The sequence below is a fragment of the Pholis gunnellus genome, assembly GCF_910591455.1.
Source record: "Pholis gunnellus genome assembly, chromosome: 21".
Classification (NCBI taxonomy): Eukaryota; Metazoa; Chordata; class Actinopteri; order Perciformes; family Pholidae; genus Pholis; species Pholis gunnellus.
This window is the reverse complement of record NC_136548.1, coordinates 3760883-3882778: the sequence shown is the minus strand read 5'-3', so window position 1 is coordinate 3882778 and position 121896 is coordinate 3760883. Positions and strand designations below refer to the sequence as shown.

The 121896-nt window shown below is 42.8% G+C and overlaps 5 protein-coding genes across 5 annotated transcripts in view; 1 reads left to right on the top strand and 4 right to left on the bottom strand.

The window, feature by feature from the left end:
* Positions 1 to 358: 358 nt before the first annotated feature.
* nherf1a (NHERF family PDZ scaffold protein 1a) lies at positions 359 to 25396 on the bottom strand. The gene is made up of 6 exons (XM_079182072.1): positions 24723 to 25396; positions 9354 to 9524; positions 6822 to 6975; positions 6634 to 6677; positions 2150 to 2254; positions 359 to 1479 (listed from the first exon to the last, which is right to left on the bottom strand). Exons 1-6 carry the CDS (start codon positions 25197 to 25199, stop codon positions 1342 to 1344), a joined length of 1089 nt encoding a protein of 362 aa, XP_079038198.1. The 5' UTR covers positions 25200 to 25396; the 3' UTR covers positions 359 to 1341.
* Positions 25397 to 34269: 8873 nt separating this feature from the next.
* Positions 34270 to 44589, bottom strand: LOC306713565 (ras-related protein Rab-37-like; the record flags this gene model as incomplete). Its single annotated transcript, XM_079183307.1, has 9 exons — positions 34270 to 34375; positions 35305 to 35381; positions 35473 to 35529; positions 37125 to 37190; positions 37324 to 37376; positions 37492 to 37558; positions 37723 to 37764; positions 38713 to 38823; positions 44419 to 44589. The coding sequence occupies 9 exons, from the start codon at positions 44587 to 44589 to the stop codon at positions 34270 to 34272; spliced, it is 750 nt and encodes a 249-aa protein (XP_079039433.1).
* Positions 44590 to 52220: 7631 nt separating this feature from the next.
* mrpl27 (mitochondrial ribosomal protein L27) lies at positions 52221 to 54432 on the bottom strand. Its single transcript, XM_079182799.1, has 4 exons — positions 54384 to 54432; positions 53898 to 54026; positions 53070 to 53137; positions 52221 to 52972 (listed from the first exon to the last, which is right to left on the bottom strand). Exons 1-4 carry the CDS (start codon positions 54421 to 54423, stop codon positions 52766 to 52768), a joined length of 444 nt encoding a protein of 147 aa, XP_079038925.1. The 5' UTR covers positions 54424 to 54432; the 3' UTR covers positions 52221 to 52765.
* Positions 54433 to 54937: 505 nt separating this feature from the next.
* On the top strand, positions 54938 to 60367 carry eme1 (essential meiotic structure-specific endonuclease 1). The gene is made up of 9 exons (XM_079183127.1): positions 54938 to 55022; positions 55766 to 56419; positions 56540 to 56667; positions 56847 to 56945; positions 57874 to 57995; positions 58196 to 58334; positions 59079 to 59194; positions 59323 to 59512; positions 60153 to 60367. Exons 2-9 carry the CDS (start codon positions 55792 to 55794, stop codon positions 60324 to 60326), a joined length of 1596 nt encoding a protein of 531 aa, XP_079039253.1. The 5' UTR covers positions 54938 to 55022; positions 55766 to 55791; the 3' UTR covers positions 60327 to 60367.
* A 58124-nt stretch (positions 60368 to 118491) lies between these two features.
* ca10a (carbonic anhydrase Xa) overlaps positions 118492 to 121896 on the bottom strand; it is a gene marked incomplete at both ends in the record, with an annotated part of 182842 nt that continues 179437 nt past the window's right edge. Inside the window, 3 exons of the mRNA XM_079182823.1 lie at positions 118492 to 118514; positions 120506 to 120680; positions 120939 to 121093. Of these exons, the coding sequence (XP_079038949.1) occupies positions 118492 to 118514; positions 120506 to 120680; positions 120939 to 121093 (353 nt within the window). The remainder of the gene's footprint in view (positions 118515 to 120505; positions 120681 to 120938; positions 121094 to 121896) is intronic.

The following is a 121896-nucleotide window of genomic DNA, read 5'->3' as shown; positions in this document are numbered from 1 at the left end:
ACCAAGTACACGTATGAATCGCCCTATGCTCGAACATGGTGTTTGTTATGACCAATCCATGACTAGCACAGAAGTCCAACAACAAAGCACCACTTGGGTTCAGGTCAGGCCAGCTGTTCCTCCCTCACCTCTAGAGTCCCCAGTCAGAACGTCACCCAGACACTCCAGGAAGGCTGGTACTCCAGACTGCTAATGGGTGCATATATATATATATATATATATATATATATATATATATATATATGCACAAGCAACAGAGACTTCCCCTCAGCCACTCACAGTTGCATAGTGGTTACCCTCTCGTTCGCTACCAGGGATCTAAAAAGCCACAGTTGATTACGTAATAGACAATTTACAAGCATTTAATTAACAAAGCTGGAGCATAGTACATCTAAAGCATCAGTCAAGTGTCGAAAAAAGTCAAATAAATTGAATAAAAAAAAGATACAGTATAGTTTGTAGAATATGTTAACAAAAGTAATAAAGTAATAGTATATAGTATGTCAAAATGTTTATTGTACAGCACAGAGTCAGCATCAGTACATCTGCACACTTTCTATTTTCACATGGTAAACGTCTCGTATTCGATACTCAGGCCGACTGATGCAGCTTTAAAATCCTGCAATCTCAGCAGAATCAAAACACTTCACTGAGGAGCTTCATTTCTCTCCAGTCGGTCACAATAAAATCATTTAATCATATATGTACAATTGTCTATTAAGAGCAAAGTGAAGGAAAAGAAGGAGTCTGTCATTGCGTTGAACGCTACAAGAAGCACAGACAGAGTGTTTCCAGTGAGGCGACCAGAGCTTTCAGCCTTAAGACTCATGTTGATGATTACAACAGTCAACAGGAACACAGACGCTCCTGAATGGGTGTGTTGGCAGTAAGGGCTCAGGGTTATTCAGCCTTCATCATTCACAGATACAGACAATCAAAAAGGGAAATTCTTTCATTTTACGTGCTGATTGCAGACATCAAAATCAGACATTTGTTCAAACTGTAGATTTAAAAATCTCATTTAAAATCTGTAAATAACATTTTCCTCCTATTCCTATGCCCCATTATTCTTTACATGGTCCTTCTCATAAGAGAAACTGTACATTACTATTTGTCTCCTTTACACATTCGTTTTCATATATTAACATTCATTCCTGTGTGACTCATTAAAACTAAATCAAAACAAATAAAATCAGCACATAATACTGTAGAACATGAGAGATTAGAATGTTCTAAATGAACATTGTGTGTCAAAAGAAAGCCAGATTCAGAGACCAGACACGGTGCCGTGCAGACAGGAGGAGATAGATGTGGTGGTGATGATGACGATGAAGATGACGTTTATAAGTTGCCGAACAGTTCGTTCCTCTTGCTCCAGTCCATGGTCGGGGCTTTCTTGGCGGCTCGTTTCTGACGGGCTCTTTCTTTGGCCTGAGCCAGTGATATGCCCAGACCCAGACCGTCAGCCGCAGGCTCCACCTGGACACACACACACACACACACACACACACACACACACACACACACACACACACACACACACACACACACACACACACACACACACACACACACACACACACACACACACACACAAAATGTAATCATCCAACAACATTGAACCTCCCCTCATTGCAACCTCTGTCGGCCAACGTATGAATATTTCTTCAAAAATGATGTCTTAATCTCAGATATCACCGGTACCACTGTTCAAAAACCCAGCTGTCAAAATCAATACGGATTCAAACATGTGACCGCTGTCAGTGTTCCAACACACATGAGCCACGTGTTCTGGGTCTATTTATTAAAGAATCTTTGAATCCAAAGCGCTGACCATCAGCTGAGACAGCTACCAGCAAATAAAGAGGTATTCTATAGAACTGCATTTCTGCTTTATTATTAATTGTATTTAAAATCAAATTTGATGTTATTTGAGTTTTGTTATTGGTTTTGCTTTGTTCTAATGTTTTTCTTTGTATGTATTTAAAGCATTGATTAAATTGTGCTTTATAAATAAAGCTTTCCTTACTTAAGGCATCGGCATTATTACTGACAAGAAGAAGAATTGTGAGGTGAAGGACATTTAATATGTATGTATATTGTTAATAGCTGTAGTCGTTAAATGAAGCAGTATGGTGGCTCTGTGTACCTCTGCAGGGGGGGAGCTGCTGCTCGCTGCTGGCAGGGAGGCGTTGGAGGAGGCACTGGAGGCTGACGAGCTCACGGACACTTTAGGCTTCACCTCTGCTGCTGCCTGACAAACACAACAAACATTCTCATTAATGAGAGCAATCACAGAACTACACATCGTCCGCACTGTGAACCGTCTCACACCATCTAGAGAAACTCTTCACACAGACTTAAGCTGTATTAGTGAAAATGATGGATTTTTGTGGCTGACAGTTGGTCCACTCTAGGGCTGTCCTGATCACCGTTAATCGTGATATTTAAAAGATGAAATATTGACATCATATTAATCATACACATGATAATATGGTGTAAATAATCCAGGACCTCTGAAATGGTTACAGACTCTCTCCATCTTGTATTTTGAAGCAATTCATTTGCAAAAAATGTGAAAAAACAACCACTAAACAAACGTAATATTTTTTCGTAATATTTTTTTAAAACGTTATTACATAGAGACAATACCGTTACACATTATTTTGGCCCCCGATAATTGTGGTGTGAAAATGTGATATTGTAACAGACATAACTAAGACTAAGACATACTGTACTAAGAGCAGGGGCATAATAACAACGGATACCACCAGTAACAGGCTGGTATCTGTTGTTATTGTGCAGCCCACTGAGTGCAGGTGAAGGCACAGGTCTTAAAGAGAAACACTTGATCTGTGGGTGACTTTACAGTTGCTGTCCAGCAGGAGGCGGTACACCCTCAGTGAGTAACCCTGACGTGCTGTGTCCTATCCTCATCACTCACTGATTAACACTGCAGATCTGTGTCAGCAGAACTAATCTGTACACTGGTGAACAACAACACATCCCTGCTCATGTCCACATTCCCACACGGCTCTGTGTGACCTGATCTACAGTCACCCTGTAGGACCCACTTTATGCATTCAGAAGCAGCTGCTCTTCTAAAGATAAACTCTAAGTGGACAAATGCTACAATATGCTGCATAACACAGGAGAGGCTTTTAACACATGTACATAGCGAACCACACCAACTGCTTTTCAACGTAGACACTCCTCCACAGGGGACTCGATTTCCACTCATGTCACTAAACACATGCTGAGCTGTTGGGCCTCCTTCACAGACAATCAAGATTCTAGAGCTAACTAATATAGAGCTAACTAAACTAATATAGAGCTAACTAATGTAGAGCTAACTAAACTAATATAGAGCTAACTAATATAGAGCTAACTAATACAGAGCTAACTAATGTAGAGCTAACTAATATAGAGCTAACTAATGTAGAGCTAACTAATGTAGAGCTAACTACTGTAGGGCTAACTAATATAGAGCAAACTAATGTAGAGCTAACTAATGTAGAGCTAACTAATATAGAGCTAACTAATAGAGCTAACTAATGTAGAGCAAACTAATGTAGAGCTAACTGATGTAGAGCTAACTGATGTAGAGCTAACTAACATAGAGCTAACTAATATAGAGCAAACTAATATAGAGCTAACTAATGTAGAGCTAACTAATATAGAGCAAACTAATGTAGAGCTAACTAATATAGAGCTAACTAATAGAGCTAACTAATGTAGAGCAAACTAATGTAGAGCTAACTGATGTAGAGCTAACTAATATAGAGCTAACTAATATAGAGCAAACTAATATAGAGCTAACTAATGTAGAGATAACTAATGTAGAGCTAACTAATATAGAGCTAACTAATGTAGAGCTAACTAATATAGAGCTAACTAATGTAGAGCTAACTAATATAGAGCTAACTAATGTAGAGCTAACTAATATAGAGCTGCCTCAGACCATTAAAACAAAATCCATTAAAAAGGGCGTTAATAGATTAATTTAACAATATTTAAAACTATTACCATACTAATGATTTAGCCGAATGTATTCCATAACTATGAAGTCAACACCCTCTCATCTTTGTTATTGTCATAATTAAGAACACTTTGTATTTCAAAGCTTCTATTGAGGAGTTTTAAATGAAGCTTGGAATGCCTGTCACATTTTATGACACCATTGTCCTAAAAAGAACATTTAAAAAAATAGATAGTGTTATTGTGGTTCCATAAATGTAATTCATGTGCTGCTAGACCGCCCTGTTAGTCGGGTGCTTGCTGGTCATCAGGAGAGCAAACAGTAAAAATGTTGTTCCAAAAGGCTAAATGGCAACAAATCTTTTATTTAATAATTCTTAACTTTTGGACTTTACAAAACGCTCTTTGAGTTATGAAAAATGTAAGAATGCAGGAATATCAGAAAGAACTGACATGCAAAAATAAGAAAAACTTCATTTTTGAATGTTGACATCATGAATTCTGCTTGTCGGTACACAAGTATGAACTAAAGGTGGAAGTCTTTGCTGGTTCTCATCACTTTCAGCCTCGTTTCTTGGACATGTCACACTTACGGATGATTGGACAAAAATTGCTGCGGGCCTTATTTGACAAATAAAGTGGGCCTCGTCCTCCTCCTGTTTCCTTTGTTTGCTTCTGGTCTGTTGTATTCTGTTTTAGCACCAACTTTAATATCAAGCATTTATTTTTTTACCTGCGCCACGGCCCGTATCCTAGGAGACAACGTTCACCATCATCGTGGCTCCCGTGGAAACGCTTCACAAAAGTGTTTCTGCCTCCACCTCGCGCAAAGTCAACTAAACCTAAACTTTAAACTAATTTAAACTATTTCAAACTTTAAACAGTAGGTAAGAACATACACATATTAGTGAATGAGGCCCAATGACTATTTGTCAAGGAGTGTTTCATGCCAACGGTTGGACCTGAGCTGCTACACTAAACAGTGGCAGCAGAAGTTGACACACACACACACACACACACACACACACACACACACACACACACACACACACACACACACACACACACACACACACACACACACACACACACACACACACACACACACACACACACACACACACTTATGTAATTGCTGGTGAATGAGTGATTGTTGCTGCAGTAGAGTAGAAACTGCATGTGTGGGTACATGAACAGCGCTTGTTAGTCTTCTCATTAGCATAATCCCCAACTTGCCCTGAGAGTTAATGCCACTTCAATCCCATGATCCTCCAGGACACGGAGGGGAGAGACAGAGACACGGAGACGGAAACTCACACTGGTGAGCTCGTGTTGCCATGGTGAAGGGTCAGCCACAATGTCACCAGAGGGGCCAATCCACTTTTCCCTTTTCCCGTGTGTGTGTGTGTGTGTGTGTATGTGTGTGTGTGTGTGTGTGTGTGTGTGTGTGTGTGTGTGTGTGTGGAGAGTGTTTACTTTTGATAAAGTCGCCCTGTGGTGCTGTGGACTGTCACAACATGTTGGCTAATACAGAGCGCTTCAATAAGGAGCATTCCTCTGATTTTACACATCATGATGATGAAGATGATGATGATGGGTACTACTATAAATTGTAAACTGTTTTATTATGTCCTCTGTGGCTCTGGGGGAGAAGCTTAATTAAGTCTGAAACAACACCCCTGATGATGTCATAGTGATGAGGGACGGGTATCGTTAGGGTTTGATCAATACTGTACTCTCATCGATACTGATCATCGATTCGGTTCCTTATCGATACTCTTATATTGTGAGAAAAAAAGATAATTAATAAACAAAATGAATCAACATTGGTTGAATAAATAGTCTTTCTTGAGCAGCAATACAAGAAGAAATTCACAGTTAAAGAATTAGCTCAGTGATCATCTCTAGTTACAACCTGAGCATCAAACACATGAGATGCATCATGGGAAGTGTGAGGTCCAGTGTTTTTGGATCTTGACCCATACTTGGAGCTGAAGTCAGGCGATCTCTGCTCTCTCACACTTTATGAATGTGTAATATGTAATGCTACAATAAACTTTAGAAGGTAGTGGATATCATTAGGTCATTTATTATAGTACCATTATCAGCTGTGATTAATGTTGTTTTATCATGTGATGCAATGTTGCTGGGCTACCCTGATGTGAGCTGATCAACACTGCATTAACTGTCAATGGGACATGAGGGTAGAAGAGTCTCTTCATCAGTCTAAACATACATGATGGATTTACAGTAAAGAGAGCGGGGTTAGACATGTGACGCAGGTCTCTGGCTAGAATCGATCCACCGACGTGATAGTTATGTGCTGTGACTAAAAGTTACAAACGTTTTAGAACACGTGTGTTTTGTAGTGTAACAGTGCAGTCTTGAAACACATGAAGACAGACGGAGTGCTTCACAACACTGTCCAGAACTTCTAATCTGCTACCAGGAATGTCCAGAGGGGATCAGTGGGGCTTTTCCAGGCCACTATCTGTGTGTGTGTGTGTGTGTGTGTGTGTGTGTGTGTGTGTGTGTGTGTGTCTGTGTCTGTGTCTGTGTCTGTGTGTGTGTGTGTGTGTGTGTGTGTGTGTGTGTGTGTGTGTGTGTGTGTGTGTCTGTGTCTGTGTGTGTCTGTGTGTGTCTGTGGGTACTAACCTCCTCCTCTGATGCTCTCTCTGACGCTGGCTCAGGAAGAGGTCCTACAGGGGAAAAGAAGAAATCTTCATCTGTATTTCCTCCACAGTCGGTTCAAACTAAATGTCTGATCATTATGTTCCTGATCTTTTTACACCGTTATGGTAAACACACGAGCGTCATCTTTTACAAATCCAAATGTGTCGTACCGCTGACGTGTTCCTCCGTGGGCAGGACGTTGCATCTCTTGAAATAGTCGTCGGCCTCGGCGTCCACCAGCAGCAGCGTGGTCTCGTCTCCTCCCGCCTTGATGGCCGCGACCACCTCCGAGTGCTGCATGCCGATCACTGTCATGCCATTGACCTGAGGCAGGAGAGAAGAGGAGACAGGAGACAGGAGACAGGAGAGAGGAGAGAGGAGACAGGAGAAAGGAAAGTTCACTATGTGACTCTTGCTACACTGGATGTGTTTTTCCACATGGTTCCAAACCGCCAAGTCTGCAATTATTTTGTCAAAGACAGATTGTGGTCGTGAGGTGTTGCAGTTTAAGTGCAGAATAACAATGTGGCAAAAAATAAATAAAGAACTGATCTTCATTGTGATGAATTACAGCAACAGTCAGCGGTCTTCTACTTAATTTCCATAAGTGTAGTGAATGAGTGAACACATGTAAAACCAGTGGCATGGTCCTTCAACCAGAACGCACCGTTTTAAGTAGATACATTAAGGAACATGGACAGCCAGCAGTCGACAGGGTTGACCATAGTGTAAAAACAACATCCACACAAACAGTAATCAGTTAATAATCTATTCTCCTCAGCTTTAGTCCTGATTCTCTTTTATGGTTGAGCGCTACAGATTTTGCATAAATGATGGGTGATCTTAAAGTGACCAAACAAACAGCTCGGGATTTGTGGAAATGACACCAAACCGTCAGTGGGACTAACTAGCTCCAGTTTAACGGGATGAACTTCACGGACCCCTGAGAGGAAAAAGGTTTCCCCTTCCTGTGCAACGACTGGAGCGGGGAGAGTTTTCAGAAAGCAGCGCAGAAGCATTTCAGCTGCAACAAACACACGGCATCAGACGAGCTACCAGCTGCTAGGTCACTTTGATGATGTACAACCGGTGACAGTAAAGTAAGGAGCTGTTCAACATTAAAGGGAATCACTACTGACACCATGGAATGAATGATAACAACAACCAATTGCTGCAATAGTTCTAACTGTATAAACTGTTTAATAAATGAGTAAAAGTCATTTCAACTCTCTTTTTTGGTCATTATATACACGTCTTTTCTTTGTCTGTTATCTGTTTGGAGACTTACTAATAATCCCCACTTTGCATCATCACTGACAGCAGAACATACTGGAGGGCAAATATGTTGCACTGTATTGTAAATGTAGTGCGTTTGTCCATCTAGCCTCAGAGGATTTCTAACTGGAGGTTGAGTTCAAAGTCAAAACTCCCATGAAACAGACTTTTAGCTTCATTAGGAACCCGGCTCTACCTAACAGCTAGCAGGCTAACTGACAGCTGGTGAGTCTGCTGAGAGGCTGGAGCAACGCGATTGGCTGAAAGAGGATCATTAATTTAACAATGTCCTATTCATATATTTAATACTGAACACTGCTCTCCATAGCTTAGGGCGGGACATGTTATCACATTAGACTGATTTATAACTGTAGTGTACTCGGCCTTTATTCTTCTTCTATTGAAGATAACATCAGAGGCAGCATTACAACTGTGTGATCCTACACTACAGCTGATCACATACTAACAATGACTAGCACTCTTATCACTTATAATCATATTTCCAAACATTGGACATAAACTATAAGGTATCAGGGATTATTCCCACACAGTAAGTGAACGATGATGTTTTTGGTGTGGCCGTGGTGAAACGTGATGAGGACCGACGGTAGAGTGATGGTTCCAGTGATGGAGAATGTTTGGTAACGGTGTTGTTACAGAGTGTTACAGGTATGCAAGCACACTCCCACAGATGGAACTAATCATGCCTCCTAAGAGATAAGACACTGAGGAATTCCTGTGGGAGGAAGCTCCGAGGTGGGAGTGCCCTCAGCGATCTCTCGGTCTCACCAACTCCCACTGTGGGTGTGAACGTTGAACAGGTGGTACGGCTGTATGCCACTCCAGTAGACCCCTCCGCAGTAACATTCATTCAATTCCAAGCATCCTGTTTTCCGGAATCTACCTCTAAAAAAACAGTTTAAAGTTTCTATCTCATTGTGAATACATTATGTAGAGATGTGGTCTTACGTCATCTCCACCCCCCCCCCCCCCCCCCCACCCCCACCCCCCGCAGACTGAGCAGGCAGTGATGCAGCCCACAGACACAGTAAGTGGATTAACTCTGACCTCGCCACGTTCAACATGGACAGAAGGCCTGCTCGTCACACAAACACAGCGGGGGAGAAAGAAAACATACAGTATTCGCACACACACACACACACACACACACACACACACACACACACACACACACACACACACAATCCCGGGAAAACCTACACACAGTCTCCATCTAATACCTCTCTGGATTTCAGTTTCCCCACTGATGTAATAGGATTACAGCTGATACTCATACAAACTAAATAAAACAGACGCACAGTATCCGGCAAAACACTCAGGAACAATGCGGTGAAAAGAAACGAGAGTGTGTGTGTGTGTGTGTGTGTGTGTGTGACCTGGAGGAGGAGGGAGTGTGTGTGACGTACCTGGACGAGCTTGTCCCGCGGTTTCACGCCCGCTCTCTGTGCCGGAGAGTCGTCGTCCACCGCTCGGATGAACTGGCCCGGTTTGGACTTCTCGCTGTGCAGGTTGAAGCCGTAGCCGCTGCTTCCCTTCTTCATGTGGCAGAGACGAGGCCGCGGCCCGCCTCGCTCCTCCTGCACACAGACAGGAGAACATCCACCGTTCACTGAAGGGTGTGAGCAGGTTCCCTCTCTATTTAATGTCAATACTATACATCCATGTGGACTTCAGCTAATGCCACTCAATCCTGTGTCCCCAACGGCTGCTGAGATTTCAGACTTTCTAAAACGTTTGATCGCACAATTGTTCACAATCTTAAAAGACTCGTATGACGTAATCGGCTACAGAAACGCATCGATTTGCATAACGTCACGCTTTGACGGCGAGCAAACATTCTTGTGACGCTCCATCAAAGCTTGGATTTCCCCCGAACAACAGGGTGGAGCTAAACCATTCTCTTCAGTGTGGGAGAACATGGAGACCCAACAATGTGTTGCTGTGTAAACTGGGAAAATTGGAAGTGGGCTGGCTTATTGCAGCGGTATATCCGGTCTGCAGCACAAACACTTTTTAGAAAGCGAAAAATCAACCCCACACGCTTTGTCAAGACAGCACTGCAGTCCTGTTTTCCTTTGATACATGATACCACACACACACACACACACACACACACACACACACACACACACACACACACACACACACACACACACACACACACACACACACACACACACACACACACACACACACACACACACACACACACACACACACACACACACACACACACACTTTATCGTTATGGTAACATAATATTACACCATGCGTCATCTCACATTGTTATTTGTCGGTTTCATATATGACAGACTTCTTTTAAATGATTGCCCTTCTGCCCCATTCTGATACAAAAATACATTTTGATATCATAACCATTAGAAGTGTTAGGTCAAGTACAATCCCTGCCTCTCCAGTTCCGGGGGAGGGTTGCTGTGACACACACGGTGATTAAACTAAGTTGTCACAGCAATCCTCAGAATCAGACACAACAACACACAGCAGCAGCGGGGGGGAGAGGCCGGTGACCACAGGACCGTTTGGGATTAAAGGACGTGACACATGCTACTTAACGGCTGCTTTGGGCCAGTTCCATTTCCATCCATTTTAGTGCAATTAATCTTAGATTTCTCCAATGTGTTTTACGTCATTCTGAGATCCCACACCAACACAATCAATACAGGTTTGCTGTAAATGACGAGCAATGGACGTCACGCAACTTCCCTATTTACACAACGGGCGCACAATGCTTATTTGGACAAGTGACAAACGGCATTGAGACAGACCTGAAAAAGCACAACATGAGGTCATAAACATGCAGGGGCAGAAACAAAAGTCAGCTGACTTCCTTCAGCAACTGAATGAATCAGCAGCAGGTCTCTGCTAATCCTGCGGAGGCCTACTGTAGACCTGGTTAAGTGTCTAATCCCACGTGAAGGACCTCACTTCACCTGTTAACATCAGAGCACTGCTGCATGAGCTCCGGCTTTATTATAGGACTCCTGGAGATCATTGCTGAACGGAACCCTATAACATAAGCTCCATAACGAAGGCGTCGACATTTTACAATACGCCAATATCACTTCTTTTCTTCCTAGTGTTCCAATTGTACTTTAAACTTGCACAATCGAGATAATTAGTTAATTAGCTAAACTCGTTTAGCGGTGAACATTGTAGATGTGCTCCAGCCTGGTGGGTGTGTTGCAGACATACAGGCAGAAAAAAAACATTATTATTACCATTATTATTTCACCTTTTCTCGGAGTGACTTGGCTTCCACAGCCTCTAAACTAGCCTGATAGACAGAACCGTCCACTCGGTGGAGGGCACGGATTCAACCTCCAAACCCGTTTACAGCCAACACGTGCACCGAGCAGTTAACCAATCGAGGCTCTGATAAAATTGCACCTCTTTCATGTGATAAAAAGCACAGCTATCTATAGCGTTGTCACATATCTGTCAATGATTCCCTGCAAAGTGACCATTTCAGATCCACCGCGACAACCTCAGCGTTCTTAAGGCACCTCGCCCACTCAGAGTGGACTCTGCATCGGTCCGAGGGTTTCTGTGGAGTCGGGGCGGTTGATGATTGCCGAAACGCTCTGAGTGAGTCAGTGTGATCTTGGGGAGGACCTTTGGATGGAATCTTTTATCATCATCATTTATGACAAAGCCCACATAATCAGTGGCTGAAGACGATAAGGGAGCAGGTGAGGTGCAAAGTGCACCGCATGCCAATCCAGTTTTCATGTAATCTGCAGCATTTGCTGCATGCAATACTTCTCCACGCTGCGCTCTGATATGGCACAGGACCTGTGGAGAAGCTGCAATAACCAACGTTATATCAGCAGGTTTGACACATGTTATGTGGGGAATACTGCATGTCCTGCATTCTGGTGAATTATTGCATCAATGTATTGTGGAAATGATGTATTTAGTTATTAAAGTACAAACATATAATGGAATATAATGCGGTAAGGCTCTCAGGAAGTCTGTTTTGCTTTCAAATATTTATTAATCTCTGCTGAGTCAGAACACGAGTAAGAATGATTGACTTTTGTTTGGGAAAGTAACCTCTTTAAGCATGTGGCACATTTATGAATACATTCATTCATTTAAATAGATGGATAAACCCCAGGCCTTTATTAGCTCAAATGTGTTTCAGAAAGATTTATGCTCATCTTCAAAACTTTAGACACATTCAAGACGTATCCCACATATGTATTAATAAGGTCAGAACATTTTGAGAATAAAGTTGTGATATTTAATGATAATAAAGTCATAACAGCTGCTGTGCATTATGTTACTGCTCCGTTTCTTGATGGGGTGATTGTTCAGGGAGACTAAAGATCGAATTGTTGTTGCTGTTATCTGCATTATTTAGTACATTTTATGAAAAAATGACAATGCCTCTGTAAGTTATTAATGATAATAATAATTTGAAAGCCAACGTTATGAATGAAGCATTAAACTGTTAGTTGAAACGGACCGTGTGAAACACATTACACTCTTGCAAAGTAAACGTTAATATAAAAAGTCTTCAGGTGATTGAATTGGAGGAAGATAATGGATGCTGTGCTTTTACATTAGTAGTATTATTAGTGCGTGCACTCATCTGAGCAGCTGGTTTATCTGCAGTGGTATTTTGAGCGGCCGGGACAAACAGACAATTATAAATCACTTAATTATGACAAATTTACAACGAGCCCCCGATAAACAATTTGTCACAGACAGCATTTCACAAAGTTTATAAAGTTTGCCCAAAAAATGTAACAGATACGTTTAAAAATGTTTGTAGACTCCGGGGTTACCTCCTCGTGTGGACGGGCGTACCCGTATACATTTTAAAATTCTTAGCAGTCACAACGTGTCCTTCACTGATTCGTCACGCCCCGATCAGAATCAACTAGCGGGTTAATACTTGTTGTCCAGTTAGTTTGCATTTTATAATTCTACTCCTGCCGACATGTGGAGTGAGCTGTTATTTCTGTGTGCATTGAAAAAAACTTTTCTATATAAAATCACGAAATTCATTTCACACCTTCTGTGTGTATTCATTAATATTGAGACTGATCTGACCCGATACGGTCGGTACTGTAGCAGATTAATACAATCAAACAGTGTATTTGTGGCTGTATGTGCAGGTCTATGGACTCCCTCTGCATCAATTCAAGGAATCGAGGACTCATCTTTGATCTGGATTCGTCCTTTAACTCCCACTGCAGTGCAGAGGCAGTGACGGCTGAGGTTAGCAGAATGCTAATCTTAACTATTACTAACATGTTCTGTACCTCTCTGAAACGCTTCCAATCACAGCTTGTCATCTCAAAGGCAAAGTCGATTCCGACGCCCAACAACAATTGACATTTGTGATGTGTCCCTTCAGCCTACTGCTTTGGGACTCTGGCCTCCAGCTCAAACTGAGACGTAATCACGCCCGCCTGCATGATTATGGTCTGCAGCAGTGAACACAAACAATACAAAGAAAACCCTCGGAGGGAGTGGAAGACAGACACAAATTCTTTCACATCGCCGGCATCACTGGAACACAATGCGTGCTGCATTAAAAGAGACATTTTGAGTCCTACTTTCTGACTTTTTTCAGGGTTTCAAGACACGCACAGGAAAACCACAGTGTCAGCAGAGCCGCACAGCAAACCAGTCTCAGTGACAGCCGGTGGAGTTTGATAATGACACCGCTGGGTAAAGCCCCACAGAGTGTCTCCAACATGCCGGCAATGAAACAATGTTTGTTGCAGCAGCAAACATCCGCTGCTGAAGGTAACCGTCAGAGATGAAGCTCATCTGAGATGTGTGGTGACAGGCCCACTGTTACAATATGATAAATCAATGACCCCTGCAGTGGAAGACGTAGCAACGCAGAAATCAGCCGCACGTACAAATCCTCAGCGTTGGCATGCGGCGCCTCGTCACACACATGCTGTTGGGAATCCAGTGGAACATACCGTATCTCTACGTCAACACATCCATGAAACAACACAAACTGCAATGTGTCGTGCTCGTACATTTACCACCTCACGAGGTTTCAGAAGCTCAGCCTTTCAGAAAAATAAAAGCTTAATATAAAGAAATAAATCTAAAAGTGTGAAAACCAAAACTCGTTTGTGCACATATGCATGTCATTTTGGGGGTTGGGTTGCTAGGGGTACCATGACAAAAAACGTCCCGACTGCACAAGACAAGCGCACTAAATGATGATTTATTGCTTAAAAACAGGCCCCCAATAAAATCTCCCGTTCGGAAAACAAAGTTTAATGTTTGCCTTTTTCAAGCCTCTCCTCTGCAGAGAGGTTAAAGGTCAACCACAGAGCACTGGTGGGGATTCCGCACAAAAGGGACCAGAAAAAGGAAGTATCGGTTGCAGAGATCTGGCTGCGGGCCCAGTCGTGTGCCTGTGCCAACACAGAAATAACATCTGGCTTGGGATCTGCTACAAATAGCCACCGTGTGAACGCAGGATTTAGCCTATTTAAGTGCGATTGTACAAGAGGCAGCAGGCAGCCGGTGTAAACATTCCCTAAGCTTGTTGAATATCAGAGGTTAATGGTTTTACAGCTTGCTGTAGTTAAACATCAGACCCGGTGTCACATAATGAGGACCTTGAACCGAGGCTGAAACACTAAACGGTGTGCCATTTGAAACCTTTATGATGATAATGCTTAAACGTTTCTGTGTAAAAACCTGTGGAGCCAACGTTGGCAGGGGATGCTACCACTGCATTAGCTAGCGTTAGCACTTCTATGGTACGCGAGCTACTCAAGATATACTGAGTGTAAACACATGCTGCTAGAGTTGAAAGACAAATAATTCCTTCAAGAAACAGCTCACAACAAGGTCTGTGGATTATCTCCAGTATCAATAGTCACGATTTCTGTGCTGTATATTGCTGGTTTACATAATACATAACTACACAGACCTGCATGTAGCATTATGGTTATAACTGGCTGAGACAAAAAACACACAATGTGGCTTCAGCACTATAGCAACTCGCTACAAGGACAGGAAGTGGTTTCCTCATTGGTTCCAACCCAACAGCTAACAACTCATATGCTGATAGAGTGAGTGTGTGTGTGTGTGTGTGTGTGTGTGTGTGTGTGTGTGGTGTGTGCGCACGCGTGCATGGAACTGGTTACAGGAATGGTCTCGACAAAAGAGTTATGAAAAATGAGTTCATATACCACTCAGAAACTCAGCAGCCTCTGATGAAGGGTGTGTTCAACAAGAGTTGGTACTAAATATGGGTGCTAGTGAGAAGAGAAAAGAAGAAAAAAAAGGACTGCGACATAACCGTTAGCAACTGGCCAAAATACAAGGAAGTAAAATTTGTTGTACTTCAGCCACGTGCCATTGTTCTGTTATGATTGTATGTTCTGTTTGTCTATGTTCTGTCTGATCATGGTGCTAAGCACATAAATAAATGGAGGTGTTTCCTCTGGGCTCAGAGATTATAAAAGGTGTTTGGTGTAGAACTGTGCTTCTTCACGTTAACAGGAGTCAGTTGAGGTGGAACCCCAAAACCCACCGGCGGGTTTGAAAAGCATGTTTTCTTAAAACTTTGCTGCTGCCTTTAATTGAACCAGATTCAAGGATATTAATCAATTTCTGCATTTTACTACTGCTGAATAGTATTTCTTACACTGCTTTTTAGTGTTTTAATGACTGTTTTTAATGTTTCAATTAATGTTCTTAACTGTTTATAAATCTCCTTTTCTTTTTCTTATGTTTTGATATTTTTAATGATTTTATGTGACGCACTTTGAATTGCCTTGTTGTTAAAATGTGCTGTACAAATAAACTTGCCTTGCCTTAAAACAATCACCAAAACTACACCATTGATCTGTAAGCTGTCATTATCAAATTGTCATCGTTCCGACGGCCCTTGAACACATCATGTGTGATGAAGGCTTCCGTCAGAAAAAGCAGCTAAACGAAGCTTAGATTTGTGATATTCCATCAAAAACATTTGAAGAATACATGTCATATGTAATATGCCGCCCCAAGTAAACCATTTGCTCTAACCAGATCCTGTAAAAAGATGTTAACACTGTCCTACAATTAATATTCAGTGAAACTGCTACTGGCTGCTGAACACAGAGCAGGAAGAGGACAGGAGAGGCTGATTAGATGTACATAGTTCAATGTATATAGCACGTAGAGCCTCAATGTATTTTTTCCAAACATTGGTAACACAAATGTTGCATATACAGATTGTATTGTTTTCCAATTTGTGTTAAATCAATTTTAAATTTTCCCAAAAATGAAACTTCTTTTTTTCTTTTTTATGATTGATGGCATTGTAACTGTGTTATACTGCAAAGAAAATACATTTTGGAGTTCTCTTTACTTCTAGCCATGATTGTGTTGTTTCCAAAGAGGTGCAGTAAATTATATATAAATACATACACATATACACTCACTGGCCACTTTATTAGGTACACCTTGCTAGTACCGGGTTGGACCCCTTTTGCCTTCAGAACTGCCTTTATGTGTGTTGGAAACATTCCTCACACATTATGGTCCATATTGACATGATAGCATCACGTAGAAGATTTGTCGGCTGCACATCCATGATGTGAATCTCCCGTTCCACCACATCCCAAACGTGCTCTATTGGATTGAGATGTGGTGACTGTGGAGGCCATTGGAGTACAGTGAACTCATCGTCTCATGTTCAAGATACCAGCTTGAGATGATTTGAGCTTTGTGACATGGTGCATGATCCTGCTGGAAGTAGCCATCAGAAGATGGGTACGCTGTGGTCATAAAGGGATGGACATGGTCAGCAACAATACTCAGGTAGGCCGTGGTGTTTAAACCATGCTCACTTGGTACTAAGGGGTCCAAAGTGTGCCAAGAAAATATCCCCCACACCATTACACCACCACCAGCAGCCTGAACCGTTGATACAAGGCAGGATGGATCCATGCTTTCATGTTCTTTACGACACATTCTGACCGTGCCATCTGAATTTGGTGGCTGAAATAGAGACTCATCAGACCAGGCAACGTTTTTCAAATCTTCTATTGTCCAATTTTGGTGAGCCTGTGTGAATTGTAGCCTCAGTTTCCTGTCCAGCTGACAGGAGTGGCCCCCGGTGTGGTCTTCTGCTGCTGTAGCCCGTCTGCTTCAAGGTTCCACGTGTTGTGCGTTCAGAGATGGTATTCTGCATACCTTGGTTGTAACGAGTGGTTATTTCAGTTACTGTTGCCTTACTATCATCTCCAACCACTCTGCCCATTCTCCTCTGACCTCAACAAGGCATTTTCGTCCACACAACTGCCGCTCACTAGAGAGTTTCTCTTTTTCGGACCGTTCTCTGTGAACCCTAGAGATGGTTGTGCGTGAAAATCACAGCAGATCAGCAATGAAATACTCCGACCAGCCCGTCTGCCACCAACAACCATGCCACGTTCAAAGTCACTTAAATCCTCTTTCTTCCCCATTCTGATGCTCGCTTTGAACTTCAGCAAGTCGTCTTCACCACGTCTAGATGCCATTGAGTTGCTGCCATGTGATTGGCTGATTAGCTATTTGTGTTAACAAGCAATTGAACAGGTGTGCCTAATAAAGTGGCCGGTGAGTTTATATATATATATATATATATATATATATATATATATATATATATATATATATAGCAGTGAACATCCAGGCCACAGAGAGTGAAATGTGACAGGAGCAAAGAAAACGCCCAGAACCTACTCGGGGCTCAGAGGGTTAACTGTCAGAAGATATTGTATTTTTATTCCCCCCCCTCGTCTATGATACAATCATCTCAATCCGTTTGGTCATGCTGAACTCTCAATTTAGCAACTGCTGACTGATTGGAGCTGAAAGCAGGCTGAGTCCAAAGCTCGAGGTATATATTTATAACATTTTATGATTGCATTCAGAGTTTCAGAGGACGAGGGGCTTCAAAAGACATCCTAATTGCTTGCACCGAATGAAATTATAATCCCCGTCAGGCCAAAGACCCTGATTAGATCTTGATGGATCCGCAGGCTATTCATTGGACAGTTTAACGTCACGGTCCAGTCCGAGCCGAAGGGGACAGCGTGACCACAGCAGTGACGGCACTAAGTCTCCTGTCATCTCCGTGGCAGAGACGTGTCCTTGGTCAACCTCAAGAGGAAAATAATGAAAACTGAATCAACGGCTACACTGCATTCACTCTATTGCTAAGAAAAAAAGGACTGTAAGGGAAACTCTGGCAACCAACAGGCTATTTAGTATCCGTGTTGATTTAGACTTTGACACTCAGGAAACAGTGGGGCAGCGAGGCTCTCAGTCACATGATGCCAGCGGCTCTTTCATGGAGTTTGTTTTGGATGGCAGCCCGGGTAAAGAACCATCTGATGGAAAGTTGCTCCCGTGGGCAATGCCTCCAAGATTCAGCCGGAGTAAGAAAACTGATTCTTTTTAAACATGAGGATATACTCCACTGTATGATATACACACATCTGTAAAAATGTTTGGGATGTTGGGACTCTAAAGAAGTAAGGCCTGCCACTCACTGGGTGTGTCCCCATGTGTCGCACCATGTAAACAGCATCTCCATCAGATGATGACCTCAGATGCAAATGCTACATAATGATTTTGACCGAGCATTTGCTAGCAGCATTTCTACCTCTGTTCCACATCTAACAGCCTTTCACACGTAGTGTGAGAAAGATAATTGTGGGATCAATGCTGAGGGGTCTTCCTGTTTCCATTCTGTCAGTAGAGGAGGTCATGGACCAGGCCCAGATCCAACGCTACGGGATCTCTTTATGTGAGCCCATTGTACTGTCTGTTATGGGCCAGTGTACCATGAGCCTCTGACACCGACGCTGCTAAAGTTACAAGTGGAAAGGCAAACTGTGTTTGCACTCAAAGTAGAACTCATTTATCAATCATACGTAGACTGAGACCTTGCACCAAAGAACAGGTTGAGGTGTGAAAGACAACAACTGCAACTTATTTCACTTATTGATTAATCTATACATTTTCTGTTCATACTTTAAAGTAAAAAAGTATAAGACGTCCTTAAAGTGCTGGGCAAATCAACCTGAGACCAGCTACTGAGTGGACTGTGAGGTGAGATAGTATTTGCCAATATTTATTTATTTATATATATATATATATATATAGTTTAATCAACTAATCCCTTTGACTAATGTAAATAAATACTGACAAATACTCATCAAAATGTCCTGAAGCCCACAGTGATGACTTCAAAAACACTTCTTGTTCTGTGAAACCAACAGTCCAAAATGCAAAGATATTCAATTTACTGTAATATCAAAATGAGAAAAGCAGCAACAATCCTCACATTTGACATAAGAGCATATGTTTGGCATTTCTGCTTGATAATTGACTTAAAACGGTTCATCATTATCAAAATAGACAATTAACATGAGAAATCGGGATGACCGATATTAGTTATTGCAAATTATATATATATATATATATATATATATATATATATATATATATATATATATATGACCGATGAATAAATTGCAGTATAAAAGTCACCATCAGTGTGTCCAACATGGAACATTCACAAGTCTATTTTCATCTGTAAAATATCCTGTTAATAATTATGTCCACACTTATTTTAAAAGCTCTTATCAGGATGAAACTGAATATCAATATCTGTACGAGCTATAAAATGGATGAACCCTCTCATCGTTTCAGCGCCATCAAAACCCGTAAAATACTTCAATATGACAATAGTCACACATTAAGGCTTTCTCTAATCTCTTGCGGTTCAATTATAACTTCAGGCATTCTATCCATGGAGTACAACGTAGGAACCTGCGGCAACATGACAGTAATCTGGATTCATAGCGATCTCTCCTCGGATAGATCTCCGGCTTATACGAGCTGAGAGATAAGAGATGTTGTGAAACATGGAGGAAGAAATGATCAGCTGGCAAGATGAGAGGCTGCCTCGAGGCCTTCAATCTGAGTCCGAGGGTCAACGTCTTCAGGTGTTCTGGAACTGTGAACAGGGAGTGGAGCACGGTGAGCCGGGGCAAATATAATGAGCCGGGTGGGAAATGGCATTTCGATTTTTGGTCGAGGACCTCATTATATCAAATCTTACTTCAACACTTGGAACAGCCATTCTATTTAGGACCTCACTAGATCACCATTTGTTTGACATTTTCACATCTACGAGTACAGAACTAATTGCTGTTTAATCTGGTGACCAGCGCGCCCCCCCCCCCCCCCCCCCCCCCCCCCCCACACACACACACACACACACACACACACAGACACACTGACAGTGTGTAGGTATTTCAGGGTCAGCGTGGCCTCCTTGTTGAGGCGTGAGAGTCCTCTCTCCTTTCCTCCCCTGGCCCGCGAGCCTTTCTCCGCATGCAAACACGGCGGACAAAGCCTCTTTCTGCTGCCGGGGGTCTCTATGGTGACCGACAGAAGGCCCTCGGTGTGCTGGAGGACAGGATGTTACCAAAATATGATGACATGCTCATTTGACCTCATGCTTTTATCTTCAGGAAAGGAAAAAAAAACAATCTTTGTGGTATTAGATATCCAAGTCTTTGCCGAGACTATCACCGTGAGGATTATTCTTAATTTAGTGTGAAAAAACAAACATGTGGTGGCCGAGCCCTGCACTGCAATACCAAGTGCAACCAAAAGGCAATCACGTGAAAGGGACTATTGTTTGAGGGGTAACCGAGATTGTGCTCGGGGCTCGTTCCACGTCATCACTGGCCAGCCCACTCAAGTGTATCCCACTGAGAGGCCGCTATCAGAGGCCAGTACAGGACCAGCAGTCAGGCTCTGCCAAGACTCCCATCAGGGAGGAATGTGGCTGGAGGTTTGCAGCATCCCAGCCAGCCTGGGCTTCTCACTCCACCAGAGGTCGGAGGATTAGTGACGGGGCGTGAGCCGCCTGCATGGAAGGAGACGGACATCTAGACGTCCCCTTTATAACTGCAGAGCAGGGGCCAACATGGAGGAGATCCATGCAGGGAAAGCAGAGGTGTGGATTAGAGTCAGGGAAGCAACGACAGCTGCCAACTTCACCCGGCATTGGGGCCGCACAAAAGGTTGAGGCTAAGGTTAGCTGGCTCTTAGCCTAATGCCTAGGAGACAGCATTAAGTAGTTAACTTTGCAAACATTAGATCAATGAGCTCTTGACGCCGTCTGTGCATCAAAGCTTTGGTAGCTTTAATATCATCTTTTCAAATCAACAAAACATCTGTAACATTTCTATGTTGCACTTTCAAGTTGACCGTGACAACTCTTGATATTAACATAACAGTAGTAGATGGAAATTAAAATTAGTTTCAAATGTTGCTAAATGTGGATGGAAACTTGGCTATTGTTGTTAGGTGGCCGGCATTAGAGTCAGCCTAACATTCCCACTGCTCCTAATTAGTAATAACCTGTTTAGCATTCTAAATGCTACGCTTAGGTCTTGGTCTTGACTCAAAACCTTTTCAGACTTAAGCAAAGCAAATCATTTTTTTTATGACGCCGTTTTTAACTTCACGCTACAGATTTGCTCGATGTTACTTCAACCCCGTGCACAGACCTGCTGACTTCGGGGATTCCACTGAAATTAATTGATTTATCTCAGAAATGTTATTGGGTTATACGCTGGAGCGACTGGATAGTTAGACCAGGATTATGCTTCTGCGGATAAACATGTGTCCGTTGATCAACGCAGAAGAGGGTGTTATGGGTAACCGGCCAAAGCACACAATGAATGGTTGATCCAACTTCCTGTAGGGAAGAAGGTTTATCATGGAAAAGACATAGAACATGGAAAATGTGTTTCATATTAGAATTTCAACAAAGCATCTGCGTATCAGCAATGAGCCGAGTGAGAAGGACGTCACAATAACAAAACTGTGATAGTTGATAATAACACCAGGGAAATTCCACGATTCTTGATACCCGATTCTAATAAAAAAACAAAAACAAACGCCATGTACTTCAACACACACTCCTTTATTACCGTTTGCATGCTGGTTTATGCCAATGTATTATTAATCTCTGATGATCTGCCTCAAGTTTTCTGCCAAAAACTAACTTTTACAAGACTACATTTCAACACATCATGATATTGTTATAATTCACCTTTGCCCGATACAATTTGTTTCTGATTAGGGCTTTAATACATCAAAGTAACAGCTAACATTACTAGCTCTCCCCCTGCCAATTTCAACATGGGTCTGTTGTAGAAGATGTAGTATTATTAGGGACATTTTCTGTCATTCCCGGGACAACAGGACGCTGTTAGCCTAGAGCCCGGATACCCCGGTACAGTACCTGTAGTACTGCAGAAAAATGAGTTGGTACAAAAGTATCTGTCCTTGTGACATCTTCCCATTTTTGTGAGGGTCCACATTTATAAACATGAGGGTGTACAAGCCAACTCCACAAGTCTGAACACATCTGCAGATGCCGACACCCAATGTAGCATTGTACAGTGGTAACATGTGCATGGCCCTTTTAAACCGTTATCAATTAGCAACAGTGATAGAGTAATCAATAGTGAAAATAACCACTAGTTCGAGCCCTAACTGACTCCCTACCAGTACCTTCATTAGTGGTGTAATGGATCGTTGTTGATCTGGGATCCGTACAGAGCCCCCTTCACGTTTCGGCACCCATGTGAACCGTGGATTAATTAGAGTTTGACGTTAACCATCACAGTGTGAAATAAAGATTTACTGACGATCGTTCACTAAAATATATGATCAGGACATCAGTTATTCTAATTGGAAAAGCGGTGGAAGCCCCGTATTTGGCGAAGGTAAATTATAACGTCATGTGTTCAAATGTAATCTCGTAAAATGTAGTGTTGGTGAGAAACTTGAATAAATAGTTGTTTGAAGAAAATGAGCCATTTACACTAGCTCTAACCAGCTTATAACACATTATTAAAACTACTAAGATCTGTTTTTATCAATACAAATACAATCTTTTATTCCCTTATCACTTGAATTGTGTGTTTTTATGAAGGAAAAAAACACTACATTACTATAACAAAGTAAAAGGTCAGCAGTTAGAATTCTTCAAATGATTTTTGAGATGGTGGAAAATAAATAAATAGTCTGGATCCTTGTAGACCAGCTGCTATAATCAAACAACGAAGGGATCTGTATCTGCCAGTATGGATCATCAGAGATCGGCAATTAGTATCGGCGGCAACAAAACGTGATTAGGGATCTAAAAGTTATATTTGCTATCTTTTTTTCTTTTGTGCTTATCTGATTCTCAGCGCACCACACAGATAAACACCTCCATAACTAAGCTATTTGATATAGCTGTTACACCACATGTAAAATCAGGGCCCAGACTTTGCACTGGCAGTTCTTGTCATGTTTATGAGAGAATACCAACACTGTTTCATAACAGACAACAAGAGCCTGGTCTTTCAAAGAGGCAGGATTGTGGTAATCCCACGAAAGAAACGCATGTCAAAGTACAGTAATTAAAATTCTTGTGTAGTGGAAGTTCCCAGAGTCCCATACAAGAGCGTCACACCTTTAGCATCGTTGCTAATCCAGCTCTTTTTTGTTAGTGTCATCAACAAAGCTCATTCACAAAAAATCTTAAACTGTGGTGCCTCTCATTACATCCTCTTATTAAGTCTAGACGCTCGGAGCACGTGCAATAAAAGCGCTCTGTATAAACTCTATCATGTCAACCCATATCTCTCAAATTGCTACCGGGTAATAACAATAGAGGAGTAGACGATGATGTAGTCGCTTGGCATGAATCATAACGACAAAAGCCTCTGGTCCAACAAGCAAAACCTGCCGAGGAATTCAAGATGGGAAGCGGAGAAACTGACAGGCATTCGTATGACAAAGGCTCTGTTCAGCAGGATCGAGTAGAGGCACCTCTCAGTCTCAGCAGGGCACTGGCACTGGAAGTAGCTACTTAATGGGGGGGGGGGGGGGGGGGGGGGGGTCTATTTCCACGCAACCTTTGCAGCTCAGACGCAGGGGCTGGCCTCAGATCAGATAGGAAGATATAAGCCAGGGGCACTGCTGTTTCTGGCTGACGATTATATGATGAGTGAATGGGACTCCTATATGGAATGAGTTGCGTTTTAATGACCATACACTGCAGCTTACGCTCATGTCAACATAGAGGGAGAGGATGTAAACATGTCAAACATCGGTGGCTAACACCGTCACCATGGTGGCTATCGCTTTAACGGCTCTGGATGTAACATGGGGATTGTAAATGATACCGCAAATGAATGATCACCAATGCTTTATGGCGATATTGTTTTTCATGTGATTGATTACCTTTATTCATGGAGTGCCTATCATTGAATTACTTTGTGTCCAGTTAGTTTGTCAACAAAACTTTTTAAACAAAGGAACCAATTGTGGATGCAAATAATAATTGTGCAATATAAAAGTAGGTGGACTTTGTTGAGCTGAGGGTGTTTTGTGACGAGCACACACACACACACACACACAACCAAGAAAAATGTATTCTTGGCCTTTGGATAAGTTTCTCAATTGAATTACAACATTATGATACTGTACATACTGATGTCCTTGTTAAAGATTACATGATATAAGAATTCACAGGTCAAAAGGTTAACAGCTCACCTTTTTGACCGTCATTTCTCAAGGTGAGATTCGTACGTGTGGTAATATAATATAATATAACATAATACAATATAATGTCATGTTTAGGGAGAAATTAGTGAAGTGGGTAGTAGGCTACCTTAATAAATGGAGTGAGTTGCCGTGCTTTACTGTACCTTGGTGCTGGAGCTGACACTCAGCCTCTCCGACCTCTCCGAGGTAGCGTCCCCGTTCTCACGCGGGGCGGGCGTGGACTCCCTCGAGTCCCTCGCGCCGTTGCTCTGCGCGTCCACGCGGTCAGAGTCGCTGTCCCCGCCGGGCAAGGGGATCCCCTCGGAGACGAACTCCCTCCGGCACTGCAGGTTGTGTTTCTCCAGCAGCTCGGCCGTTTCGACGTCAACGACGATAAGCTCCAGAGGCCCGGCGGTGGCCCGTATCCTTGCGACCACTTGCTGGTGGCTCTCGCCCTCCACGCTCTCCCCGTTCACGAACGCCAGGCGGTCGCCCGCGAGAAGCCCGGCTTCGGAAGCGGGAGTGTCCGACTCCACGAGCCGGATGAACTGCCCGGTCTTGCCCTTCTCTCCGTGCAGGTGGAACCCGTAGCCGCTGGCTCCTTTCTCCAGCACGCACAGTTTGGGTCGGAGGTTTGACATGTTCTTGCTTTTCTGACCAACGGAAACTTTTCTCGGCGCTATTCGAACCACTTCAGAGCCGTAAAACTGGGAGTTGCACAACAACCAAACAAAACAACTCTGACACCTGTTGCGTACGGACTTCGCTCAAGCTCCACTTCCGCTGAACTGAGTCACAGTAAACTTTCCGCTTCGCTTTCACTCCGCTCGGTTCGCAGATCCTCCTCTATGAGCAACTGTGTTGCAATCTTCCTTTTCCACCTCCAATCGGACCCCGTCTCGTGCTCAGCGGAGGTGCCCGTGTCAAAGTCGCAGTGAGATTAACACGCGTCATCGTTTTTTTCAAAATAAAAGCTCATTTTAAGACTGGCTCACAACTGTTACAATTTTGACGATTTCTGAATATTTTTCTCCGAGAATTTGGATACCTAAACTTCAGTGCACGATTGAACGTTACTCAGAGTATGTTTTAAAAGCGGAACACTAAGATCATTTAGACTTTAGATTCTTAAATTATATTTTTTGGGCAAAAAAGGGTTAGAAATAGGCTTTCCACTGCTAAATGAATGAATGCAACGATTTAAGATCATGTGAATGTATCCCTGGCAGAGAAGAGAACTGGTTTTAAATGACACTACATGATCAGAAAAAATTGACAAGTAAAACAACTAAACATGGACGAATGGCCCCATTAATAGAACATTGTAGGCCTATGAAGTTTCAAAAAATGATCTTACAAAATGATGTGGCTATGCGTTGGACTTGAAGCCTCATTATTTCTAAATCCTGTCTAAAACAATATGGTCTACTGTAGCCTACTGTACATTATTTGTTGCACTCAGGTATTTGCACAAGCCACAACATAGTATTTTAGGAAGTCAATACAATTGTCATTCACAACAGGAACAGCTGGTACAATATGAATTAGTTCCGCATGCAGTCAGGAACTACTGTGGTGTCTTGTTCCTCAGCCTTTGAGGAAGCATGGGCTTATCGATGGAATATGATTGGCAAGTTTACTTTGTTATATCAAAGCAATCTTGACTTTTCTCCACTAACTTCCAGCAACCCAAAACTGCAGCACAATTTGGTCAGTGATAGTCAACATAGGGGAGCAAATAGTATCTGATAAAATAAGGACACCACAAGTTGTTGACGTCTTCCAAAAAGTGAGGTAAGTGCATCATAAAGGCCCTTAGAAACAACCTCTGTCTTGAGTTTGTACAAGGTAGAGAACAAAAATTACGTTTAGTAGGACGTCTTATTTTATTTTTTATTCCCGAAATTTTTTCGGAATGCTGATCGTGACACATGATTGCTTCATGAGTGTGTAACCCACCTGTGGGGTAAGTGCTCACTGGACCAGTATCTAGATTCGTAAAGGAGAGGGAATGAACAATAATAGGACACCACAATGAGTAAACGGACACAAAGTTAAGTTTAGAGCAAGATGATTGTAATAACATACTGTAGCGTTAGACATTCCTGCAGCTATCTTCGTTATTACAGTCACCAAAATGGTTAGCTAGTAGCTCCTAGTAGCTAGCACTCACGGGAGAAAAAGAACAGACGACCATCGTCTCTTTGGTCTGGGAACTCACACTGACCGTTTTTATTCTGCGCATGCGCACAACAGCACCTCAGTGCACACAGGCACAGGCCACTCAACATGGCTTTGCTACTCACATAGGAATATGCTCAACACTCCCACTCAAAGACATGTGTATAGCTCTCTATGTTGGTAAATAAAAACCAAAAATACACAACTTCAAAATAAAACATTTTGCATACTGGCAGTGTTCTAAAAACTTCAAAACATTTACATCTGTCAGTTCACATTACTCACCAAACAAATACCCCTTGAAACTCTCAAACTTATTCTTTGTCACTGGCTTGGTAAGAACATCAGCTACCATGTTTGCAGTAGGACAGTATTCTATAGATATTTTCCCTTCTGCGTGTGCAGACCGTATAAAGCAGGGGTGTCAAACTCATTGTTGCTCTGGGGCCGCATCGGCATCATGGTTGAACCCAAAGGGCCGGTTATCGGCGGGGGGTGCTGCTATCTGCTCCTTCGTTGTCGGAGGGGGGGGGGGGGGTGCTGCTGCTGCTCCTTCGTCGGCGGGGAGGGGGGCTGCCGCTGCTGCTGCCGCATACGCTGGTGGAGGTGTGTCCGTGCGCGATTTAAAAATTATTTTTTTTGCTGGCGGATTCGCGGGCCACATAAAATGACGTGGCGGGCCGGATCCGGCCCGCGGGCCGTATGTTTGACACCCCTGGTATAAAGTGATACTTCATATCTATGTGTTTGCTTCTCTGTCTGCATACTGGGTTCTTAGATAAAGCTATCGCCCCCTGGTTGTCCTCATAGATCTTGACTGGTACATGCTGGTTACCACTATCTATTCCTCTAAGTAGTTGTACAAGGTACATACTCTCTTGAGTCGTGGCTGCAAGTGCCATATACTCTGCTTCGCAGGTGGACAACGCCACTGTTGGCTGTTTCCTACTCTTCCACGATATAACTGGACCATTCTCAGTTAAGCTGAAACAGTATCCACTTGTACTCCTCCTATCATCCTTATCGGCTGCCCAATCAGCATCACTATATCCTTCCAGCTGTAGGAGGCTTTTCTCACATTTCTGGTAGTGTAGTTCTTGATCTATCGTACCCTTTAAGTACCTCAGTATGTGTTTTGCTGTAGCCCAATGCTGTTGCTTTGGTTCTGCTAGATACTGAGATAGTTTACTCACAACCCAGCTCAGGTCAGGTCTGGTACATGTCATAATGTATATCAAGCTACCTACTATCTCTCTATATCCTGTCGAATCAATAACTTCACCCTCACTGTCAAAGTTCAACTTTTGCTCACATGGGGTGGATCTCGGTTTGCATTCGGACATTCCAAATTTCACTAATATTTTCTCTATGTGTCTCTTTTGAGTCATTTTGATCTCTCCCTCACTTTGTCTGAAATCGATTCCCAGGAAGTGTTTAAGTGGACCCATATCTTTCATCTTAAACCTTCTCTTCAACATTTCTTTTACATCACTGAGTAAGGTGTTGTTACTCGCTGCTATGATTAAGTCATCTACCCACACTAACAGAATCACTTTCTCGTTCTCAGATCTTCTGCTGTAGACACAATGATCAGCATCATTTTGCACAAAACCATTCTCTGTAAGGTGATCATGCAGTAACATGTTCCAGTTCCGCCCGGACTGTTTTAAACCATACAATGACTTGTTGAGTTTACACACTAAGTGTTCCCCTGTTTTTGACTTGATCTCAAAACCTTCCGGTTGCTCCATATATACCTCACAGTCTATTGGAGCATGGAGATAAGCAGTCTTCACATCCATTTGGTGTAGGGTAAGATCCTCCTGTACAGCCACCTGCATTAATGCTCGTACAGAGGTCATGTTGGCTGTCGGTGAAAAAGTCTCTTTATAATCAATCCCTTCCACTTGACTATACCCCTTTGCGACATATCTGGCTTTACAAGTTTCAGATCCATCTGGCCTCTCTTTCACTGCATACACCCAGCGACCTCCCACTGCTTGTTTGCCTCTTGGCAGTGGGGTCAGAGTGAAAGTATTATTCTCTGTCAAAGAGTTCATCTCACCTTTCATCGCGTCAGCCCACTCACCTTGGATCCGTCAGCAAGCTCGATCATGTGGTCCTCGGGTCTGAAGCTCTTGTCAACTGTTTTGAACTTTGTGGCGTCGTTGATCATGTGTGTTGTGGCGCCGCAATCGACCATGAGACCCTTTTTGTTTCCTCTTTGTGCAGGACAATCACTCATCCTGAAACAGAAGGATGTATGCTCTGCCTCTGTCTCTCCATCAGCTTTCTTTACATGGTCACGGCCTTGTCCTTGGCCGCGTCCCCTTCCTCGCTGTGGTGTGTCCCATTTTCGTTCCTCTCTTCTCACCTGGTAACCTTCAGGACATGCCCTGGCCATGTGTCCCTTTTTACCGCACGTGTAACACTCGACATCAGCCAGGTCCATTTTCTTCCCTCTTCCTCGGGACCTCGTTGCCCCGCTAGTCTTCATCACGTTGTCTTCTTCAGCATTCACGTCACTTTTCCCATATTTTTCAGTACTCTCGTAACTTCGCAGTTTTGTTTTAAACTCGCCGAACATTACAGTGTCACTTGTCTGAGTGATGTACACGATGAATGGCTTGTATGAATCAGGTAGTCCTTTTACTACCATAGCCATCTGAAGCCCATCACTAATATGCTCCTCTGCTCTTCTCAATGACGTGAATATAGTCTCTGCTCGAATAATATAGTCCGTGACCGTTTCATTGCTGGCCTTATGGAGCGCGGAAAGTTCACAATACAAACTCACAACGCGGGGTTTGTCCTTTCCGGCATAGTGCTCGCGAAGAATATTCAGTGCTTTTCTTCCGTCACGTTTCGCGTCCCTCATTACCAATGACAAGCTCTTGTTGTCCAGACATTGCACTAGTTCTGCATATGCCTCACCGTTCTTTTCCCCGTCTTCCGCGAGAGCTTCTTCGTCATCCTCAGCGATCTCCGGGTCTTCCGAGATAACTTCTCTGAGACGACGTAACTCCATGTGCGCGAGGAACCTTGTTTCCCAGAGCTCGTAATTTTTCTCATCACCGTCGAATAAAAGTCTGAACCACCTTTGGCCTGATTGACTGGGCCTATAACCTGTAGCGTTAGACATTCCTGCAGCTATCTTCGTTATTACAGTCACCAAAATGGTTAGCTAGTAGCTCCTAGTAGCTAGCACTCATGGGAGAAAAAGAACAGACAACCATCGTCTCTTTGGTCTGGGAACTCACACTGACCGTTTTTATTCTGCGCATGCGCACAACAGCACCTCAGTGCACACAGGCACAGGCCACTCAACATGGCTTTGCTACTCACATAGGAATATGCTCAACACATACATTTAATAGAACAATTTCAGTACTGCCGGCATTCAACCCTTTACTGTTCGAAATGTCTTTTTTAACTGGGTGCACCCTAAATAAAATAAAATAAAATGTTTCTCCTCCGGAAAAAAAAAGAAGAAAAAGAATGTTCTGTTCAATTGTTCTGAGGCCTCTCCACTCAGTCCTACCACACTGGTAGCAGGGCAGGTGAAGAATTCCAAGGATCCTTAATCCAGTTCACGTGAGTGGCTCGCCATCTCCCTCGTCAGGGAGAAAATCCAATCCAGTCCAGTGAGTCCAAAATCCAATCCAGGATTCAGGGGTATCCAAAAAACCTAGCCTGTATAACATAACAGGCTTTTATAGCATATCCATTTAACTCTTCTAACTGTTCAGTTTTTAGCTTTTCAATATCAACATATAATACAACTGTTTAATGCTGAACCCATAAATGTAGGATTCACAGTTTAACATGAATTACTCACTACGTTTGAATAATGCTAGTAAGATAATGTGAACATAAATTTCCCTGTCACAATACTGACACCTCGTGCTTACTGCACAGCGCAGCACCGTGATATACAAAATGAGGCTAGGTCCAAAGAATATGAAATTCAGTAATATAATTCCTCTCTCTGTTCACACAATGTAATTAACACACACACATATACATACTCATATTACACACAAATACTCTCATTCCCTTCTATCGCTAGAGCAATATCAATTTAATATAACTTTGTGCTACAACTCAGTGGCTAACGTACCACGATGGCTAGGCTAAGTCAGAGCTAGTAGCATATGGCTAATGGCCGCGCGCGGCAAATGCTTAAGATAGTTCGTAACTCACCGAGAAAATAAAAGAATAAAACGAGGGTCCAGGGTTCTCAGGGTCCTTCAATATCTGACTGAACTATGACTTATTCCATTTGTTTAAACATAAAACACAAGTGACATGTAGCATGCAAGTTCAGTGTCTGGCGTTCCTCCGTACTTCGCTTGCCGTCAGGTCAGACTGCGTCTCTCTAGTCTGAGCGAAGGAGGCGGGACTTGCGCCACTTTGCACCAATGGCAATCACCTATTCAGTCTTGAACCAATAATACACCTACACTATAAAATTAGACCTCTGAGCTAAAACTAAATAATAAATTAAACACTGACTAAAATAAAGGGGGATAAAATAAAAGATGTGGTCATTTTCCAATTAACATAATGATCAGTGAAGGGAGATAATCCTAAATATTGTAGTAACTATTTTCCAATGGGTTACAAGTGAAAGATAAAAACAGGCAAACATCTCTCTCTCTCTCTTTCTCTCTCTCTCTCTCTCTCTCTCTCACACATCCCATTGTGGCTGTTGACGGTGTGCTCCGTTAAAAATAGTTTATTTCTTATGCAGCATACAACACATCAAAGACAACTTTTGGCAGCTTGGTCTGACAAGAAGCAACTGTTAAATGTGTACAAGGTCAAAAGGCAATAATCAGAAATTCTTTTTTTTGATTATAAACTGTGTCAGACCTGAGCATCCCTACAATAATTGACCAATAAGAAACATTTGCAGAAGAGCATTGCATACTGAAAACAGAAGTTCGGGAACCTGCTTGTGCCACAGTAAAAACCTGAACATGGAGCTGTTATTTTGACATCATTAGTTTCTCAAAGCTGCAATAATAGATATTTTTATATTACCAATGGATCAATGTCTAATGTAAAAGTTGTGATCCTAAGTGTTGAGTTAAAATCAGAGGGAAAAAATGATAATTTATTGTCTATAATTTATGTTTGTCCTGATACAAATATAAAACAGAGTTTAATATGTTCTGGAGGCAATGCACATAGATGTGGTACATGCAATCCAGCAAACATGCAACTCAAGTTTAAAATCCATAATCAAGCCATAAAAGTTATATATATAGCAAAACAAATGTATTCATATATATATATATATATATACATATATATATGTATATATATAAAAATATTTTTTTCTAAAAAACTGCTCACTCACAAATAGATTATGTACATAGATGTTTCCTATATAAAGGACCAAATTGAAAATCCAACCACAGATCATTGTCAACTGGCTCATGTGTAATGTTTGGTGTTTTGCAACAAGCCTCCTCTGGAGACACACATTTCACATGTCCGAGACATTTGCGTTCCTCTACATGTTCATGAACAGAGTTATGGTTTCATTCTTTACATTGGCCTTAACCCCCAGCTGTGTCCTCGAGCTTCTCTTGAGTCAGCGGGGGTTCACCAAGCGGCCGGCTGTCACTTCTCCAGAACAGTTTGTCAGGAACACCAGTCTGACCAGGTTATGATGGCTTTGAATTGCATCCACGACAGTGTGTGGCCTTTTGTCTGGATCTCTTGGTAGGTTTGCATACATACGAGGTTGTTGCAATGTTGACTTTTTGCAAAAGCGGATCCAAACTAAGTCTGCTTTGAGACGGTGTGCTCGTCTTGCGTGTGCCAGCGGTGTGTGGGTGTATGTGGTTTTTCTTCCACTTTGGCAAACTGCTGTCACATCGTTGTACTTCCATCAGCGGTGGCTTAATGGTAAATTAAAAGGCAGAAAAAGTATTGTTGGTCTGAGATAATCTGAGTCTGATAAGGCAAACAATAATACAAACATTATTCAAAGAAGCATAAATGATATAATTGGTTAGATGAGAAGGCGTTTGGTAAGGAGTTTCAGTCTGGATTTTTGCTCTAGTGGGTTGACATTTCTGTTTTTTAAGTGAAAAGTCTTCACAAGATGGAATGCCATGAAGTCTGATCTGGTGCAGGCATTCATGTGTCCCTTAGAAAGAGCTAAAATAACTTTGATGATCCAAAAGCCATCATCAGGTCAGAATTTCAATATTCCAAACCTTTGGTTTGTGACCAGGCATTGATCTCCGTGTCTGACAAGTGAAGTCAATGCGGAAGTGCTTTTAACTTGAATTCTCTCTACTGACCATCAGAGGGCGACTCCACTGGTTGCAAAAAATAAGTCAGGTTGTATAGAAGTCTATGAGAAAATGACTCTACTTCTCTCTTGATTTATTACCTCAGTAAACATTGTAAACATGAGTTTATGGTCTCAATCTCTAGTTTTAAGTCTTCTTCAATAGAGCATGATGTTCATTTAGTAAACGATGGTCCATTTAGAGTCAAACAGACCATAAAGCAGAGTATGCATTAGGGCGGGGCTACCTTGTGATTGACAGGTTGCTGCAACTCCGTTGTCTGGTCTGGGAGTTGTCCGTGTTTTTTGTTTTAGTGTTACTACTTTAACCGTTTCACAGTGTGTTCTTTAGTTCATGACAGTAAGGTATATCATGTCGGTTGCCCAAACATGTCATATTCAGTGTTCGTTTGTACTTAGCTCCACCCTCTCGCGTCAACTTCTGGCAGAATGAAAAAAACAAGCTGGTAACTGCCAAAATTCTATAAGGCTCGGGGCTTCATAAACCAACTGGTCTGTGTTTATGACCAATACCGTCGCCTCAGCAGTTTGTTTATTGCTAACTATAAATGGTAAAAATATATATATTTTTTGTGTGTTTGTTATTGTTTAGAAAGGTTTACAAGTATTGTGATTTCAATCTATTACTTCATCTGCATTAAGTGCTGGGTCAGTCGGTAGGTATGCTAGAAAAAAAGAACACGCGTTTAAGATCTTTGGAGCTGTGGGTGTATTTTTAAACTTCGGACAGAACCAGGCTAGCTGTTTCCTTTAGCATTTAAGCTAACCTTGACTAACCACGTCCCGACTCCACCTCTGTGCCTAACAGGCATACACAAGAATGGTTGGGATCTTTTCATCTAACTCTCACAAAGAAAGCAGATGGCATAAGGCTTCAACAATTTAAAAACTTTTTGCATAAAATTTCGACTACAAATATTTACACCGCGACAGAGGATGTTGTATGTGTACACATAGTAAATCCCTCTGAGGCAAAGTTTGTATTTGTGTACAAAATAAATTGAATTGAATTTAGTTACTGTGTAAACCTCGTCGGCAGCTAATCAAAAACCGTGGCTTTTGTGATAGCTTGGTTTGTCCTTTTGGCGTTTTTAGTCTTGAATGAATGGCAGCATCACATTGTGGGAGCAGCAGTGAGTTAATAGGGCTTCCTCCCACGGAGTACCAGAGAGGTGGGAGGAGGGCTCAGGAGAGGAGATTTAGAAGTAGCTGCAGCAGCCCGACTTCTCCTTCTGTGCTTCAATGTATTCATGAATCTGGAACTTGGGCTCATTGGGATGTTGGACGGCCCGATGCTTCAGCTCCCTGAAGAACACAACCAGACATCACACAGTTTAGAAAACAGCACAGATGGATTTTTTTTCTCCCTTAAATTAATCCACATTGGTGTTGTCACTATTATTTGGCAGTCAAAGTAAATTATGAGGTGTGGGGGCAATTTTGCTAACCAAGTGTAGAGATTTTTAATTATTATTAAAATGGGCTCATCTTGTTAACCCAATCTACTCCTATGTTAATTCAAATAATGATATTATATATATTATATTAAATTAATCTACTATTCTTAATAATAGCACCTTTTTTTGCATAATATTCTTAATATTAACCATACTTTTTTACTTTCAGAAATCAATGTGATCATTGGAATTGTAGTTTGAAAGAGGGTTCTGAAATGATTCCAGGTGTAAGTTAATGCTATTTTAAGAAATTATTCATCATTATTTTGGTATATAATATATATTTTAATTTGTCAGCGTTATTTTGGTATATATTTAATATATTTATTTATGGGTTGAATTGAAAATATAAAGTCCTTCTTTTAAGAAATAAATGATTGGATGGATCTTATATCCTGTAAATTTTAAGGGCTTTTATTATTTAATGGCCCTTTTACAATCCCAGTTAAATACTTCAAATACATCACTATATTGAATATTTTCACTTTATTTGAATAATATTCAGTTAAATGTCTTACTAAATGGGTTGAAACTGTAGTTACACATGGGAATTTGCTAATTAATTATTGATACTGAACAAATTTCATCAATAGTAAAGTTTGAATTATTTAGTAGATCAATATGTTTCTTTGACACTGTAACCCCTTTAGAGTTATTCTCAATAGATTTTGAAAAAGTATTAAATTATTGTAGTAGCAATTGGTAACCACTTATTAGCTGAGAGGAGTGATTAGGGCCAGCGCGTCGTAGTGTACATTCTGTGCGACACTTTCGTACTTGGAAACAGCGGTGAAGGCCAGCTCTACGTTGACCCCCGTCTTGGCACTTGTCTCCATGAAAGGAACCGAGTACTCCTGAGGGAGACGAGGAGGAGCAAACACCGGCCATTAACAGCAGAGTAAACCACGTCAGCGACGGTCGTACAGCGGTGAAGGAGATACTCACTCTGGCCAGCCTCTCTCCTTCATCTCTCCTGATGGCTCTGTCACTGCTCATGTCAGCCTGACAGAGAGATGCAGTTAGAATGGGACATCGCATCAAAAAAATTACTGCAGTATACTTTATGTCATGCCACCATTTCAATTTTAGATTCTTGCCTTGTTTACATTTTTTTGAACAAACCATGCATGATTAAAAAAACAGCTTTTCAGACATCAGTAATCCCTGTGGAGTATTCTTGTCAACAGTATTGATTCATTATAACTCCTCATAATGCATTTGCGAAGACTTGTTTTGGCATCTTTTTGAAAACCTTTCCCCGCCGTGCACACTGTTAGCCCCCAGGTCATAGCCAGCTGGCTGACGAAATGCGGGAGCATCTAATGAATTTGGTTTCTCAACACACCCAATATTGTAAAACAAACACCTCAACAACCAAATGAAGGATAATATATGGCTCCCCCAGCAGTTGGGAATCGATGAAGATGGTAATGTAGCTGCTATGCACGAGCTAACATCAGCTAGCATTAGCATAAAATGTAGGGTCCCATTAGCTCATGTATCGTGTAGTCAACGTTAGCCCCTTAGACATTCTCTGTCTTGATTTTCATGAAAGCGGAACACGGCGACGTGGATCATTTGCATTTCCCTCACCACACTTTCACAAGGCACCGAAGTGCAACCGCTTCAGAGTTGTTGGGGCAAACATGTTAGGGGAACAGCTGTCTTCATACACATCCAGCAGACACAGGAAGCAACACTAGCTTTTATTTGAAGTTGTGTTTCTGTCCACTTCACAAAAAGCCCAATATCTTTGGGCTACGTCCACACTAATACCCTTTTGTTTTAAAAGATCTTTTTTTTTTTATGTAAATGATCTCCGTCCACTCAGGCGTTTCAGCACCGATTTAGAAATGATTTCCGTCCATACTAACGCACTGGAAAACAAATGTCACATGACCTTTCACGTAGGTAGAAAGTAGATTGGTTGCTTAGCTACAGAAAATACAACAGAGTATTATTGTACTCTTTAGTAATGAAAGGTTGTGCTTGATACTTAAGATCGTTCTCTATATTTCCCACACAACGCACTCAAAGAAACAAATATATATTTTTGTATATATTAAACTTAGTTACACGGTTGCAGGTCTTGCTGTCTCGCTCCCCCTCAAACATACACAGTTACTTTAAAAACACTTACAAATCAAAGTTTTACTCGATTAAACACACGTCTTAAACACAAGATTAAACACTCGTTTTGTTGTTGTCTGTTCCCACTCTCATAGTTCTGCTGGTGGCTCTAGTCCCTGTCGCACTGGAGAGTATTTCTGCTTTTGTTCGTTTTCAGTTTCTTCGTGAACTTCACGATAGTTGTGCCGAACAAAATACGCATTGATAAGGAAAAAGCTCATTCCCTCGCCCTCTTCAAAGCTTCAAAACGCAGGGCAGACAATGCCGCTGGACACGCCCCTTAGGCTACATCCACACTTCTACGTTTCACCAGCTAATTACGAACTGTGTCTGTCCGCTGTGGAGCGCTGTACAAACATGCATTGTATATCTACTATCATTAGAAGCCACCGTTTTTCAGCCAGGCCTCACTAAAAATCACATCATTTTCTATTTTCTCAAGACTTCCAGCAATTCCCTCTCCTCACCTTGTTGCCCAGCAACATGATGACTACATCGCTCTGTGCATACTCATGGATCTCTGTTAACCATGCCTGAAACAAGAGAGACAGACGGACACAAGTCAGTCAGAAAGTGTGTTTGCATTTGGAAGGCAAGGTTAATTACAATAACACACACACGCTGTTTCCCATATCCTGCCAGATGGTAGACCGATCCCAGACTCACCCTTATGTTGTCAAAGGAGGTTTTGCTGGTGATGTCGTACAGGAGGAGCAAAGCTTTAGAGGAAAGATGAAAGAACACATTATTATTATATTGCTGCCCATCTCTTTGACCTGTGGGTAAAAGAGCAGCGGAGAGTGAGACGTTGATGACGGTGTATTTTTGCCTCACCATGTGCATCTCTGTAATACGCATGTGTCACACTCCTGAACCTTTCCTGTCCCGCTGTGTCCCAAATCTGAAACAGAAAGGGAAACAAAGAGCTCGGCCTGGTGCCACTTGGCAAAGTCTCATTTTCAGCCGCGACACTGGCGCCCAAGAGGAAACCAGCCTGCGCTCTAAAAATAGGTCGCCATTGTGGGAGCACATCGAGTTTTCACCGGAACTAATTTACTCACTGACCTGTAGTCTGACCTTTACGTCGTCAACAGTCACCACTTTATTCTGGGGGAAGAAGAGAGAGAGGTTTTAATTGATGCTTAGAATGGGCACTGGGCACACAGATTAACGCCTGATTAAACTGACGAATGATGTAAAAGGAAAAAGTTACAGTATCTACCTTCTTCTACTTCTACAACAAAACACTGAAAAAATACATCTCAAATATTCAACAGCAGCACATCTTTGAAGAATCAGTGTCCCTGTTAAACGTGATCTCATCCCTGCTCGTCATATGTTGTAGAGTATGTTTATACTGTATATTTGTTGTATCTTGACACATGAGGTCAGCGCGTGTTAACCCGTGGTTAAAGATGTGAAACGGTGCCGTTACGGTTTAAGCAACAAAACTAACGTGTCAAAAAGGCCAAGATGGCTTCAAAACAGCATTCCGCACAAACCAAAGGGTGACGTCACAGTGGCTACATCTACTTCTTACATCCAGTCTATAGGCCTGCCTGCTCTCTGGCCAAGACACAGACTTAAAGTAGCTTGTTTTCTCGCCTCCCATGAGTTACTGTGCTGGTGCACAACAAAGCACTTAATTTGGCTGTTGACAGTAGACAGAGTTGACATTCTGTCTCTTATCTGGACTCTTATGTAGTTGAGGTGGAGTGCTTCTATTGTGTGCTGTACATGCTGTACATTCTCCAGGGTAATAGTAAAACTCTCCCTTGAAAGACACGTCCCTGTTGTTGTTGTTGTTGTTGGTGTTTTTTTCTTATAATGTTGCAATATCGTGAGCAACATAATCAAAATTCCATTTACCTCCATTTCATAGGAGCAGAGGCCAAAATCTCACACAGATATCTCCAAAGCTGGGCCAATTAAACCCAAACTCTCTGCATGACTTTTCTTGTGATTTGGGTGAACTGACACTTAAACCTGTGACGTCCTACTTCATTTCAATGAGAGAATGTCCTGTATGTAAAAGGTTTAGACTATAACACATACCGTGAATCCAATGCCCACTGTGGCGGAGAAGGAGCCAGGGATGAACTTCCCCTGATCGAACTGCACCAACAGCGACGTCTTCCCCACTCCGCTGTCACCGACCAGGATCGTCTGCAGGGAAAACAAACACGTCGCTATCAGAACCAGCCTGGAACATTTCCTTTCTGGCCGTACTCTCTCAACCATTTTTCTTATTTTGGGTTATGAGTCAGCATTTGCGTCACGGTGGACATTTCTGCTCCTCGAGCAGCACAAATAATTTTATCTTTTACAAGGGCTTGGCAGTGTACCTCTATCACAGTGTGACTCACAAGCCCGGAGGAGATAACCTTTGAGACAATGAAATGAATGAAAGGCAGCATTCAGAAGCCTCCAAGTTAGTCACCAGGGCCAGCAGTCAATACTTCATCTTCTATAGGCCTGTCTTTCATTTGTTGCCCACTTAGAAAAAGTCACGCTGAGGTACCCACCACCTCCGCACACACGCATTATGTGCCCTCAAACTGTGACGGATACAGTAAATGAGACACAGCCAGGCTGTTCTCTGTCTTCCCGAGAAAGGGTTTGGACTTTTTGATGCTAAAAAATGCAGCATTAGTGTCTTCACTGTTGCGATAGGTAATTTTTGCTTGGAAGTGTACTCAATGTTTCCCTCTCTGACGTCCGGTATTAACAAGACATCGAGTTTAGAGTTATAAATGGATGCCCACAAACTGGACGAGCTGGAAATAGAAATAACGTGTACGTCCACGAGGCGACGAGTGTTTGTTACGCAAGCAGTAGAAAGGAAGAAATTCAAGAGTGAAGTGAACCCGTCTGTGGTTGAACTGTCACTCAGTTTAGTCTTGAGGCTTATGAATGATAATGGCTGAAAGGATTAGAGTTGAGGAACTGGAGCGGCTTTTCCTCAACAGTTACAGGTTTTACAGCCTCCCTTTGATGTCAGCGTTTAGAGGGATTGTGGAAACTCTCAGAAGTGTGTCACTGCTGAGTTGTGGATATCATATGGATGCTGGAGCCACAATAATGCATCCTCTGAATGTTCATGTGAAATGTATTCAGGCATCCGTCGCTAACTTTAGTTAGTTATTCTCTCTGTTGAGAGAAAAAGTCAGTGCAGCAATTGAAAGAAGGCGTATGTTTAAGACATCCTTTCGTCAGGCATGAACAGAAGCACGATGGCTTGTCAGGGTAGCCTGTGTGAAGAACAGGGTGGAGAGCTCGGTTAATACCGTGGACCATGCCGACAATCTCACAAACACATTTTGGGCGTTCTCAAAACGAAAAGTTGAGAGGTAAAAGCAGCACAGGTAGTTAATGCATATCATGCTGGTGATGCAACTGTTAACAGTGATATAATATGGACTTTGCACTCTGACAACAAACTGACGTGACAGTCCTGTCAGCCTCGCCCACTTTGTACATGTTCAGTGCTTATTAGCACGCTAACACGCTAAAATAGGCGGCGTACTGTCAAGCTTTTCATTCTCAGACTCCACATAATGCAGCTTACAATGATAACAGGGGCGGATTTATCATCACAATTCAGAGAAATGGTTTTGGTTGTTGTAGCTAATTGAGCTAACTTTAGCTCCATGAGTTGGTTGAAAACAGCTGACGACTTTTTAATGTTTCCAATTGACTCCTTTCCGAAGCAGAATGTTGTAAAAGCTTGTATACTTGTTTGTATTGTCAAACTTCTACTTCTACTGTTAAGTGTTTCAGCCTTACCTTTGATAAAACCAACGTTATCCCAGGTGATGTTTGTTAGGTTGGTTGAGTGTAAACTAGGATGACCGTAAATAAGTATACCACAGGTTCATGCTCATGCATGTGTATACACTTATGAACACACCGAGGGTTTTCATCAGGATGGGGGACAATTATTTCGGCGCTTAGCACACCTACTGAGCGCACCTTTCAACACCATGGACGCCAGACTTTTGGCTCCAAAATTCAGTATAGGAGTTTATTTCAAAAACTGTATAATAACACTTAGGGATTCACAACATCCCGATGATTACGTCCACTTCTTATACACAGTCTATGCAAGTATCACTCTTACTACATGTGCCAAATCAATGCTTATAGAAAACGGTCACTTGTCAGAGGGTATTTAACACACCGGGGCCGTAAAAAGAGACACACTCATAATAATGAATCTCTTGAAAGTGGACCAGAAAGATAATCACGGAGCGGGCAAACATATAGAGCATAACACAAACCAGCAGAAAATATCATTATTTCATCGGCTCCTCCTGCGACTTAATGGCATCTGTTTCCTGTTTACCAGACGTCGCTGAAAGCATGTAACATAATGCCTGCGTGTGTGCATGTGTACTTGTACTTGTACTTGTAGTATTACACATGCATTATGTGACGACGGTGAGTGTGTTTGTGGCGGGGGTGGAGGGGTATAGGACGCTGTTTCCGTGGTAACAGAGGTTAGCTGGGAAGTGGGCCTGTCTCATAAAAACCCCTCTGGAGACGGGAGGCAATTAGGTGATAGTGCCGCAGATGTTCGGGAATTAGACGAGGATGATGCGAACAGTGTATAAGAAGCCTCATTAGGAACTTCCATGGAGGAGATCATGGTACAAAAAAAAAAGAGAAGAAGACGCACAATTCCCAGTACTGTATATGCAGTCTGAGAAACAGTTAAAGGGAATGGAGAGGATTTGGATCTCCTCTGCCTCAGCAGAGTATTAAGTCTGTGGCACAACGGCGAGAGTGTAATTCAGCTTGACAGTTTTCATATCGCCTCTAATTTAGACCGTTTGATATGCGGCACAGCTGGAATTGGAATCCACAGACCAGCCACAGATTACTGTAGCTTCCAGTATTAAACGTCTTCATTTACACTCGTGGCACCGTATGTGGCGACACACTTGTGAGCTCTTAGAGAGTGGGTGAGAGGGATAGATTTTTACACCATGGTATATGTCATTTTATACCATGAGAGCAATATATATTGTGAGACTGTGTGTAAGAAGTGGACGTATAGTCACCGTGATGTTAAGAGTTAAACGTGGACAACTCCCAGACCTGTCAGTCACAAGGTAGCCCCGCCCTAAAGCATCCCCTGCTTTATGGTCTATCTGACTCTAAATGGACCATCATTTACTAAATGAACATCATGCTGTATTGAAGAAGACTTGAAACTAGAGATTGAGACCATAAACTCATGTTTACAATGTTTACTGAGGGAATAAATCAAGAGAGAAGTAGAGTCATTTTCTCATAGACTTCTATACAACCAGAGGAGTCGCTCCTTGATGGCCAGAAGAGAGAATGCAAGTTTAAGACTCATCCACTTTTGGTTCTTTTTTCTGATCCGGAGGTTGCTGCCTGGCTACTACCAGTGAGACCGAGGACTAATGGGAAGAGGACTAATGGGAAAGTGTTCCCCTTGAAGAACTGTTTCAGATTTTTACTAGAGCAGCTTGTATTGCTACAACATGCCCTTTGCTAAGCACCTGCTCCCCCTCACAAGCCTTTACACATGCACTCACACAGGCAAACACTGCTTCCGGGGCAATTAAAGGCAGACGGTCAAAGTGCATAATGGTAACATGAGGGTAACCCGGGCCGTGTCTCATCGGACCATTAGCCTTTTGGGAAAAGCCTTTTCTCGCTAAAGTCACATGAATGACAGAAAGTCGCTCAGCAGCAGCCTCGAGGAATAAAACTATTCTACAGAAAGATTGACTTTCAGTGCAATGACATTATAGCGTGATTGTGTCTGCGTGTAGATTACACGAACAGCGATCACATTTTATTGTAATCGTCAAACACCATCGGACAAATGATGAAATGTCTTAAATGTGATGTCATTAACTAACTCTCATGGTCACTTTTGGAAATAACAATTCAAATATAAATCGCTTGTTTCTCACAGCGACCGATAATGCAGGAGAAAGTAGGGCCATAGCAAACTACCCGAGCTTTGACCGACCCGGCTCCCTCACACTGACCTGGAAGCTGTTCCTCCAATACGGCTTCATAATCTTCACCGACGCCCTGAGGGGGTTTCTCCTTTCTTTTTGTTGCGTCTACAGTGAGGTCAGAGGCCAGCACTCCTGAGCTGGAGGGGATTGGTTCATTACTAATGTCACTATACTCCAGAGCCAAAGGAGCCGTCCCTTTTCAAAGCACACAAGCCTCGTAATCAGAGTGAATTTTGACCTAATTCACTCCGACATTGTTATGTTTGGTTACTGAATTTGTTACGGCTAGTGTGTGAGCAAAACACTGCCTACGATTGAATATACATCCAGCAGACAGAGCAGCGTTAGCATTCATTTGTAGTCGTGTTTCTCCAACATTCACTCTCTTTTATCTCTGTTTTGGTCTCCACCAATTCCAGAGGGAAATATATCTGGAAATATATTTAGCAGCCAAATGCTCCTCTATTTTCACCAGCTTTGCTAACTTGTCTGCCTGCTGATTGGTGCAGGTCGAGTTGTTTTTTTCCATTGGTGATACTGAACCAAAACAGTAAAATTGTAGGCCCGCAAATCAAAACAATAAGCTGAAAGATGCTAAATGCTCCCGTCGAGCTTTTCAACTGCCTATATCACACAGTCTTCATCAAGCTAATGGAATTGGTACAGGTGTTGTCATGTAAGCCACACGCTTTGCGATATGAGCAGCCTCCAAACAGCCACATAAGGGAGTCTAACAGGGGATGCTCCGGGTACCCGCAAAGTCAGCATTGTCCATCCTGGTCTCGAGTTGTGACTCTTTGGCCTGGAGTGCCCTCTGGACCTGTAGCCAGGTTACTGGCATTGAGACCCAAACTCACTGCTCATCAAACCAGTTTTAGCCTCTTTGCACTGGTTACCGATCACTTTGGGTCCATTTTAAATCCTATTCTCACGACTCTACTGAGACCATCTCATCCTGTCCTGTCACGTTGTGGTACCGTTTGTCTTTTATGCATTATTATTATTTATTTTTTTGTGATTGTAATTTTAATGAAGTCTTTCTGAACTGGAAATCACTTCTTCCCTGTTGCTTGAAAAGTGCTACAGTAAAATGATGATTATGATTATCATTAATGATAATAATGATGGTTGCCACTTTATAGAGCATTGCTAACATGTTCATCTAATTGGAAAACACAAGTGGATATTACCCTAACACGTTGACAGGGAGACAACCACCCAGAGACTACAACTAAAGAACACAATTCAAACTTTAAAAATCTATATCTTTAGCCTGTAGTGATGATGACAGGTCTCGAGGGGGTTGGAGGGATTCAATGTCTTGCTGGAGAGCATCTCGGTATACGAAGTGACCTCATTCGAGGCCACATTCCAATCCGAAGCAGGAAGCAGTTATGAGTGAGTAGCACTGACAGTTCATCACAGACGGAATTGTGTGATTTGTGGGATCAGATTTGACACGCAGCGAGCCTGGACACCGACCAAGTGAAACAGCAGTAAAGTAAAGATCAGCACCACGGAGAGCGCAGAAACCCCGTCCAGCACCGGAGGCGAACCCGCGGCTGCAGGACTTTTTGGGGATTTAAGTGCATTTCATAAATGCCAGCAAATAAACGTATAAATAATAAGGAAGAAGGAAAAAAAGAGAGTGGGAAAAGCCCATCGTAATTAAAGAAAGCGCAGCAAAGTTACAAAATCAGTTTGTGGCACATCTAAAAACCTTTTATTTATTTATTTACAATTGTAAACATCGACATACCTTGTGCACGAAGTCTTCATCGTATGTCGGAGCCGCCGGAGACTTCGCCTGGCTGTCGGTGGTCTCTCTGGATTCGTACCCGCTATCGGGATGGATCTCCGGGTACGCCGTGGTGTAGTGCGCCGAGATCGGCTCCATCGACTCCATCCGCTCCATCCTGTCGTCCTCCATGCGCGCTTTATTTCTATTTTTCACAACGGAGGAGCCTGCTGAGGAGAATGAGAGCTGACGAAACACGCGGCTCCGCCTCTCTCTCTCTCTCTCTCTCTCTCTCTCTCTCTCTCTCTCTCTCTCTCTCTCTCTCTCTCTCTCTCTCTCTCTCTCTCTCTCTATCCCTCCCCACGCAGCCCTCTCTGTATTTTAAAAGGCATGTCGTGATCGGGGGGGGGGGGGGGGGGGGGGGGGGGGGGGTAAGGATGCTGGGAGGAGGACGGAGGGAGGATGCAGCCATTGAAGAGGATGAAAGCGATGTGTGGATGGGAGGAGATGAGGAGGATGAAGATGATCAACAATACGTTTCAGATGCAAACATTCTACATTGAATACATTATTGAACAGCCTCGCGTTGCAGCTCATGTTCGTTTTTGTTAAATTCTGCCAACTTTCTATTAAAATTCAAAACTTATTTTTGTTCAGCACAAACTGCAGCTACAAATCTGAAAACTCTCATTTTGTCAATTTAGCATACAAAAAAACAAATCTTTACTGATAATTAAATACAATATTATATATAAAAGTTTTAGGTAGAAATAAATAACTTTGTACACACACACACACACACACACACACACACACACACACGCACGCACGCACGCGCTCTCTCTCTCTCTCACACACACACACACACACACACACACAGCAGATAATGAAATAAAACTGCAACGTGGTCTGTTTGTGTGATTTCATCCCAACTTTGTTTTGGTCTTTGTCATTGAAAGTATTATATTACAGCATTATTATAATTATATTAGCAATATTAGTAATATTTGGAAAATCACGGAAAATATAACTGACATGAAAATTACAGGAAAAATATCAAGAAATCTAAACGGTCAAAAATTCTTAATCACAACAATGTTTAACGGCGCATGCAGACATGAGACGATCGATGACGAAAACACATATTATCATCTTCTAAAACTCCACTAGAGTTTGCACAAGAGTCAGCTTTCTGGAGTGTTTCTGCTGGTAACTCCACTGCCCTGCTCTCTGTTAATATCTACCCACATGTTACTAACTGGTTAGTCATGTTTGGTTTGAAAGCCGTCCCATAATGTGCGTGGAGACAGCTGGAAGTTTCACATCTGTTTCACCACCGACTCCTGCGACGAGCACAGCTGCTGACTGTCATCATTGCTTCGGGTGAGTGCGGGCTGATTGTGTCTCTGCGTTGTCAAACTGCGTTTATCTTACATGATATTAAAGAAGTGAGGAGAAGCGTCACGTTGCTCATGTTGGTGTTTTGTTTAATGATGATGATAAGACACGTTTCTATTCACCAGGAATTATACTGGGGAGATGTGGGGAGAGATGTCCACTGATTTCTGTGTGTTTATATATAAATATAAAGAACATTTTCAGGTTTGATTTAAAATAAGCAAATAAATACTAATGAATGAATATAAATGTGTATGTATACATATACATTTATTGCCAAATCTATTTATTTCAAGATTTATTAAATATCCATATATTTCTTTTTTTCAGGATTTATTTAAAAAAAGAAAATAAATATAAATGAACAAATGGATATATATATATCCATTTTTTAGCAACAGGTAAAAAATGCATGAAACCATTAAGACAGGACATTTCTGATTTAAAACAAGACATTAAATAAATATATACAAGATAAAACACAGGCATGGCTTAAAAGTCAAAAAGGTGCTTTGTTAAAGTGTCGCGTTATCGTCTATTTTTGGTCCACCGTGGCACTGTCTGGTGTGAGCTGGGTGGGGTGGTGAGTGGGAGGGGGGGGGGGCAGTGATGGAGGAAACCGCTCTGGGGAAAAAGCTGTTCCTCAGCCTGTTAGTCCGGGTTTTGATAGACCTGTATCTTCTTCCTGATGGCAGGGGAACAAACAGAGCGTGACCCGGGTGTGTGATCAGGTCAGGGAGGGTAACTCCCACAATCCTCTGTGCTGTTCTAACCCCCGGGCCAGGTCCCTCCTGTTCTCTGCTGTGCAGCTGGCTCACCACACAGTAAAGCCCTGACAGAGGATGCTTTCAATCACACTTCTGTAGAAGTTAACCAGAAGTTCAGATGGCAGGCCAGCTTGAAATATGACTATTTATATATTTTATATTTATTATTATTATAGACCAGAGAACTAACATGTGTGTGTAACAATGGAAACTTCACCACACAAATCTCATCTCACGGCCACTATACTTACTCTACTTCTGAAATATACTTCTTAAACATTTCGTTTTCTGCAGAATTCTGAATTGGACATTTACAAATGGCTGTGTATACATCGGCACCAATTAGACATGGTACTTGGTGTCCAGAGACTGAGATACATGCAGGTGGGCCGCTTCCCCACCTTCCCATGTGCTGTGTCTTCATATATGACAACATGTACACTGTGCTGTTCCTCTCTCCCGCCTCAGAGTTCTGTGTAGTGCTGTGTATAAGGATCCTGATGCTGGTCCTGCACAGGAAACAGATTCAGACCCTACAGGACTGAACACGTAAGAACACCTGTCTACAACAGTAACCACAGAAAGACTTCAGACTTCTGTCCCATCAACTGTTCTGTACAAATTCACAGGATTCACACCAGATTGTGTTGGGATGAGATCATCTTGAGGTGCTTTTATACAGTCATAGCCTTACCCCACTTCACCCCCCTGAATACACGCTCTCTTTTTTTGTACCATTTCTAATGAACATATTTAACGTAACATATAGTGTACAGAAGCCCATGTAGAGCAGTATACAAAAGAAGCAAAAGAAAAATGATTTTGTATGTTATCCACGCAATCACGAACGGGGAAGGATAAACAGCGATCTCTCAGCCAGGAGACCGCTCTCCATTCCCCACGTGAAGCGTAAACTCAGCGTGGATTTATTTGTTACGTAAGTTGCGTACTTCAGTAACAGAACTTCTGTAGTTATTTTAATCCAAACGATGATCTTCTCCTAAACCTAACTAAGTACTTCACGATCTTTTGCTAAACCTAACTAAGCATTTCATGATCTTTTCTGATCCTAACTAAGTGTCACAGTTCAGCTTCACACCCTCCTCACTCTACTTTCACTCACTCCCTCCTTATCAGGCTAAACTCCCTTCACCTGTTCACTCACCTGCCGCTGATCATTAATCAAGCCACTATTTAGACTGCTGCCTCCCAGACACACACTGCCAGATTGTTCTTCGGTTTTTCCATGCCAGACTCTCCAGCACTCTTTCCCGGACTGATCTCCTGTTGCCGACCCTGCCTGTCCCTGTTTTGCCCGCCTTGCCTGACTCCCGGTAAACCCACCAGCCTTCTGATCCTGACACTGTTTTACTATGCCTGCTGTTCCTGGAAGTTTGAAATAAAAAGCCAAAGTTCCCTGGAATCTTGTGTGTTGCATTTGGGTCCAAATACTACCGGTTACACTAAGTAGTGTTGGTGCCTAAACCTAACTGACCTTCCTGTGAAGATGGAAATTTATTCTGTGCAGACTGTACGCATGTTAACGAGCGGAATTTTTGTAAGATATCATACAAACCGTTGTATGAGGATACGTTGCTCGGGGCATACATTTTCTGTTGGGAACAACCGCCCTATAGTACAGGTTGTGTACGTACCAACCTGTACTACTACGCTGGAGTCATAGAAGGTTTCAGCTAGTTTAGCAAATAATGCAAGAACTGCTTTTATTGCAGCAAATTCCTTAACAAATTTGCATTCATCAAATTACATAAACTCCCTGACATGGAGGGACCCTTGAGGTTTTGGGGCTCCTGAGGGTCTGGAGGCCCCTGGGCAGAGTTTGCCAGAGTCCTAATAATAAAAAAAGAATGTCATGATTTAGTGCTGGGCCTCTGCCACGATGAGGTGAGCGGAACAGAAGGCTGCCGATTCTGTTTGGTCCTGTCGGAGGTAGTTTCTCCTGCAAACTTGTATTGCACTTCCTCTTCACATGCAAAAGTAAAAAAATTGGGGAATACAGTTACTGCCCTAGTCTGTGGAATAAGTATGGAACTGGAGTCAGGCGGCAATTAGCCTAGCTTAGCATAGAGACTAGTAGCAGGGGGGTAACAGCTATCAAAGCTCTCTCTCACAAATTGCACCAACAAACTGCGACTTTCTCGACATGTAAAGTCGTCTTTTAAATTGACACATGTGTAGTAAAAGGCACATTTCAAACAGGAAGGGGAGGGACTCCTCCTCTCTATTAGCATAACACAAGACTACGGAGGCCCCAAGGTCCCGTAAGGTGATTTTTTTTTTCCTTCTTTTTCTTGTGGACAGAAGTTAATGATCTTATGCGCACAAGATAATTAACTTCTTCCCACAATATAATTAAATTGTAAACAAGATTAAAAAAATTAAAATTAAAATCACCTTTTGGCATTTTGGGACTCCATACCAGACCTATTGGAATTGATGAACAAATTGGAGGCGTTGCCGAGCGATGCTGTAACATTTCACATAATGATAGGAATGATACAAACAGCATCTTTTTGTTCCATCTTCCCTTGTTGGTATAAATACCTGTATTGCAAAACAGCCTTTCTGTTATAAATGTGTAGATTTCGAGCCAAACCTGAAAAAACCCTGCGGACGTCCTCCTGGTTGTTTTCTCAGATTTTTGACAGCCTTAGTTATTACACAGCTGTTGTAAACTGGTCTTTGTGTGTAAGAATCTGGGAGTCACCTTGAAAGTACACGTTTAGATATATTAGATCAAAATATTTCCTTTTGTCACATTCCATTCTGGCCTCCACCGACGTATGGAGAAACCCTTCGCCGATCCGTTGACATTCCACCTGCAAATCTGCGCTCTCTGGATGTTCACCCATCAGTCCAACCCCAGGGTCACAACTCAAACCTCAATGAAGACACACACCACCCCGGGTCAACAACCCGCGGCACTCCGGGGACCGTCTTCCTCCTGCTGCCCGGCACAGAGCCCCAGGTTTCTGTATGTCTGATGGCCCCGGAGTTCGATTTGCCAAGTCACAGAATGATGAAGAGGGGCTACGGTTGTTAGAGCCAAGAGGTCGAAGCCATCGGGGACAAAATAAAAGTTTCGGGAAGGGAATGCTTGTGCTTTGAGGCAGAGCTGTTGATGGATCACTGTGGTTCTGCTTGGAGGTATTCTCATGACAACTCTGGCTGTAATACACTCCCCAAGGCTGACAATGACACATCTCTGCATTGTCCATTCCCAGGCAGGTTTTACATTGTGCTTTTCAAAGAATGGTAAAATAGGAGAATGGAATTAAATGTTTGACAAATGTGATTCTTTAGAGACTGATATTTTGGTATTGATGGCTTTTAATTCAACCTCTTTGAATTTAACAGATTTGACACCCAATTGAATCCTGAATGTCCAGTGTTTACTTTTATAAGACTCTAGAAACAACATTTAGACTATCACAGGGTGCTAATGCTGTGGACCAACACCCAGGATGATCAGGAGTATTAATTCACTATTTGGGGCAGAATGTACGGAATGTTTTTTAATTTGTAGCCCCAGAAGGAACCTCTAAAGCAGGGGTAATCAATCAATGTTCAACGAGGTCCAAATTACCCTACTTCTCACTTGATTTATTATCTCAGTAAACATTTTGAACATTCATTTATGCTAATTTCAAGTCTTCTTCATTACAGCATGATGTTCATTTAGCAAATGCTGGTCCATTTAGAGTAAAATAGACCATACAGCGGAGTATGCTTTAGGGCGGGGCTTACAGTGATTGAGAGCTCTATACGGAGTCTTTACATCACTCCTCGGCATTATGAACATGGTAACTTTGTTCAGCCGTAATTCAAGATGACGTCGGCGAAATCACTGAAATTGAGGCTTCAAAACATCAGTCAGACCAATGGGTGACGTCACGATGACGTCCACTTCTTATTTAGAGTCTATGCACTGAACACAAAGTGCCTCTGAGGCTCAACGGAATGGCATCTGATCATGAACTGAGATTTTCACCCGTGTGATGGCGCTAGATTAAAAAGTCAACAAAGTGATTTTCAGTTCATCTTGACGGGACCCTATGTCTGTACCAGAATTTAATGACAATACATCAAATAATTGTTAAGAGATTTCACTTAAAACCCTCAGGGTCCACCTCTTTGTAGCATTTGAAAAAAAAAAAAATCAGGGGACCATTAAAATGAGATTCATCATCTGGGAACCATGAATATCTACCAAATTCCATGGTAATTCATCCCATAGTTGTTGAGATATTAAACTTAAAAAAAACCAACTGTCAACCTGCTGGTGGCGCTAGAGGAAAAGCCAGGGGATCACTAAAGTCAGTAGGCTTCATCTTCTGAGGACCATGAATGTGTTGTGCAAAGGTTCATGCTAATCCATGTAACAGTTGTTGAGATATTTCAGCGGTGGACCGACCAACCGAGAGACTAAGAACTAGTGTGATTGTTGCGCTCACGTTGAAACATGTAGTTTAAAAGTAAACGTCTTTCGACACACATTTCCAGGCTGTAGAAGAAAAAGAGATTGCCTGAACTAAGCTAATAAAAAGTCAAATGGTTTCACTCTCATAGACCCAAGCAGTGCTTACACAGTAAATGTGTTTGGTCTGCACTCATCACCAATGAATGCCACTTTGAGTTTGAGAGGTAAAGCACGACGACAGTTACTCTTTAACCTCGATCAAACACTAACCACAGAGAACACACACACACAACCACAACCAGGTGGTTCTGAACTAGGCTGCACTTTGTGGTTTGTGCGTCTGCTGAGGACAACCTGCGCTGATACCTGGACTGAGAACCAAGAATTGCAGATCTCGCACAATAGCTGGTGGCTACTCAGTAACTTTCATGACTCATTTGGTTCTTTTGGAAGAGGAGGACAAACAAGCGGCGTAGCACATGTCCAATAATCCAATCGCTTACACTCGTGGTTTATGGAGACGTCGCTCAGCTTCATCTTGGTATGCTGTCCAATGAGACAGCGGGTTATCCTCCAACATCTCGGAAACAGAACGGCATGTCTGCAAACTCCTCACATCCATCACTCTGCTTCATGACGGCGTTCCAACTCCCATGTGGTGTACCAGGCGTTACCCACACTCCCACATGCATACCACAAGCCGCTGAGCTACAGCAGTTCCTGTTTTTATCTTAATTCCTGTTGAAAGCTCTTTCACAGAAATGCTGAAAATATATCTCGCTGGTAAGCTCGTACCGTTCCCAACAAGTTCCATACAGGGGTCGTTTAAGTGAAGACCAAGGCCTGATAAAGGTCTCCTTATACCCAGGTCACTGAGTAACCCTAAACCTTTGAGGTATCACTTAAAATGACTAACTTTCTCCAATATATGAAGAAACAAACCAGCAATGTGAATGTGGACTTAATACTGGTGAGTCCAACTGAACATAAAGTAATGTAGTATCGTACTACATCTTGTGGTCAGTTCTGGTATTGCAGATTACCCAAACTAAATGTTCTCCATGCAACACTTATAAGATCAGCTTCAAATCTTAATTACTCCTCTAACATTACATATCTGTGTGTCCGAATTCATCGTCGGTCAAGAACGTGAGTAACAGAATTGATTTGATATATCCCATGATAAATACCCGACACAAAACCCAAGTCATTACATGTAGAGACTTCAACATATAAAACTTTAATACAGCTCAGCATTACAGCACAGCTCATTAGGTGGGTTGTCCTGAGTGAACACGAAGCTTCTCAGTGAACAGTCACTGTAACAAATGACACCGGCCCGTAGTCATGCATCCATATCATGGACTACATTATGATGATATTATGATCAAATACAGGAAATCACCAGTTTGACTCCAATAACACAACATCTGGAAATGTTCACTGGAAATGTTTTTCTTTATACAGTTTATTCAGTTACGTTTTGTGAAAATAAACTGAAAAACAATAAATAAAAATCCATGCGTGACAGAGTTTAACTTCTGTTTGTAGGTGTCACATACTTATGGAACTCAGAGACAGGAAGCCAAGGAGAGTGTCCTGGTGTCCAGCGACCGCTCTCTGGCTGATGGTGTGCTCTTCACTTAGATCTCCAGAAATCAGTGAAAGTGTCAAAAACAAATCCTTCTCGATCGAGGTCCACCGCGAGAATACCTGGGAAACAACGACGTCCCAGTCCAGTCCAGTCCAGTGCGGTCCAGTCTTAGACCATGTCCACCAGTTTAAACTTACCCTCCTGTTTGACTGGCAGGACGCTGACGAAGGTCTTGTAGAGCACGGCTCCTTTGGGCAGCTTGGTGATGACCCGGGTGGCCTCGAGGCTGCGTGGCGGCGGGACGTAGACCTCCTTGGTGAACCTGACGTAGCCCTCCTCCAGAGCAAAGAGCGTCTTGTTGGTTCCCATGCCCACCTGCGGGACGGGGGGGGGGGAGAGACATGCGGTGACAATGTGTTCATTTTCACTACACCGGATCGACGTTTGAGTTTAAACAGAATGTGTTGCTTACGTGCGCTCCTGGGTGGTACCTCACCAGCCTCTGTGTTGCAAGGATGTTACCCGCATGGACAAAATTACCTTGGGACCAGATGGAAAGAGACGTTAGATAACTCCTGTTACTGTCCACATTATGTGAACACCTCTGTGTAATAGAATACAGTTCTACAGCAGCCCAAACTTAGGTTCAAGGTAAAACTCTGTAACTTTTATGTGGATGTCCAGTCAGGACTGGTGGTAGATGTAGTCCATGGGAGCAATGCATTCCTCAGTGTGTGCTATATTGACAGAGACAGCACATGGAGCTGCAGTGCCTACATGTACCAGGGTGCATTGCACAAACGCTACTGACGCCCAGTCAGTACTATACGCCGATACGTATGAGAGTAGGAACCAGCGTGAACCAGCAACAACTCTATTATTTTCCATTTTGTCAACAGTTCCACTCCTCTCATTTGTTTTAACCTTTCACAATAAAAGCCCAATTCAAATTCACTCAGCATTTCTCGCAACTCAATATAACAGCTTACAGAATAAGGTGACAAAAATACTCCCCCAAGGGTCAAAATATATATTTTTACCTTCATGGTGGAGGATTTACTGCATTGTTTCTATTTAGTTTTTTCATTTGACTTATTCAAAGTAAGAAAAACATACTACATTTCCAGCCTTCACCTTTAATATGTGATTAATTTCACCTAATGTTGTGCATCAGCTTCTCTTTTGTACTGTGGTTTGAACAATACTAATCTGTGTAGTACCAGGTTGTCACGATTAAATTAACTTGAGGATGAATAGCTACAGCACTTAAGGAAAGAGGTATAAAATTATGTGTTATTACCATCTTGTTTCTTAAAGCCATATCTGCGTCCGGGGCTCTTTCCGCCGACGTTCTTGCTGCTGCCACCGGCCTTTTTGGACGCAAACCTCACAGAGTCCCACAGAGAGGTCTGGCCAGGTACCAGCAGACCTGAAACCAGCAGCACGAACAAATTAATGTCAAGTCACATAATTACATACACAGTTACCACTTCCTATAACGAAGAACCAACTTAAGTTAGTGTGTCACGAATAACCAAACGCCAGAAATTCCCGGCGAACGTCTGAAGTCGTTTGCTGATATGCATGAAGTGTCTGTGACATTAGGTGCTGATTTACACATTGAGCTAGCTCTGCTAGTTAGCTAAATTAGCATGTAACAGATTTAAAACGTTGCAAAAAGTTAATAGAAAGCACGGAGCTGCTGAGAATAAATATGCGTATTTCTCACGTTCGCACGAGCAACTTGTAAATATTGGGAGAACGTATAAAACCTAGATTTAGATACCTGCTCTGGACTTCAGCATCAAGGACGCCAGCGCCGCCATCTTGAACGATGTCACTCACGTCGTCTGCGTATTTGCGTCATATCCGGATATTTTTTCTGCTGCGTTCAAGATCCTCAAGAAAGCTGCCCGACCGTATCAGCAGATTACAAATACTGACCCTCTTTAGTTTCTAAGCTGTAGTGAAATGCCGTCAAAACTAATGAAATGCTATAACGCTTACGTTAGCTTTATGAAGAAGAAACTACAAGCAATATTTGAAATGCCAAAAAGAAACAAAAAACAGCAATGTTTTAAATGCGTTGAAGTTTGTAGGATTCTGAGTTTATGACTGACAAAATACCATGTCGCTACACAAATTAAATTAATAGCAGTTAAAGTCAAACATTATTTTTAGGTTTTTATAAACGAAACTAAAATGGTTCACTTACGAAATTAGTTTAACGTTAAGCGCATAGGCTAAAAGAGAAAAGACGGAAGTTTAGGGTCGTTCCATAAACCTGAATGCAACATTACCCGGGAAATCAAATGGGCTGTTAGGCAAAAACAACTTTACGTGCAGACAGTGTGCTAAATCTAGTTAGTGCAAGTAGCACTAACTTCTTAAATAACCCGTATGTGCATGCGAGATTTCGTGGAAAGTGAGTATGAACAGCAGAGTGAGCTTCCGGCTGATTCTGTTTTAACGTCGGCTGCTCAGTGTTGGTGAATGTTTTCGATGTGTGTAAGTCAGTAGAACTGGGGTTTGCTCACCCTTGGTGCGCCTTTTTCTTTTTGAGGGAACATAGATGCTGCGCCAAACAAAGTTAAAAAAGTAACGTATTTTCTTATCGGCAAGTTCTGCCCAATGGTTGCAAAGCTAGAAGTAATGTATCCATTTCACCCGAGCATGGATACATTATGGAAGCCAACGTTACTGCTCAGTGACATCTGTAATTGGTCCCCCGTTTTTCTCTGACACCAAAACACGGTTGTGGGCGTTAAAAAGCACTATATATATATATATATAAATAAATCACAATTTTACTGGAATAAGTTCTGCGTGGGTTATGTGCAGGCCGAAGTTAGAAGAATAACTATGCTTACTGTGTATTTTAGGTTATGATCTGGCAAATACTTTAAATAAAGATAAACTTTCATTTTCTTTCTTTTTTTAAAGATTTCTCAATGAAGCGCGTGTGTGTGTGTGTGTGTGTGTGTGTGTGTGTGTGTGTGTGTGTGTGTGTGTGTGTGTGTGTGTGTGTGTGTGTGTGTGTGTGTGTGTGTGTGTGTGTGTGTGTGTGTGTGTGTGTGGGTGGGTGGAAGAAACGATACGTCTGGCCCACAGCTTGGTCCTTTCGATGTAATAAAACAAATGTGTTCTTGTCTCTTATCTCAAATCCAGGAACCTGTGCGTGCACGTGAAGCACCATGGGCAGCTACAGTGACTCCACCAGTGACCTCGATGAGGAGTTGCCTGTGTTTGACTTCCTCCAGCCGGGTCGAGGCAGAACCTCCCAGAGCCACGCCGGGAAACCGGACTCGGAGTGCTCCGATGCAGAAGCCGCGTTGAAGGGCAACGCGGGCGCTCGCACGGGGGCGGCTGATGTGCTGATGATCAGCAGCGATTCTGATGACTGTGCGCCTTATGTCCCTTTGGCACAGAGACTCAAGCAGAGGCACGGCAATGCGATTAGCGCCTCCTCCGCCGTCGGTAATGGGGAAGATGCTGAGCGCTGCTCGCCATCCGATATGGCCAGCGCCCGGCTCCCCCGCCAGAACGGGTCTGCGGAGTCAAAGCGAGTGAGCCGCGGGGTCTCATCTGGTGACACCTCTCCTGCCGGGAGGAAACCCGCCGAGCGGACGGAGGAGGAGATCCAGGCCTCCCGGGAGGAGGCTCTGCGGAGGAGGCAGGCCAGGGAGGGACAGCAGAATGGCAAGGAGGCGCTCAGGGAGGAACAAGAGAGACAGAAAGCAGAGAGGAAAGCTCTGGCGGAGGCCGCCAAGGCCTTAAGGCCCGAGGAGTGCATCAAGCACATGGTGGTGGCCGTGGACCCAGGTCTGTAGGTTCATTTCACAACTGCAAACAAAGCCCACGTGCTCGGAAGGCATTATTCAAGCTGTGTCCTGGGTTTGGTTTGGAACGTGATTTTATTTATTTTTTTGTTGGTGTCTGCAGCTCTCTTACAGCTGGAAGGAGGCGGCACTCTGCTGGCGTCGGTGCAGGCTCTGGGCTGCAGCTGTGCCGTAGAGAAACAAGCCGTCCCACGCAGCGTCAGCTGGATGAGGAGGGCTCCCTGCGCCCAGGTGATAACACACACACACACACACACACAGTTATCTCCATAACTGCTGCGCTCCGTTCAGGGTGACGCATGAATATATATATATACTTGAGACAAATGGGACAGTTGTTTAAGAGGCAGTTTTACGAGCGTTCATCCATTGTTTGGGAACAACCGTCTGTTTTCCCTGCATGTCTCCAGCCAGACGACGACGGCAGTGGCGGTTGTGTGCCGGAGGCCCACGTCGTGATGCAGATGACGGTTGACGACTTCGTCACCCTGATCCACGGCTACGTTCAGGTCGGTGCTCGTCGCGTTCCGTCCACGGACACTTTTTTTAAAATGGGACCCAGATTACGCCGAGCAGCAGGACAGAGACGTGAGAATATGAGCTGAGGTGAGCGCAGAACAGACGGAGGGATGTCGAAACAATATAGCACACAGAGTAATGAGTAGAAGCATGTTCATGAGAAAGAATACCAATACATATGAATAATTCAAGTCGCTCTAATGACCATATAGCTATGCAGAAGGTATTGAGCAATATTACATAGCTATAAACATATGTCCATAATTTATACATCATTCCTATTACAACATATTAGTACATATTACCGCTGAGTGCCGTTTGCTCGTCACAGGACAAAAAGCACCACTAAAGGAGGGAGAATGATCGAGATGCTTTTTTTGTTAAAATAGAAATACCAAAAGCTTTACAGGACAGAGGGCTGATGTTGTGCACCTTTATCACCGACTATGTGTACATGCCTAAAATACTCTTGTTCCGAAGAAAGACAATATTACTTCTGAGTTGTTTACATGGCTAATGGGAATGTATTGCACTAATATTTCCGTTTGCACGCAGCCGCGGGTACTGTGATGAATGTAAAACGCTAAATAAATCAAGTGAGAAGTAGAGTCATTCTCTCATAGACTTCTATACAATCGGACTCATTTTGGAACCGGAGGAGTCGCCCCCTGATGGCCAGTAGAGAGAATGCAAGTTGAAGACACTTCCGCATCAGCTTCACTCGAAACAGACAAGAGGCCTCATAAATATATAGTGTCCTAAAAAACACAACAACAACCTTACTCAAACAGGAGGTAGTAGTTGCTTTTGTTCGGGACTATTTTCAGTGGTGGATTAATCCACATTTGGTAAATGGCAAAGGATGTTTTAGTGTTTATTTACAGCAGCGGGCGGTGCTTGTGGGTGTGTCTCATGCAGGAAGAGGGGCGTGGCCAGTGTGGATCTGGTCCCACTCTGACGTCCTGGGTGCAGGAGCAGCAGAGGCGTCACCCCGGTAAGGTCCTCAGCCTGGCGGTCATCGACCTGGAGAAATACTTCAGGTAGGGAAGGACAGCCTCGCTTTTCAAATCATCGTTTAGTCTATCAAATAGCTGGAAATATTGAAACGTGCCCGTCTTAATTTACCCGGAGCCTCAGGTGACGTCTTCATAATTCGGGGCCAGACAGACGCGTAAAGGACGGGAGGCGGGCCAAAGGGAGCGGTCCGGTGGTTCACGTTGTATTTTTGGTCCGCCTGCAGATCCCAGAAGTTGCAGAGCCAGAAGCGTTTTCGAGAGGCAGCGGCTGGCGAGGAGCGAGGGGGAGCGAAAGCGAGGAAGAGGAAGAAGAACGGCGGAGATGAGGCGCGAGTCGAGGTGTCGCGAGTCGAGGTGGAGGAGGTAGGTCGGCTAGTGGAGGAAGACGTCCGTGAGCATTTTACATGATCTGAAACAGACTTTGTTAAATTCTTCACTGTGAAACTGGTCCGATTCATTCATCAGTCACCGATGATGTGTTCTCTGAAATTGGATTTTAGAGCATTATTAATGGAAAATAAATGGATTTGTTTGATCAAAGAAAATTGTAATACTTTAATGGATCGTCTGCATGGTTTGAGGGCTTTATATGGAGGGAAATCCCTTAAAACGAACCCCTTATTTATAGGGGCTCTAATTTAAAAAACAATCTTAATACAATCCATTCATTTACCCATAAATCTTGTTAATCTATCCCCATGCTTGAGGTGAATCTCTTGATTTGCATCTTAAGTGAAGGTGGCAAAGATGAATGGGTACCTGTAATGTTATTTGCATACTTTAAGGAATCTTTACCCCTTTAAAAACCCGTCAATCCACATAAACCTGTAATAGATCTGAATACTGAAAAATAACACCTTAAAGGTACCATTCATTGACCTGAAAATCCCATCACCTTAAGGTGAGATTTAGTGTCATGTGCCCTTTAGAGTCTACTTAATTCGTTAACACAGACTTTGGAAAATCGTGGTTTTCAGTGTTTGCCTTCTCAAATGAGTGTGTGCAAATGAAACCACACCGAACATCTTGATTTAGATTAAAAGGTTTATTTTAAGGGATTATTGTTTCATAGTGACTCACGTTGTTGTCCTCCGTGCATCCCATCAGGCAGTGGTGCATCTCCAGCTTCACACCGGCGTCTCCGTCCGCTTCTTGTCGACCTGGAAGGACTTCTCGGATCACATCACCATGACGACCAGAGCGGTGGCGGAAGCCCCCTTCAAGTGAGCGATCTCGCAGTTCCTCCTCTTTACGACCCCCCCCCCCCCCCCCCCCCCCACACACACACACACACACACACACACACACACACACACTTTACACAATGGTTTCCTCTGTGTGTGTTTCGCAGGCGAGAGAGGGAGAAGACGGGCTTCTCGTTCTACCTGGAGAGCGAGTGGGCGGGAGGGCAGCGGGTGGACAAAGCCGGGAAGGGACTCCTGCAGGTGTGGAGGAGACAGATCCAGCAGTTCAACAGAGTCAGTCCGGACATGGCCTCGGCCATCCTGGCAGCGTATCCCTCCCCACAGCTGCTCAGGAAGGTACACGCTCACTGCTGACACGCTGCTCACAGCGGCCACGTTAACTACGATTGTGTCTCTCCGTACACGCACCGGATTACTTAACGAGAGGCTTTTCTTCTAATAACAGCGTATCAATTTTATCTGGTTGAATCGCAAAACTATCATCAAACTTTCTCGATCAACAAATGTCCTCAGGGGCCGTACCCGAATCACAATTCTTTGGCTGTTCAGTTCTTGGTTGTTTTTCATATCGACTAACTGGCAACGTGCCGCAGTCCGCCCTGGGGGGGATTCAACCCGCCGGGTCAGGGTTAGCCGCTCGGTGTGAGAGGATCCCATATTCATTTTATTCAGTCAGACTGGCCCGGGAGAAGCTCACATTCTCCTGAATTACTTCCTGTTTTTCTGAGGATTAAATATTCTTTATTTACGGCTTTTCTCCTTGTAAAAAGCATCATAGGAGCGCTTTTTAAAAATATGCTTCAATGCAAGTATAGCTTCCGCTACAAATGCGTCTTTATTGCCTCAAGATGTCAAGCAAGTGCAGCCTACCAAGGGAATGACCCTTTTAAATATCCAATCATTTTCAGTCATATCTGCAAACATTCAAATTTCTTTTCTTTTTGTCGATATGAAATATTTCCCTGTCTTTCTGCAGGCTTACAATCTTTGCAAGACCGACCGCGAGAGGATCTCGCTGCTGTCTGACCTCGTGATCCGCCGAGGAGAAGGCGTCACCTCCACGACTCGACGCGTCGGTCCGGAGCTTTCCAAACGCCTCTTCCTCATGATGAACTCCTGCGATCCTCAGCAGACCCTGGACTCCCTCTGACCTTTGGAAATAACATTTTTCTCATCTTTGGACTGTGGCAGTTTCTGTTAGAGCATTGGATTTTTAAACTGAAAGTTAGAATTCTATTTTAGTTTTTACATAAAATCATTGTGTAATTTTTCTCATGTGTATATTAAAGTTTTATGAAAGCTGGCAAGATACAAGATTCTGAGCATTTCTGTTGCCTTTCACTGGCTATCAACATGGTGATGCCTGAGGCGGCGACGCAATGCTAACATGCTAACATTGCTAACGGCACAAACCAGGCGGCAACTTCCGGGTATGCCAAGTGAAGCCAATGTGGAAGTGTCTTAAAACTTGCATTCTCTCTACTGACCAGCAGGGGTCCCCTGGTTGCAAAAAGAAGTCAGATTGTATAGAAGTCTATGAGAAAATGACTCTACTTCTCCCTTATTTATTACCTCAGTAAACATTGTGAACATGAGTTTATGGTCTCAATCTCTAGTTTCAAGTCTTCTTCAACACAGCATGATGTTCATTTAGTAAAGTATGGTCCATTTAGAGTCAGATAGACCATAAAGAGGTGTATGCTTTAGGGTGCATTCCAAATATGTTAACTTCTGTTCATCGGTTGCAAAAAACAACATGGCGGCGACGACCGTAATTCAAGATGTCGTTATCGAAATCGCCAAACTTGAGGCGTCATAACGACAGTCCACAAACCAATGGGTGACGTCCCGATGACTACGTCCACTTACATACAGTCTACGATACGCAACGCAATCTTTTCGTGGTGCGGAGCACCGTACCGTACCGGCCTACTGTTACCCCTCAATACTAACAAACAATTTTGAGAAAAGTACATGACTTGCCATTTAAGTAATCATTTCAAAAAGGTTGGAAGCTATGTTCATCGTACTCGTAACAACAAAGGTTTACATGTTATTACTCCAGTACCTAGGCCAGAATGACCGAGCCTGTGTTTCACAGCTTACTTGTGTGTGGGACAGTATCTCTGTGACCCACCTCTGATGTGGTTTAATTAAGCGTTATGTGCAGTGTAATGCCACAGCCTTCGTGTATTTAAACTGCTGTCCAATTGAATTATGTGGCTAACCTCTGAGCTTTCTGTGTCATCAGGCTCTCTTGTGTCTCCACTTCCTGCCTGCCTGCCTGCCTGTGTGTGTTAGTGTGTTTGTCGAGCCTGTTTGTGTTTTTCATGGTGTGCAGTGATAAAACGCCGCCGCAAATCTGCTCCACTTCGCTTCGCAATGCTCATGGCTCATTTCCACCGCATTAGCAAAAGTGGAACCTGACCAAGAAGTGATGAGCGCTGAAACGGGGAGAAAGGGACGATTGGGTAACGAGCTGTTAAATGGGCTTAAGAGATGAGCAACATGCCTCGCCCCAGGTGCTGCATACAGAGAGTCCACGATGACGGAGGGGGTGCACAGAGAGGAAAGGGCTGCATTGAGCTGGGAAAATGAATTCAACATCGGTCTCAGGCTACCTCTGAGCAATGACTCGTCTCATCACAGGCCCCTCAGCACCACACTGAACCAGCCTTTGGTGAGGGATCTTCCCAGTTATCCCCTTAAGGTAGATTTTCCTTTATGCACAGCAAGGTAATAGTGTTGAAAGCAAACCCATGATTAGATTTATGGTACACTTCAAATTGGATTGTGTTAAAAAGGAATTCCAGGACTTCCTTAAAGGGATGTTTTTTTTTAACCAAAGGACCAAATAACAATCTGGTGGTGCGTTTTAAAAACCACGTTGCACCATTACACAAGGCAACACATTCAAAACCAACAATGAAAACACAAGTGCACTCAGTAGAGTGCAGATCTCAGGTCAGGTGTGTCTGCAATGACCACTGCTGTATGTTTGATTGATTGAATGAATGAAATACATTGTCTGTAGAATGTTTTCATAAAACTGCAACCACGAGAGGCCGTTGAGCATGCAGTCAAAAACGAGAACAACAAAGTTGAGGCTAATCGCTCCAGCAGTATGTGAGATTACTCGTGAACAGACAGACACAGAGGCACACGCACATGACCGAGTACATAATCTCCTGGCGGAGATGATAAAAGCAAATAAACCAAAAAAAATGACATGAAAGCTGCACTACTGAATAAAACTACCCTTCACGACATGTCCTTCAGGAGACCACAACAGAGCTAACGTTAGCGTGAACAGCTTTCAATGGGCCGCCAGAAGTACGGCTCTTAATTGAACGCTAATGTTGCTCCATGTCTCCTGGAAAAGCAGACGGGCATTAGATTAGTAAAAAACGGAAGTCGTGTCAACTTTACAAGGTCATAATGTGTCGAATGTGTGCGATTAATTAGTTTGTTATGGAAGTTCCGCCTCCAAGTAGCCATAAAAAATAACAAGAACATAAAAACATTAATGCCGCTTTAAACGGGACCAGAAGACAAAGCTGGTGAAGAATCGAGTGTACGAACCGGATTTGGATACAATAAAATATAATTTAACCAGGCTTAGTTTATTCCTGGCAATTTGTTCAAAAGCCTGGGGGCACGGATTCATTCATAAACCTGTATCTTAAACTTAGGCAACTGTCTGCATGACGAGATGCCACATGGGTAAGTGAGGTTATGTTTTTTATTCCATCTTCGATACTCCTCACACTCTCCACACTCTTGACTTTCAGAAGCACTGCTGTAGAGGATACTGTACTGTAACATCAACTTCGTATGGCTACCGAGTGTCAATAATTGGTTCTGCCATCGTTGCCCCAGAAGCTATTGTTACATTACATGATTCAGTGGCTTTTAGTCCATGTAGTCGGGCAGGACGAGCGGCGCGCTTTCCTTTGATACCCTGAGTTCAGGTCACAGAACTTGGCAATTACGGTGAAAGATACACGACTTCGCTCTACCTCAGGACAAGCCTGTGCTTCCCATCCCATCTTGTTTGCTTTTGAGACTTCAAAGATGCCAGCGGGATGGTGGAGCAAAAACAGAAAGAAAAGCGGGGTTGTGACGGGCAAAAAGTAGAGGTGTGTAAATGTCTCATCCGTGGCAACGTTATTTCCCCTCCCCCGTCTCTGTTTGACCTCAACTCCAAAGGAACAACAGTTTCATCTTAGAAGAAGGAGAAAGAGTGGAGAGCAACGCTTCAGAGCATCATATGTCACTGCCTGTTTATCTGAGACAGGCACATTTTCACTTCAAAGGGATTCGGTTTGATGCACACGAAAAACATGTAAGCGTGGCATTTATGTATGGCAAAACCACACTTAGGTAAATACATTTAAAATAAGGTGCCGTTTAAACACGTATGTGCGTTGGTTTGCCCTCATCTAAAATGTATACTACCATCTGCATGATTAACTCAGTAGGGGTAAAAATATATATATATATATATATATATATATATATATATATATAGTTGTTTCTACCATTCTCCTTTTGTATTGTGCTCCTTTCAGACACGTCACGTCGATATCATGTCGGCCAAGTCACTTTTTACAGAAGTGTTCCTGCGTCAGACCCAGTAACATTTCCCTAAAACTCAAAACACGAGTCTGAACCGATCAGGGCTGCAGCAGCACAAGGTTAAATACATAGAGAGGTAAATACATCATCTCTAATGCGCAAAGAAATCCCTTCAATCAACCATGAAACACTGGTAATGAGTTGATTCTAATGACAAATGAATGTGCAGCAAATCTCTGAACAGGAATTGTACGAGAGTCCCACTTTAAGGTCTTGTCATTGCATGGCCTGCTGTCTGCAGAATTCAGTAATTATGATTAAAATGATTGATGTGAGGAGCGGTGGCGAGTCTCCCCCGATCTCCACGATGCTCGTTATGAAGGCATCAACTGCAAAATAAGTTCGAGAGAGCTGACAGCACCCTAATAACCCGGATGCACCGCTGCTGCCCCTCTGGTGCACCAGGTGCCAGATATCGCTCGCGCTAGAATTGTGGCTCTTACTGTAAATGTCGCGCCTCATCTGGTGTCTGAATGACAAACAGCCACCACAGGTCTCGAGCTATAAGAGTGCAGTTACAAGGGGGATTTGAATTACAGAGTTACAGATTGATTGATTGATGGAGGATGCAGGGATGACGTATTTTGGTCGGCCAATCCCAGAGTTAGCACCGCCCTGGTTCCCTCGACAAAAAGCCAATAGGATTTCTCCGTTGGATTTTGAATTATTAAAACAAATGAGCGATTTTTTGTAAGCGTAAATACAATCACCAGAAGTAAAAAGCCAACGTCACCGCCACCAAACTAAAGATGGACTAGTGTCCAGCTTGATGACGTTTAGTCGTCTCATTTAGCCACTTGTTAGCAACTGCTTTTTCTAAGACAATGTGAAAGCCGGACTAGTGTCCAGCTTGATGACGTTTAGTCGTCTCATTTAGCCACTTGTTAGCAACTGCTTTTTCTAAGACAATGTGAAAGCCTCAAAATTCACAAAGAGGGGTGTTACGTGACGTGTTTTACATCGTAGAACAAAACATTCAAATCTCTTAAGCCTGTGTTAATCACAGGCATCTAACCAAAAACCCTTTAAATAAACCCACTAGCCTCGAGACGAGGGAACCAGAAGTGCAAGAACGCTGACTCATTTCATTCAGTCATTCCTGCAGCACTCTACTATTGGTTGGAACCGGTACTCACACACTTCATATAGGGATGCTGCAGGGATGACATATTTTTAACTCTAAACCCGGAAGTTAGGATCGCACTGGTTCCCTCCACAAAAAGCCAACGGGATTTAAAAGGGCTTTAATTAGAAATGAGTATGTTGTTTGTGATCATTTTAATAAATACTAATATATGTAGGATTGTGTTCATTGTAAGCACAACATAAACTGAAAGGATAAAGCCCCAACAAATGTATTTCAATATGCATGAGATGGGGCCTCAATAAAAACAAGTGTGTTTTGCTGAAGTTTAGTTTTCTTACCTTTACCGTAATGAATGCTTTCAGCTTATATTGAGCTTTACAGGCCCACACACACTATCTCCAAATCAAATTACCGCAAACTAATTGCCACATGGTGAACATGGAGCATTTCGGGCCCCTGAGGGCCTTTTGACCCCTGGTGCGGCTCCTTACTTCGCTCCTGTTGGAAAATCCAGCCTTGTTGACGATGTTTAATAAGCAGAATACGTAATGTGTAAAACGTTTCCACATTTAAACGTGACATTACGTGTTACTATGCTCTTGGCGAATCATGAACTCACAGTTTGTATTTCCTGTGATCACAGCTTTCTGAAGCTCTCTGTGTGTTGAATGGATGATGCAGAACATAAAAAAAAAAACATACCCACTTATGAGATGAAGGTGCAAATGAATCTACTCATCATGTTTGGAGCTATGGGAAATTGTGCCGAGTGAGTGGCAGGCAGCTCCACAGCCATGGTGGAATCTAGTCACTAGGGGGCAGACTTGCGCCACGTCCAAAACCCCCATTGGCTCAGAATAGAGTCAGATGGGGAGATAGAAAAACATCAGCATGTGTCAGGATTTTGGAGGCTGAATAAATGATCAGGCGAGCATAAAATCTATCCTGTAAACTAACGGACGGGGAAAGATAAATATGCAACGAGAAAAAAGATTTTGATAAATGGCTCAGATAAGTTTGGGATGATTTTTCTATGCGCCAAGATAAAAAGATTTCAAAGTGAAGGGCGTGTCAGCTAGTGTTTTATTTTCTGCGTTGGATGTCGGGTATCTCTCTGCCGCGGAGAGGCCCAGAAGAGAGGCTCATTCGCGTTTTAAGGTTGTCTGCGGAATAAGGAGGGCGGTGTCAGCATGCATTAAGGGTAAACAGGTCCTCCCACCCCACTGTCTGGCCCATTAAAACGTGTGATCATGAAGTGCGATACAGTGCCAGACTATCAAGGGGATGGGGTTGTCTCAGTGTTTGTAGTGTGGCTGCTGTGTGAATGTAAAACACCCCTGAAGACGAGCCTGAAAAAGGAAGAAGAAGAAGTCATCTCGTCATCTTTTTGTAGAAAATGCCTTCCCTAACCCTGGCCATGCTCGAATCATTGATGTCACAGCAAGTATGTCGCCATTTACAACCGTTAGAATAGGCTAGTTGCCTGACGTGCAGCACACTTGTTATTTTAACCTGTGGTGAACATTTAATCTCTTCTTCCACGTGGAATTAACCTTTAATCCAAACCTTAACCGTTCCCTTTACATGCTTAATCCTAAACACAAGCTCAGCTGCTACAATTTATTACAATAATAGGGGTTATATTCCTGATTCTAATCTTAATCCTGAACCCAGTTTTTAACCCATTTATTTGAAAGTAAAAAAAGCCACCAGGACTTTCCCTGTCTGAGCCTCAGATACAAATCAAGTAAAACGCTCACACTTTCCCACTGGACAAAAAGAAACTCACTCACAGCCACTAACATCTAGCTTTTGTCTTCAGTGGGAAAGGTCACAATCAGCATTCATTCCCAGACAAATGACTCTGCAGTAGTTGCGGGTATTTATCGGCTAAAGCTCTATCGTCAGCGATGGAAACGTGGCACCTGGGTGGACACGCTAAATTTTCGCCCCTTTTTCCAGCTCGATGCTATGTGACACTCAATGAAAGTGAACATATAATAAATAAAGTCAACAGGGATTTGGACAGTTATTCGAATGTATGAATTTAAGAAGAAATATTCTCTCCTCAATGCCACAAGACTCCAGTCAGTAAACAGTCATTTTACCTCAAAACACACTTTATTCAAACTGGACAGAAACAAAATGAAGCTCAATCAACTCTGGTTTACGGGGACTGAATAAGTAACATTTTAACTGTGTACTAACTGCATTTTGGTGCGTTTGTGACGTCGAACGTGACACACCAGATCAAAAACAGAAAGGCTTCTTGTCTACTAGCAACGGGGAAATGAGTCTTACGCCTACTTTCAGCGGGTTTTCATGTTATTAAAAATATCTGCATTTATGCACTAATTTGGTGGAAAAAGGGTAACATGTGCTACTCCCACAAACACACACTACTGGACTGATCTCTCATCAGTGGGGCAGAAGGATACAAGTTCTCCCAGCATGGAAGTTTTTTCACACCAACTTTTTCTTCATTGAATGAAAGCACTGAAATCTTGAAACAGGAAATGGCCTTCCCCAATCGGTTGCCACAAAGTTGGATAACAACTTTTGTTTACAATATCCCTGTACAGCTACTTTAACATTAACATTTCCCTTATTTGGAAGTAATATGCCATAAAAAATGTAGGGGGTTTCCACATAACGTACGTTTAAAACTATAAATCATGCGTTTTATTTGGTTTTAATTGACACGTTTTTTTTTTAAATGTTCTTATGAACATGGATCAATCTGTGGATTATTTCCTTGATTGATTGATTCATTAAGTTTGTATTCATTGAAAATGGAAAAATCCATCCATCATAATTTCCTAAAGCAATTTTGACATGTCATAGCAGGGTAAACACGGGTGTGATTGGTTAAATTAACTACGGTCCCATTCTGCTGAGTGTGTCACAGGCACTCCAGTGAGCCAGCATGCTCAATACCAGGGCCCTGACCAACATATCCTCGTACAACGGTTCATATGATATCGTATGAAAAGTTTTCCTCCGACAGTCCAGCAACACGTGTCAGTTTCTGCTCGTTACAAAATAAACTTCCTTCACAAAAAACTAAACTACTTGGTAAGATTTAGGAAAAGATCGCGGAATACTTAAATAGGTTTTGGCAACAAAACTACTTCATTTAGTTTAGGAAAATATTTTTGTGGACTTCTGTAGTTATTTTGGGTTAAAATAACTACAGAAGCTCCGTTACTGAAGTACACAAATTACATTACAAATCAATCAATGTTGGCTTCTCATTTCACATGAGGAACGAACAGCGGTCTCCTTGGTTTCATTTTAGTAATTACACCTGTGTTTATGACATGTCAAAATGGCTGCCGTGAAAAATGGCCCTTTTGTTCAACAAACATTCCAAAGCCGAAAGACATTCTTACATTAGAAAAAGGAAAGCAGAAAATCCTAACGATGAGATGGTGAAACTGGAGAACGTTATACTTAAAAAGTACATTTTAGCATTTAATAGTTGTTGAAATAGCTGCTGATCGACGACCGATGTAGTAAAGAACTGGGAATTCTGGAAAGCTCTGAGAGCAGTCAAACTCTCGCACAGAACATAGCAGGTGCCAGCGTTTCTAGCTAGCTCCTTCGCAGTTTGTACAGTATATTGAGCACATTGCATTTATTTGGCCGTATACAGTCAAACTGCAAAGTCACTCATTCAATTTCTTGTTCACAATGTGGGGCACAAATTCAGTCTGAGCACAGCTTATGATGCTACATCAGAGTGGTTAAGATATAGCATGCTAACGCTAACGGTACAGTTGAGAAATTGAAAATGGAGGGAAATGACATTTTTTGGAAAGTCTGGTTCGAGACAGGCAGGCGGAAGAACATTATTTCCGGTGCCTCACTATTCGTCTTCCCTCTCTCATTCTCACTTCCCCTTTGTTGTTGAAGGTGTCATGACTAGAGTGCTAACAGCAAAGCTTTCAACACACCAGGACCAGGACTATTGGAAAGCCATGATGGAAGTTGCCCTCAGGCACATATCAGAGATCAGCTTATACTCCTTAAATCATATTCTGAACAGCAGCGGGGGGAAGGGGGTGGTGGAGGATCTTAAATTTGCCCTTGGAACAGCAGATATGTAAGCAACAACGCGTCCTGCCCTCAGCGACCGGGAGCTACAAACTACACCCATCAAATTTTCATTGATCTCCTGTCCTACAAATCAAGAGTCCTCCTCATTCTTCCCCCAGCCTGCTGTCAGATACTCGGGTGCTTGTTTTATATTCCACGCAGCCTCAGATATCACAATGTGAGCCCCCCCCCCCCACCGATGGTGAAAAAACAGAACTTTTGAGCTCGTCAGAAATGCACAAACAGCGCATCTCAGTGTAGGTATGAGAATCAAACTGGACAACCCCAAAACCCCACTCCAGTGGGGTTTACAGCGTCTCAGCGCCGGCAAATCAGTATTCACTCCACATCGGTAATGACAACAGATAGGGGCGCTCCCACAGGGCGTTTCTTTTTTTAAATTAACATTCCACTCGGCTGCCTTCGCGGTTGCTTGATCCACAGAAACAAATTGGGAATAGCCTTTGATACAGGAGTTGAAAACACTCCCAGGGAGTTCACTGACACGCAAGAAGTATGGCTTCCTAATCGCACGCAGGCACAAATAAACGAAAACAAGTACAGAGATGCATGCATATCACATACATGTATGTGCATATCACATACATGTATATGATATGCTGCCACACTGGTTGTTATGCGTCATTCCCTGGCTTGCTTTCAGCAGAACAGAGTGCCATTCAGAGAGCTCTGTTCACATCAAACACCACAACTCCTTGGACACGAAGTGGCCTGCTCCCATGAAGTCCTTGAGATGCATGCAGAGGGTGACGGGCCCTCTTCAAGTGATGTGTAAGGCTTTCTTTCTATCCGGCTGCCAGCAGCATCATGTCTGGCCGCCACCGCTGTTAGGACTGTGTCCTCTCCCTTTTATGCAGCTACACTGCATCTATTCGCCACACACGACAGGAAGAAGACAAGCTCCTTCTTCTTCCTCACAGGGTGACGAGGAGGGGGGGGAGAGATGAGAAGACAGAGAGAGAAAGAAAGAAAGGTGGACAGCGAGAGAGGGAGAGAGAGAGAAAGAGGGGACGAGGATGGAGGGAGAAAGTGTGTGTGTGTGTCGTGTCATTCATCATTGCCTCTTTTCCGCTGGTCTGCCTCCCTCCCCAGCGAGCCACAGAGAGATAAAGCATGGAGGAGGAAAACAAAAAAAACACACACATACACACCCGCCGGGAGGAGGGAGACGTACAGAGCGACATGGCGGGATAAGGAGACTGATGACGAGTCCCCGTGGTAAGATATGCAATTCCAGGGAGTTGACAGAAATATGTGAAAATAACCTGTTCTTAGTATCTCATAATCTCTGAAAAGATGATCTTTGAAATAAAGCTGCATTAAATGATTGTTCTTTGCCCCTCAGAGCCACATTTGCATTAAAGCTAGATACTGGATTTTTTTAAAGCCCATACCGACACATATTTGAAAGATAAATCAGATAATTACATATCGGCTTCCTTAAATAGCTTAAATTATGTTATTAAAGAAGTTGATTAATACATGTACTGAGTGGGACATTTTGATATGCAACCAGTTGCCTGCTTATACTCTCAGCTAAAACTAAAGTAGTCTAATACAACATCCCCACACAATTATCTTTCATGAACTGAAAACACACTGAAAGCGTTAAAAGTTCTAAGACAAAAACACCGGACAACTCCCCAGACCGGACAACACCCTGGTAGCAACCTGTCAATCAGAAGGTAGCCCCGCCCTAAAGCATTCCCATATTTATGGTCTGTTTGACTCTAAATGGGAACATCATTTGAAAGAAGACTTCAAACTAGCGATTAAGACCCTAAACTCATGTTTACTGAGGTAATAAATCAAGTGAGAAGTAGAGTCATTTCCTCATAGACTTTCATACAATCAGACTTCTTTTTGGAACCAGAGGAGTCGCCCCCTGATGGTCAGTAGAGAGAATGCATTTTTTAAGACACCTCGGCAGTGGCTTCACTCGGCAGCACCGGAGGTTTGCTGCCTAGGTAGAACGCATTTGCCACACTGCAATCTGGGAACCCATCGGCTATCATCCCATGATTTTGCTTTTCATTGGTTTTGAGATTAGCTTGTAAACTGGCTACTTGTGAAACAACACCCTCGTACACGTTGTGTCTCAACTCAGATCTCAAGTTGCTAATCGCACTGCATGGAAAAAAGGAAGTCTTGGATACACCAGAACCCCAGAATCGTAGCCCCTTTCGCCCCAGAGGCTTATCTGTGGTGATAGCTGATGGGTTTCCGAAATTGGTGGCCACCTGATGAATATAAGTCCAATATTCCTATTGGGTCTCCCTGAGCTCTTGAGGAAAAAAAACTATCTAGCTCTTTAGCTTCTGAATGTTCCACTATGTTTACCGGCTAGTTGGTCTAACTCTGTCTGTCTGCTGTTTGCTGCTGAGCACGTTTAGTGACTTCGTCAGCTGCCCAAAAATTGTTATGGATGAGCCATAAGCTAAATTAGCCGGCTAAAAGAGGCTTAAAGTCCCCACAGATCTGAATGGGGCTGCAAAGTGGAGTGATAATCCTCTGTGAGTTCTTCACTAAGAGCAAGACATTTCATAATACACAGTCATCTGATCCATTGTGAACACAAAAAAAATCGATTAAGGAACTTTAAGGATCACAGCGTCTGACTGCACATCATGTCTTTATGGCACTTACAGCACGTTTGACTTGAAATATTACACCTCTCCCACCGCTTCCCCGTCTCTGTTGAGCGCCTGTGATTGAAAACCAACAGCCAAAGGAGTCAATGACTCCTGTCCAGTACCTTCGCACAACATTTCCGCCTCATATAAACTTGAATAAATGGTATTGAATGCAACCTTGGCCCCTGGTGTTGCTCTCTATGAGCGCTAGCTCTACCTCAGCCGCTGTTTACTCCCTCCTGTCTACCCCATTACACATGATGAAGTGGGAGATCCATCACTCCAACTGACTGCTCTACTCAGCCATCAGCCAATAGCCACTGGTAAAAAAAAGAAAAAGTCTTCTGTTAAGAAACAGTTAGGGAATTCAGACATTTCATAAAATTAACCGAACTCTTCTGTTGACTGGCGACAGGATAATGAGGTGATTACCAAATACAGGCTTGTATATCGCTGCCATTAAGCCGAGTAATGTTGCTGCTGTCCCTTTGGATTTGATTTGCTAATTTATGTTCTTTTTTAAAATAAAAGACCAAAAAATGACATCTGAAGTATCTGCAACGGGGACAAGAATTATTTTGCTCGCAAAGTAATGCCTTCTACCACCGAGCCGGATCGCGGTCTCAAGTGTGCGGGTGAAAAAAAAAAAAGAAGCTAAATCATTTTATTCTGCCCGGATTGGCTGACTGCTATAGTGTAACGAGAGAGACTGATGTGAGCTGCCAGATAAATTCAGGCCTCAGTGCCACTTTCGAAAATGACCCTGATGGAATGGAGATGGCAGGCTGGTGTTGAGAGGCTACCTCAGCTCAGGTGTGACTGAATTGAGTCTTTTACTCCCAACGATGCCTGGTTCCTTTACTCCTCAGGCTCTTCGTGGCCGGACCACCAGAGGAGATGACTTTAAAGTAAAAACTGATCTTAAAAAAATAAATCAGGATCTATATTTGTGGCTCTTGTTTCGACCTCTGTACCTTTGGTGAAAATTGTAATTGTCAAAAAAGAACATTTCAAGTTTTAGTGTTGTCGATTGTTGTGATGTGATTTTGCTGTATTGATGTAATGTTTTCATTGTATTCCATTTTTTTTGTTTTCATAAGGACTGTGTTTAGTTGTTTATTTGTATATGATGAGGCTCAGCATGTTCGTCCACAAAGGAAGCTGTGAGCATAATTAGAACGGTTTCTTGTGTGCATGTAAACCAGTCAACAAGTTTAATTAGGCAGGAAATTGCACCTCAGTAATCATTGTAAACATGAGTTTAAAATAGACCATAAAGCTTTAGGGCGGGCTTACTGTGATTGACAGGTCACTGCCTCTACCAGAGCCGTATACGGCGTCTCTACGTCACTCCTCCGCATTCTAAATATGATAACTTATGTCATTAGTTGCGAAAAAATCAACATGGAGACGGCCGTAATCCAAGATGGTGTCTGCAAAAAATCGCCAAACTTGAGGCTTCAAAACATCACTCAGTCAACCAATGGGTGACATCACGATGACCAAGTCCACTTCTTATATACAGTCAATGGTATGTACAAAGCAAATCCTAAATTAAACAGTATGACGATTACATTTTGTGAAATTATCTCTATCTTAACCTCTTTTACCTTTTCTGCCTGTTCTGTTTGTTACATCTTAATATCAGACTTACGCATTTCACATTTACATTTGCATTGTAATCTTTTGAATGGGCCTTTAGGCCATGAATTCCTGCCTGTTAGCTTTTAGAAACACTGATATTCTTGCATTGGAACTGGTTGAAAACTACGCATTCTCTCTTGTTTGGCCCGTGACTCCCTATTCTTCTCTGTATACGACCCACAATCAAAAAGCTGCCCTTTCTGAGTGGAATACAAATTTTACATCACGATGTCTTAACTAGCTAACGGCTAATAGTGGACTTTGGTGCCTTACATCCATCCTTTGAAAAATGGAAATAATATCAACAATGGCTGCATTATCGTTAAAGATATTTCCTCTCACAAAGATGAATAAAATAAAATTTTCAATTCAACTTCAGAAGTCACTGAGCTTGTATTAATCCAGTTGCTGTCGGGCTGTAAGATTTCATTAAACAGGCTGAATAATCAAGTTTGAGAGCGTTACTGACTTGCTTACAATCTAAACTTGTTTTTTTGAGCAGTGCAAATGAGCCCATCCATCAGCAGAATGCATAAAAGACTCCGAGATGGATAATCCAGAGTCAGGAGTCGCATAACAATGTGTAAGTAATTCTACTGTTTTTTTTTTCCAGTTCTCTAGCTGCAAAAATGTCTCTGTGTTTTTATGTCAGCATAAAACACTGAATTTAGATAGACGTGCGTGTATCTTTGTGCGGACGTGTTGCACGCGTGTGTGTGTGCACGCGCTTCTGTGTCACAGACATATCCAGTTGCCATGGCTACCTCCTCAACACCCCTATCCTGTCAGAGTGGAGCTGGCGCTGATGCATGATGTGTGTTTTGCTAATCAGCGTCCCTTCACTCTTATTATGTTTTTAAAAAGATTTGAGCTCTATATTAGGATTACATATTTGGATCCTGATTCATTTAGCTGTCTTCCCCTGCGGTTAATTTAAAGATTTCTCAAACAAATAAACCCCATAATAATATTCTCTGATATGCCTGTAATATTACAACAAGGACTTAATGTGCCTCTGTAGTAAAGTGGGCTTCTCAACACTGAATTTATGGAGCGGCTTCTATTATTCTTCATACTACTCCCATGATATCAATTTAAATTTGATTTCACTCCTGTAGGACATGCTATGCAGCCGATCATTTTTGATGTGTAACACCAATTACTATCAGACACTATAGTTATTGTATACCATGAAGGCTCTCAGACAAAAAAAGAGGCAAATCAAGTGAACAGCAGGGGAATAGTTTGCTGTGATATGCACCGGGGCAGATACGGAATCACTGAAGGTCTAAATCTCTATTAACCGCCGCCGTCCCCAGTGCTGGGATGAATTATATAAATGGTGATGAAGTTTACAGACCTGACAAGCGATGACAAGGTTATCATAATTTAGGCCAACACACACACACACACACACACACACACACCCTGTGTGATAATCTCCCTGGTGTGGCATCGTGTCCCATCAGGTGTCCTCGACTTGGACAGTTTATGATGTGAAGCTCGAGCGTATATAGAACATCGGGTATGGGAGGCTTATCTGAATACCACAGCTTCCACTGCTTATCGGTGAAACTCTCACTTTATGTCTTTTGCAATCACCACGGCAGCTCTGTGGGATTTACTGTGTGTGAAGCTGCTCTCTATAGGAGAGCCACACAGCACAGCTGGAGGGCGTGTCTCGGATAACTCATATTTACTCCAGCCTCTAAACTAAAGGGAACGATGGGTAATTTGTCATTGCATATAACATATTTTGGGATCTGGCGCCACAACGACTGCCAATGAAAACTGTTACTAAAACAAATGACATGGCTTTTTGCCGATCTGCTGGGTGGGGTATAGTTATGGGAGGAGCCATTCAAAAGTGGGCGTGTCTGAGCAAAAACAAGGCGCCATATTTTGACATAAATTTACATGCAGAACAGTTTTTACTACGATAGTATTTATTTTAATTAAATTCAAGAAAATAAACTTAATGTTGACTTTTAGTTGATGGTTTATCCTTGTGTATCCAATATCACCTCACTTTGACAATAAGTCCCTGAATGAATCACTGAAGGGCTGGGCGCATGGCCAAACTGTTCCACAGCCAGAAGTTGAAGAGAGAATAGTTTCAGCACATGATTAAACAAAGGAGATCAAATAGTGATATTGAGTTTTCTTGGTACGAGGGTTTTCGACAGAGCATTCCGTCTTCGTGCTAAGTTAGGTTAATGTTAAGGTTAAGAAAGGGTACAAAAAAGAAGTGTATTGCGTTAATCTGTTGATTTATTCCTTAAGCAAAAAAAGGTTTCATAGGCAGACACAGTGCTAAAAGAGCAGGTCTGGTGAACACCTCACCCCCCCATCGTCTGTCCCCTCACCCACCGTGCCAGGCCAGCATATTGCATCCACTCTGTTAGGTTTTGTGAAACTGGTGAGTGTGGTGCCAATGGAATTAGTTTCATCTGTGATGCGAGATCACTCTCCTTTTTCCTTCACAGCAGACATATTAACTTGTCATAGTAGGAAAGACACAGGTGTCACCGGCAGAACAGAACAATGGCTCTGCTCTGTTTAACTGTCCCAGTAAACCATGATCGCCTGACAGCGAGCTCGCGCGCACGATACGCTGAAACCGAGGCAGCTGTCTCTCATTTCGTTATTGGCGTCTGTGCTTTTTCCTGCTGCAAAATGTAAAAATATATATACATCTTGTTGTGAACTTCACGAAGAAGTTGTCTTACGATACACGAGGGAGGAACCGTTCCAATCTCTAAGGTCGCTATCGGGGCCAATCAAGGCGTTTTTGTAACTGATCAGTATCGGCTTTATTGAGCTGTTGAGCCCTTATCCGGTTCTTCGTTTTACGTCAGCTGTCACACAAGTGTTTTTACTTGAGAAGCGTTTACATGCGCAGCAACGCAGCGGGTGCAGCCCACGTCAACCCTCCTATTGTCCGTCTCTCCTCCACTCCACTGAGCTTCCTGTGTGTGAGCAGGAGCTGAGCCCCGCCCGCCCCGCGGCGAAATACCACGCACCTCGAGCAAAAAAAAAACTGCAGTAGAGACCGTTTATTTGTGTTATTCGCCTAATTTATGTGCACTTGTTTCATTTCCGCTCGGCGTTTGGCGAGCCGACGACCGCACTCCCCACGCCACTGCCGTGCAACAAAAGCGGCGCGAGCAAAAAGCCAATTTGGGCAATTTATGAATCCGCACAAAAGATGTACAGATGGGAATAACCACTCTGAATACAGTTCATTCAGGTAACTCAGGCAAAGGCTGCACCACCAAACACTGGAGGTCACTTTTATTAAAAAGGAGATACATTACCTTGAGAAAGCAAAAAGATTAAGGGGAGAGATTGTTATTTTGTTAAAATAAAAAAAAAATAACATTGCGTTACAGCTCGGGTGCAGGCTCTTTTTTTTCTTAATGCAATGCAAAGCTATTCAATTGTTAAGCATATACATTGGGATTGTTTTTAATAGCATTAATGTACTTGAAGTGTGCACCGCGCTGCTGTATTATCTAGGAAAACAGAAGTATTGGATTGGGACTCTATATCAGAAGATACTCTCTATTAAATGACTCGGATCTGGGGAAAATAAACTTGTTGCAACATATTATAAAACAAATTGAAAGTAGAAGGCAGGAAATCCAAAGTCTAAAACAGATCAGCCAGAGGTTTAAAACAGGCCCAGATCTCAGGTTGAAGGTAATGGAAGGCAGATTCCAGCGGCTACAAAGCAAAGGCACCAAGCACATGGCAACGTTGATGAACTGGCAAGAAGGGAGTGGAAAAAAAACAGCTGATTAAATGTCTGATGGGGGGGAAAGTGGAAACAGGTGAGTGTGTGGATGAGGAAGTCAGGTGACTTGGAGCTGGTGGAAAGGTCTGAGGGCATCTGGTGGACAGGTAGAGAATGATAATGAATGGAGGTTTGGGGAAGGGGGAATGTGGCCGGGTGGGAGGGGGGGCACAGAGTGGCAAAATGTGACAGGTATATAGGTTGCAGTCCAGGCATGACTGTGTAAAACCGAGGAACCTCACAAGAGATAACAAGAGGAAGCTGCTGACAGTCACTGCACAAAATAGTGACACCACGTACCTCCCTCTAAAACCACAAACTGTAATCTTTCATGGATTAAACACTGAAGACAAAGCGTATTAGTGAGCTGGTCGGCCAAGTCTTTATGCAAAGCTTAACCGAACAGCATCCCCACTCCAGCTCCAGACTTAATGCACAGACATGGGATTGGTATTGATCTTCTCATTTGACTCCGAATGAGCATATTACCCAAAATGTTGAAGCATTCCTTTAACCAGGATATCTCTAGGCCCTACTGGGACACCGGCTTGCGTCATCCCTCCCTAATGCCACATCATTTTGGCAAACTGAAGCAGCTCTTTGTTTAGTTCAAGTGCTTCTCTTTTGTAACCGGTCAGGCAGAATTGAACTCCGATCCCGCTCCTGATACGGACACTGAGACCTGGTGGTGTTAAACAATCTTTAACTTGCCTAACCTCAACAGTTGTTCATAATATAGACGATATGTGTACAAGTTTGATTGAAGCAAGCCAAGTTGTTCAGTGGCTCCCGGCACCTCGTACCGATGGAACCTTTAGTGCCTCTATGAGATGAACTGGGCTTTAACTAACTAACTAGTTTCAATGTAAACCCATTTGAGTCAATATTAGACAGAGCAATCAAAGTAGTATAAAGAGCAAGAAAGTCCACCTAAGGCTGGTGGGAGGGAGGAAGGGGTGATTGGGTCAAACAAACATTGACTTTCACCCAGGAGACCGCAGTTTCTGTCCCCCTGTGAAACCAAGTCAACGTTGACTTATTTCACCTTACTTTTGAGGCATGACTTACGTACTTAAACCAACACCAGTCACGTAACAAAAGTAGATATTTTATTTAACAAACATACTTATTTGAACCCAAACCACAATCTTTTCCTAAACCAAACCTAAAAACTAAGTAAACCTACCACTGGAAACTATATATTTCCTGTGATAAAGGAAGTTTGTGTTAAAAAGAAACCACGCATGTAACGAAGTGGAAACTGACACGCCAACCCTGACACATCCAAAACTGACACAAGAGTGGAACCTAGAGCGCCATGGATTGAGGAGTCGGGCTGTAGGGTTGGGATTTGACGAGTTGGGAGTGAGAGTGTGTTGAACATTTACTTTGCAAATTGTTCACATTCCCCCTGCGTCAGTGAAATGGGGTTATGAGCTAAAGCATTGAGTCCAATTACTGCCATGCTGTACTAAATTCCATGGCGTCATGCTGTGTGCAAATTTCACCCTTCAGCTAACTTAATACCTGTGACTATGCACTTACTCTAATTTAATACTATAAAGAGCTTTTGACCTACGCATTGTGGCACTCATTACTCTGAATGGCTCTTTTTATCTCGTCATAGGGACTGTTGACTGCAGGGGAATGACTAAATGGCACCAGCAAAATGCCACCAAGCACTTTTTGAACTAGATGTCTATTGATTAGTTTAGTAATTAGCGGCTGCTGACTTGATGTTGGACAGCCTTCCATGTGGCTTCTGTGCACACCATATATCACAATATACAAGTCATTTCTGATTGTGATCAATGCTAATGACCTCTCGCACCATAACTACCTGCATCTTTCTTTTTTCGGAAGCACCACTTTCTTCACATTGTGCTTGCAAAACAACTTCAAATGTCACCGTCTCTCCCAAACTGCAGAGTCCTGCGGCGAGGACTCATTCCAGCAAGAACCATCAGTCTGAACGAGATAGGAACTTAGCAACGGGGAAGCATATTTGCACAGAATGAGATTGAGATGCTAAATAAAAGTCCAATTTCACTGTCTGAAAGTTCATTTAAAAACGCAGAAACATACATCGCCCAAAAGACATGAAGATAGAAGTTTCTCAGCTACGCTTAAACAGTTGGACTCAAAGAGATCCAGAACAACTAATAAATAATCCGAAACAACCATTTTACTTCATCGGTGCGGCTTTTACATTTTGATGAATGTTGCGCATTGCAGCAGGTTATCACTCATTCTACTACACGCCTCTATGAGAAAACTTTAGCTCCGAGCCAGAACAATGACCTCTTCCTGTTTTCTGCCACATTGGACTGATGCAAAAGTCGATGCCTGACGACTGGTGCCGTTTATATCGCTGGCGCTCTCTACATGGTTTTCTAACCTTATAATCAGGAGAGAAGAGTTTCCAATGCCAATGTTTTATTGATCAGTTGGGATAAATATACAAGAACAGCTGCATGAACAAACAAAGGGAGTGACCACAGTTATTGATCGGATGGATTCAACCAATAGGTAGGCTATATGGGAGGCGCTGAATGTCTGAATTTACATAGAATTGCTCCTAATAAATCATATATATATATATAGATATATACATTTTGCTTTACCAATCAGCCTAATAATAATAATACTGTTAAAAAATGTTTGAAATGAACTCGAGCGCTTTCAATCAATATCCTTAATGAGCGTGAATAAATCTCTATCCACGTTTGCGGGACCATCGATTCTTGGCCAATAGAATCGGACAGGCTAAATGACAACACTGCTTTCAAATCAAAGCATGTTCTTTAATCAGAGCACTCACATACGTCATAGTATCAGGGCAATAAATACATTTTGAATTCATGAAAGATTCTCTGTCAAATCAGCAGGGGGATGCACGCAGAAACAGCTGTTTGCAGCTCATGGCGCAGTGTATCTCGGTCAATAATTGTACCTATTTTTTAATGTATTTTTATGATTCTACGATAAGTTGACAATAGGCAAGACTCGACCAATCAGATTTGACTATATCAATTTGTTTCTTTTAGACTGGTAAGTATAACATCAAACGTTGGCCATTTAGCAGAAAACGTAAGTGCAACTAACGGAAAACCCAAAGTGTACCGCAAGACATTCCAAATGGTGTCGATATATGGTTTTGATGCGGCTGTTTTCTTGCCACCATTGTCTTGCTAAAACTGAGCTAAGCAAGCTGTAATGTAAACCATAGGAAGAACACCACACATGGAGATTATAAGGTACCAGTGTCATTCAGACCGTCTCTGGTTTTTTTCATCAGACATTACACTTTTAAATATTTTTGATTCTGATCGACACATTAAAATTCAATTTTATTAAAAAATATGTTTTACATGATAAGTTAGTGTTACTGAACAAAATAAAGGCTGGTTGCTAGTTAAGACGGGGTAAAAAACAGAGGTTGGTGGAATTAAAATCACTAATTTCTCTTTGAACAAAAAATTTTTCACCAATTACTTCAAATTGCTTTCACTTTGGCAATTGAAAAAAACAAACAGTAATGTTGAAATTGGTGGAATTAATGTACCAACGTGTACAATTTTAATGAGACTATTGATAAACGGCATGTGATTAGAAAACTATTATATCTAAAATATATCAATAATAAAAACCTTTTTCATACAAAGGTGCCTGTATTCTTCAGCTTTTAGACTTTGAAGCATTCAGCCTTGCATCATCAATTCAACGACCAAAATGTGGAGCTTTTTTATTTCCTCTATAATACCACTTTAGCCTTTCCATTTTATTCAAGTGTTGTGGAGCACTTTACATTTCAGAAAACACTTTCAGAGAGCACAACATTTTAGCGCAGGGAGACATCTCATTACTGTGAAAACATATTGGTATAATTTGTCCTTTAAAACTGGCACCTCAGGGCCAACTGGTTGTAAATGGACCCCAGTGGTAGCTAAAATGCTCAGAAAATAACTTTTAACTTATGAGGGAAGTTATTTTATTTTATCCACTATTTTCAAAAAACAGGGAGACAGAGCTCTTTTTAATTAGCTTTGTCAACACACCACAAATCAGATTAAAGAGAGACGGAAGCCAACTGTCTGTTTGGTAGGTTGGAGATATAAAGAACAGGAAAACACAAGTTTGATCAGCTCCATATTTGTCTGAATGTAACGTCTCCAAACGAAAGTCGCCAAAAATTGCCTTGTGAATGTTAGTCTTTGGGAAGATCAATTTCCCAGATGATTGGCGCCCGGATGTTGTGTTGTTTGTGGATCAGGTTTGTGAGACGAACGCGCCGATGAATTATTTCAGGGTCTGCTGGAGGGAGCCTCGGGAGGAGGCTTGACCTGACAAGTGGATGAGCAGGTTTATTCAAACACTGTCATACACAGAACCTTCCGTAGACAAGAAAATACGACCACAGTTCCCATTTGAGTGAGATATTTTCCAAGAGACACGCATGGAAAGATTTTTACTGTTGCTAATTCCATGCTGTCTTTTTATAACAGTCTACTCTGCATGTGGGTAAGAAGTGCTGAGAGTGCAACCAATGATTTAAATAGTCACTTTGAGGCATTCTCCAACTGGGATCTTAATTTTGTCTCTATCTGTAGTGCTACAGTGAACCCCTCTTTGCAGACATCTTTATACCTATAGAACCCATTTCGTTGCTGACAATTTCCGAATGCAAGCCGTACAGAATTTTGAGCAGTTCCTGTCGCCCCATTGGTTTCCTTTCAGTTCTGTATTGTCAATTTATCAGCTGACCATCACAGTGCACGTCAAGTCTGCACTCATTTCAATGTATCGTTGTGTGGTAATGTGCTCGAAATACCACGCGCACTACCAGTGAATAGTGCTCGTGAAAATTGAGTTGCGGATGTAATTTTCGGCTCTACATGCACCGGTGCACAAAATATGTTGTGCAGAGCGGCTAACCCTCAATAACAGGACAGGACAGAGCAGGACAGCTGTTACGGTGCCAAAGAAAGACAATAATTAATTTATGTCATATATTTAATAAGCCTTGTACATCAATGTACAGGGAAAGTCAGCTCTCTCATTTATAAATAAAGTTTTTTCTTCAGAGGTTTGCCGACATTTACAAAGTAATCCTGTTTAGAGTGACCCTGACTACGACTATTTCAAATTTAAAGGTATTGTACCGTACATTCGTTGATGGAAACAAAGGTATATTCAGTCCAAATTACCTTAAGACACACTGACAATTTCTTCATATTTGACATAGAAAATAAAATGTTGCTGCATCCAACCATTGTGTTCATTTGTTTGCTTCGTTGCCTCTCAGCCCCCTCTGATATAGAAAAAGCTTCTCAACACCTTTTCATTACTGGCACTGTCGAACACCTTCATCATAAATGGGCCACATGGACAACAATGTAATGTCCTGTTGATGTACTTCTCATTCCTACAGGTGGCAAAACTAACCTTTCAAGGAAGATACAACACATTCCTCTTCTTTCAAATTAAAAGTTGACGTAATAAGCAATGAAAGGCACACTTGCTCAATTCGGTACACTAATTGACGTTCCTGACTTTGACTCTTTTCTTCTTATGTTTTAGCATTTGCTGTAACTTCCACTTGTGCACCTGCCTTCTTCTTTTCGTTCTAAAGATAGAAGATGAGTGCTAAAAAGGAAAATGTAAAAATCAAGTACCTAAGTGACAGGAAGGCCGATCCAAAATGGCCCAAATCTGTCCCAATGCTCTGCATGTTCTGAAACGTCCATGTGACTCTTACTTAACTGAACAGTTTGCAAACAGAGTAACTGAAATGCCCGTCTCTAAAGGATGTGTTTCTTAATGAATCATTTGATGTTGGTGTCACTGGATTCACTGGGCATGCTCTGTCTTTGACAGGAGAAGGTACATGAAGAATGGTCCTACTGCACACGCAATATCAGAGCAGGTTGTCATCTGTCGGATAGCACCGAGCCAAGACACTTAAATTATTCAAAGATACCAGGGAGGTGGGAGGCGGCAGCTCTAAAATCTCCCGCTGTGCGAGCTCTATAAAAATCACTTAAAAATGGAACAAAACAGCGGGAGCCAGCTAAAAGAGAAGGATAAAAAAGAAATAGTCGAACCCAGCGTGCAGTTATTTTGACTCCAGACCTTGCCAAGGTAACCATGATAATCTTGTTAATGTATTTTTCTTGAGGCAGAGCTTGACCTAGTGGAAGAAACATGGCTTGGACCCATCAATATAATCATCTACAAAACACCTAATGCTGCAATCTTTAACTGTCTTGGATTCTGAGGCCCTGAGGATCTCTCTGCTACCAACATTCCAACTTATTGTAGAGAAAAAAATGTTCCATTACCCAGAGCCACAAAAAAATGTCTAATTTTTGTGTGTTCCTTCTAAACGATAAACAAACTAGTTTGCATAACGTGTTGTTAACCACGTCTGGAGGCAAAAGCGTTTAAAGCTGTTCCAAATGGCCACACGGCGAAAAGCCGGCCATCGCAGTGAGGGATGAGACCATAAATAAATAGTATATCTACTCACTGTACCAAAGTGATGCCAAAATATCCCAGAACATTTGGTTCTTTTGCCATACTTCAGAGAGAGTCTGCGCAGTAGTGATCCGGGAGCCGGAGCATTGAGGTCCTACCCAATTGCAAGCTGAGTACTGCCCCAGCTTATTTGCATGAGCATAGCTTTTATGATAGCGTAGTGCTAACATGTGTGGTAGCTGACACAACAACTAACCATATTATAATTACATTCATAATCAAATTGACAAATTGCATGTTCTATTATTTGGCTAAACTTACTGTCAGTGGAGATGTTGCTACACTAGCTAGCAACATGGTGAGTGAAGCCAATGCGGAAGTGTCTTAAAACTTGCATTCTCTCTAATGACCATCAGGGGGCGACTCCTCTGGATACAAAAAGAAGTCTGATTGTATGGAAGTCTATGAGAAAGAAGAATTCTCTCTTGATTTATTACCTCAGTAACATTGTAAACATGAGTTTATGGTCTCAATCTCTAGTTTCAAGTCTTCAATACAGCATGATGTTCATTTAGTAAATGATGGTCCATATAGAGTCACATAGACCATAAATCAGGGTATGCTTTTGGGTGTGGCTTCCGAATTACAGGTCCCTGCCCATCAGAACCGTTCACAGTTTGCAAAAAAACAACATGCGATGGCCAAAAACGCCAAACACGAAGCCTCAAAACCCGAGTTGGGTGACGTCAAAACGATTACATCCACTTCTTATATACAGTCTATGACTGCAGCCACCCACTTTTGGCTTAAGAGACACATTATTTCACCTGGAGGTCTAGAATAAAACAAGAGAAGGTTTAATCCTTTGTTCCTTTATTCCACACCAACGTTGGACAGGTGTGTGTGTGTGTGTGTGTGTGTGTGTGTGTGTGTGTGTGTGTGTGTGTGTGTGTGTGTGTGCATGTTTTAGACGCTGTACGACAATTTGACAAGCACTTCATTTGAAGCATGGCGACACCTTATTAGTACTTGGGCACAGCGTTGCTTTAAGCTAAATGCTAGGGAACGTCATTAGTTTTGTAGCTTGAAATTTTGACCTCAAATTAACACTAAATGCAAAGTCAGTGGCTCACTAAAGTCTACCCTTGAACGACTTCCACTGTCAATCTACAACAGTACCAACACGGTTATATGACACAATGGTGAGTTAAAGGCATATGAACTGCTTGTAAAAGCCATGCATTGAAGCTAACATCACTCTGGACCTCAGGGTGTAACCTAGCAAAGTTTAAACGGTCACAAATCCCATAATGTGACTTCTACCCACATTGTGAACCGTAAAAACAAAGGCTTCGGCTCAATAGTGTTTTGGCTCCGACTGTGTGAATCCAGAGGAGGCTTATCATCACGGCATAAAAATGTTTCCTCCTTTAATCCTGGATCGCCATTAAAGTCAAAAGCAGATCCCCCACATACTAATCAACACTAAGGGGCTTTTACAGGAACATTATGGCTCGCCGTTGTCTTTTGTCATACGCTTGCAGAGCTGCCAATGACTTGCTAACTTGCTTTGCCAAGAGAATCCAACTGCCCCTCACCCCTCAGGTCTGAACCAATGACAGAGCATTCTGTGGAGGGAAATGCACCATTTCCTTTAGATGTAACCATGTCACATCTAAAGGATATTGAATAGACCTGAATACAAAAAGCTCTCATCTTGTTATTGTCAGTGGTTTAGTTTGGAACGTTTTCTTCAGGTGTGACAAAATAAATACTTAAAAGCGGATTATCACAAGCTAATCTTTAACAACGCCAGTGAGTACCGTTAGCCTTAAATTATAGGATTAAAGAATTAAAACAACAAATCCAATCTCTATGAATTATGTGAGCTAAAAACGACGGTTTCCGCCTGTTTAAGGAAAATATTCCACTTTAAAATAAAAATATTTTGGGTTTGTGAGCTCATTTTAAAGATTTGCGTCTTCAGTAGGAACAGAAAGGCTTGGCATTGAGTGCCATAGACCAGGTGCAGAAGTCAGAAAGTACTGAGAGACGAATAGAGTAGCTTGGGGAATGTCTGCTGAGAAACTATATATTCAAATAAAGCCTGTGGCAAGCCAGTGTCCATTTCAAGCAAATCCAACCCTGATGTTCAGCTTATCAGAAGTGGTCTGGAGGTAGAAAGTATGGGGTTATCCAAGTGCGCTCCAGGCTATGCTTTATTCACATCTCTGTGACCTTGGGACTTGGAGATCCATTAAATTATGATTAGTTTTGACGCTATTCTGCTGACTCAACTAGGAGTGCATGCTGGTATCCCTCTCAGAGGAGAAGCCTCATAAACTCAATTCAGCTTATCACTGTGTCAATATCACCAGAATTATGAATAGTACTAAAAAAAAACCTGCCTTATTTAGGGGTAATATATTCTCAGGGTGCTAGCTCAATGTATAGACTCAAAGGCTCATTGCTCCTGCACACACACACACACACACACACACACACACACACACACACACACACACACACACACACACACACACACACACACACACACACACACACACACACACACACACACACCAGTCAGTTTAGGTTATAACAGGATGTGGGATGAGACAGGGGCTTTGTGTCTGCTGTCCAGACTGATGATTGGAGTGGAAGACTAAGTGGGAGCTCCAATCAGGAATGGACATAAAGCTAAGCTAGCCTCTGACCCGACGGCAACACGGTTGAAATGCCAGGGTGGAGGTCATTCTGCAGTGCCGTCTGGACACGATTCCACCTGCCCAACTCCCGAGGTCTTATGAGCTAAATCCTTTTTGTAGTTTGGCAAAGAGAGCAGTATCTCATCGGGTCTTCAGACAGTTCAACATGTTTCAAAGTTGACAATATTTCCATATTCTGTTCTTTATTCCTACATTCAAGGACACTTAAAGAAAGACGTTGTAACTTTTTATAAGTTACAAAGTCAAAAGTAATTTTCCTGCAACATCCTTATTCTTTACTCCCTCCCTCAAGCCCTCAAGCGAAATGATTCTCGACCAAAAGGAGTTTGTTAAGACTTTTAAGGTGTAAAAGAGAGGTTTGGCTGTAAACCGTCTGCTCTAATAAAAAGGCAGGACGGCGGCACCGACAGCCGCACGGGTCACTCATTGGCCTTACACAACATTGCTTTGCTCGACACAGTGAAAAAAAGGTTGCGCCGCCGCACAAGCCTTTGGAAGTACTAGGTTTCAGAACGTGATGCTGTGTTGATGCGTTATGTATGAAGGGTGCTTCACACTTGCTGATGACAAGGCTAGGAGGAGCGCTGTCTTGAGAGGACATACTGTGTATAAGAAGTGGACAGAGTCATCGTGAGGTCATCCATTGGTTTGTTGACTGCCTCCATCTTCAGTTGAGGCCGTTGTTTTCACAACTATTAAACAGAAGTTACAACATTTGGAATGCTGAGGAGTAACGTAGTGACGCCGTAGTAGCCTGGTGGCGTCTGCGACCTGTCAATCGCAGTAAGCCCGCCCTAATGCATACTTCTCTTTATAGTCTATTTTAATCTAAATGGACCATCATTTACTGAATGAACATCATGCTGTATTGAAGACTTGAAACTAGAGATTGAGACCATAAACTCATGTTTACAATGTTTACTGAGAGAGGTAGGGTCATTTTCTCATAGACTTCTATACAATCAGACTTCTTTTAGCAACTGGAGGAGTGGGCTGGAGCTCTGGGAAGAAGGACTACAGTGCTCCAGCTGGTTAACATCTCCACTGCGTGTATAAACTGCTTGTAGAGCCATGTAGGTCTTAATTCACTGTTACGTAGCATAGATGTGCTAACGCAAGTTAATGATGTGCAAACATACTCTGGTTATGTTAGCTCAACAGGTTATAATTGCACGAGAGATTTTGTCGGAGCTGGCCGATGCTACGCTATGATTGGCCATTCGACATAAGCGTCTTTAAAATTGTCAAATTATTGTACATTCGTGGCATTATTGAGAGTACATCATACAGAGGGCAAAATTATCGTTCAAATACACATCTGGCAACTCTGTGACTAACTGTCGTGGAGTTGGTCAATGAAGGTGGGAACACATCAAAGAGCCCAAAGGGGTAATGGCAGAGGTTTGTTAGGGAAATGAAAGACCCTACTATTAGTATTTAGGTCCCATCACTTAGAATGAAACTATTGTGGAAAAACTGTTCACTTCAGCCTCCAGGTTGTAATTGTGAGTCACGGATACAGACAGCAATGATATCTCACACTTGGTAAAAGGAACTACAGAAGTGTCAATAAACCGGTGGTCAAATGGCTGCATTAGAATCCATAATAATACAATAGCTACAAAAATTAAAATTAAAATTCCAGAACTGAGAAAATTGCTCAGGTCCAGTCCAGCTATTTAATTGATTCAAGTCCCAACTCGTTCCTTAAAACTATGTATGATTTGATTATTTTGGACAAACTAATGATCCACAATAATTGCAGACATCCCCGTTTCTACTTGGATGCTTCTCTGTCAGGTCGACTAAAGATGAGGCAGGCAACTCACTCAAGAGAATTGTGGGTATAATCTGGTCAAATTCAGCAGTGCCTTTCTGTACTCAAGTTTTTAAGTGTTCCAATTGTTTTGATCATCATGTGTGATTGGGATGACTGAATACTAAGAACGGCGGGCCAAAGTGAAATGCCAATGTTTACAAGGTGTTCTTTTCTTTCCCTCTCCAAATTTCTTCCCACGTCAGTCTTCTTGGCAATGTCAAGCATATTAGTCAGTGCATAAAGACAACGCTCTTGTTTTGAAATACTTACCTGCAGTGCTGAGGGGTTATCTTCTTAAACTGCAATCATTATTCCACCTCCATGAATAACACCTGAGGTCATCACAAAAAGTGTTTGCTCTCAGAGAACCCAGATGGTAGAGGAAATAAAACTTGTGCATTGTCTTTTATCGCCTGTGGGCCGTCAGTGATGTTCTATTATAATAAATGAGAGGCTATACATGTGGAGTATGATGTGCTTGGGGAAGTAGTATGAGCCAGAAGGCCGATGAGGAAATGTAGCTGGCAGAAACTTGGCGTTTTTTAAATGGTGAGCAGCTCCTGTATTGTGGAAATTGATTCATGTAATTGTTGGATGTACAGCATCTGTCACAGTTGTATCAGAGGGATCCCATTTATAAAACGATTGTGTGTCCTACAACCTGCCAGTAGCCACTATGTCACCCAGTTTTAATGAGCTGGTAAGACTGAACTACCATTTTATTGAAATTCAGTCATTCTTTTAACCTAGCCAATCTGTAGTGAATTTTGTAACTGTCCCACTGATGTCAACATGGCAGCCGTGGCAGTTGTGCTAGCAGTTCAAGTTTTTTATAGCAAAACCATAGACTGTATATAAACAGTGGATGTAGTCATCGTGACGTCATCCATTGGTTTGTGGACTGCCGTTTTGAAGCCGCCTCGGATTTTACTGTCGATATCTTGGATCACTTCCGTCACCATGTTGTTGTTTTTTGCAACCAATGAACAGAAGTGATGATATATTTGGAATGCGGAGGAGTGACACAGAGCAAGCCCGCCCTAAAGCATACTCCTCTTTATGGTCTGTTTGACTCTAAATGGCCCATAATTTACTAAATGAACATCATGCTGTATTGAAGAAGACTTGAAACTAGAGATTGAGACCATAAACTCATGTTTACAATGTTTACTGATGTAACAGTCATTTTCTCATAGACGGCCAGTAGAGAGAATGCATGTTTTATGACACTTCCGCATCGTTTGAAAAATGCTCAACCAATCAGAGATAGGGGGTGGTGATTCAGAGGTTCTGGAACAAGGCTCCCCAGCACAACAGTCAGATTATGTGAGTTCAAAAAAGGACAAAGTTAACTTTAAGAATAAAGGGAACGATGTTGAAGAGTTGGAATAATGCATGACGCCGGGAAAATTCTACCTTTTGCATAATGATGACCTTCACCTTTTGCAAAAATAATATCTGGTATAGTTCCTCTGAAGTGCAGAGTGTGTGAGAGGAACCTCAAGCATTAAAGAGCCACTGAGGAGTGGTGAATGAGAGGAAGAGGGGGGGCTGTAGAAGTTGAGGACTTGGAAGACATTTTTTATTTCTACATCTGAATACTGGCAGGATGCCCTATTGCCTTTCTTTCATAAAAATAACTTGCTGACAAAGAGGGAACTGTGCGACAAGCGTCTGCTCCTCTTAGTAAAAGTATACAGTGTATTCTCTGCTCCGTGTTTTGATTCCACCTGTCTACTGCTGTAGGTGAACTTGTAGCCTTCAAAGGGAGAAATGTTCAAAGCTGTATTATTTCACTCCATATTTTTGGAACGAGGACGTCTTGGTGGCATCGAGTTTGAGACAAGGCAGCATTGATCAGGACTGCTGGCACTGGCAAAAAAAATACAATTCCCCCCCAAAACAATAAATTCCACATACTGTAAAAATCCTTTACCATTTCTATCATAAATCTGTGGATGTGAAGTAAGACATCAATATGCTTCTAAATTCGCAGATGTCGGATATTCTGCGGCATACCTACACTCGTGGAATCAATTCCCTCAGCTAGGAAGAGGTTCGCATTTGAAGGATGCTGAATACAGTACGCTTGTTATCAGGAGGCTGCAGTTTAATCAAATCAGAGTGCTTGAGTATGAAACCAATCACACACTGAGCTCATGCGGGGCATGACACAATGGGCTGTGTTTGTGGCTAAACTCACCGTTACCTCAGCTAGGAGAACGGGGGGGGGGGGGGGGGACGAGAGAGCAGCAGGGCGGCGGAGGAGATCCCATTGAAGTGGAATAACATCGTCCGTGCTGCTTCATTGCCGCCTGTGCTTTACAAAGTGCAGGTCACTGGAGGCCCAAACCGCCTCCAATGGTCAGATTTCTTTCTATTCACTCCGCTTGCTGTTGCTGTGACGACGTTCAACCTTGAGCCGACTGTCGAACACAAACAGACACAAAATCGAATAGAGACAGATATAAACCCATACAGACTCACACTGGGGCCGAACCTTTGAATCCAAATTTGAACTTGATGAATGAACTGAAATAATCCAAATGTAATTCCCTGATTGAATTGAATGTGTCTTGAATGCAGTTGTACACCAGCTTTCAATCTAGTTGTAATGTAAAGTGTTTATGTCCCTGTTTCGGTGTGGAAGTTAGAGTTTTGGATAACCACGGGTACGCCAGTGGGTTAAGTTGGGCCTGAACCTTTGATGAAGTACATAAATCAGATGTTTCATATCAAGCGACTTCATTTTTTGTGTACTGCAGCCTGGCGTTCCTTCCAGCTCATCGAGATACTCACTAAACAAATCAGAGAGTAATTTGATACCGTTTTCTTTTCCTTCCCGACACCGATCCCAATACCCAAACTTGCCTATCGGCGGATACAGAGTACCGATGGGATACAAAATCCCCAAAAAAGAAACAAATCACAATTCTCTTTCAAATATCCATTTCATATTGTTGTGAAAACATCTCCTTCAATCCAAATTATTCAAGTTTGTAGCCAAAAAATTATTATGATGTAACTCAAAGCACCTTCTGTCAACGTTAGCTGCCAACTCCTTTATTTAGCCAAGCAGGACTGTGCTGCCGAACGGCTAACGTCGATTTCAACATAGATTTGTTTTTCACAATGTAGCATTATCAGGGAGAAATTAAGGTGCACATGAGTATTTAGTATTTAGGTGTGTAATACTACTTTGCACAAGTGCAGTCCCATCAGGCAAGATGTACAGAATCGGGCAGCTAGTGATGCATGTTGTTGTGGTTCCTTGATACTGCACCGGTGAACGTGCGGAACGTTACAGCAGGATATTTGTGTGATTTATATAGCTGTTTATACAGATAACGCTTCACTAAACGGGACAAAATACACTTGTAGTGTAAAAAGAAGAGCAGGGAGTTCTCCGTGAGAGTAATGGGGGCTCTAAGTGGCTTTAAAAGGGAGGCCAGTGTCCCCCGTAATATCGAACCTGGACCGCCACTTGCAACCACCCAACTGTGACACATTAAACAAAATTGAAGCACATCTGTTCCCGGGACACACGAGTAACGGACGTCAAAAATGCTCACTTGCTATTTTCAATCCAAACGGAGGCCCCAGTGACGAGTGTAGCAACATCAACTCTACAACCTCGTCCGACTATCTACCCTCCACCACCTCCATCCCTGCGACCATCGCCCAAAGCTCGTAAAAAAGGCCTTCACTGACATCTAGATTTATATGAGGGATATGCAACCAATTGGAATTGTTTCGGGGAGAAGGTTTTCAGGATAATGACAAAACTGGAGCCGTGATATAGGTAGCATTAGCATTTCAAGACCCACAGTGCAGTTGTTTTACACCGCACAGAGAATGTAGACTATACTGAAGGGTAGGACAAGAAGAGACAGCCCTAACACACGCTGAAACCTTGATAACCTTTCTCTCCCTGTGTCACATCAGCCGACTCTTTCTTCTCTGCTTCAGAAAATACATGCACAACAACAACCAGATCCAAAGAGAAACATCAGCAAAGGCCTTGTAAACCTTTTTAACACGCAATACCAATTTGCGCATGTCAAGTCCCACAGCCAGTTATTCAGTTGCTGCTATATGTGTCTCGCTCACTTACATATGAAGTTTGAGCTCCCACCAACACAAAAGCACTAATAGACTTTTCACTGAACTCGCATGACTTTAAAAAAAAAAGCGAAGGGAGGGCTGTTATTGCAACGCAACCCAAAATCCAGGGCATAGTCTCTAATGCAATTTAATAAAAAAAAAACTTTCTTTTCTCCGTACGGAACATGCACTGCAGATAAATGGATGCACTGCAGACAGTACATATAGGGAGGATAAGAAAAGGGCAACAAAGGACTAGACAGCTCTATGAATACAGAAATAGGCTGAAAAAAAGACTCGGAAATACTTGACAAGAAAGACTCAAATTCACAGTATCAGCACACCCTCTTGTATTTATCAGGTCTGAGACGACAAAATCCAATATAACAGTGCTGAGGTAGACTGGATGTCTGCGGATACGCTAAGCTGATCATCTTACAACCTTGCTATTTGGAAAATTAATTTGGTGTCTTAAATGCAGTGTTGTGTGTCGGAGCAGTGAAGTGCTCCACAACACGCTGTGGCTGGAAGCACAGGCGGCGTTTAGCTGCTGGTTTGATAAAGACCGTCAGGAGCTGCAGCTCATTGAAGCTGACTGGGTGGTTTTCATTGTAACGATGTTTTTTTTGTTTTTTATTCTTCCCTCCTTAAACCACAGCACGTAATATTGGGAGGCATATTGGCAGTTCCTGTTCTTACTACATACAATAATAGCATAGGTCTGGTTTACTACAACTTTGGGTCTTATTTCTGTAGATTCCAATTGGTTACGATAACATTGTAATCGCAAAAATAATGGCTGAGATCTGTTAACATGGACGCATACAAAGTCAAATGAGGAAAGAAACACCCAAAATTCAAGATGGCGACGTCGAAATTACCAACTCAAGGCTTCAAAACGGTCGTCCACAAACCAATGGGTGACGTCACGATGACTACCACCACTTCTTATATACAGTCTATGTCCTTTTCCCTTTGCGTCATGATCCAGTCAACTGCCATGAGGAACAGGAAAGCTAGTAGATATCCCCGCTTGATGCTTGTCTTGATATTAAAGCTGTGGGAGAGCTGGCATGCCTATATGACTTTCCATGAGGTTCCGTCACATGATCTTGATTAAGTTTATGATCCTGGTGGGAATTCCATAGTGGTCCAACAGGCGCCACAGTTGTCCTGTCTACACTGTCAAGCATGAGGGATCCTTCCTGAATTCTACTTGCTGGTCCCATAGCCTCTTGTCAACAGCTTCCTGAAGACGGTTGAGGATGACACAATTGAACATTTTACTGGGCACAAAGAGCAGGGGGATCCCTCTGTAGTTACTTAGGTCACCTTATTTCTGGAAGTTTCGCAACGTGTCCCTCCGCCCATTCTGTAAGTGTCTGTTCCTCTTCCTGAATCTGTTGATGACTTCATGTCTACTTTAAGGGCTTCAGGTGGAATACTGTCCGGGCCAGCAGCCCTGCCTGCTTTTAGGTGCTGAATTGCTGCATTTAATTCAGATTTTGTTGGTCTATCACACTTAATTTGCTGTGGTATCCTGGCTTTGGGAATATGTGGCTGTTCTGCCGGTGGCGGCCTGTTTAGGTCTTCTTAAAAATGCTCTACCCATCTGTCGAGCTGTGCCTCCTGGGTTTAAAGCAGTTGGCCATTCTTGTCCGTAATTGGTTTTTTTAACATCCAGGTTTGTCCAAGACAATTTCCTAATTATGGCACATAACCCCTTCATATTTCTTTGAGTTGCCTCAATTTCTGCCTTTTTCCCTAGCCTCTCCACCTGTGTTGTTTTGTCCCTCCTGATGTTCTTTGTCACTTTGTGGCATCTGTTTTACTCCTTTTTGGGGCCAATGTGCCTTTTGGGCTCTTGTTCTTCAGTCGTTCACTTTCCCCTTAGTTCTCTCTGCTATTGGATTGTGTTTAGGGCTTCTGGTGTTATCCACTCCTTGTGCTTTTGGGTCTTTTTCCCCAGGGCGTTCTGACAGGTTGAGCTCCAAGCTGCTTTTGGATGTTCCTATACTTCTCATTTATTGTCCATCCCTCCCATCATCCTCAGCTGTAGCTCTGTGTTGTCCCTTGAGAGTATATCCTTGAACTTCTTTGCCACTTGAGCAATGCTGAGGCATTCAGTGTTGTATTTCACTCGTTGGCATGTGGCTCGGTGGTATCTCTTCAGCCTTTGCTTTATTCCCCTACCAGGAGGTGGTAATCTCGTGCTGCACCTGCTCCTCTTCTTGTTCCCGACATTCTCAAATGGACCTTCTGACAATTTTACAGACACAAATGTGGTCGATTTATGTGACGTGGTCTGATGACAACCAAGTTGTTTTGTGGATTGTTTTATGGGGGAATACACTTCCTCCAATCACTCTCTCAGGGTCACTGATCACGTAAGCCTCTGCACCACATCGAGGTTGCAGTCCAGGAGACAGTTTTTGTAATGTCATTTCCTTATTGCACAGCAAAACTTTGTGTGTTCTTTTTAGTGACTTCAGTGCATTGCCAGCTCCAGGCAATGTGCATTTCTATGCTTGTTTTTTTTTGTCAAACTACCTCCAAGCCTAAGAATGATTGTTCACACTCAAAATCTAAGTTTTCCACATTTCAAATTTAAACGGTGACCACCTGGAATTTCTATCCACATGTTTTAATAGAAATGATTAGGGGAAGACTGTTTAATTATCAATGTTATTTTTGTAATTTATATTCTTTATGCTTTAACTCCCATATGTGTTCATTTGATAGCATGGTCTTTAGTTTGTTTGATTTTTATTTGGCTCTATATTGTCCAGTATGAAATACAGAAAACATTAACTGAGATGACCACTGGAGATTTTTAGAAGAAAAAAATTCAATTCCACAGAAATAAAAGAAACATGACAAGTTCACATTTGAGTTTTTTTGATATTTACCAAAGTTAGCCTAACACAGGGACAGAAAGTGAAAAACCAGAGAGCCATCTCTATGTCTATTCTCAGCCATCCGTACCTGCATTCATCCAGGGACGCGACTCCGTACCCTCTACCTCTTCTCATCCCTTCTATTTCCTGTTTTTATCTTAGCCTCTTGTCCCCACAGAGACCGGGAGGAAAATGAAAGCAGGTAAAGGTGCTCCTCTCTGCCTCTCGCTCTCCTTGCCTGCATATTTTAGTGGATGTGGCATTGTCTGTCCCAGCCCTACTACTTCTGCTCACCGTTACCCGAGGGGCACACGTACCCCGTCCCCAAATGTGCAAATAGTGTGCCTATGCACCAGCATTCACTCATTGGCTTGTTAAGCTTATATGCATTGTCTGACACACACACACACACACACACACACACACACACACACACACACACACACACACACACACACACACACACACACACACACACACACACACACACACACACACGTGTTTCCTCCACTTTCTCCACATGCATTTTCAGTCTCCTTCTCTCTTTGGCTCTATTTTGGGAGAATACCTTTAGAGTAGCTTGAATAATTCTCTTTGTGCAACAGAAGGCTCTTCACTCTTGGAAAGGTTAAAGAAACTTCTCGACGAAATCTGGTCCCTGGAGCCCCTAGACTCTCAATGAAAGACATTACATTGCATCACTGCAGCTCCTTCATGAGTACAACTTGCAGACCAGCATGCATGAAACAAGTTTGTGCTGCACTGTTGGGGCTGTGTGCTGATCGGGGTGATGAGGGAGGGGGGGGGGGGGGCTGAACCTCATGTTTAACTTAAAAAAACAAACTCCAATCAATATTTTTGAAATGAATAGAGGGTCAAATGATTAATTTTGATGTAAAAGGAGTCACCCTAATGATAAACCCACAGAGGCACAAACCCGTTGTGAAATTCCTTCCAGGTCTACAGAGCTTTCAGAGCTGTTTTCAGTAAACCGGATAATGGTGGTAACTAAACTGTTTCTGCTGAGTGAAGCCAAAGCAGAAGTGTCTTAAAACGTGCATTCCTCTACTAACCAGCAGGGGGCGACTCCTCTTGCAAAAAGAAGTCAGAATGTATAGAAGTCTATGAGAAAATGACTTGATTTATTACCTCAGTAAACACTGTAAACATGAGTTTAAAGTATGGTGCAGTTAGAGTCAAATAGACCTGAAAGCAGAGTATGCTTTAGGCTTACTGTGATTGACAGGTCGCTGCCGCTACCAGAGCCGTATATGGCGTCTCTATGTCACTCCTCCGCATTCCAAATATGGTAACTTCCGTCCATTGGCTAGAAAAAACCCCGAGCATGGCGAAGGCCTTGATCCAAGATGGCGACGGTAAAAATCGCTGAGCTCGAGGTTTTAAAACTGCAGTCCACAAACCAATGGGTGATATCACAGTGACGATGTCCTCTTCTTATAAACACTAGTGTACGCAAATGGGACCATTTGGCCTGTATACTGCTTCTTTGTGCAACACTTAAAAGTGACTGGCGTATAAACAGACATGACCTTTATTTGAAAAGATTTATTGTCAGCTAGTAGAGGTTTACTCAATGTATAAAATATGTTTCCTTTGCATAACAGTGAGCTTCATTTACAAGATGAATGGGTATGTTTTGGCCATGGACTATTTTATCATTCTGTTCTGTGCAGATAAGACGCTGTCCTTCATAGCATTTCATTTATTTATGTGTGTGCGTGATTGTATACTGAAAGTAAAGTTTCTGAAAGACTCAGGACTTTTTTTAGTAGTAAGGTTTATTTGTGTGTTTTCTGTGTATTTATTTCATATTTATAATACATTTTTGGTTTTTAAAAGAAGCTTGTACTGCTCTTTGATTTATTTGCACACATCCCATTAAGCTTGATATGTAGTAAAAAGTCATTATTCTGTTCCATTTGATCTCAGAGCCTCGATGATGAGAGTGGAGTGCCTTCTACTCCAAAAACGATGTTACAAAATTTCACATTAGACATTTATTATACATGTACCTCCCAATTTATTCATATGTTTCACTACTTTAGTGCATATAAGACTTTGGCGAACCCATTTCAAAAGGTATGGTTTCATTAAAGATTTCAAGAATTTCCTGCTCTCCAAAAAACATCCTACCCTCCCAAATCAGTTTGGCACAGTCCCTGAGCAACCAGTCTAATCACTTCTCTATGCACAACTACGTACATGTAGGAGTCTCTAAGCTGTGATTTGCAAATGCGCTCAGTTTAATGATTATTGTACTTTTGCATTCTACTTAGCTTAGGAGACTATTATCCCATACTTAGCATAAATCATAAGTTGTCGGGGTGATGAAAAGACTGCTCACTTCTAGTGTCACGGAGTAATAGCTCAGCAGGGAGGTGACAGGAGCACAAAGAGCAGGGGGGAGAAAAGAAGGAAGTAATATTGGAAGTTAAAATGATCCCCATAAAGGACTTAATTGTCACCACTCACATTACCCAATTTTCCGTTCACTCAATCAGAAAGCCGGTTTAAAGAATTTGCCAGAGCACCCGGCCTGATTAATTCGTCTCAGCTGATACTCTGAAAATAATGACAAGCTCCACATTGGGATATGCACGCGATATAAAATGACCACTTGTACGTTCCTGCCTCCTCCCCTCACGTGAAAGCTCAACCCGTGACGCAAACACTGACCTTACAACTCTCTTCTTTAGCTGAGATCACCGAGAAGACATGAATTACTCACACAATGGATGTGAAAAACGCCACTGGTGTCACTCGCATGAGCAGAAAGAAAGTGTCCCGGTGAAAAGAGAGAGAGAGGAGGATATTGTTGGGAGTTTGATTTAAAAATGCACTTTAGACACCCCCCAAGTGACTGGAGTCAGAGACACATGTTGGAACATGCCTGCTCCAGACTGTGACTTTCAAACTATCATTATGTTGTGTTCACAACAAATGCGGCATAGATTTTTCGCGCGAGTAGATTCAGTACAAAATCAATGCAAAGACGTGAACGGTGAGAAAAACGCAACATTTTACTCATTCGTGCATAATTTCGCGTGGCGCTGTGTCATGACAGCCTATCAGCGTTGAGATGCTCCTTCTGTCATCACTGACGTCCTGCCGTAGTTGAATCAGGAAAACATGACTGTAGCCGTAGGTGTTCACCCAGAGGTCTGCGAGCCATTCCTCATATTAGTAGAGACCGGAAGAAACTATGTGTATAAATGTATATGTATAAATCATATGGTACAAACAATACAATTGCTTGTCATCTTGCAGAGAACTAACAAAACAAATCAACATCATAGTTATTTCGGTATCCCTTTTTATCCATTTATTGCAATTAAATCACAGGAAAATCTGTGTATTTTATGTTCATACAGCTGTAGTAAACAGCCGATGTGAGATACAGTGAATGCAGCTCGATGAACTCAAGCGATCGCCTCCGGATGATGTTATGAACCCAGACAAGACGGCGTTTAGTTTTCCGGGATATCTGGAACTTCCACAACATGTACAAAGCAGAAATAGAGGTTATTTCTTCCATGGTTGATGGTGGAAATAAATGGGTTAGTTAACGGTGTCCATGAAGATAAACCAGTCCTCCTCTCCGAAGCGTTGTGAAGCGAATGAACACAAATGATCCCACGAGCAAAGCGACGCGAAAATTCGCTTGGCGTTTAGTGTGAACGCAGCATTAGAATGATGCAACCTGGGGTATGGAAGGGGAAAGTTTGGTCCTTTCTGAAATACCATTAGAACGATATAAACTGTGTGTAACTAAAAAATATTGTTGTATACAAGGAAACAGAGGAGGAGCTTAGAAACCAAAAGGCAGAGTCAGCCACACCATATAAGACTGTTCAGAACAGAACAAATCAGCTTTCTGGAGGCGGCGCGGGTTGAATTCTTAGCCTGTAGAATAAACTCTATTGCATCGAAGTCGATCCGTTTCTAGTGCTTTCTTCAAACATCATTGGGACACCAATAGGTACTAGGTATAGAATTGGAGAAGAGTTGGAGCAGTAGTTTAGACTTCTGGCCCAGCTCTATCTTCTACTTTTCAACCATATGAATAAAAGATGGCCAGGCACCCCCACAGGCTCTTATTATCAAAGTGAGCTCCTACATCACGAAACATGGAGGCTAAAAGTATTTGCGTGTTCGTGCGCATGTGTGTACCTATGGGCATAGTGATGTCATGTCGCACGGCCGCTTAGATCATCAATATTCAATAGTATATTGGATAAATCAACAACTATTTTGTGAAATAATTGACAAAATTATGAAAAAACTCATTAATATGAAATGCTATTTCATCGTAATTTTTGGATATCAGTTTAATTTTCCTGCTTTGCCTGACTGACCAGTGTTTGATCTTGATGATTGGCTTGTTTCCCTGGTAACTGACCATTGCCTGCCTGACCAAGTAAACTGAACATGGATGGTGACAACATAAGTGTCATGAAAAGTAACATCATGAAATATGAATTGACGTGAAATAAAAATGTTATTGGGACTATTGGTCATTTATTTATTTTTTATCCCAAATTTGAAATGACAATTAGATCCTATCAAAGTCTATTATTCTGAAAATAAGAGTGATGTAATAACGTTTTGTTGCTGGCTCATGGCCGCCGCCCTGCGTAGCGCTCGCACAGCGGTTACAGACGATAACGCTGACCCGACCGATGGCGTCGTCGGGTAAGCGTAGCACCCAACCTCCGGGTAAACACTCTTGCCGTAGTTTGCACCATCGGCGCTGTTAGCACAGTTAGCTGCGAGCCGCCGGCTCAGCGGCCGCCATGTTGAGAGACAAAAAGAAATGCTCGTATTTAGCACATAACACTTTGAGGGCTCTGTACCACGTGTGCATTAATGTGAATAATGGGGGAAAACACGTTTTCTTTTTTTCAGGCATACTACTGCTGACAGTGATTGGATTGCATATGTTTAAAGGTATGTGTGTGTGTGTGTGTGTGTGTGTGCCTGGAGTGAATCAAGGCTGTGAATGTATTTGTATGTGACCTTCTGGCCACAGGGATTAACCGCTAGCCTTTTCTTTCCTTGAGCTTCAATGATGCCAGCGAACCGAATCCATTATGTGCGAGTGCGAGCGAGGTCCCAACAGCGTTTGATCAGCACATCATGGCGTCCACAGGTGACTTACGAGATGAGCGTGGATGAATGCATTATGGATGTGCCGCGTTGTGTGCACTTTTATTGAGTGCAGCCTAGCCATGGGCTAGCTTTTAATTGGCTTCCCTGAGACATACAAACATCAGCTTGCATACACAGCAAGCAAAAATCAGAGTAGAGGAAACGGGGGGGGGGTGAAGAGGGTGAAGAGGAGCACGCCTTCTGTAGTACAATGGCAAAATGTACGAGTTCCCGTCTTGATGCGGAGAGAGAGCATCCTTGTTCCTGCACCGCATGTCCCGCTGAGGAGGTAATCGAAATGATGGCGAGCGAGGACCTCGGTGCCGCTTTTCCTCACACCAGACGGCAATACGCGATTCTTCTTGCCACTTGGAATCTAAGTCATCCTGACAGGCACTGAGAGGATAAAGTCATTTCCGGGCACTTGAAAAGCACAGGACTGAAACCCGATAGGCGTGTGCAAAAGATATTGCTCGATTGAACGTTGTAATTCACAGCGAGTGATGGATTTCTCTGGACAAACTTGTGTGCTTTGCGTGTCTTAAGTGTTTTGCGATTACCCCTCAACCCCCTCACGCTGGCCGTGTCCTCTGGCTCCGCTCCATGCCTCTGCCTACATTTTTAAACTTCTGTTTACTCATCTCCTGCGTGGGTACAGAGAAACATCAACTTGCTTTTAACAAATCAAACTCAGAATGGAGAAGCCATGGGCGGTGATAATGAAGCAAAAAAACAGTTTCTCCAGTAATGCTTTGTGTTATTCAATTTATGTATTACAATCTGTCTCTCGCTGTCATATTTATATATTTATGTCTTTTTTTTAAAATCCCAACACTAACATAACCCCCTATACAGCTCTGAAGTTGTTATTTTTGACGAAGAGTTAGCGCTTACCACAACGCAACACAAGATCTCTGCTGGTACTCTAAAGAAAAAACTGGTATTAACGATCACATGCAACTCTGGGGGACAATAAATAGATGAAACGGCACGGCAACTCAAGATGCCCCATTGTTAACCCCGTCAAATAAAAGCAAAAATGTCCAAAGCCATCTGAGTTTGAACAATGCACCACTAGAGTGCTAGTAATATTGGACCTACCGGTGATCAGAGGGTTGGGTATGTCAAAGCTAAGCCTAACTAAACCCAAGTTTAATGACCAATTTCTAATAACTTCATTTACTAACCAAATATTGACCTAATCCATATATGACCTCTTATGCTCTCACTATATGTTTACAATGCAACTGATAATACCTATTTTAAGGATATATTTGGATAAGTTAAAGTCTCTGGGAGTCCAGTAGCACACCTCACTTACCTTATCTGTCCCAATCCAACCTCTCCGCTCGCTCATCTCTGGCTCTTCATTTCAGCCCCCTACCTGGATTTGTCAGTGCAATATTCTAATGCACTTCACCTGAGTGGAAAGCAACAATTTCAGTAAGAGTGAACACAGCCTTGGTGAACAAAACTGTCCAGGACAGTTAAGCAAGTTGCTGTAATACCCTAATGGACTCGCCCACAGGATTAAGGTTGGATGACTGCGTTGTTTTGGAAAAATCGGTGGATTACTGCAATTAATATATTGGAAATGAAGAGGAGAGTCAGCAAGGTGGAATAATCTGCAGACACGAAGAGGTTAGATTTCAGAACAATAAAGCAAAAATGGTAAGGATTTATATCAAAATAACAAACTTGCCCACCTTATAATCTGAAATAGGTCAGAGAGGATTTCATGAAAAGCTCCCCCCCCCCACCTTCAAATACAGTTGATGGAGGCTTAGATTGGAACATTAAGGGGTCAGAACATATTGTAAAGAGCTTCCAGAAACTTCAAAATACATAAATCACTTGTTTTTTCGCAAACAAAAAAGATGGTCGTTCACAGGTCTCCCACTGAATATGAAGTCCATAGGCCACAAAGAAGTTTTTTACAGATCAAGCTGAGACCAAGCTCACATTTCCACAGTACAAAACTCCCTGCTGTTATGAACTGTGGGGGCTACAGCGCTTCCAGATCAGCTTTATGTTAATCCCCACCTCCATGACAATGTTTGAAAGTGAGCCACTGCCCTGCAGAAATTTGGCGATAGATGGAAAGAACGCTTTCTGATATCTGTTGCTTCCTCACGGTGGGATAGATTTCCTAATACACGTGCAGGGTCAGTGCATCTACACACCGTGCATCATGTGGTGAAGATAGAAGGCAGAAGTTTTGATTGTGAAACTTCAACAAAGACTGAACAATAAGCATGAATACAGGGTGCTACGGCGGATTGTGTGAATTTCGGGTGACCGTGGCTAAGTGGAGAGCAGGGCCGTCCTACAATCAGAGGATCGGCGGTTCGATCCCCGGCTCCGGCTCTGCAAGTCGCATGTCGATGTGTCCTTGAGCGAGACACTTAACCCCAAAATTGCTCCTGTAGCTGTGCCTACGGTGTGATAGAATCTGAATTGTAAGTCGCTTCGGATAAAAGCGTCTGCTAAATGACTGTAATATAATGTAATTCAATTTCATCATAATTAGCTTCAGCCAGTAACTGTTACCTGATTGGGAGGTTTTCCATGCATTTGGCCTACTTTTTTATTTTATTGGCTGCCGCACCGAAGGGGAAAACGATCGTTGCCCAAATATGCAACCAAGGGCTGAACTGCTAACATAATGAAAAGCTAAAAACGTATCTTTTAGCAACCTATGTCTACCAGGGGTGCAGTTGATGACTAAAACAATTATGGGATTAGAGATGTTAGCCGTCAGTTAGCTAATGTTAGGAAGTTATTGTAGTTAAGCGGGAAAACAGTCAAAGGGAAGGAAGTTAAACCAGACAAGACGTCGGGGGAGAGTGAACTTACAAAATAAAACAGACAAAAATCCCTGGACCAGGACAGGCTCAGCATGCAGTTTAACCCTGTTTCCACACAAGAACATCAATAATAAGCTGCTTTTCATCCAATGCCAGCGTTAGTCAAGGGAAAGATTATGGTTATGTTTAAGGGTGCACCAAACAGGACTTTTGGGGCCGATCACTGACCACTGGAAGCAGATTCGTAGGATCCGATCACCGTTCACTATTCTCTTTGTATGTGTATGTTTGCCGGTCCACGTGTCTCGAAACAATACCGGTCGAACATCATCTGTTTATTAAGTTTAAAAGCAATTGATAGACAGGATTTGTGAACACACGTTTGTTTCCGGCCTCCGAGAATCCAGACTGCATCTCAAACTCGCCGTCATTGTCATCAGGCCTGCTCGGTTTCAGAAGGGCTGTACCGAATAGATCGAAGCAGCTCTGGCTAACGAACAACTCATCGGACTCCATGCTGAATAAACTCCAAGTAACAGTTGTGTGCCTCCTGTCCTTTGGAGGACATCTTTAAAGACTTGCAAATGAAGTCCAATCTAGCGGCAAATATGATCGTATCACACCACAGAGGACATTTCATAGGCATGGCATTGAGAGCATGTTTGATGTGGCTTGCTTTAATTTTGCTTTAATTTCATGCACTTCAACACACACACACATCCTAGCTGCCCTGATCTTCCCGCTACTCCATTCACAAGCTATCACTGCAACGGGCATTCATTCCCCCTTGCCTGTATACTCATGCAATATCTATGTTATTTAGCCCAGCAGATAAAGACCTGTGTGATCCATGCATTATCGTCTCAGATGCACACACACACACACACAGTCAGATACTGTACACACACCCTCCCACGTCGATGGGAACCACCATCCTTATTCCATTTCCCTGAGTGAATACATTATTCTGGCCCGCTCCCTCCACCTCCGTTTGACAGGGACAGATTGAGCCGGCCTCTGATAGCAGCAGTAGCTATTGTTATGGGAAATGGAGCTGCACATTTACATTTACTCATTCTATTACTTTGATGGATCTTCTGGGCTAGCAGGCAGCTATTTTATCGTTAGGGTGCGATGTGTCTTTTGGAGTAATGCAGGAAAGATTGAGGACAGGTAATAAAATGCTTAAAAAGTGCAACGTTTGTTATCAAACCCTGCAGACTTTGCAGATGGTGACTAGTTAGTAGGCCTTGGCGCGTCCGGATTTACCCAGAGTGTAATGATGCTGTTACTGTAAAGTAAATGAAACTCTGAACAAAGGGAACAGTCACATTAGAAACTTGAATTGCAATCCTGTTTGGTTGATGTTGGCAAGCAGACAAGGCACACTTTCACACTCTTGTAAGCAGCAGGGTCTGTTCACACATCCAATCCCCATTATTTGATACGCTAATTGTGATTTATACCAAATTCATATTGTAGTGGCAGCTTATTTTACCGTCCTTCTTGGCCACTTCTTGCAGGATGTAAAGTGTTCTGACTCGCGTAGACCACCATGAGCTATTGCAGGCTAAACTTGTCTTGTTAGCTGTCCAAGGATGAGGCCAAGAAGGACGGTAAAATAAGCTGCCACTACATTAAGTCAGAAAAATTGTTGCTCCACATCCTGCTTCATCAAAACCTAACTAGCACTGAAAACCTACTTAAAGGAGTCAACCAAATATTATCCAATAGCAGGAAAGAATAGAGGAGCTGTTATCTTAAAAGGGCAACAACACACATTTGAATCACATTCTACAACATGACCAATTACTAATTTACTAATTACCTCTGTTATATGGTAAACATTCTAAAGGGCATAACATACCTACTTTTGCAACAAACATAAAATAAAAAAAACTGTTAAGAATACAAACTGGCTCTTACACATATGCTCCAGTCCCAGAATGTAGAATAGCGTTGCATCAATATTCATATTTCTTTGGCGATAAACCAAATAACTTAAAAATAAAGCAATGTGTTAGGTTCAAATAAAGTCAACAGTCAGTTGTTGTGTACAGTACATGCTTGTGTGGCACTCAGAAGAGTGCAGACCTCCGCCAGGTGTGTCCGCAACGACCGCTCATGTATCGTGTGACACCAATGGCCTGTAAGGCATCGGCAAACTCACTTCATTCAAACTCAAAAACAAGCTGCAACGTATGCAGGAGAAAGGCTCAAAGTCGTCGTAAAAAACAACGTCATACAATATTGCCAAAAACAAACTGAACTCAACAAGGTTGTCTGCCCCCATAGTAGCGGCTGAGTCGCGCCAAGGTAGAGCAGTGTGTGTGTACTGGTAGTTTGCCTTAGCTGTTAGTCAAACACAACGTACCAAAGCATGAAAGTGAACCAACTAACAAGCGGTGATGTACACAAGCAATGAGCTGTACAGCATCGTAAAACACACTTCATTCAGTATCGAAAACAAGCGCCGATGTTATGCAGGCATTGGCTCGAAATCATAATATAATGCACACAGTCTTGCCAAAAAGCTAAATTAAACTCATCAAGCTGTTCGGCGGTTTAGCAGCGGCTGAGTTGCGGCGAGGTACAGCAGTGTGTGTACCGGTAGTTCCGTTAGCTGTTCGAAAAAAAAGAACAAATGTCAAACAGTGTGTCAAACGCATTGCCACCTGCTGGAGAAACAGTAGACCAATCAGAGCTTTGTTAGGAGCATAAAGAAAAGGGTCATCCCGTCACAGAACAGTGCAAGTTCCAGCTATGAAAGTGTGTGTGTAGCATTAGGTAAGCTCCAATTAACTGCGCATTAATACGTATATGTTGCAGCCAGACGCATGTGGACGCCGGGACGTGGCGTCTGATGGGTGCTGCATAGACAGCAGGCTCATGACATAAATGTTCTGTGCAGTTGACTGAAGAATTATACATTTTTGATTAACTACAAGGTTATATTTCACCTTCGAAAAATACCAGACAAGCTACGGGGAAAAAAGCAGAACTCAAAGACAAAGTACAAACCAGTGAAGCTTCAGAGAGCAAACACTTGATAGATTCCTTCTGCAAACATGACTTCACCTCTGCAGCGAGAGATCCACTCAAGGCCACTTCACTCGCATCCCTGTTGAGTTCTCCTGTTGTATAATACATTGCAAGTTACCAAGTAACCAGAGCTACAAGTGCAACTTTGCAAATGGATAAAGATGAACAGTGTTTGTGTGTTTATTCATCACACAAACTACTAGTTCTGTGGACATCATACAATTGTCCTCGTTCTGTGATTAATCATAGCTTCAAAACTCCATTAGCTTTGATAGCAGATTTAAATAATGGCTCAATTTGTCCTGTAGGTCAAGTTAATTCAATGTTTCCTTCTGTGATTCATTTCAGCCATTAGGATTCAGCCCAGATGCACTTTACCGGGCTGAATATCTTTTCTTTCTTTTTTTGAGACTGGCCCTCGGGTCAGTCCGCCTCTGGACAGCAGGTGACTAACATTCTGTCTGAAATGAGAAAATAAAGCCCCTTTCAGAAAGAAAACATAACACTGCTGGCTTTATGTTGTCTTTTTGATAAACTTTGGTCACTGTTACGCACATTTTCTGTCATGGCTTTCTTAAAAGATGACAGCGCTTTTAGTTTCACAATTCCTCGTTGGAATTTTTCCAGAGGTGGAACGAGTACTAAAACACGTCTTCAGGCCACAACATAGGCTGCGTTAAATATCATATTGTAAATGCTCCAGTCCGCGCATGCAACCGTCAATTCTAAATATGCAGCTGCCATCCTCAGTGTAGACTCACAAGAATGAACCAAGAAAGAGACTAAATAAAGACAATTAAACAACAAGGATGTGTCAGTGGGCGTGCTAGCCCACTGACATCGGTCCTTAATTAAGACAAATGCTACTTTTTGTCATTACTATGCCGGGGTAAAATAATGCTAAATATAACCACAACCCATGTGTGATTCTTCATTTGAATGTTTTGAAGCGGCTGCAGTGAACTTGGCCTGTACAAACATTTATAAGGGGCCGATCCCACCGAGACCGTCGCAGCAGGAGGGGACGCTTCAAAAGTGGATTTTTGTATTGATAATATCAGACAATCATAGACATCTTAATAGCCTTGCGACGTGTATTTTCCACACATAACTATATATATGTGCTGTGATTCTGAGTGGCACTTTTCCTACTGTGGGTCTCACCTGTTTAATAACACAGCCTCTCACGAGACCTGAGGCCTGATCGAGTTATTTCCTCTTCGTACGGTCACAGAGAAAAGAACTGATTTTATTTTCCATCACAGTGGGGCTGCGTGCCTGCAGATTGGTATTTTTTATCCCCCCCTGTACTTGTTTGGCAATTTGGTGACTCACAGTGGATTTAACTGGACACAAGTGGATAGATAGGCACTTAGTGTTTCCTGTCTGTTTAGATTAAACAAGCACACAACAAGATGTAGAGCTGACTGTTTTGAGCTGTTGCTCTGTAGCTATAGTATGTGGGTTGATATAGATGTTTAAAATAATGTATTCTGCACCTTTATCAAGGTCGAGCCTACTGGGTGACGTTTCTGTGATGGGTCTGCCCATCACAGAAGAGTCTGCATGGCCTCCCCCAGAGAGCCCTGTTGAGTAGGAAAAAGAGGTGACACTGATTACCATACACCGTCCACATCCTGTCCAGCTGTGCAGCAGCTGTGCACCAAAAATCACTTCCCCGTGTCCTCCATGCTCGGGGCTGCTCCTGTGACTGTATTTAATGCTTTGCACAGCTGACTTGCAGCATATCAAACTATAAATAGGAACTCGTCAGCGCAGTGGTTGGCACGGTCACCTTACTGAACGCTGGCTCTCGTCCTCTGCCTCAGGGACACTTATTGAGACTCCTCACCCAATACTGTAGCTTTTGTTATTAACTAGCTAGACAAGGCAATAAAAGGGGAGTGGAATATAGCAGCCATCTTCTCACCTGCACCGTGGGCTCTTTTGGAGATTTTCAATACGCGCTTCGGGTCGCGGTTGCGCCCATGAGACACAGCTGAGACGCCATCCTGCACTAAGCCGGTGTAGGCTGCGGCCTAAATGAATACGAGGGGCGCATTCTGTTACGTCGGACATGCAAATTAAAAAATGTGTCTGATGCGTTTACGGTCTGAACGCTGAATTGGTGGGGTGCTTTGTAAATGTGAAAACAAAAGCAGGAAGCATTCATTTGAACTGATAGTAATTTAGGAATGGATTATTGAAATATTTCTTGTGAGCAGCAGAGTGGACATGACTGTTGTGTTGATGGGATTAGTGCTGTAGGATTGTACATTATTCTGAATTAAACATGTGAGTACGGGTGACCCCCCCCCCCCCCCCCCCCCCAGCTTAATAAGGTTCAAAAGTCAGCACCGATCTATGTCTTCAGCATGTTAATGACACTACTGACCATCAGACCAACTCCCGAGTGACGCCATCCAAGCTCATTATGTCAGATAGCGTTACATTAGCCGGAGAGTCAGACTGACCCCCCGGCCACATGTTGAGGAACTACTGCTCCTGAACAGCTCTCAGCTACATTATTGATCGGCTTATGCAGAGGGGCCGGACAGCAAACAAACTCATGAGTCAGGCAAGCATGTAGCATATGCACAGGTCACGTACTGCTCTGCACTGTCACTTAAATAATACACTAGTGGCACTCTGTTTCCATTTGGAATTCACTGCAGACCAGGGCACTTTCTATGAAATGGAAAACTGTGCACTCTTAACATGCAACATATTAGACAGTTGTTAAGCCTTTTAGTCTGTAAAACAACCCCGCAAGAACCTGGAGAACAATAAAGCTCGAGAAGCCTTTATTTCTTCTTTTTAAATACCATGAATAATAATGAACATTTCACATCCAGTCGCCTCTCAGCCTTATATGACTAATCCAGAAGACTTGGGTTAACTGTCTGTTTGCAGCTGCCTGGCAGAGGTGTGGGGTGAATAGAGGAGGAGGCACTGGTTGATCCCAGAGAGATCTGTCAGATGAGAGCGATGAAACACATCTGGCCTGTCGGCTGCTCGCAGGTCTTTAATATTCACAGGAACTCTCAGGAATCCGCTGTAAAAAAAAAAAGAGAAAAAGAAACCCCACAATGAATAATTGATGCGTGTGGTGCCACAGAGCTACTTTCTTCTGTTAATTGGATTTCAAGAAAAAAAAACTGAGAAATAGGTAATAAAATAAGAAATCAAGAGATTCCATGCTGCTGGCAAGGCTGTTACAGTCTGGCCTTAATTATTCATTCCTTTAAAGACCCGCTGCCCACCGGCTGACCTCGAGCTGCAGAGCTGCTAGACTGTATATAAGAAGTGGACGTGGTCACCGTGACGTCACCCATTGGTCTGTGGACGTTTTGAAGACTCTAGTTCGGCTGTCGCAATCTTGGCACTTTTGCAACCAATGAACAGAAGCTACCATAGTTGGAATGCTGAGGAGTGTCGTAGAGACGCCGTATAAGGCTCTGGTAGTGGCATTGACCTGTCAATCACAGTAAGCCCCGCCCTAAAGCATACTCTTCTTTATGATCTATTTGACTCTAAATGGACCATCATTTACTAAATGAACATCATGCTGTATTGAAGAAGACTTGAAACTAGAGATTGAGACCATAAACTCATGTTTACAATGTTTACTGAGGGAATAAATCGAGAGAGAAGTCGAGTCATTTTCTCATAGACTTCTATACAACCAGAGGAGTCGCCCCCTGATGGTCAGTAGAGAGAATGCAAGTTTTAAGACACTTCAGCATTGGCGCCACTGGGCAGAACCAGAGGTTGCCGCCTGGCAACGATACTCGACTCTCGACCAAACGCCTTCCGGCTCTATGAACGCAGTCCGTTCACAGCAGAGGCGTTAAAGCCAAACGGCACACAGGAGATGTGCATTTTCTGCGTAGCTGCAGGCTACAGCCATTTAAAGAGCAAAGAGAAGGCAGCCCATCTGTTGGCTAATAAAAGCAGGTTAAAGCAAGCAGGAGAGGCAGAGAGAGGAAGGTCATAATATAGGCAGCAGTCCTTCATGTTTCACTGCCCCACGGCAGCCTTTATGCCTTTGGTGACTAGCAGGGCAGCGACACTCGCTGAGCTGTTAAAACAGCTGCGCACATTGGAGGAAATTTACGGCATGCAACAATAGAACAGGCTCGTTTTAGAGATCTAAAGGCTGGTATCTGTGCGTGTGTGTGTGCGCGGGGAGAGTCTGTGATGACTACCAGTGTGTACTCGGTGACACATCACAGTTCAGTAACCAATTACATGTGTTTTCCACGTATACTTTTGAGAGGCACAACTACAATTGTGTCATTAGTTTGGGCCGTTTTACTCCACGAGCCCCGGTGAGATGATCCAGCGTTTTCATTACAGGCAGATATGCTAGACGGCCGAGGATGTGGTACGATGCTGAAATTATCCAGTACCCTCTGTGGAGACGGTATCAAAGAAAAGATGAGGTCTGGATCTGATATACTCAGTATCTCTCTCCCTGAAGCGCATATCTGTGCCTGAATGATGCAATATAACACATACATTACAGTATCTTATGTGAGTTGCTGTAAGCCTGGTGTTATAAGAAAATACACCTAAGACATTGTAAGTGCTTAATAAGGTCAAATATCACGGTAGGGTTTAATGGCCCCAATTCGCATGAGAGTTTATAAGCTGCTCAGTGTGGCTATAATGTATTAAGTGTGGTTACAGCAGCCTGTAAATCCTTTATGACAGCTCCACATAGAGTGGATGCGCTTATTTCCATCACATGTTGATAGGGAGATACGACATATTTTATTTAAAAGATTGTGTAACTGCTTATGGTCATCGTTTTTTCGTCGCGTAAAGAGAAGACAGAATTGCATTGTGACAGTAGCAAATGTGAAGATGTAATCCACCAGCATCTTAGCTATGAAGTTTGGTTACTGCACCTTAAAACTGTGCCAGCATATTCAAAAACATGCGGCAACCTCCCGTTCTGGAGGTGGTGGGCCCAGGGCTGGAGCTTTGCCACTAGATCCTTTTTGGAGAGGACAGGGAGACTGGTGGTGGTGCGTGGACGTCACTACATAGTTCTTGCTCATGTACAAGGTTGTTTTTCCACCACTGCTTATCGGTCTTGCTAATGCTAATGCTAAAGCTAATGCTAACGGTCCCAGCATCAATGTGGAGGAGGCAGAAACTTGGTTCTACAGGTAGCCGGTGCTTTCTATACATGGCGCAAAAGCTGCTACCACGGATCTCCATACGTAGATCTCGGAGCCTTGCCAAACTCAAATTTCAAGTCCAAGCAGTCATATACATGCTAATTTTTGAGGAGAAAAAAGCGGTTTGTGTTTTTAATAATATTTTATTTGGAATTATCACCTGCATTAACAGTCTATGTGATGGTATGTACAGTGAAAGAATAATGAAGTGTGGAATTGCTCTTTATTAAAGAAAAAGTTGAACATTATGGGAAACATGCTTTGCTTTCCCCGTATTACAAGAAGACAAGTGGGGGAAAAAAATGTCATATCAGCTTCCTGTTTGTAACTCTTAGCCTGAGATATTGTGAATAGCTAGGATGTCTCTCACTTGGTGATAATAACTACATCAGTGGGAATAAACCTGTTGCAAAGTAGCCAGAGTGCCTACCAACCCGCAAACTAATATCTGAGCATCTCCGCCCGCGGCTGGAGAACTATCTCTCTATTTTTCTTGCAAGCCAATCAAAGCAGACTGGCTTCAAGAGACAGGAGCATTTCAGACAGAGGGTGAATACAGGTATATTCAAATAGACAGTATGAGAACATTAATGTACACATGTTCAAGTAGAAACCCGATAGACATGTATGAACCAGAAAATGAGCATGATACGTCCCCTTTAAGAACAGAGACAGGTTAGCTGTTTTCTGCTGATTTCAGGCTCTATGCTAAGCTAGGCTAACCACATCACAGCTACAGCTACAGCTGAGAGTGGTACCTAACTCTTGGCGAAATTTTCAATTAGATTCATTTTATTTCATTCATGAGGCTCCCACAGTTTTAAATGCAGGCTCTGTAAATATAATGGTTGTACCTTTAAAATAAATGCCCTAAATAATGGACCATACAAATACAGTAGCTTACGTTTAAATGCTGAGACTCATTATTAAGCAAGGCTGTCAAGGTTAGTACATCTTGAAAAATTGACTCCCCTGTGCAGCTCCCTTTAAAAAGTCTTTAATGACTATTTAGTCCATCATTTTAATGTCAGCCTTGAAAAGCTGGGCTGGGCGTTACAATTTGGAAAACAGTCACTGCACCGATTTATATGCTGCTGTATACCATTTTAATTGACTGTTTTTTATGTTTTTTTTCAGTTTGATAAAGATCCTCCCCTGCTTTGGTGGTCCTAAAATGTGGGTCCCTGCGGATTGCATGTGTTACACCACCACCACCACCACCACCAGGCAGCTGCACCAAGGGAACAAAATACACTATGCACAAATGAAGGAAACCGTGTACGTAATAATAATGACTCGGAGGATAAAGAGAGTCTGAATAGCACCGGGCTGCCAAGGGGATGAGAATAGATGAATGGTAAAATTAATTAGCATCCTCTGAGACAGTGTGATGATGTTAGTCCAGGGTGAGTTGGCTCTCAGCGGTTTGGAGGCCTCAGAAGAGGATGGTGATTATGGAATAAGTCGATGATACAGCTCATCCGCATTTCTTTTTTTGAGAAGGGAAAATTCATTCAATCAAAACTGAAATATCATCGTCTCCTTAATTGTCTCTAAAGAGCAGTGTGGTTCGCGGGGAAGTCATCTCAACAAGCCTGATGAATATGCATTTCTATAAGTGAGCGTTGCAGTTGATATAGATTGTATTCTTTACTTAAGGAAAACTTCTAAATATAGCACATTTATCTTGTAAAGTGTTGTTTCTTAAGTTGCACTCATGCACATGAAACATCTGCAATTCGGCTACAAGCGGCCAAAATGAGTTTCCTCCGTAGGGCGGCCGGGCTCAGCCTTAGAGATAGGGTAAGGAGCTCGGACATCAGTCGAGCCGCTACTCCTTCGCGTCGAAAGGAGTCAGCTGAGGTGGTTCGGGCATCTAATTAGGATGCCTCCTGGATGCCTCCCACTGGAGGTTTTCCATGCACGTCCAACTGGGAGGAGACCCCGGGAAAGACCCAGAACACGCTGGAGGGATTATATCTCCCAGCTGGCCTGGGAACTCCTCGGGATCCCCCAGTATGAGCTGAAAAATGTTGCGGGCGAGAGGGAAGTCTGGGTCAGCCTGCTTGGCCTGCTGCCACCGCGACCCGACCCCGGATAAGTGGAGGAAAATGGATGGATGGATGGACATCTGCAATTAAATTATATAAATGCGAAACATATCAATTAATTCATCACTTCATAGTCTTCATCTGTTAATCCAGTCAATATGGTTTTTGAAGGCTCCTTGCCGGCTTGTTGTCTGTATGACGGCCACACTGGGAGGCGACTTTAGATATTCTGACGTGGTTGGGCAACACGTTTCACTTTGCCATTTTTTTTAACATGACCTAGCCCTTAGTACTAGTAATCTTCACAAATAAGACCACAGAATCCCTGTTTCTTCCTGTCGTGAGGAAAGTCTTTCCATAGAGGTTTTAAATACTCGAAAATGTATTATGGTGATCAGTTATTGCTGTTTAAACTTGGGTAAATACTGAATATAAGAAGTGGACGTAGTCATCTTGATGTCACCCATTGGTTTGTGGACTGCCGTTATGAAGCCTCAAGTTTCGCCGTCTCCATCTTGGATTACGGCCGTCGCCATGTTTTTTCTTTTTGCAACAATGAACAGAAGTTACCATATTTGGAATGCAGAGGAGTGACGTAGAGATGCAGTATACGTCTCTGGTAGCAGCAGCGACCTGTCAATCACAGTAAGCCCCGCCCTAAAGCATACTCTGCTTTATGGTCTATTTGACTCTAAATGGAGAAAAGTTTATGAAATAAACATCAGTCTCTGAAGACTTTAACGAAACACGGACGTAGCATCAGTGAGAAGACGTTCTAAGCAACAACGGCGGCTCCCAAAGAGGTTAGCGTGGACGCTACGATAGCATCACTTCTATCAGAACTGAGTATTTCTTCACCGAGACATGAGCAGATGTTGGCGCTGAAGGATTTTCTTGATGAAATAGATGTTTTTTTGCTTTTCCCCTGATTGGCTTCGGTAAGAGTTTGACCGGCAGATGGTTCATCCAATCACCTGCCAAGAGCCACAGAAGATACAGCAGAGCACTCCCTGAAAAGAGTTTTCTGACCTTAATATAGAAAATCAGTGAGCTGAGAGGACAAAAAGAAGAAGTGGTTGCTTCCAGGTTTCAATATAAGAAGCATTGATAGCGGTGAGAAAAGGAGCCTAAATGCCAAATCAATCCCTCTAGATAAATGAGGGTTTACAAAGAAATAAATAACTCAGTGTAATTGATATCAAGCCTCTTACTTGCAGAGGCATTGACTCGAGTTTTCCCCTAATTGAATGAAGGAGAAAAGTTTGACTCCGCTGCTGATACACATCTGGACATGTGCGTCTCAAGAGTCAGCACGCCTGCAGAGAATTGCACACCGTCGATTTGGCTCGGCAGCTGTTCCGCTTCACTTTAGCTCCCAGCGTGCCGTCGCCTTATTACGCTCTTATTAATAATAATTTCATCCCTTTTGGCAGGGGCCAGATAACGTCCGAGTCCGGAGAGATCTACTGCGGGTTCACGAGGGTGGAACTGATTATTTGCTGGCCGATTGGAGTATGTGGAGGATAGAGGTGGTTTGGGGAGGGGGGCATTGAATCATTATCCGTCCTGCATCTCCTAGATCATGTAGAAGAATGGCCTCTGAAAACTCTCTCTTCATTCCCCCCCCCCCCATCGCTATATTTTCATTAGAAATCTGGGCGCACAGCTCATACAGCAAACAGAAAACGCACATGAGCACATGGCCTCCAACATGCTTAAAGTTAATATTTATTGGGAGATAACGAAGGAGGCCCGGGAGAGCGAGGTGATCTATACAGCCGAGCCCTGATGATGGAAACCGGCAACGCAAGGCCGGGGTGCTTCGCTAACAAGGCCAGGCGTGGTACAAAATCTATCAAAGATCTGGACGTGTTGCTGTGTTCGGGTTTAAAACAATTTTTTTCAGATCACTTTGGCTGCTTCTGATAAATGTTTCCCCGCTGCGGTGAATCTCAAACTAAAAATCTACAAAATCCAATAACACCAGAGTTATTTCCCCTGACTGGGTCTCTGAAAAAGGCATTTACTATTTAATTTCTCCAATGAAAAACAGACCGATGAAGCTTTTTTTAAGGAAATTTAGTGGGTCCTCACGGCATGCTAAGGAGGCTGTTTTTGCAGATTTACAGGCTCCCAGCTATTTGACATAAAGCCAATATCCCTGTATACCTGAATATTGCAATGATAAAGTCAGGACCTGTGCAAACGATAATAAAATAACCCAGACAAGATGTCATTTATGAGTTGCACTATTACATCTTCAGAGCTAGTAATAGTTTTAGCGCTTTGCTGGTGCACCTTGTCTCAAACCATAAAAGCGCACAATCATTTTGGTATTGACTTTATGGTTAACAGAGAAGAACGGACATTTGAACAAGTGTTTGTGCTCCCAAACATTACACCCACAGTGTGACACAGTGAGTACACTTGACCCACAAAGTCCAGTTTGCTTGATTGGTGTGAACACCGTGTACTGTCACATTCATTTTGATTGTCTGGATTTTAGCCATCCCTTCTAAATGGTCGTTTCTATTTTTATAAGGTGGAGTCCGCCATTCCACCGCAGGATTCAAAGTCGGGTCATTAATGTTAGTTCACATTAAAAGCACTCCACAACTAAAGCAATGGGGTGCCTTTTATTACGGAGCAGCATCAGTAAATGAGATGTATTTGTCACCAAGGTCAGCACTGACACTAAACAAGACGAGGTCACTCGGGGTACTTTTGGACAGCATCAAGTCAAGTCACTTTATTTCTACAGCCCAAAAATCTGTACAACACATGACACCCTCTGTCTTTGGACCCTCGTTTCAGATAAGAATAAACTCCCTCAAAAACACCTTTAACTGAAACCTCAGGAAGAGCAGCTGAGGAGGGATCCGTCTGCCTGGACGGACGCGCAATAGATGTCGTGTGCACGGAATGAAGTAAAATGACAGCTTAGACAACCAAAAAGACAAAATAATATGTAGAATGAGAAACATATGAAAAGATTGATCCAGGAGGAAATTTCCAGGAGAGAGAGAGAGAGAGAGAGGCACACAGCTGTGCTTGTGGGACACAGCGACAGAGTGGATTAGTTTTAAATATTGTGAGGAGTAATGGAACAAGAAGGACCCCCCCCCCCCCCCTCGTGAGCTGCAGGTGACGGGCGGCAGGCCTCTGCCTCCTCACCAAAGCAGCAAACTCTCATCTCCGGGCTCTGCCGTTTAGTGGAACGGCACTCGCTCAATGCTCTGGATAAAATCATGCGCCCATGCCATGATAGAAAAAAAACTTGACTTTTTCAAAACTATACTACACTTTGTTTGGCTGCACCAGTTGCCCTTTCGGTTGTATGTTTGGGCCGAAATCTCAAGGATTATGACTTAAACCCACCTCCAGCTCAGACCAGTGTTCTAGTTCACCCCGAACACGTGGGATGGGGTTGAGGTCGAGAGCTGGCTTTGTTGCACACATTGAAGCAAAAAAAACAAACTCACAATATAGAATGCAAAAGTACGGACGCCACTCGGGGGCTGCCGCTCTATCAGCAGAAGTGAAACGTGTTCCTGTGGTTATCTGTCCATATTCGACACAATCTGTTTCACATGAGGCGTGTCCTCCCTTCGATAACCACCCTGTCAAACCAGTTCTGGGGTCCTGCCTTCATCTTTTTCTCCAGCTCCCTGGGAAGTAATAAACAACATTGTGAGGCAGCCGGCAGCGGATTGGACCAGTATTGTGAGGCAGCCTCATCAGCGTCGGACGGCAGGTTCCTCCCCTCCTTGGCCGACCGCTGATTTAAAAGCCTGTGACAAAGTCACGTTGACCCCCGGCGGAGCTTTTCTGTGCTCGGCTGATAAGCTTCATCTGTATCAGGTCAAACAATGGAGAGAAGGCCCAGACTGTAACGGAGCGATCCCATGCCATTTCATTTAGAGGTTCTGTCAAGAAGACCCGACACCCGCGTTATCCCAACTGCAATCTCCGTGCAACACGGCGACGGCGGTGTCATTGAGCATGCCTCTGAGAGGGAGCGCAGACAGATCGACACATTTAATATGGAACAGTACAAAACAGGTACAGGTACAATCCTCATATAGTGAAGCGTTTCGCCAAAGTGAACTTTCCAGACACATTTATTGGGCTGATAACATTACTCAAACACAGTGTATGACCATTGTAAACAATAAAACAGAAAAAGGCATCAGCTCAGACTGAGAACCGCTCCGGAATTCAAAGTGCGCCAAGCTTTTTAAAATTCTCAACTTCTTTTTTTTTTTTTTTTGTTAATTCCTCTTAATATATTTCTTTTGAATGTTAATTCATGACTTTTTCTTTACATGTTAATTTTTCTGCAGTATTGATAATTATAATATGTACAAACGAGGCCAAGACACTGGTTGTTCTGAGGCCGTAGGGAAAGCCCGTCAGTATTTGCTCGTCTCCCGTGACATGACTGGTTTTGGAAAAATGACAAGGTACAGTAAGGCTGTGTTCCCTCTCCGTCGCTTTTTGCTGATAGCATGCCTTGTGGGTAATGAAATGTCCGCGTGGGGGCCGCGCGTCGACCACTTCGTCTTGACCGGAAGGATGGGGGGGCAGTGACTTAAGTCCTTGGATTTTTCCCACTGTCAGCAACACTTTTTATGTACAAAGGCGTTAAAGTCCCAACGTCGTCCTATTGGTTGGGATGCTATCAAATAAATGCTTCCCTGTTTTTTGTGTTTTTATTTATTTATTTATTTTTACTTTGTTTCCAAGTGTCTTCTTTTGGTTTTCTCCCAAAAAAAGTTTTGGTATCAAAATGTCCGTATAGATATAGTTGTACAGTGGGGGAGGGAGGGGGGGGGGGGGGGGGGGGGATTGTTAGCGTGTGCTAGATCGAAGGGGTTCAAACTGTTCTCAATGTATGAAAAGAAGAGTCTCTTCGCTCGCGATACAAAGTTCCTTATTGGTACAATGTCCGGTGTTTATACAATGCCATGAAGTAATCTGGGATGAGATGCAGCCTTTAGCCCCGTTTCACATCTCTCTCCTCCTCCTCGTCCTCGTCCTCCACTCCTCCCCCCTTGCCTCGTCCCGCTCTCTCCATCTCTCCGACAACCGTCTCCATGCTCATCCAAGGGAGGCTACTTTAGCAACCACTCGTTCACTGGAAGAGAGGAGAAGGACAGGAGTGAGAATACTGATTTATATATGCAGCACAGTTCAGCTATTCTCTAGCATTCCCCCCCCCCCCCCCACACCATATTTCATCTTTAGGGAAAATACATACAATTCAAAAGGAGTGGCACTCGAGTGAATGTGTCGCCTGGTGGGGTGACGGGATGGGGTGGGTGGTGGTGGTGGTGGGGGGGGGGGGGTGCCATTATGTTTTGACAGAAAATGATTCCCGAAGCGAGCACGTGCCAAGAAGTAAACATTGTAATTTGATAAAAATAAATAAATAAATATATATATAAATATAAAAAGGTGTCTCGCTGTTATGGGTAAGAAGAGATTTATTGGAGTATTATCAGAATCACATTTCCTTTCCTTAGCTGAAAATGAAAGAGTAAACACACACACACACAGAATTAGCTCCTAAGCGTCCCCACTTTCCCCTTCAGATCACTTCTCTGGGGAGGGAAGGCGTGTGTCTAGTTGCCTCTGCTCCAAAGGTTGACCTTACACAAATCAAGAGATGTATTTTCCCTTTTAATGAGACACACACACACACACACAAAAAGCATCTCCCCACTTCATCTTGAAGGTCTTTAACTTTCTGAACAAATAAATAAGCATGTCTGCTTTCGTGGGGTTTGGGGTTTCGCTCTGAGGTTCCCTGGTGTTGAGGGCATTTGTTCTTGACATCTACCCCACGACCACTGCGCAGAATAAGAATGTCATACTTTGAAGGGGGGGGGGTTGAGTAGAGCAGAACAGAGGCGAGAATGAGGGAGAGTTGCAGACAGAAAGGCAATCATGGTGTGTGTGTGTCGGTAAGTAACACAATGAATAGCAGGGACTCGGGCTACCTCTCGCCTGTAGCCTATTTACGCTTCGAGGGTGATATTCAGCATTCTGTGCGGCAGCTGCCCAGATATATATTGGCTGAAACAGAGGAGGAGAGATGACAGACTGCCGCAACACCTCCCGGGTTGCAGTGAGCTGTGACAAGCCAGTTTTCAGCCTCCCAGAATCCGCCAGATCTGTCAGTCGGGGCCAAACAGGTGTTCTGACTGTCCGGCCATCTGACTCTCTGCTGCCTGTTTTTCTGTCCCTCCTTCTCTTTAGCACATCAAGTCTACACGATGTCAGCCACCAGCTGAGTCTCAGCTCTGGACTTAAATTAGATATTACTTTAATTAGTTATAACAGTGGGCGTAAGTCAAGCAAGAGTCTTCTGGAATCCAAATGTGGACGTTGAATCAGTCGTATGCAGAATCTGAAGGCGACGGGACACGATTTGGGTTATCGGAAGCATCGTGGCTTCTGTTTGTAGTCCGAGTAGTATTGACCAATCACGTTGGAGCAGTCTTTAGTTGAACTTTACATTGACACTAGCAAGTAATACTAGTGTACGAGTGTAAAACAACGTTGTTATTACCAGACATTACCTTGTAATTACCATGGTAACACCGTAGCATTGCCCTGTTGTTGCGATGTAAAGTGCTACCCTAACTAAAGGTCTTGTTGGGTTCTTTGCAGCCTCCCTGCAAAAGCCGATAAAGGGCGGGAGGAAGCGGAGGTGGATGGGTCCAACAAACAGCGATCTTTCAGTCGCTCTTTGTTAAATCTATGTCGATTTAGTTGTGACGTTACTTGCGCACTTCCGTAATGGCACGTCCATAGGGATTTTAACCCAAACGACGATCTTTGGATAAAGTAGTTGTGTTGCCTCAACCTAACTGAGTTGTTTCCCGTGAGGACGGAAGTTTATTTTGAAAAGGCTGTATGCATGGAACAAGCGGAAATTGAATCTAGTGCTGGCTTTCGTGGAAAAACACACGAAAAATGAGGAGTAACTTTTCATTACATATCATACGAACCGTTGTATGAGGATACGTTACATGTACTATCAAATGTATGACAACATGAATGTCAAGAGATGGGGAGGGGGCGATGACATGGCAACGGGGTGAATCAAGGTATCGTTTCTACCTCGGTATTGGAGCTTCTGAGCCCTGTTGTTAGGGCAGTCTTTGCCCTGCACGCTGAAGTTGATATTGGTGCGGATGCAGCGGTTGTTCAGCGGCTGGACCGGGCGGACGTTGTCGCTCATGCTCAGGAAGATCTGAGACGGCTGGTTCTGGCTCAGCAGCCGCAAGGAGTGCATCTGAGATGAAGGCAAGAGATAGGGAGAGAGAGAAAAGAAGCCTGTTAGAAGTTTGCCAAAGCAACATGGAGATGTGAAGCAGGCATTTTGATTCACTGCATTGTTTTCCAGGGTGGGACTCTATGGAGGATTAGACAAAGAAGAGTGTTGGAGTAAAAGCCTCAGTGCTGGGGTGACATGTTTCACAGAGAGAGAATTCTGGGCTGAGACAGACGGTCCCTGGTGAATTCTGTGCGTTGTGTTGCGGCTGAGGCTAACCTGCATGCGTGTGAGGTACACCGGCTTGTTCATCAGGATCCATGTGGCGGTCTCAAAGCACGGAGGGATGGTCATTGATCCCTCGTATGTGATAAAACTACTTGTCTCCGGGTAAATCTCCTCTATGTTCAGGTTGGTCAGTAGATACGCGTCGTCTGCAGAAAGAAGGGCAGAAAACACAAACAAGAGGGGCCTTTTCATCAGAGGACGTATTGTAGCTTAATTTTGTACCAACGTAAGTTGCACAAAAACAACGACAAAAAATGGAAAAGAACAAAGTGTTTTTGTTATCAGATTAATGATCTGGCTCTCTTTTGGATCCAGCCTCAGGTTGCCATTTAAGAAAACTGCATGAGGCACTTCCACGATGGCTTCATTTTTTTTTTAGACCTGGAGGTTGCTGCTTGGTGTGGGCGTAGAGTGGTATGCATTGAAGTGATATTGGACAGATGCTTCTGGCAATGCATCCTGGTACATATAGGCACATGCCTGCACAGCTCTGCGAGCAAGATAACTCAGCTTTCCAGGTAAATGCAGCAAGAGCTGGTGAATTTATTGCTTTGATTGTAAAATATAAATACAATTGAATGTATGATGACTCACTTTGACTTTCTGGTACTGGCCAATCCAACATTCTGACACCCTTACTGTCCACCTCGCATCATAAAGGACAAACTACTTCCTGCATTGGCAGGAACCTTGAATGGTCAAAGTTAGTACAATTGAATGCAGGACGTTTAGACCTCTTGGACCCGAGAGCCCCCCAATTGATATGGCAAACTTGTTGGTGAATACATCCAGCATTTAGAAGATTAGCAGTTTCTGACCAATAGTCTCTTTTAAGCTCTGTTTTGGTCTCCACAGTCATGGGCTGGACAGAAAATCAATGAGCAGACACTCACATGTGCCGTAAAGCCGAGGGGAGCTGCAGATTCAGGACTCTGGACAACAAGCAAAC

Bases quoted from the DNA above. Each gene is read 5' to 3' on its own strand.
- nherf1a (XM_079182072.1), bottom strand. From the start codon at position 25,199: ATGTCAAACCTCCGACCCAAACTGTGCGTGCTGGAGAAAGGAGCCAGC. The intron at 9,525-24,722 runs GTACAGTAAAGC...GTCTGTGTGCAG, and splicing joins GTGTCAGCTCCAGCACCAAG to GAGGAGCGAGGCGGGCCGCG. The intron at 1,480-2,149 runs GTACACAGAGCC...GTGTGTGTCCAG, and splicing joins GCAGCTCCCCCCCTGCAGAG to GTGGAGCCTGCGGCTGACGG.
- eme1 (XM_079183127.1), top strand. From the start codon at position 55,792: ATGGGCAGCTACAGTGACTCCACCAGTGACCTCGATGAGGAGTTGCCT. The intron at 58,335-59,078 runs GTAGGTCGGCTA...GCATCCCATCAG, and splicing joins CGCGAGTCGAGGTGGAGGAG to GCAGTGGTGCATCTCCAGCT. The intron at 59,195-59,322 runs GTGAGCGATCTC...TGTGTTTCGCAG, and splicing joins GTGGCGGAAGCCCCCTTCAA to GCGAGAGAGGGAGAAGACGG.
- mrpl27 (XM_079182799.1), bottom strand. From the start codon at position 54,423: ATGGCGGCGCTGGCGTCCTTGATGCTGAAGTCCAGAGCAG. The intron at 54,027-54,383 runs GTATCTAAATCT...TGCTGGTTTCAG, and splicing joins GATGCTGAAGTCCAGAGCAG to GTCTGCTGGTACCTGGCCAG. The intron at 52,973-53,069 runs GTAAGCAACACA...CCCGTCCCGCAG, and splicing joins GGTACCACCCAGGAGCGCAC to GTGGGCATGGGAACCAACAA.